The sequence below is a fragment of the Herpailurus yagouaroundi genome, unplaced genomic scaffold (assembly GCF_014898765.1).
Source record: "Herpailurus yagouaroundi ecotype Mexico unplaced genomic scaffold, PumYag 100, whole genome shotgun sequence".
In the NCBI taxonomy this organism is placed as follows: Eukaryota; Metazoa; Chordata; class Mammalia; order Carnivora; family Felidae; genus Herpailurus; species Herpailurus yagouaroundi.
The window spans coordinates 59,600,041-59,744,219 of record NW_024412391.1 but is presented as its reverse complement, the minus strand read 5'-3'; the positions used below and the strand labels follow the sequence as shown (position 1 = coordinate 59,744,219).

General features: G+C 37.8%; 4 protein-coding genes and 1 long non-coding RNA gene across 12 annotated transcripts in view; 2 read left to right on the top strand and 3 right to left on the bottom strand.

The window, feature by feature from the left end:
- The window catches only part of COL28A1 (collagen type XXVIII alpha 1 chain), a 177,412-nt gene extending 160,616 nt beyond the window's left edge, over positions 1–16,796 (bottom strand). Inside the window, exons 1-5 of the mRNA XM_040471592.1 lie at positions 16,663–16,796; positions 13,429–13,589; positions 12,025–12,581; positions 5,630–5,650; positions 3,795–3,947 (exon numbers count right to left, since the gene is read on the bottom strand). Coding sequence (XP_040327526.1) covers positions 3,795–3,947; positions 5,630–5,650; positions 12,025–12,581; positions 13,429–13,555 — 858 coding nt within the window. The 5' untranslated portion in view covers positions 13,556–13,589; positions 16,663–16,796. The remainder of the gene's footprint in view (positions 1–3,794; positions 3,948–5,629; positions 5,651–12,024; positions 12,582–13,428; positions 13,590–16,662) is intronic.
- A 12,887-nt stretch (positions 16,797–29,683) lies between these two features.
- On the bottom strand, positions 29,684–34,411 carry LOC121028698 (uncharacterized). Its single transcript, XR_005789394.1, has 2 exons — positions 34,328–34,411; positions 29,684–30,446 (listed from the first exon to the last, which is right to left on the bottom strand). It is a non-coding gene; the product is annotated as an uncharacterized LOC121028698 (long non-coding RNA).
- Positions 34,412–34,503: 92 nt separating this feature from the next.
- Positions 34,504–82,577, top strand: MIOS (meiosis regulator for oocyte development). 7 transcript variants are annotated; one of them, XM_040472582.1, is made up of 12 exons: positions 34,691–34,997; positions 35,663–35,759; positions 40,938–42,279; positions 42,604–42,702; positions 61,347–61,601; positions 63,785–63,954; positions 66,897–66,962; positions 67,800–67,958; positions 71,947–72,099; positions 73,078–73,282; positions 79,661–79,790; positions 80,529–82,577. In XM_040472582.1, the coding sequence occupies exons 3-12, from the start codon at positions 40,986–40,988 to the stop codon at positions 80,623–80,625; spliced, it is 2,628 nt and encodes an 875-aa protein (XP_040328516.1). In that variant the 5' UTR covers positions 34,691–34,997; positions 35,663–35,759; positions 40,938–40,985; the 3' UTR covers positions 80,626–82,577. The 7 variants fall into 7 exon arrangements, 6 of the variants coding, with proteins under 6 accessions (XP_040328519.1, XP_040328514.1, XP_040328516.1 ...); XM_040472580.1 differs by lacking the exons at positions 34,691–34,997; positions 35,663–35,759 and adding an exon at positions 34,505–34,657; XM_040472584.1 differs by lacking the exon at positions 35,663–35,759.
- Positions 82,578–103,044: 20,467 nt separating this feature from the next.
- On the bottom strand, positions 103,045–107,067 carry RPA3 (replication protein A3). The gene is made up of 4 exons (XM_040472579.1): positions 106,800–107,067; positions 105,407–105,481; positions 104,163–104,271; positions 103,045–103,402 (listed from the first exon to the last, which is right to left on the bottom strand). Exons 1-4 carry the CDS (start codon positions 106,896–106,898, stop codon positions 103,320–103,322), a joined length of 366 nt encoding a protein of 121 aa, XP_040328513.1. The 5' UTR covers positions 106,899–107,067; the 3' UTR covers positions 103,045–103,319.
- Positions 107,068–107,173: 106 nt separating this feature from the next.
- UMAD1 (UBAP1-MVB12-associated (UMA) domain containing 1) overlaps positions 107,174–144,179 on the top strand; it is a 221,144-nt gene continuing 184,138 nt past the window's right edge. Inside the window, exons 1-2 of one of the 2 annotated variants that reach the window (XM_040472576.1) lie at positions 107,174–107,290; positions 129,094–129,184. In XM_040472576.1, the coding sequence (XP_040328510.1) occupies positions 129,103–129,184 (82 nt within the window). In that variant the 5' untranslated portion in view covers positions 107,174–107,290; positions 129,094–129,102. Of the gene's footprint in view, positions 107,291–129,093; positions 129,185–131,236; positions 131,331–144,179 lie in introns of those variants that run through there. The other variant, XM_040472577.1, reaches the window with a different exon arrangement.

The following is a 144,179-nucleotide window of genomic DNA, read 5'->3' as shown; positions in this document are numbered from 1 at the left end:
GTCAAACTTTCACTCTTCGCAGATGACATGATATGCTATATGGAAAACCTAAAAGATTCCACCAAAAAACTGCTAGAACTGAGTCATGAATTCAGCAAAGTTGCAGGATATAAAATCAATGTTGAGAAATCGGTTGCATTGCTATACACCAACAATGAAGCAACAGAAAGAGAAATCAAGGAATCGATCCCATTTATAATTGCACCAAAAACCATAAAATATCTAGGAATAAACCTAACCAAAGAGGTGAAAAATCTACACACTGAAAACTATAGAAAGCTTATGAAAGAAATTGAAGAATACACACACACACACACACACACACACACACACACAAAGGAAAAATATTCCATGCTCCTCAATAGGAAGAACAAATATTGCTAAAATGTCAATACTATCCAAAGCAATGCACATATTCAATGCAACGCCTAAAAAATAACACCAGGATTCTTCACTGAGCTAGAACAAACAATCCTAAAATTTGTATGGAACAAGAAAAGACCCTGAATAGCCAAAGCACTCTTGAAAAAAAAAAAAAAAGCAGGAGGCATCACAATACTGGACTTCAAGTTGTATTACAAAGTTGTAATCATCAAGACAGTATTGTACTGGCACAAAAAGAGACACTCAGATCAATGGAACAGAATAGTGAAGCCAGAAATGGACCCACAAACATGTGGCCAACTAATCTTTGACAAAGCAAGAAAAAATATCCAATGGAATAAAGACAGTCTCTTCAGAAAGTGATGCTGGGAAAACTGGACAGAGACATGTAGAAAAATGAACTTGACCACTTTCTCACACCATACACAAAAACAAACTCTAAACGGATGAAAGATCTAAACGTAAGACAGGAAGCCATCAAAATCCTTGAAGAGAAAGCAAGCAAAAACCTCTCTGACCTTGGCCGCAGCAACTTCTTACTCAACACGTCTCTGGAGGCAAGGGAAGCAAAAGCAAAAATGAACTATTGGAACCTCATCAAAATAAAAGACCTCTGCACAGCAAAGGAAACAATCAGCAAAACTAAAAGGCAACCAATGGAATGGGAGAAGATATTTACAAACGACATATCAGATAAAGGGTTAGTATCCAAAATCTATAAAGAACTTATCCAGCTCAACACCCAAAAAACAAATAGTCCAGTGAAGAAATGGGCAAAAGACATGAATAGACACTTCTCCAAGAAGATATCCAGATGGCCACCTGACACATGAAAAAATGCTCAGCATCACTCATCATCAGGGAAATACAAATCAAAACCACCATGAGATACCACCTCACACCTGTCAGATGGCTAACATTAACAACTCAGGCAACAACAGATATTGGCGGGGATGTGGAGAAAGAGGATCTCTTTTGCACTGCTGGTGGGAATGCAAACTGGTGCATCCACTCTGGAAAACAGTCTGGGGGTTCCTCAAAAATTTAAAAACAGAACTACCCTATGACCCGGCAATTGCACTACTAGGTATTTATCCAAGGGTTACAGGTGTGCTGTTTCAAAGGGGCACATGCACCCCAATGTTTATAGCAGCACTATCAACAATAGCCAAAGAATGGAAAGAGCCCAAATGTCCACCGATGGATGAATGGATAAGGAAGATGTGGCATATATATATGCAATAGGGTATTACTCGGCAATCAAAAGAATGAAATCTTGCCATTTGCAACTATGAGGATGGAACTAGAGGGTATTATGCTAAGCGAAATTAGTCAGTCAGAAAAAGCCAAGTATCCTATGACTTCATTCATATGAGGACTTTAAGACACAGAACAGATGAAGATAAGGGAAGGGAAGCAAAAATAACATAAAAACAGGGAGTGGGACAAAAACATAAGAGACTTTTAAATATGGAGAACAAACGGAGGGTTACTGGAAGGGGTGTGGGAGGGTGGATGGCCAAATGGGTAAGGGGCACTAAGGAATCTACTCCTGAAATCACTCCTGAAAGCACTATATGCTAACTAACTTGGATGTAAATTATCTAAAAAAATAATTAAATAAAAAGAAAAATAATAAAATTTAAAAAAAAGAAGAAGAAGAAAATATGAGAGAAGAGAATGCTCCAATCCTGTTCCAGAAAGGCGTTTTGTTTTTCCATTTTCAACCGCCATAAAGCTGGCTTTTCTGAGAGTTTTTAGGGAGACTCAGTAAATGCTAAATGACATAGTTTTGTGTCTATCTCTATTAAAACAAGGTATGTTACAGCATAGGGAATATAGTTAATGGTATTGTAATAGTGCTGTATAGTGACAGATGGTAGCTGCACTTGTGGTGAACACAGCATCATGTATAAACTCGTTGAATTACTGTGTTGAACACCTGAAGCTAATATAACATTGTGTGTCAACTCTACTTCCGTTAAAAAATGGTACATTAATCTCTAACAATATTGAGTGACTAAAATTGTCAGATTAGCTCAGCAACTAGTAAATTTTCTTTACAGTTCATTCTAAAACATAATTGAATATCCCAAGTACACCTTCCCAGAAAACCTCTTGGTGTAATAAACATAAGTGAAGACTTTATAAGAAGGGGAAGTTTAAACCTTTGCTTTGGCCCAAATCAGCTTCTACTGGCTGCCACATTATCCTATAACGTATCTAACTTACATTTTGGAGAAAAAAAATAAAGGACAGACCCTCCTGCTTTCTAATGCCTCAATTGATAGAATGGTTTGAAAAAATATAGTCTTTGGACCCAAGTCTCAAGAGAAAATGTGCACAGTCTAAGCAATTCACAGTGCACATTCCGCTCCCTGCCCCCAAATACAAGCATTCGTTCAAAAACTGTATCAATGCATTTTTGTGAGATATGTCCACTGGGCTTATGACCTCAAAGGTTTGAAACAACATAAGTAAATGGAATACTGAATGAGCAGCATGGATGCATCAGAATGAAATGTATTAGAGAAATATATAGTATCTCTACCCTTGTGATGTTTTTTCAAGTCCCTTCCCAGTACCTAGATGGTACCTTCCAGATGTTAGGCCAGAATATAAAGGAAACGCTCCTTTTGGGATTTTCTTATCAAGTATTGAATCATCATAGTAAATCCTGCCTTTAACCTTTAGTTGCCAAGTTCCATTTCACAGGATTCACTCTAATCCCCAAAGCTTCCTGACCAGCTTCCTCCCTGAGAGGCCCACACAGTGTTGCTCTTGGATACATGTGAAGTCACAGTTAGCTTCCAGAGAGATCCGTGTCACTTGTTCTTAGGTGGAGTGGGATAAAGCTTTCCCTAAAGCACCAAGGATTTGTATGACCTTTTTCTTTGTTTCCACTTCAGTGTTGAGAAATTCTGGCCCCAATTGTCACATCAGACGTGATCCTGAAATATCCTTTGTGAGAACAGCTTCATCATTTTAAACCAAATCTGCCTTCAGTTCAGTTCAGGTCAGGAAAATCCCAGGCCTGTTTGTAAGGACAGAGTGTATCCCCTCAGGAATAAAAGAAAAAAACAGCATTTCCGTGTTTGCTGCTATTTGCACACAACTGCTTTTCTTCTTTCTTTCTTTCTTTCTTTCTTTCTTTCTTTCTTTCTTTCTTTCTTTCTTATTTATTCTTGAGAGAGAAAGAGACAGAGCATGAGCGGGGGAGGAGCAGAGCAAAAGAGGGACACAGAATCCAAAGCAGGCTCCAGGCTGTCAGCACAGAGCCCAACACAGGGCTCCAACCCATGAACCGCGAGATCATGACCTGAGCAGAAGATGGACGCTCAACTGACTGAGCCACCCAGGCGCCCCACAACTTCTTTTCAACAGCATCAAACAGTCCTGCGATTTCAAGCGTCAGTAGAGCAATCATGACTAGGGCTTCCTGACTTGACCATAAGTTCAAAGTAGAAACATACAAAAAAAAAAAAAAAAAGTGGAAACATACTCACAGGAGGCCCTGGATCGCCTGGATCCCCTTTCTCACATTCACAAATCTTGTGTTCACACTGAGTCAAGAATGAAATCCAATATTAACACATAATGAAATGCAGCATTTCAAATCTTATTCCCTTGAAGAAATTTTACCAAGCAAATTTATGGAGTTTTTGCTCTCCCTTTTCAAGTCTTCTAGGCTAACTCAGATCTGGTAAGAGCCAGCTAATAAAGTATTACTAAACATTGCCATGGTTAGATAAATTAGACCTCCCACCAAAAATATATGTATAACATCTAGTTGCCAGTTAAAAGGGAAAATAAACATTTTCAGTGGGTTTTTGGAATTTCTTCCTTTTCTCTTCTATACAGTACATCAAAGCTCAATAACATACAAATATCAAATATTCCTTTAGTCAAAAAGGAAAACATGTGGCATACCATATTTTATCAATTCTAGGATGTACATTTCTCCTTATTTTAACATGTCTGAAATCAGAATGAGTCTTATTTGAATCAGGCCTGATCATAATGAAGGTGTTATTTTCTGCACATCTTCAAAACTTAACAGAATGAAATGGAAGAAAACTCCAGAGACACTACTGGAGCACACTCAAGAAATGCTGCATCACCAGTGTTTTTGATGGCGCACAGGCTGATATTGGGGGGAGGTGGGAGGAAGGGCATCAATGACTCAGAGACAAAAAGCCATGCAGAGGATTTAGGAATGCGAAGAACTTTTAGAAATAACCAATTTAGTTTGCTTCTACTTTCCCTTATACGTATGTACAAAAGTGATACAGGATTTAAAACTCTATGTCTAAATAAATCTAAAGGGACTCTTACCATAAGTATAAAATCAAGAATTGTAGTTTATAAGAAGTTACTATATCACAGCTTAATTGGCAGGGTCCTTTCCTATCTCAGTGGTACACAAAACAATGGTGTCTCTGACCATTTGATGAAACATGGTGTTCTGCAGGGTCTGGTTGGCTCCTATTATCTGTACATTTCCTGATGTTTAATAAGCAGTTTATCAAACAAAATTCGCATGTTCCAAACTCTGTGTTAAGAAACACATATGCAGTATAGAAGTCCTCAGCAACATTGTGGTCTTCGGTTGTCCTAAGCACTATCCAAACAATATCAGCCAGCTTCCTTTGCCACTTGGTATGGTTGCCACCAACAAGAAGGAGAATGAACTTAAAGTCAATCCCTGGGCAGCAGCAGGAGACTCTGAGTGGTGTCTCTGGGCTAGGAATCTTGGCTAACACACCTCCCAAAGTGAAGGATCCCCACGAGTAGCTGGTATCAGAGACATGCTTAGAATAAAGGAAGTGTTACCAAAACAAGCAAAAACTATGCCATTTAGGGGGGGGGGGGGCACCTGGCTGGGTCAGTTGGTGGAATGTGTGACTCTTGATCTCAGAGTTGTGAGTCCAAGCCCTGCATTGGGTGTAGAGATTACCTAAAAATAAAATCTTTTAAAAAAATTATGCATTTTGGCTACCACTGATTTCTAAAGTTACTCTCTAAAATCATATTAAATATTTCTTACTTTTTCTAAATTTTCCAATCTGCAGTAGATAGAGCAGCATAAAAGAAATCAGATGGCTGCCTCAAAATTGGCTCATTTTAGAAAGAATTAAGCATTTTTGTTTAGACACTCTTTATCTTCTAATGTGAATTACAATGCTGATTTGATTATGCAAACTTTTAGAGTTAATTCATAGTAATCAAAGCATGTGGTGCTTACCTTCTTTTCAAATAAGATATCCTAGGAGGGAAAAAAGAATAAAACATTAACTCGCTTCATGGTTCTGCTTCCAGCTTCTTATTAGTCTTAATTATTCTCTATGGGATATGCAATTTTCAAGAAGAATAGCAATTCAGTCTTTTTAACCTTATAAAAGCAGTAGAGCCTCCCAGCCAACCTCCCAAGGAGCGCTCTGAGCCATATCACAAGAGACAGGAAGGGCACTAACATTAAAAATTACTCTTTTTTGAGGAACTTTATCTTGTTACATCCTATGTTCTAGCTTTTGTTTTCTTAATCAGCTCTCTAATCTCCATAATTTGGCTACAAGCTTGATCAGTCATAATAAAGACTTTTCACTTTTACTTATAAAGACTTAGCCAGAATACATAATTGTATGTTTTCTCTACTTTTATTTTTCCATCCCTATACATACGTGCATTTTTTCAAACATTAAAACATTAAGTTTAGCGTGATAATTTCATGAAATACCAACAAGCCTTTCAAGTCAATCAGGTCCAGACTTTCATTTTGCCTCAAGGAAACTTGAGTCTGCTGTGCTGTCACTTGCCCAATGTCATACACTTGGGTGGAGCTACCTAAACAAGTTCAAGTGGTACTTTATACTTACCCACACAGTAATGAATGAGCCAGAATATTTTTCAAAATTCCTTTAAATTCACAATTTTAGAGAAATTCACAATCTAGTCTTTGTCTAACATCTTGACCTACTTCCGCTGAATGAGGTACTATCTGACGAGGGCACTAAGGCCACGTCCGAAGCCAAACATGGGAAAGAAATGAACCAATGCTTACAGATGAGAGAATTGTTTTCATAATGTAGAAAAGATGTGTCAGATTGATGCCTTACAACTGGACCTGAAGGGTTAATTTCATATGATAAAATAGAAAATGGAAATAAAAAGCCCTAGAATATTTGTTGCAAGATATTAAAAATGAAGTGGGCACCTGGGTGGCTCAGTTGGTTAAGTGTCCAACCAACTCTTGCTTCTGGCTCAGGTCATGATCTCATGGTTCGTGAATTTGAGCCCTAGATCAGGCTCTGCAATGTCAGTGGGATTCTCCCTCTCCCTCTCTCTCTGCCTCTTCCCAGCTCACATTCTTTCTCTCTCTCTCAAAATAAATAAATAAACTTAAAAATAAAATGATAAGAAATGAAGAAGGTAATGAGGAAGTTAAAGATAAGTCAGAGCTGTACCTTTATGGAGGAGCCCACATCCCTTTAGTTTTATTTTTACTTTACCTTTATTTCCATACAAACTAATAATACAGAGCGAAGATGTAGCAAAATGCTTTAAGCAGTTCTAGGGATCTAATAGGAGGACAAAATTAGGCTGAGAATTAAGCATCGTCTGGAGTTTTTACCCTGTGTCTACCATGAACTAGCTGTGTGGCTTTGGACAAGACACATAATCCTTCCAGGTCATTTTCCAAAAATACAAAAAATAAGAAATTTTGACCATGGGGTCTCAGGAGCTGTAAAACTCTGGCCACACACCCTATTTACAAAACTCAGAGTCTCACCAATGACCTTTTGTCCCTTCCTTCCCCCTCACTCTCCACCCTCCTGATTTAAAATAGCCAGCCAGTATAAATTCAGGCTGAAAGCAGATGAACTGCTTGTATCTTTATGAACTAACAGGTCATGTGGAGAAATGGGAATTCAGATATACTGACAGTCTTGGTGTAATTTCCCCTCTCCAGAACATTTGGCTGTGCCTAGAAAACTGAAGATGTGCATACTTTATTTCTAGGTTGCCCAGGATGAGTCCTTGTTTCCACCTGTTACTCTGACATCCCTTCCAGACATATCTTAGAGAAATTCTTGAAGCACTTGTATATTTCAGCATTCATTATTTTCAATAGTGAAAATTTGGAAATAATGAAAATATCCATCAGTATTAGAATGGGTCAATAACTGAAATATTATTCAGCAGTTTAAGTGAATCCATTGGGGCTACATATTTCAACATAGAAAATTTCCCAAGGACAGTGAGTGATAAAGCAAGTTGCAGAGGGATTTATAGAATGTGATCCAAATTATGAAAATATTTTGAACACATGTCAGAAGTTTAGTTTTCCTGAGAGAGGGAAAGGAATTTGAAAATAGTTCAAAATATAATAAACAAGTAATAATTCAAGACAAATTGTAATGTTTGAAAGCAACTACTGAAATAAATAAAAATGCAAAGTTCTGTCACCTTACAACCTTTTTATAATAAGCAACACCCTTCTATTATCTAGCATCAGTTTTTAAGCTCATGAATTTAGCTGCCACTATGCCTGATGTATAATTTTACACTTTTTTCAGCTCTTCCTTTGAGAATTTAATTTCTGCTGTGCCATGTTAACTCTTTAAAAATATGTGCCATGAGGCTTAAAACCATAACAACATAACTAACTAATTTTGGAACTCATTTGATTTTGTGTTTGCTGGAATTTGTATTTCTATGGAAACAAAAGTAGACCAAAGACTACACAATAGATAAGACTGTTTCAAACAAAGAACAAAGCTCTATCCCTAAGGACACTTATAGTCTATAAGCCCCAGTGACAGAAAACAGCCACAGCAAGCAGCGTGGGAAGGAGATCCCAGACTGGGTGGGGAGGTGGGAAACAAGACAGTTTCTGGAAATAGGTGGGTTTTCTGGATAATTTTCAAGAAGAATGCAAAGGACCAGCTCATTGATGGAATGCTCCCCTATATGTCAAAGTTTATGAGGAAAAAGTCATAAGGACTAGTGTGGGCAATAAGACAAAGGAAGCAGTGAGGAGGGACATTTCAAAGAGTGGACAAAAGGGCCCATGTGGACAGAGCTGGACACCTTGGGAAGTAGTGAGTGCCTTCACTTAGCAGAGAGGCAGGTTATGTAGCATACAGCTGGGAGAACGTGGTCAAAGCCATAGGGAAGGGCACGTTCAGTTAAGATCTAGGCAGATGAGGGTGCCTGGGTGGCTCAGTCGGTTGAAAGTCCAACTTTGGCTCAGGTCATGATCTCACAGTTAGTGGGTTCGAGCTCTGCGTTGGGCTTTGTGCTGACAGCTCAGAGCCTGGAGTCTGCTTCAGATTCTGTTGTTCACTCTCTCTCTGCTCCTCCCCTGCTCATGCTCTGTGTTTCTTTCTCTCAAGAATAAATAAACATTAAAAAAATTTAAAAAAAGATCTATGCGGTTGCTCTAGTTTAAATGGAAGGGATAAATGGAGAAAAGCCCTCCCTTGAGCGAAAGAAGGTGCATTTTATTAATGGAGGCAGAGTTCTATGATGGCATATATGTGGAAGGAAAAGACTAGAATGGAACTGCCAATTTTGTGAATGAGTATGAGGTCAATGCTCTGAGAAGGGGACAGAGGACATGTGAGGAAGGTGGCAAAGGTATTGGCACGGTAGCAGATGGGATCAGAACAAAGAACTTAGTAGGCGAGGATTACAAACTGTGACAAAAAAATATCTACAGCTTAATATAATGGCAAAATAGCCACCATAACATCTTTTCTGAAAGACCAACTATATGTATGGGATATTGGGTTGGAATTGTTTCCTTGGTTTCAATACTGTTATGTAAATCATAATAAAATAGTATTAAAACATTTTACATATCCTCTTCAATGTGGAATCATCAGGTATCTCTTGGGTCATTCAGAGTTGAAATGTATTCATGGGGTTCTTACATGATACTTTCTACTAGAGGTACCAGGGAGTTGGTAATGATTCCTTGATTTGTCTTGCTTCCTGCAAAATCTGTTCATTGTGGGCACCCATGTCCATTAAATTCAACTGAAGTCTACTCCTCAGTAAAAAGAAATAAACTGCTGATATAAAAAACAACCCAGTCGATTTCCAGAATTGTCATGCTGGGTATAAAAACCTTGACAGAAAAAGAGTACACACTGCATAAGCTTGTTTATATAAAAGCCTAGAAAATGTACACTAAACTCGAGTGACAAAAATCAGATCAGGAGCTAAGAGGCAAGGGAAGGATATTGTGCAAAGAGGCATGAGGAAATTTGGGCGTGGCAGAATGTTCTGTATCTTAACTGTGTTGGTGGTTTCGTGAATGTGTACATCTATCAAAACTCATAGAATTCTGTACTTTAAGTAGATGCAATTTTTTTTTAAATTATACCTAATTAACTTCTTTTAGAAAGTCAACTACATAATCATTTCAAAATGAAAAGCTTAAAAACTCAACAAAAAAAAATGTAATGGAAATAGATTAGATGAGGAATTTTTCCAATGGCCTGATCAAGAGTCAAGTTCTGCCTCCCACATAGTGGCAATTGGAAACGTTGAAACTTAGCATATTGTTCTTTGAGGGCCTAATAAGCACTTTGGTTGCTAGAAGTGTTTGGAAAGCAGCATCTCCTGAGAAGTGGCTTGTTCATAGAGCTTCCATCTGAACAAACAAGCTGAAATCACAGGATGCTAAGCAAGAGCGGGGTCATTGGGACACTTGATCATTTTCTGGTTTCCCCCCAAAATGGACAAATAGTCCTGTGTCAAGTCTACTGCCAAGATCCTGTGTTCTGAGGTGGGCAGGAGCTCTCAGCCAAGACAATGTGTCTAGAAGGAGTATGAACCTCCTGAGCCTACACAACTGGCCAAAGAGATGCCTCCCCTGCAACTTCTATAGTCAGCAACTGGCAACTCATTATCTCAATTCAAGTGTTCTCTCCAGCACATGCTAGAATCTTCTATTTTGGGTTCAGTGGTAAGGACTGTTTACATTATGGCACAGACAGACCTAGGCAGTTAGCCAGGTACCCCTGCACATTTCCCTTTCATGCAAAAAAGATGCTCGGGGTAAGCACTCCCCCTAACTCCCCTGGGGACTGAAATCACCATCTCCAACCTGGGCTGAGCTCTCCCTATCTACCTACTCCCAATGCCCAAGGAAAAGAGACCAGAAACAATAGCAGCTTTGGAGGAGGGATGTTGCTTAACTGTTTCAAGGCAGTGCTGATTGAGAAAATCTTAAAACACAGTTTCTATTTTCCCCCTTCAAGATAACTTCATAGGGTTAACTGTGAAGACCTCAGGGCCTTTGCATGGCATTACATTTTCAACTATCAAATGAGGATAATATAGTACTACATCATAATATTGTTGCAAAATAAAATAAATAAAGTAATGAATAAAATAAAAGATGTAAGTAAAGTACTCAGAACAATGGCTAAGACAGAGAGCACTCAAGACATGATAACTATTATTTAGATAAAATAGTTAATGTCTCATGCTGAAAACAACAGTTATAAGAATAACTTACAAGTTATTATCTTAAAGTTAATATTTAAGAGGATTAACTTACAGAATAGTTATATAAATATAACAGAAAAATATAATATAAAAATATAAATATAATATAAAAATAAAATATAAATAGAATTTAAGTTATTAACTTATAAGAATAATGTTAGGAAAAAGATTGGGAGAAGGGACAAAAGGGCAAAACAATCTCTGAAACAAGGCTGAGATTTTTTGCAACCTATAGAAAACAGCTATATGAAATGCCTAGTATAAGGGACACATGTGCCTTGCCCTCTTCTCAAGAAATCAAAGAAAATCAGTATTTGTAGGAAAATCGATTTTTAACACTTAACAAATCAACCACTTTTTCTCTAGGAGTTTTTTCTTGAGAAATACTCTGAAGAGGGATTTTATTTTGATTGCTTTGCCTTGTGTTTTCCCAAGCAGAAAGGAAAGGATCTCACACACAGCTGAGCAATCAGCAAAGAAAAGCATCGACATAGCTAATCAGACCAATCAAATGGCACTCATTGATATGTGGGAGAAACTGTTGGGTGACTGAAGGTTGCAGGTGATTTTACATTGGGTGGGCTTGCGAACACCTAAGAAACAAGGACATAATGAAAAAATTAGAAGTCTATGAACTTTGCTTGAGTAGCATAATATTGCTGTAGGTGACATATTGAGTCAAAACGTTTCTGCAGATGTTAAATGGGGAAAAAACCCAACTTAGTACAAATACTGCATACCACAAGTTGACCACAAATTGAATATAAGTCAGCAGTGTTCGTGATCCCAGGATGTATAAACAGGAGACTGAAGTGTATAACTGGAAAGTAATTCTTCCCAAATTCTCAGCATTGCTTGCTTCATAGATGTGGTCTTCATTCTCAGCAATAAAGTTAGGAATGCAATTCCAGAGCAGGAACTCTGGTACTTTCCCAGTTTATCTGGTGTAAACTATCAAGGAAGTAGAGAGACTTCGGAAAGATTCTCTTAGCTATTTCCAAGGTGGATTCTTTTTCCTCTATCTTTCTGACCCAGTATCTATCCTCACAGAATTTATAATTAAGGTATCAATATTATGGTTGGAAATATATATATAAGACCCACTCCTCAAGTACCTACCAGGCGATCTTGAATTTTATCTTCAAGTGTGGGATCACTCAACAGTAGAACGGGCTCGCTGGATGATTCCCCAGATATCAAACGAAGTTTGGCTTCATTGACGACAGTGGAAAGTCCAATGGTGATAAACAATATTCCTGCAGTTCTGGCGTCTTCAGAAATACTCTTGACATCTGGATTCTTTGGATGGTCAATGCCATCAGTCATCAGCAAAGCCACTTTCACACCATCTTTACGCCCTTCTCTCTTAAGCAAACTAGTGGCATTGGAGATTGCATAATAGGAGAAGGTGCCTTGCCCAATGAAATTCATAGATTTGACCCTCTGTTTAAAAGTCTGCAGATCCTTCCAAGAAGAAAAAGGTGGATCAATTTGGACAGAGGTGCTAAACTGAAGTGCTGCCAGTTTGATATCATATTTCAAGGAGCGAACCGGGGTCAGTTGGAAAACCTTGTCACTCAAGCTAGCCACAAAATCTTTCTGTTTATCAAAGAGAACAATTTTAGAACTTTCAGAGCTGTCCACAATGAAGACCACATCTATGAAGCAAGTAGAGTCTGAAATAGAACAAACAGGTTAGGCAAAATATTTGTTCCTAATCAGGAAACCACTTTGCCTAAGGAAAGCCCTGAGGTGGTGGGATGTGTGTTGTTTTGGAGAGGAGAGGGGAGTGCAAAAGAGAGGTGCCTTGGAGATGGGGCTTAAGTTGTGAAGAACTACATCTCTTTCCAAATCTAGAAATTCTTTGCCTCTTAAAATCATGCAAATGAAAAGCCAACAAATAAAATACCATGTATATTGAGCATCTCCTCAAAGTAAAAGCTGCTTAGAAATCCAGCAAATATTGGGCAAAGCTGTCTAGACGTAAACAACACTTTGCCTAAATCTCAGGTTCTATGTCACATTCATGAGGCTTCATCTTGTTCGGATAGTTGGTTTGGGGATTTTTTTTTTTTTTTTTTTTAGCTTTTTTGAAATCCAGGGAGAAAACAACTATACACATCACTTTAGCAATAAGGGGGAATCTTAAAAACAGAGAACTTGAGCTTGAATTCTAGCTCTGCATCTTACTAGTTCATTTGTCTACGGCCTGAGATATGCCATTTAATCTCTCTGGGCTGCCATTTCTTTATGAGAGTGGCACTTTCTGTCATTACTATTTTATAAAGCTACTGTGAGGCTCAAATGAGATAATGTACAAGGGCTCTAAAACATCTAAAGTTTTTATAAGTATCCTTTGTATGTATACAAGGTATATTATTATCACAACATAATTATATTAAAATAGAATATTACATATGTTTTTATATATGTATGGTTTGATATTTATATCAAGTGTTATTCAGAAAAAAATATTCAGGCTAAAACTAATCATTAAAAAAAAACTTTTTTTTTTTTTTTTACCCTGCAAGTTATTTTTCTTTGCAAGTAAATTGGACTTTGATCCTTTCTTTCTTTGTCCATGTATTGTTTGACTCATAAAAGCTGGCAAAAGCAGGAGATAGAAGACAAAATGTCTGTTCCACATCATGGCAGGTGGTGAAAGGTCATCTGTCTTGTAGCACCTTTAATAGAAAAATCAGTTATAAATACTTTGGTAAAATAAAATGTTTGCTATTTTTTAATTTCAAGCCAGCAGAATTGAAAACCAGCATGTGACAAGAGAAAAGGGTTTTCATTCATATTTCCAGAAAAACATCTACACTGAGATTTTAGAAGATTTTAATTGAAATAAATCATGGCACCACAAGCCAACACTTATTACTGAATATTTCTATATAGTCAAAGAATTACAGCCAAGTAATCTGAATTTCCCATTTTATTATGAGAAGCAGAGAGTAGGAAAAGCCATTTGAGAACACTTCAGTCCCACTCTGTATGATGACCATGGTTCAAGCATAGGGTCTGTTTTGACATTTCCACATTCTTCAAGGTGATATCAGATTGCTACATGGTTGTTTCATTATAACTAATTCCTGATGATCTCAATATTTTTACAGGGTTGTAGAGAACCACCATCATTCCAGTCTTAATAATACATGCACAACTTTAGTGACTTCAAAAGGCTAGTCAAAAATGAAATTGCCCTTGTATTCCCATAGAACATCATTTCTCTGTTATGCTCTTGCTTGGAAACTTCATCTACAACAGAGTTCCAAGCTGGACTACAGCTGCATATCCAATGAATCAAATGAGTATGAGAACAAAAATAGCAGATTTGCTCAGCAACATTGTTCTTCCAGCAAAGAACTGATGGGCAGAAATAAGACTTGATATCAGAACACACTTCCTCTGAACATTCCTGTGAAACTATTTTTCTGGGTCAATTAACAATGAAAACTCTAATCCTGTATTAAATCTTCAGCCATCTTCATCCCTCAATATGCCCAGCTATCCGCTGGATGACTTTTTAACCCACAGGCTTCCCTGGCAAGAGAAAACTCACATGTGGCTAGCTCAGTATACTGGAGAAGGAACAAAAAGGCTTTTTTGAAACAATGTTCTGCATGGTTTGGAAATGCTCTCCTTCTTAAACTATACTGACTTCAGAAGTTCTGGAAAAGGAAATCACATTTTCCTTCACTTTGCCTTCAGGGAATGGGAACCAGGAAATCATGAGCATGATTTTTTCAGGCTCAAATAGGGGGTGGAAATATATGCAAAGGTAGTGAGGAATGGAATGGATCACTGACTTCTTTCATATATGCCAGATAGAGAAACCCAAAAAGGAATCAAAGCTGTTGGGTTGAGGATGAACCAATGGATGGCTCCATGCCATAATCTGCTCCTCAAGTAATATCGCCTAGCAGGAAGTTTATTAAGCTGACTCTGTATCAGTCTGGCCAAGCTTCTCTTTGGCAAGTGCATCAAGTGCAATCGGCCAGATGTCAACAGTTTTCAGATCAGGTATGTTAAGATGTGAAGACAGCTGAATGTTTAAAAAAGAAGAAGAACAAGAAGTTTCCTGAGGAAATAAAACACATAAAGGACATCCTTCCCTCAAGTAATCCCTTGTTAACCAAAGAGAAGAATGCAGAAGGAAGTACAAGTTTAACTGAAGACTAACGTAAAAATAAGGCTGTGTGGCAAAACACAGCTGCTATTGCATTTTCAGGGGGGCAGGCCAGGGGAATAACACCACGTCCCTGGTGTGACATATGACCTTTCCCTTTCGTTGAGCCCATTATTATAAGAAGCATCTCAGAAGTTATAGGAATAAGAGACTGAGGATTTAATTTCATTGAAAATAAGACGATTTTACAAGCTACACGATCAATACAACTCTTCAAAAAAATCTAAAGATGATTCCCATGCAGGACCCTGAGCAGAAAACCACTTTCTTCTCATTTGTTGGCCTCATTTTGGGCTTTGGAAATGCTGTCTTTAAATAAAGACTTGTCTTCCCTAAAACTAAGCACTTACTCATACAGTTGTGTGTGTGTGTTTACTTGTTTGTTTGTTTTTGTTTTTGTTTTTGTTTTTGGGGGGGGGTTGGTCATATAACCATGAATTCACACCTGAAGCTTTATCTATACAATGGTCACCGTCACAACGTCTTCACTAGCAACAATCACAATCTCATATTTTATTACTATTTCCTCTGTTATTTTTTATCCAGCTCTCCCAAAGCAGTCTTGCTATTCCTCTCTCTTTACTGGTATTAGCCTGAGGATACCCTTATACGTTTGGTTTCTAGTTCCACAGCCTTTCTGAAATCTCTTTCTTTTTTATTAGTTTGGCATAGTAAGAGACACTCATTTCTAATCATTTTTGCCATGTTTTATTTTGCCTCAGTTTTCAATAATTCTTACCTTTTGCTCATTTAGACATCATATACAAGCAAAATAGGTTTCAGGGGGAAAATGCCATTAAATAAAAGTTAAATAAAAGAAATTTATAAATTCAGATAAAAGAATAAAAGATATAAATAAATAAAAGTTAAATAAAAGAAATTAAGAAAGAAAGAAGGAAGAAAGAAAGAAAGAAAGAAAGAAAGAAAGAAAGAAAAGAAATAAAAACCTCTGTGTTTACTATAAGTGGCATTTTATAAATGCAGAGACAACGATTATCTTTAACCAAATGCTATATATTTGCCTTTTTTGTCTAAAATTTATTTTGGGTAAATATCAGCATCAATAAATCCAAGAGACTTCATATGTTATGATGTTTTAAAACTAAAATTCTTTCAGCAGAGTTTACCAATTGTATTCACAGTGTTTGCATAGCATTTATTTCACATAAAGATAAAATTATCAAATGAGCACTTTATTCAAATTGCCAAACTAACCAAGGTATAAAACATTCTGTAATTAATACTGAGTTATAAAAATATGTTCCAAATTAAGAAAAAGAGGTCCCAAAAGATATTAACATCATTGCAATGCTATGTAGTAGCCTGTGAATAAAAAATCAATTTTCAAATAATTTTGACATAAATTTTAAATGTCTACATTTTAACAATTATTTATATTTTTTTAATAATTAATTTAAAGTAATGGCAGAGGATAGAAAATTTTTCTCTCAGCTATTATTTTCAGCTTTCTTCACATAATAAGTATGCACACCTTGCAGTCTTCCACAGTGCCTAGGTGGTCTTCTCTGATTTCAAGTGATTAAAATAAAACAGTTATGTCTTACCTTATAAAGTTTGTCAAACTGGAATTAAAGACTGATTAAGCAAATGCCAACGGCAAGGACCATTGTTGGGGATGGAGTTAGCTATTTGATATTGTTCTGTTCTGTGGAAAAAAAAATTATCTTTGCTTTTGGAACTTTTGCAATCTTTTATTTGTGTTTATTAGCCTAAGTTAAAGCAAGAGTGGTCAGGCATTTGGCCAGGGTGCAAGATCTGGGTGGGATCAGTAAGTAATTTAAAGGAACAGTGTCCTCTTGGAACAAGTCTATGTTCTCCAAACTGTTATAAAAATAACTTGAGCAGATTTTCTACATTTTCGGCATTTATTGACAGCCTGCCTTTGTGTCTCATACCATATCCTCCTTCTGTTTCTACATTTCTTTGCCTGGGGTGTGCTCTGTGTGATACTAGTTCCTAACTTCTCTGTGAGGGAGTGTAAATGACAACAGACTCAGATGCAAAACTGGTTTTTCAAGAGAGGCAATGGATTGAAATTATTGAAGCTGAATGAAGAGTATAGAGAAGTTCCTTATTCTAGCCTTTCTATGTCTGTGATTTTTGAAATTTTTCATACTACCATTGGTATTATATACAGTGAAAGAGTGATCTGAATTTAGTTCTGGTTTTGTCTCTAATATGGGGACCTCAGTTTCCCATTTATGAAATGAGGGAGTGAATAATTATTTATCAAGATCCTTCCAAAGTATAACACAAGAGCTAGGTTTACAGTGGTCATATTCTGAGCTCTCTGTTCCAGAAAGGTAGTCACTGAAGTGGCTCCGTTCTCTTTTTTCCTGTTTTCTACCTTCTGGTTACAACCCATATTAAGATGTTTATCAGTGCAAAACATACTGCCACGAAGCCACTCGACTCCTAGACAAATAACAGACAGGCTTCTCAAGGAACTGCCTCACAGAGAGTAGCAAGATGATCAGAGATAGCAACACAAATCTTCACGTTATAATTATTTAAAAGTAGCCTTCTTAGGAAAGCATTTTGACATTTACAGATACACTTATTGTAACATAATACCTTCTACTTCATGAACATTTTACCAGGTGTGAGGCACTGCGCTAAATGCTTCATTCACATAATGGCATTTAGCTCTCCCAAAGCATCACCACCTACGGTACAGTAAGTGTTGTAAGAATTCATTTTGCAGATGAGGATGTTGAGGCAGAGAAGAGTGTGGTAAGACTTTCTCACTGTCATACTAATGCTAGAGAATGCCAGAACAGGATCTTAACTCAGATGTATCTGAACCCTGAGCCTCACTTACAACAACTAACGCATTATTAAATTACGTGTCTGGGTAAACGTTCATGTTTTCATGGTTTCTGCACCACAAAGCAGTTTTTGAGGAACCGAGGAAATTTTGTGAGTCTTTGGTAATAGAAAAACAGTGGGTAATTGTGCAGAAGTACAAATGGAATTTCCCAGGAAGCAACCACATATATACCTTAAATAACCTGTGGATGTTTGCCACACTTATCACTTTTGTGAGATGAGAATCGTGGGACAAGGAAGTGGCTTTTTTTCAGGTCAACTCCTTTTTTTTCTGGGGTAAAGTACCAACTTGCGAAATAATAATAATAATACCTCTAAGAAGCAACCAGGCAACTCCTGGAGGGGAGAAATGGACTAAAGCCCTCCTGCTTCGGAAGTGTTCTGACTGAAGTTGGTGACAGGTTGGAGTCCTGCCTGCTCATCGTTTTCCTTTCATCCCCCAAGGTCAAATAGGGTAACCCACACCCAGGGTTTTCCACCTTTCATTCCTAGGTGTGGCAATCAGCACTACATTGGTTGATTGGGTAGATGACTCTGAAGAAAATCTTCTGTCCATTTACATGAAAAGGCTAGTTACATAAGGCAATTGGCTTTACGCACGGAGAAGCAAAATGGCGTGGTGAAGAATGCAGGCTTAATCCTAATGGGTGGTCTTCAATTAGTGTGCAATTGGACATACACAGTCCAAATAAGGGAACATGGAGAATGATGATGACTAGAAAAGGCAACTTGGAGTCCATGACCTTCTGACAGTTGTTCTGTAGCAAAGACCTTTTTTTTTAAAATTTTCATTATGCTTTTGTTATTGCTTATAGGGGCGCTACCTCCTTTATACACCCACTAGACAACATCTACCTTAATATCTCTAATTTTTCTATTACTGTGCACAGTGCTGGCTGTAGCAAAGCTTCATAGAAGAAAGAAGCACACTATTTTTACTATTATTACTGTAATGGCCTAGAATAAGCACTCAAGAAATATTTATTGAGTGATTACTCGAACTAATTTTTTCATATTTATCAATCACTTGAGAACTGTGATACAATAGCTTGTTCTCTTCCAGAGATTTACTAGACAAGGAATCTTTTCGCATCTTTTTCAAAAATGTTTAATACTCTACCACAGTAGAATCTATGTTGGCTTTATTTGTTTTGGTACCAGTGCCGAGATGTCCGTTTCAGTAATGATGGTATTTGGGGTCCTAGAAACATTTAAAAGGAATCAAAGTCTGGGATGACTTGTGTATATTGGAAGGTTTTATCTGCTTGAGGTTACAGAAATAATGAAAAGGCTAAGTAACATATCAGATCAAACTTGTATTGAAGTTATACATCTGGACCAAGACCAAGCTATAGCATAATATTTCACAATCTTCTCCCAATTTCCCTGACCTTTCACAGTGCTGATCTAGAATAGAAAAGAACATTATCAACTGAGAATGGAGAAGCCAAAGACTTTTTTGCCCAATTTGGAGTTATCTGTAATCATTAGAGGTCCCCTTCTATTATTTTTCCGTATAAAATCTTGAGATAGTAGAGTTGGGTTTTTTTGGTTTTTGTTGTTGTTGTTGTTTTGTTTTGTTTTTGGTTTTTTTGCCTCAAAGCTCTGGAGCTTCTGGGATTCACCACCTTTCTTGGCTCTAAGGGTATGACTTGAACATTCTCTCATGTCATTCATCCGTAAATTAGAGGGACACCAAAATGGATTTGGTTCTGTTTATCAACTAAGGAAAGGATTAAAAATATTCAAAGACAACAAGGAAGTGAAAATTATCATTGGTAATAAAACATAGGCAATGTGTCATTGCTTCAGTATGGAGCAGTGTGACTACAGAGCACCTCCCCTCACCAAATGCTGATTGAGTTGACTCTTCTGCATTCTCTTTACTCACTTATGGTTTGTATTGTTTGTTCCCTGATATATCTGGATTGTTTGTCATTTGGTCTTCAGCTTGAGTAATCGTGTCACAAATGTAACACACAGTGCCCTAGACCACCGTGACAGCATAAATTCCCACTGTCCCAATCTCAATTGCTAAAATCTTTCTTTAAAATTTTCCTTCAATATTGATATTTCCTTTTTGCATTTATTCTTTACTACGATCAAATTAATTCATGCCAAAAAACCAGAGTGCTCTCTGGAAAAATTTACAATTTTCCTGTCTGATAAATGTCTCAAAGTGCTTAGGTCTTGTGGTACCATAGGTTTGAATGTTAAGGTTTTTTTATTTTTGTTTGTTTTTTCAAAATTATTCCTTTCAGTTAGTGGATAGGGCAGTATTAACTTCTTCATGCAGAGTCCACTAAAAAAGAAAGATCAGATCTATTTAAGCCTTGCCCAAACTCTTGTTTTAATGGAGAAAATATTTTCTATTTTTCGTTTAGTTGATTTTACTTTCAGGTATTAGAAAATATTATACTAGGATGCCTGGGTGGCTTAGTCAGGTAAGCGTCTGACTTCGGCTCAGGTCATGATCTCGTGGTTCATGAGTTCAAGCCCTGCGTCAGGCTCTGTGCTGACAGCTCAGAGCCTGGAACCTGCTTTGGATTCTGTCTCTCTTGCTCTCTCTCGCTCTCTCAAAAATAAATAAACATTAAAAAATTTTTTTAATGTTGTACTGTATTGGGGTGAATTATTTAATTTCCCACTAGATGGTATTGGAGCTTTTCTTGTATGAGGGGCAAAGAAGAGCATCAAATATCAGAACTGAAAGGAAACTTAGACACAACTTCTATTTGATTTTTCCATTTCACAGATGATAAACTAGAGGTAGGTGTTGTGACCCACCCAAAGGTCCTAGCATGAGTCGGTGAGGGAATAGAGTTTAGATCTTTGTGTGGTAGCTGGCCATCTTTCTTTAATCCTGAAGCCCTCAGGATTGCTTGGCCTTTGTACCGTCCAGGTTTGTGCCACAGCAGGAGAAAAAGGATGCTGGTCTATGGCCAACAATATATGTTTGAAAAATATGGATTTGCTTTAGGGGCCAATGGCTCAGGACAAATTATCATGAGCTAAATTCCTGCATGTAATGAGTCTCACATCTCACTATGTATGCCTGGACTATCAAAGGCAATGAACACCAGTCCTTGAAGAACTGTCTCCTCTGGGTTTGGGTAGGTTCGCCTGAGAAGCTGGGGATTATTACAAAGATTTCAGTGACCAACTGTGCATATTATTGATACCTAATCAAAATACATCCAGAAATATAAGAAGACATCATCATCTGTATGTGTAAGTTTCAGAAACTCAACACCCATCTGGATGTTGTGGCCAGTCCTTTTGTGATTTAATAAGAATATCCCCCAAAAGGAAGTTTGTAAAATAATTCAAATTTCTGGAACTAAAATGCTTTAAGAACATTAAGTAACATTATGCCACATTATACCAACCCATGACAACTCTGGTTTACAGAACATTGTCCCTATTTGAAGTAATAGAGTCAACTGTTTGCATTACATCTAAATTATGTAGTTTCTCCTATATAGTTTCTGTCCTTTTAAATTCTGCAATAAGAGTAGATTATTCATGGACAAAGTTTACAGCAAAAGAGACCTGAGGTGAGTTAATATTTTTACTATTTTAGGATATGAAAAATATTTTAATAAAATAACACTCTACACAAGTATAAGGTGTATATTATAGTAATTATTTATTATTTATATCCAGAACTATAGACTCTGAAATTACAATGTATAATTTTTTTAGGGAGAAAGCTTTTTTACTTAAGAAATTCAGAAGCCAGTACACTAAGTGTCAGGACTTAAATAATGAAGCGCTTTAAGTGCAAGGATTCTTTGATTTGAAGGTGTTCAGAGCAGATGGGCCAATGTGGAAAACAGATCACCAAGATTTGGGGATTTAGTGAGGCTTGAGAGGAATTTGCAGGGAGGGGAAAACTTAGTAACCAGAGAAGTGAGAAGAGAGTCTTTTGAGTAGATGAAGCACCATGATGAGCAATGGTAGGGAGATGGGGTTCCGCCCAGCAGGCCAAGGGATTGCTGTGGAAATTGGCAGCACACGTGTGTTCCTGGAGCAGCACAATTTCCAAGAACTGGCTACAGAGTGGGGACAAGCAGTCTGGAGAGCAGAAGCCAAGAAGGTGTTCCTGGCAAGTTGTCTAGCTGAGTGCTGCAAGTGTCAGCTCTGTTGAACCACCCTGGGAGGTTAGTACTATTTTATCATTCTCATTTTACAGATGGGGAAATTGAGGGACAAAGGCATCTTGCAACTAGCTCAAGATCACATATGCAATTTCTAGAGTCCAGAATTAAAAACCAGGTGTGAGAGTCCACACAGAAAATCACAATGCAATGCTTCCTCCTACTTCCACAATGTGGCCTCTTTTCTCCCTCTCCTTGTGCAGTTTGGTCTCTCAGACCTCAGGTCGATTTTTTTGGCTGTTCAGAATGATTTGATAATTATCCATCTGTGTTCCAGGGATCAGGCAATCATAGGGTCCCCCTACTACTCTGCCATCTTAACTTCTCTCTTTATATAATTTTCAATGTAATTTTTACTTAATTATATATTTTCCATTATGTTAATTGACCAAATTCGGAAATGCCAAATACACAAATTAGGACTGACCCTGGGTCTTGAGGGACTATTGATTGAAAAAAGATATTTGGGCACCACCTTGTGGGGCTTTGTGGAAAGACACAGTGTGAGAGTCCGCTTGCCTACTATCATTAACAGATTAAAATTCTTAATTGCTTACGATGCTGAATGGGTAGAATGTAAATTGCTTTCTATAAAATTTTCTGGGTAAGGAAATAAGAGAGTAAGTCAAAGAGATGGCAAAATTACTTTTATGTATGAATCAAGAAACTAACATCTGATGAAATTCCAAACGTATTTATTTAACAAACATTAACTCACATACAGTTCCTAGTATATGTGAGGCATTGGGTAAAAAATAAATAAGACCTAGTCACTTCAGCTCAGTGAAAGAGATAAGGAAGTAAAAGGCAGTGGCAAATTTTACCAAAAAAAATATTTTTTAAGTAATCGAAAGACAAATGCTAGTTAATGATACCATGTTGATGTGTTTGGAAGCAAAATACACTGTTACCCACAACTTAGTCTGAAATGCATCAGATAAAAAGAAGATGGATAAAGCCATGTGTAGATGGATAGATATATGATGGAGCAAATATGTCCATTATTGATCACATGTTAATCATGGAATCTAGATGGTGGGTAGTGAGTTTACTGTGTAATTCTGTCAACTTTTCTGTATGTTTGAAAATTTTCATTAAAAAATATTTAGTGAAAAAAAACAGGTAATGACAATACAGTACGATGATATCTATAAAAGAGACCTGAGAAGAAGGCACCCGGTCCACACTGTGACACAGAAGTTGGAAGTCCAGGGAGCAGAAGATAAATAGACATTTCTCTGATGCCATGTTAAAGGGTTTAGACTTTATCTTGAAAGCAACAAGGAGCCACTGAATAGTTTTAAGCAGAGGAGAGACATGATCACATTTTCATTTTAGGAAAATCACTCTACTGGCTATGTGAAGAATTAATTGGAGGGAAGCAAACCTGGAGACTGAGAGACCTATGAGGAAACTTAGCAAAATACCAATGAAAGATAAGACTCTCAAATACCAGCAGCAGAGATGGAAAGAAGTGAACAATTCTGAGAAATACTTAGGAAACAGAACCAAAGAGCTTACTACCTAATTGGCTTAGGAAAGGAAAGGAAATGAAAAAGCACAGCATCCAGTAGTTTGCTGAAGAGGATTTAGCAACTGGCTCTCTGAAAAAAAGTGTGTATACATATGTACACAAGTTTATGTAAGCTTATTATAAATGTTACTGATATAAGGAGTATATAGTGTATTTATAGGTGTTACTTACAAATAATAACAAGATATACAAATTTCTGCATTATGAATTCCATATAGCAAATTGATTCTCATAGAATGCTTTCATTTATTTTTGCCAAATTCTTGTATCCTTAGTCAACCTCTGGTTGCAATTGATGCCTGACTATAGTTCTAACAGGGATGTTGACTGATATTTCCATTTTCTTTAGCAAATATTCCCCTTCTTTCATTTTTCTATGGTACTTATGTTAGTGTATAACTGTTGGTATCTCTTTCCTCCCACTATTCACACCTCCCCATAGGAGAAGGAGTTAGATTTATCCTGAACGATGGGCACGATAGTCTAACACACATTCGTCCAAGTTTCCTGTATCAACATCCATCATCACAAAATAATGTTCTAATAGCCTGAGCATTTGCCTAATTTATACACCATGTGTGAATGCTTCTAATGATAAATAGTCCATTCCTTTTACAGTATTACACATGCAATATAGAGGATCATACCCCATACTAGAAAAGTGTATTTTTCTCAAGACTTTTACTGCCCGACAACTGTCATAATAACCACAATGCAAATGGCCCTTCCAGAGTCATGTAATACATAACCTGCAGAACTATAGGTTTCAGCCCTGTGTAACAACACACTTTTCATGCAATTAATATTTTGGTATAAAAAGTATAAATTTGTTTGCAATTTATTATATATTTTTTCAATTTTATTATTTTATTATTTATTTATTTATTGAGAGAGAGAGAGAGAGAGAGAGAGAGAGAGAGACAGACAGACAGAGAGCGCATGTGGATGAGTGGGGCGAGGGGCAGAGAGAGAGAATCTCAAGCAGGCTCCAAACTTAGAGCAGAGACCAATGCAGAGCTTGATCCTACAACCCTGGGATTATGACCTGAGCCAAAGTCATGAGTCAGATGCTCAACCGACTGAGCCACCCGGGTGCCCCTATTATATCTTATCATTTGTATTAACTTATTAAAAACTTGAAATTTTGGATGCATACTGTTTTTTTGCTCATTTGATTCCATTTGAGTATCACCAATCTGTTGAATATGCAGGACTCCATAGGATGCATTATAGAATAACTTTATTTTACTTCCCACCGTCCTTTTGTTTCTATTTTTGAGGCCAGGATATATATCATATCTATATATATCTATATATATCTATATCTATATATCTCTCTCTATATATATATATATATGATATATATATATTTTTTTCCGTTTTTGCCACTTGGATCACAGGTTGGTGCCCTAAGTCTTTGGGTGAGTCTTTTATATAAAAATCATTTCTTTCACATTTAATTATAAGCACTATCTTCTTTCCATAATCAAAATATCTATTCCCATATAGTAGTCCAAACTCTGAGCTTGAAGATTCTCCTCTCCTCAGCTGGGATTCACTTCAAGCTGGAAGCCTGCAATAGGAAAAGGGGCATAGTCAACTCTCCCACTTCCCCACTTTGTGTCTGTCTGTCTTTCACACACTCACGAAGAACAGGTAGACCAGCAGGAAAGAACTACTTCACTGCCTTGCGGTGGTTTTGGAAGGTATTAAAGTGATCTCTTTCTCCACTGTGGAGTTCTCCCTCATTCTTTGGGAGACTGCGTCACTGGGGATCTCTCATCCCAAGTTCTTTTAAAGCCAGCTAGGTCTCTTCTGTGGGGGTGGGGTGGGGGTGGGGGTTGAACTCCCCCTCCTCTCACCCAGCCTATTCCCAAAAGAACACCTCCAGTGTCTCTCAGCTGAGGTCACCTTACTCCCACCAGAAAGCCCTCTTATCGACTGGGTTATGCTGCCTCTCTTGCCCTTGTGGCCCTCATCCTGTCCACAGGGTACACTCAGGCATCGTTTATCCTGACAAACTCCAGGAATGAAAGTTCTTTCCAACCTTCAGAACAACCAAGCTGGCCTTTGGAGTTTTCAGGCATGGCTCAGACAACAGACCATCATGTTCTCTACCTGTGTCTCTGTTCCAGCTTGCACAGATCAAGCCCTCCATGGACAACAGCACTCTCAGATCTCTCCTAGGGAATTAGGAGTAAGATTTTCTGGACATGAATTTCTTCAAAGAAATCTCTCTCAGATTCTTCAGTTTCAAGCCCCTTTCAGGAGGGTTTGGGGTCTTTAGTCTACAAAATCTATTCTAGCCCTGCACGGTGGTAGCATCTCACTTTGGAATGTGGGAGTAACCATCACCTATTATTCTGTCCCAGTCTAGCGGGGCTTTAGCTAGTTACTAGAAATGACAAATTTATTTTTAACATCTTATTACTCAAACAAACATGTTGTATGAGCATGGATAAATCCTGAAACAGAAACAGAGAAATGAAAACAGTTGTGCATGGTGGGAATATATGAATTTCAAGACATTTCCTTCAATACTGTTTTCACAATAATATTTTTAAATTTTTGAGTTGGAATGGAAGCATTCATATAGTTGTGTAACTTTTCATTATGCATTTCTTTCATCATGATTTAATAAATAATGAGGGGAACAATGATGACTGTAACGTATCCCACCCTCAAGGAATTCATAAACTATATAAATATATTGCAATATAATAGGTAATAGCATTATTACAGTATATAATTGTGTGTGTGTGTGTGTGTGTGTGTGTGTGTGTGTGTGTGAAGAGTCAAAGGATCTAACCTAGGCACAGTAGGCAAGGTGCTAAGGAGTTTGGGAAGATAGACATTACTTCCAGCTATAGGAGACTTCAAAGAGGAACTGAGTGATATATTTTGTGGGATGAATAGAATTTAATTTTTCTAATTCTTGGAGAAGGACATTCCAGAAAAAAAAAAGGAACAAAGGTGTATTCCTGGGCGGTGGATTGTGGAATTCCTCAGTTCTTGTCTTCTCAAAGAAAAGAATTCGGTTGAGAGACCCGATAGAGAGATAGAGAGTTAAAGTAGCAAAGGTCTTCTATGTAGCAGAAGTACACTCCAAAGACAGAGGAGAGGACTGACCCAAAGGTAGGGGTGCAGCATGCTGAGTTTCTCATTGTGTTCTTTTATGGGGTTTATTTGGTCTCCTTCCTCTCATCTTATTATTATCACTCCATCTTGGGTCTGCCTTGGTTTCCTCCCCTCCAACCTTTCTGGTAAGTCTGTGTTAGTCATCTTCCCATGAGTGTAGGCGTAACCCATGTTGGGGGCCCAAACCGCATTGCACATGGTATTATAATGATATCATTACAGCCTCAGAATTACTAGTGCACATGGTCTTTCATAAGTGTGCATGCTCCGAAGTTGGGGAAGTCCCTGTACCCAGTATCTTCTGCTTATCAGTCTGTGCTAGGCCAAAAAAGGGGTTGGTCTAAGGGAACTGGGGCAGCCTCTTGGCAGAGATGGGGTAGTCCCTGGCATTTGTCCCTCTGTTATCTTCCTTTCTCCCCTTCTGCTCATGTGTATCTAACTGCTTACGCTAGCAGGCATGTTACAGGAAAAGTGCTATATAAAAATAATTAGGCACAATTCAGTAGGGCTAGAGCTACTAGCTCTAAGAGATCAAATGGGAAAAACATATTGGGCCAGAATGGGGACAACTTCATGGTTGATAACATTCCTTTTAATATCCCAGAAGCTTTCATGCATGTTACATGGAGAGGAGTATCCACTATTATATGTAATTTGTTAACCTTTAAATCATTAGTACATATTTTACTTCATTTATACAACTAACATATTGAAAATACATGAATTTAATAAGCTAGATTTCCTCAAACTCGTAAACATTGCAAACTGAATACTTCTTCTCAAGTATACAGTAGCAGATATTTCTTTAATGTTTTTCACAAGAAGAAAAAATACGCCCCACTCTTCAATGACTATAAAACTGACTGATAACAAAAGTTACAAAAGGGTTAGACCTTAGGAAGTAGATTTTTTCATCATTTCTATCCTGATTCTAATTCTGATTCTCTTTCTGCTTTTGGTTTCCTACCTCTTGCATTTCTTCCTGGGGTTGCAATTATACTTAATAAGAAAGTCAGGCTTAGCTTCTCAAATAAGCTGCTGATGGTCCAAGATTTTGAACATGAGAATCAAATTAATCATCCACTTAAATGTTTTATAGTCACTCATCATACATTACATCAGAAACATTCCAAATTATTGGCTTAGACCTATCAGATATGCTTTGGTTTTTCTGTGACCTGGTCTTTTGCTCAAAATTACACTGGTTCCGAATGCATCATCTTCATAATTAGATATATGTCTAACTTTCAGTGATGGTTCTGGGAATCTTTTTCTCATCTTACTACCAAGAGAAGTGTGCCTTTATGACTGCTTTGGGCTTTGTCTGGTTTAGGTAATTCTAAAATTAATTTGATCTATTGAAAACACAAATGTTCTTTCTCATCGACAGTTAAGACTTACAGTATTGACGTCTTAACTGTGGGCTGAGGAGTTTGGATGTTGGTCTGCAGGGAACATGAACCAATGAAGAGTTCCACATAAGAGAGTCACTTGAGATGTGCTTCAAGAAGATCAATCTAGCTACACAGAGGACAGGGTTTAAAGGAAAAAGGTAGGGACAGAGGCCAGTTGGGAGACTACTGTCTGGGTGAGCAGTAATTAAGACCAAAACTAGGGCAATGGCTGTGGGAGCAGAGAGACGAGCAGAATTTAGCCTAATCATCTGTTTCAAAAGCCCAAATGTGATTTTCTCAAATCCCATCCAAGGAGGGGAAGAGACCAGGCAGTGAGGTGGCCTGTGTTTCACTAGAATTAACAGCGCTGCTCTGATAGTATTTTGCTGGCTACTGCTTTCATGCTTCCGTGCTCATCAGAATGGACAAGCCAAGTTTCTTAGTTCTGTCTCCTGTAACAAATTACCATAGGTTGCATGGCTTACAAACAACAGAAATGTATTTCTCACAGTTCGGGAGGCTGGAAGTCTGAGATCAGAGTACCAGTGTGGTCAGGTTCTGATGAGGACCCTCTTCTAGATTTCAGAGTGCTGACTTCATTGTGTCCACACATGGCAGAAAAGGAGTGTGAGAGCTCTCTGGGGTCCCTTTTGTAAGGGCATTACTTCCATTCGTGAGGGCTCCGCTCTCATGACCTTATCTCACAAAGGCCCCATCTCCTATTGTCACCACATAGGTGTTAGGATTCCACTATATCGACTTTAGGGGGGACACACACATTCATTCCTTAATACCAAGTTACCCACAAATGAAACAGAGACCCTGTGAAGAATCAGTTAGCCAAGCAGGAAATGTTAGCACCACTCATGTTGCAGTAAATGTCCTAGAATGGCTTCAGTTCCTGAAGCATATAGTATGCTGCTTAAACTTTATTATTTCTGCCTTAATCCCATGGGTACAGGATTATGATGTATCTGCCTATCATTATGGAATTTAGCATCCTAATTCCTCCAACTACACTCTTTAAAATAATATTCATTGGGTGTTTTTCTCATTAAAAAATCTTTACATTTTTATTTCAGAAAACATAGAAAAGTATATAATAAAGAAAATAATGATCACTTTTAAGCCTATCACACAGAGAAATCTACCAATGAAATGTTGGCATAATTCCTTCCAGCCTTCAAAAAATAAGGTTAGAATTATTATGTTTACTCCATTCGGTACTATTTTATTCCTATAATAGTACCCCGTGAGTGTTTCCTCTGTCTTTAATGTTTTTCTAAAACAGGGTTTAACAGACTAATCCAAACTGCCACCTGTTTCTATAAATAATGTTTTCTTGTAACATAGCCACACCCCTTTGTTTATGTACTATCACAGCTATTTTTGCCCTGCAGTGACAGAATGGAGTAGTTGTGATAGAGACAGAGTAACCTAAAAAGCTGAAAATATTTATTGTCTTGCCCTTTACAAAAAAAAAAAAAAAAAAAAAAAAAATTGCCAAGTCCTGTTTTCAAAGATTATTTTAATAACACTTAGAATTAGGTTAAGTGGCTTTTCCATTTGATAAGTGCTTGGGCCAATAGTTAGAAGCACAATGCTGGGGCCATGTTGTCCGGGTTCATATCCTCGAGGACTCCACCACTTAAGAGATATCTTAGGGCAACTTATTTAACATTTCCATGCCTCCATTGTCTCATTTTTAACAGGGAAAAAATAACAGTATCATCCTCGTTATGAGGACGATGTGATAGAGTCCATGGTGCACCTCCTAGATGTCCTCCTTCAGTAATAAATGACTTAGTCCTTGGGCTGCTGGGAGAGTTGCCAGGAGATGTCCTTCAGCAGCCAGCTGTGTTTGGGGACTGTTTGCTGGAGAAAATTGCCTCATTCAAAGCCACACTTCCTTCAAGGGACAGGTCACATCAATGACATATCCACATCAGTGAGGTGGTATAAAGTCCTGAGTCCCTTGTCCCAATTCAAGACAACTCCTGAGGGCCAATCCAGTTTCAAAGTTTCTCATGGATTGCCTGAGGCTTTTGTTGGTATTGGATCACAGCTCAGCTTTTCCCTCTGCCCAGTCCTGCATCTTCTTTCTTCCTTCCATGGGTGCTGATCCCAACACTTCTTCACAAGTATCCTACATCCTACTCCATCTTGAAATATGGTTCCAGAGCATCTAACCCAAGACAGTGGTAAATGAGCCTTGTGTTGTAGAGCATCTGGCACGTGGTATATGCCATATAGCTGTTTGTTATCAAAGAATTCTGGAAGAAAGTAAAAGGGAAGTACAAGATCAAGAAGTAAAAAATAGAATAATATAAAGTTTCCCACAATTAAAGAATAGCTTAGTCACAAAAATTTTAAATGAATGATTGTAAGAAACTCTAACATATTTAAATTTCATCAAATACATTTAAAGTGTGGTGTAACAATTTTATTTATAATTTAAGTATTAAAAATGTACTATAAATCATATCCTTGAAGCTATGTAAGTTTATTATGACATTGTTAGATATAACCCCCCAAAATATACAAATAAGTATACTGATTTACACACTGATTTGGGAGTATACTTGAATACTTTTTGAAGACCACTAGTTTAAGATCTCTCACATTGGGACACCTGGGTGGGTTTGTCGGTTGAGCCTCCGGCTCTTGATCAAGGCTCAAGTCATGATCTCACAGTTCAAGAGATGGAGGTGGCTGGGTGCTGACAGCACACAGCCTGCTTGAGGTCCTCCCAGGTACAGACTGATTTTGTGCATGTGCAAATAAAGGGAGCTGGGATTAGCCAGTCACAGACTCCACAGCATGTTCCAATAGTAACTGAATTCCTTCTAAGGGCAGCCGTAAATAAGAAGGAAATCTGAGGCACCTGGGTGGCTCACTCGGTTAAGCCTCCAACTTCGGCTCAGGTCTTGATCTCACAGTCCATGAGTTCAAGCCCCACATTGAGCTCTGTCCTGACAGCTCAGAGCCTGGAGCCTGCTTCAGATTCTGTGTCTCCTTCTCTCTCTGCCCCTCCCCCATTCATTCCCGTCTCTCTCTCTCTCTCTCTCTCTCTCTCAAAAATAAATAAATATTAAAAAAAATTTTTTTTTAAAGAAGGAAATCAGCAGTTCTTCAGCTGTTGTCCTTTGTTGGTTTAAAACCACAACACACAAATCCTATCCTGGATCGCCACACCATATGTAAAGGAACTTAGAAGGGTATCTTGTTAATGGCACAGAAGTTCAAATTAAAAAAGAAAACAAAAAACCATGAGACTGAACTATAGCAACTCTGGCATCCATTACAAAATGCACATTTGATAGAAACGACTAGTGTAACCTCAGAGCAGTCTGTTAAGTTCTCTGACACATTATAATCTTCAAAAAATACAATGCACTCTCCCACTCAGTAAATATTTTTGAATGCATATTATATAGCAGGAGCTATAGGAAATCCAAAGTTCTACGCTACTCACAAGGAAATGCCATCTGCCATTTTCCAGATGGCAGGAAGGGAGAAGAGGAAGTGAATGGCAAGAAGCTTCTCTTCCAAGGGACCCAGTCCAGTTTTACTAACAAGGAACACCGTTTGGTGAAAAAGGAGAATTGACTTCCAAGTAGAATGCGAAAAGTGTCACTTATTCCTATTGGGATTTTAGAGTGCAAGAAACTGGTGGCAACACACTTTCACAAAGGCTTAGATGGAAAAGGAAGGAGAGAAAAATATATTAGCTGGAGGACAGTGTAGAGAAAGGTATTGTTTTAGGATGTATTCAACAAATTTTTATTGAGCACATACCCTATGTTTTAGGCTCTAGAGATTAAGTAGAAAATAAAATAGATAGTGTCCCTGGGTATCAGGAAATAGGCTGAGCCACTATAACAAAACAGGTCTAAACAAACAGTAATTTTTAAGAGAACACAGTTTATTTTCTCTTGTGTAATGGTCCAGAAATCTATGGTTGATCCAAGGGAGGGGGTACCTCTGCTTTCCGAGTTAGGCTGGGACCTAGAGGAAGGGGACAGTTTTGTCTTCCTTAATACATGGCCTCCATTTCTATAGCATGTTTATTTTTTCCTATTTTCCAGACAGCTGGAAGGGAGAAAAGGAATGTAGATGTCAAGCAGCTTCTCTTTTAAGGGACATAATCTATTTCTACTTCCATCGCTTTGGTCACAAATTTTTTTTTTAGTGTTTATTATTCATTTTTGAGAGAGACAGAGTGTGAGGGGGAGAGAGGGACACAGAATCCGAAGCACGCTCCAGGCTCCAAGCTGTCAGCACATGAGATCATGACCTGAGCTGAAGCTGGAGGACCAACCAACTGAGCCACCCAGGTGCCCCCACAATTTTTGATATAACCATACTTAGCTGAAAGGGAAGACAAGGAATTCTTCTCTTTAATTGGGTCACCGAGTGCCTTGCTAACATTTGGCGGGGGGGGGGGGCGGGGAGGTATAACAGAATGAAAACTGGTGATGTCGAGCATATATTCTGGAAGCAGAAGAGAACTATAGGCAAATAATGAGCAGTTTTGGTGGTGTGGTGACATGAAGGCCTGAGAGGAGTGAATTCAGGGGAAAACAGGAAAATATAGGATTAGAGAGAGCCAGTATGGCCTTCTCCTTTGAGGAGAAAAATGGGAGTGACTTGAACACATGTCGAAAGTAAAAACAACAACAACAACAACAACAACAACAACAACAAACAGTAGAAATAGGGACACACAGAAAAGAAGAAAATTGTCCCAGAAGAGGAGAAACATCTAGTCCCTCCTCTTCCTTTGTGTCAACTAGAAGAAGGAAAGAATGGGAGTGAATGATGATGTTGGGGGAAGGAGAGAGAAAATAGTAGAAGGCTGTGGGAAATTCCTACCAAATACCTTAAATTCTCTTTCTGAAGTAGGAAGCAACATCATCTCCTGACCATGAGGGGAGATGTTTTCCTTGGCTATGAATATGGTAGGAGTGGATAAGGAAGAGACTTGTATTGATCTGGTGTTTTGGGTCCAGGGCCTAAACCATTGAGAAGATTGGCAAGGTAGTGTTTGAGGTGATGAATCTTGTGGTATCTCCCCACAGCAGTACAGTACTTTCTCCAGCCTCCACTTCTCCAACAGCAGGAATGAAAAGGAGCCTGAGACCACTTCAGGCAATGCTCCTCCCAAACTCATCCTCTTGCCAAAACGATCTGCCTTGAAGATCATGGGGATTAAGCTCATTTTGCTATCTGTGCCAATCACTACAAGCCCCAAACCGCCCATTTTTAAGCATGGTTGCCAGATATCTCAAGGAAGCCTGTGTCAGATTTGTGACACTTGTGGCTGCACCATTCACTCAGTTATGGGAACCAGAAACCTAGAACCCTCTCTGTCCCTCACTCATCTTAGTCAACCCTCAAGCTCTGTTCATTCCATCTTCTAAATATTCCCCACACTTCTCTCCATTCCCGCTCTCCATATCACTGGTAGTATGGATTACCATAATCTCTCGTGGGGATACTTACCCTATCCTTTCCTTTCTCCTGGAAAAACCATCATACCACTTGCCTAGTTAAAAACATTCAATACTGCATCATTGTCTTTAGGACAAACCCACTACCGTGGTTTCCAAATGCCTTTCTGATACAGCATCTTAATCTCTCCCCACTTCCTCTGCTCATCCATCCATACTTGACTGCTTCCCCATTGAGATGCCATCCCTCCTCAACTTTCACTCTTCCTCTGCCCGAAAAGGCTCTTCTCTTCCAACCCCCTCCTCTCCGTTCCCTTCCCCATCTAATTCCCCCAGTCTCACCCTAGGGGTCCTCAAGGAAGCCTTCCTGACCTCCCTACACTAAGGAGGCCCCCCTTCGATGGAGCACGTATTAGCCTTACAAGGCATCCCTGATTTCTTCCAGGACCACTTCTTTTTTGTTCACTTCAGTTCCCGAGCATTCCAGGACGGTGCTAGGTACACAAGGTCACTCAAGAGGTGTTTGTAGAATGAGTAAATTAATGAATAAATCTTGAACCAAACACCCTGGAGTTTCCACTACATGTATGGCCTGCATAAATTGTTAATGTAAATTTAACTGATCAAATGAACTAAAGTGTGTGTAGTACTTGGGAAATTTCCTCTCCAAGAGTCGGTCCAGGTAAGCTTGCCCGCTTTACCTCTCGCAGGCCGCAGGGGCGGCGCCTCCGGGGGCGCATGGGAGCGCTCGAGCGGAAGGCGGGGCCTCCTGGGCAGTGGCCCCGCCCCAAGGCGGGGCTATTCCTGGGCGACGAAGGGCGGGGCTCACGGGCGGGGAACTATCCTTCCGAGGCCGAAGCACGTCCGCGTGTGCCGGGGGCGCGGTGGTGGGGTCGTGGGTCCCAGCCGGGTGGCCTAGGTTACTGACCGCGCCGCCGCGGCCGCCATCTTGCCCGCGCCCGGACTCCCGCGGCGGGAGGGGCGGTGACCAAGCCGGAAGTGGCTGTGCGGTGGCCGCGCTGCCTCATCAGGTCAGTGAGCGCGGCTCGGGCCGCGCGTCTCAGCACCTCCGACGGAGGCCCGGGTAGTGGGCTCGGGAGTGCCGGGGCCGCCGCGAGGGGCCCGGGAAAGCCCGGTTGAAAGGCCCGGGCGGGGGCGCACCCGGGGGCCATCTCGGAGCCGAGGCGCAGGGCGTTGCGTTCCGCGCTGCGGGATAACCGCGCCGGGCGGCCGGCAGGGCCTAGCTGGGAGCCTCGGAGCTGCAGGAGGCCTCGGGGCGCGCTCGGACCTCGTCGGGGACGCTGGGGCCGCGCGCAGCGCGGCGAGTTCTTGCGGAACCGCGTCCTCGCGTTGGACGGGCGGCTCAGCCAGGTGTCTAGAGCGTGGGAGTGGCCCTCAGATTCCTGATTTACCCGGAATAGCAAGAGCCTCGCTTTGGTTGTACTTTATTAAATACTTCCTAAAGGGCCTGTCACCCGGTTGGTTAGCTGTGTTCTGTGCTTGTATGAGTAGTGAAAATTCCGTAAGAGGATGAATAAAGCCTTTCACGTGTGCCACGAGCAGTGCTAAAATGATTTGCAGATGCCTGCATTACAGGCCCTTTGTATAACTATATTTTAAGGGAAATTTGTGTAGTGCATCTCCTTGAAGATGGTGAGGGTGAAACTTCCTGAAACTGCTGCTGTTGTTATTTGTTACGGTAAGAAGAGTAGAAGACAACGAAAGGATGTGAGAGGGTAGTTGGATACTTTGTACACTTAGTATTGTGGATCTTCACTGTCCAGTAGCCACACAGAGTTGAGATGTGCTCTGAGTGTAAGATAAAATACCCATTGGATTTACAGGACTTGACACCCACCTCCCAAACAGACAAAAAAAAATTGAATAGTTTTTTAGTTTGATTGCATGTTGGAAAGGGATTTTTTTTTTTATATGTTGGGGAGAATAAAATATATTAATTTCATCTCTTTATACTTTTTCAGTGTGGCTACTAGAAACTTAAATCCTGTGGCTAACACTGTATTTCTGTCGGATAGTGCTGTTTACAGATGTTATGGTGAAGAATACAGGATCAGCATGGCTTTCCTGTGCTCAAAACCATTGAGGGGAAGTGAACGCTTGTAAAACTTGAAGGTGAAGATGTTAACATAAGCTGTAATTATTGCAGATTTCACCCCTTCCACTCCCACTTTTCAGTGTTTCCAACACTTGAAAACATTAACTTCAGGGTTGTGGAAGAAAATCATAGTGATACTAACAGCTGTGTGATATGAAGAACTCAGTTTGTCACAACTTTGTGACATGAAGGTAGGGTGTGTTCTATCTCTTACAGTCTTGGTGTATTAACAGACTTGTTAGTGTTTAGCCAATGCGTGGCTGGAGGTCCCCTGACTCCAGGTTTAGTTCTCTTTGCTCTTCACCTTATTCCTAGTCATCTACGTTCATGAGCCAGGATCCATCTATACCATGTGTTGGATTGTTAAAAAAAAACATATTTCTTAAAAGGGTGGTTATGGATATATCTCTAGGTTGTTAATACAACCTATGTAGTCACATATGACCCGTTGTTTAGAAGGGCTGGCACTTGGTTTAATGTTCTTTGTCACCACCTTGAAATTCTTAATGATTTTTCAGTAAGAGGGCCTTGTTATTTTCATTTTGCACTAGGCCCTGCAAATGATGTAGTTGATTTTTTTCTTATACAGTGATCTGGGATGGGAGTTGGGAGGTTTTGGACAAGAACCAAAACGCCTGGTCTTCACTTTACTCCAGTGTGAAATGAGAGGGGTTTGCCAGTCTAACTCTCAAGTTTTGTACAAAAATTACTGTAATCAGATTTTATGGATATGAAACATTTTATGGATATAAACATTGTACATGCATACTTATATCAGAAGAAATACTGATGGTCCTCCCTTGAGAGTCATGCAAATCAGAGTTTTTTAAATTATAGTAACACTTTCTATTTTGTGTGTTTCTTTTAATTTTTTTTAATGTTTACTTATTTTTGAGAGAGAGAGAGAGAGAGAGAGACAGAGTGCGAGTGGGGGAGGGGCAGAGAGAGAGGGAGACACAGAATCTAAAGCAGGCTTCAGGCTCTGAGCTGTCAACATGGAGTCTGATGTGGGGCTGGAACTCATAAACTGCTAGTTCATGAACTGAGCCAAAGTTGGATGCTTAAGTAACTGAGCCACCCAGGCACCCTCTGTGTTTTTTAAGGTGGATTTTTCAGTTTGCCACCAAGTTTTCTTACAGATCATCCATGTAAAGAATATGATTATGGGATGGAAGTCCAGATTGAAAGTGTGCTTAATAGAAGCACACTTTGAAAGTCCTATTGATAAGATAGGAAGATAGGCTAGATCTCCAGATACCTCCAGTTAAGAGGTTTCCTCTGTCCGTACAGGCATGAGTGTGAACCCTTACTTGGTAGTATCTGTTCCTGCTTTCTGTTGTCTTACCTACGTCCTACTGCAGCTACGTCCTAGTACATCCTAACTTCAGCTCTAGAACGCAGGCATTATTAGACCTTTATTAGTCTGCTTGGGCTGCCATAACAAAAGCCCCTAGACTAGATGGCTTAAACAACAGAAATTTATTTTCTTACAGTGCTCACAGGTTGGAGTCTGAAATCAGGGTGCCAGGTCTAGTTTTGGTGAGAGTTCTTTTCTTGGCTCACAGATAGCTGCCTTCTCACTGTGTCCTTCTTACTGTGTCCTCACTGTGTCTTCACATGGTAGGGAGAGAGCTCTATAGCTCTCTCTCTCTTCTTGTAAGGGCACCAGTTCTATCAGTTTAGCACTCTACCCTTATGACCTCATTTCACTCTGATCACCCCCCTTAAAGGCTCTCTCTAATACTATCATATTGGGGATTAGGGCTTCAGTATGAATTTGGGGGAGAGGGCACAATTTAGTCCATAGCAATCAGAGAGTTTATCTGTCCCTGTTTACTACCATGTTAGCATTTAAAACAGTGTCTAGCACATACACTATGCCCAATAAAAATTTATAGAATAAATGAAAGGAATTAGAATGATCCTTTCTTAGGATCATTGTGGCTCACTGTGGGCTCTTGCCCATCATTGGAACCAGTTATGACAGTGGGCACTTTGCTCTTGCCTGGAGCCAGTCTCTACTAGGAAGAGTACAGGAAGAAACATGAGGAGATTGGTAAAACTTGGATATAACAGTGTGGGAAATGTCAGATGGAGCATTTAACAAATGCATTCATTTAAAAAATAATTGTTAAGTATCTACTAAGTGCCTGGCACTGGGCTGGGTATCAGAGGTACAAATAGAAAGCAAAAGGTACTTTTCCTGCTCTTATGGAGCTTATAATTTAGTAGGAGAGACAGGGTGATTTAAAGGGAAGGAATACTATTCACTGAGAGTACATAACTAAGTAACCTGACAGACTAGGGAGGGGCTAGAGGATGTTTGATGTCAACCATGATGGTTGAGAGATGGTCAAGCAGGTGTTAACTTGACCAAGAAGGGAGGGAAGAATGTTCTAACAAGAGGGAACGGCATTTGCAAGAGTGGTGATGGGGGGGTGATGAGGGGAGGGGACAGAGGGAGGTTATAATCTAGGAACTGAAAAGAAGACCGTGTCGCCAGAACACAGCAAGGAGGAAAATGGTGTGCCTTGAGGCCAAAGCAGTAGGTAGAGGCCAAAAGATTTAGGACTTTATAGGTTATATTGAAGATTTTGGAACTCTGTACTGAGAACAATTGGAAACCATTAGAGGGTTTTAAGCAGAGATTGTATAACCTGGTTAAGTTTGCATTTTAGAAAAGTCCCTGTGATATTACATAAAGATGAATTTCATAAAGGCCTGAGTATACAGATAAGTAAAAGAATTGCAGAATCAGCACCATAGGCCAGACATGTTGTATACCTTAATTTCTGTGGAAACTGTCCTTAAGCTGTGAAACTTGGCAGCCTGAGTGGAGGAGAGAAGAATAAGGGTTGATCAAGGTTAGGGGAAGACAAGCCTAAAGTGGCAAGGAAATGAAGAAATTGAGGGTCTGTCTCATAAGAATATAATTGAAATGACTGATATTGAGCTTCAGAACCCGAAGAAAGGAAATAAGCCAGTATAAGTATTCTTAGTGGATTTTTCATTTAAATTGTATGAGTCTGTTGAATTCTGGACTAATAGTTCCTGACTAAAAGTTTTACAAGATCAAAAAGTAAAGCAAGTATGTTTGAGCTGAATTTATTTAGTTTATATATTAGGAGTCTGTGCCAGGTTCTCTATCTGGTATAGGGGATGAATGAACGAACCATAGCTTTACCTTTTAAGAACTGACACTATAGGGGCACCTGGGTGGCTCTGTTGGTTAAGCATTGGACTCTTGGTTTCAGCTCAGGTCGTGATCTCATGGTTTGTGAGTTGGAACCCCAGAGCTCTGCGCTAACAACACGAAGCTTGCTTGGGATTCTCTGTCTCCCTCTGTCTGCTCCTCCGCCTCCAAGAATAAGTAAAAGTTAAAAACAAAACAAAACAAAACCTATTAAAAAAAAAACTGAGAACATGGTTGTGCAGATACCATTTGCCATAAAGGTACTAAATGTCTTTGTTCCTTTTTTTTTTTAATTTTTTTTAATGTTTATTCATTTTTGAAAGAGACAGAGCACAAGCAGGGGTGGGGTGGACCCAGAATCTGAAGGGGGACACAGAATCTGAAGCAGGCTCCAGGCTCTGAGCTGTCAGCACAGAGCCCGATGCGGGGCTCGAACTCATGAACCGGGAGATTATGACCTGAGCCAAAGTAGGATGCTCATCCGACTGAGCCACCCAGGCGCCCCATGTTCCTTTTTAATCCACACTATAGTCTCTAGCGAGAATTGGTTAAAAACAGACATTTACATTTTTGTTAAGTAGCTTTTGTTTTTAAAATAACATTTTAACATAGTTATTTTTAGTTTGTGCTTAAATGACTGTCATATTTATCTTTTCAAAATCCCAAGTCAATATTAATCAAAATGTATAGAATTGAAATCTGAAAGAGCTTTTAATGATCACTTAATTCAGTTTTTCTCAAATGCAGTGTGTACTGCTGGTTGTAAACAGGATGATTTTAGGTAAAACATAAGCATTTTTAAAAAATTCCAGTATAGTTAACATATTAAGCATTTTAATAGTTATACATTTCAATGTATATTAGAAAAATACATTTAGCATACCATGCCCATGATCCATGGATTTTATGATAGGTTAAAACAGATTTTCTGATTTTAAAAATAGTCAATATAAATAAAAATATTAAATAAAAATAGATGGTATGTGAATGAAATTTGGCAAACACTAAACCAACTCTTTGGTTGTATAGACGAAAAAACAAAAGGACCCGCAGTCACAAAGGCCTTTCCCAGGCGTATAGCTAATATACGTCAGGGGTGGGAATAAAAGTCAGCTCTGCTCAATACATGCTGCTATTTATTCTGCCATATAGAGCTGCTTGTTATTGTTGAACCTTGAGAAAGAGACCTCTGTCTTTGTAGTGGCATTGTATTTTAAATCTTCATTGTCTATTATGCTGGCAACCTGTGGCTATTTATTAAAAATTAGTTAAAGGTAAATAAGATTTAAAAATTGTACTAGTCACATTTTTAGTGCTTGGTAGCCACATGTTGCTAGTAGCTACCCTATTGGACAGCAGTATAGCTAGAGAACATTTCTGTCACTGCGGAAAGTTCTGTTGGATAGTGTTGCTCTAAACTGTTGCTTAAGAACATGATTCATAATTCTTTAAAGTTTTACCCCCTTCAAAGGGATGATGCTTATTAATTTACTCACCATGCTGAAGTTATATTAATTCTGAGGTTAATGACGTTAGTAGTCACAGTGCAATTAAAATACTTGATCATGGGAAAAAAGGCCAAAATGTAGTTCTCAGAATCTTACCACCTCATTTTATTGGGAGAAGTTCTTTTTCCTTATTTCTTCCTTCCTTCTTTCCTCCCCTTCCCCTTCCCTTCAAGCAGGGGAGAAGGGCAGGGGGACAGAGAGAATCCCAAGCAGGCTCCACACCCAGCACGGAGCCCAACATGTGGCTCAAGCCCACGATCCTGGGATCATGACCTGAGCCTAGATTAAGAGTCAGACACTCAACTGACTGAGTCACCCAGGCACCCTTCTTTTTCCCTCTTTAATTAATAAATATGGTCATGAATTCCTAGCAGTTGGAAGAAATATATTGAGAAACAGAGTACCTATATAGAGAATTTCCTGACTTTCCAAATAGCTTATTCATCTTAGATTTGTATTTTGTTAACATTTTAAAACTTTTTATTTTTAAACAGATTTTCAGTGAATGGACCTGACTGGACTACTTGAGCACATCACTAAACATGAGCGGTACCAAACCTGATATATTGTGGGCACCACACCAAGTTGATAGATTTGTTGTGTGTGACTCAGAACTGAGCCTATATCATGTGGAATCTACTGTGAATTCAGAACTCAAAGCTGGATCTTTACGTTTATCTGAAGACTCTGCAGCTACATTACTATCAATAAATTCAGATACACCATATATGAAATGTGTTGCCTGGTATCTCAATTATGATCCTGAATGCCTCCTAGCAGTTGGACAAGCAAATGGTCGAGTTGTACTTACAAGTCTTGGTCAGGATCATAACTCAAAATTCAAAGATTTGATAGGAAAAGAATTTGTCCCAAAACATGCCCGACAATGCAATACCCTTGCATGGAATCCATTGGATAGTAACTGGCTTGCTGCTGGGCTAGATAAACATAGAGCTGATTTTTCGGTGCTGATTTGGGATATTTGCAGCAAATATACACCTGACATAGTTCCCATGGAGAAAGTGAGACTTTCAGCAGGTGAAACTGAAACAACATTATTGGTAACAAAACCTCTTTATGAATTGGGACAGAATGATGCTTGTCTGTCTCTTTGTTGGCTTCCACGAGACCAGAAACTTCTCCTTGCTGGTATGCATCGTAACCTAGCCATATTTGATCTTCGGAATACGAGCCAAAAGATGTTTGTAAATACAAAAGCTGTTCAGGGGGTGACAGTAGACCCATACTTCCACGATCGTGTTGCTTCCTTCTATGAAGGTCAGGTTGCAATATGGGATCTAAGGAAATTTGAGAAGCCAGTTTTGACTTTGACTGAGCAGCCAAAGCCCTTAACAAAAGTAGCATGGTGTCCAACTAGGACTGGTCTGCTTGCCACTTTGACAAGGGATAGTAATATTATTAGATTATATGATATGCAGCACACACCCACTCCCATTGGAGATGAAACTGAGCCCACAATAATTGAAAGAAGTGTGCAACCTTGTGACAATTACATTGCTTCCTTTGCTTGGCATCCAACGAGTCAAAATCGAATGATAGTTGTAACTCCCAACCGAACAATGTCTGATTTCACTGTTTTTGAAAGGATATCTCTTGCCTGGAGCCCAATAACATCTTTAATGTGGGCTTGTGGCCGTCATTTGTATGAATGTGCAGAAGAAGAAAATGATAATTCTTTAGAAAAAGATATAGCAACGAAGATGCGCCTTCGGGCTTTATCCAGGTATGGACTTGATACAGAACAGGTGTGGAGAAACCATATTTTAGCTGGAAATGAAGATCCACAGCTCAAGTCACTCTGGTATACTCTGCACTATATCCTTTTCATTGTGAATTTCATGAGCTGAATCAGGTAGAAATGTTCTGAAAGTTTGCTGAAAAGTCAGCCTTTAAATTTTATTCCGAATGTTTTATATGCAAATACGAGTTACATAATGCTAAAATTACAGAGTAAAATTATTTAAAACTTGAGCTTGAAATACTGCTTTATAGATTGTAGAGAAAGAAGAAAAAAACATATCTACGATAAAGTAGAACTATCACTGATGCCTATTATGAATTGGCTCCATATCAAAATAAATTCAGCTCTGACGTATTTTATTATACATCATCATTAGTATTTCCTATGCGTTTAAATACTTATGAAGCAGTATACAGAAGATATGGATCAGAAATCTCCAGGAAACAAAGGATCATTGGTTTATGCAGGAATTAAATCAATTGTAAAATCCTCTTTGGGTAAGAAAATTCAATTTTATTTTTTACAGTTTTATAATTTTTGTACTCTATTTTCTACTTTTTCCTCGTTAGTTACTTCAGAATAGTATGCATACATACTTTGTTTTTTATTTTTTGTTGGGGGGGGGTTCTGATTAGATATTTTAGTTGAGTTAAATGCATAATTGTTTTTATATCCAGAATTCTTTTTGGAGGGAGTCTTATTTCTTTCAAGTGATACTGTCTTTCTAAATCTATTCATTTATCCCATGTTATTTTTTGAAGATCCTGAGAGGTATTACATCCGATGACTTACAGGGTCATGGTGGTTGGTTTGGATTTTATCACAGTATTTTGCTTCTGTAAAAACTAAATAAAAAGATGTATAATTGAAGGAGTTCCCTTTTAATTCCGCTGTCCAAACACTTTGTCTTAGCTATCTATGGCAAGATCTAAGTAACTATGTCAGGAAGTGTGGCCTTGCCTGAAGGAGCCTTACCTGAAAGAATCCTTGATAATTAAATCAATGTATGAATTAATACAGGGTTGAAATTGATCAACTATTTAAGAATAAGATAAAGATGACAAAAGAGCCAAACTTATCTTTTCATTGAGCCGTTGTTCTTACTGTTTTTATTGGAATTGAATTGTGCATTTTACTATGGTACTTCCCCCGACCTAGTATTCAGTATCTAGCTTTTGATGGCAGTCAAATTTGGGCCACAAAGTCAGGCTGCTCGAAAAGTAGTTTATACTATTAGTCAAAGAGTGGCAGTTCAAATAATAAGTTCAACTTGGTCTTTAATAGGGTTTTCATAAATACTGTACAAATAATACCAAATAAAATATTATTTTTTAATAAGAATAGGTTAAGCATTTTAACTAAACTGTTATATTATTAAAAAGAAGCTTAAAGGACTTTCACGTTACTTTGTTCCACATTGCTGAACATGCAATAGACTATTATCTGATCAGTTCCGTTTTGGTATTTTCTCACTAGCTTTCCACCAAAAAACTAACTTTTTAAATTTCTTTTTTTATTTAAAAAAAAAATTTTTTTTTTAATGTTTATTTTTTGAGAGGGAGATTGACAGAGTGTGAGCAGGGGAGGGGCAAAGAGAGAAGGAGACACAGAATCAGAAGGAGGCTGCAGGCTCTGAGCTGTCAGCACAGAGCCTGACATGGGACTTGAATCCACAAAATGTGAGATCATGACCTGAGCCCAAGTTGGACGTTCAACCGACTGAGCCACCCATGCACCCCAAAAGTAACTTTTATTATAAATAAATTTATTACCAGGTGCCCCAAAAGTAACTTTTATTATAAATATATTATTGGGGTGCTGGGGTGGCTCAGTCAGTTGGGCATCTGACTTCGGCTCAGGTCATGATCTTACAGTTCATGGATTCGAGCCCTGTGTCAGGCTCTGTGCTGACAGCTCAGAGCCTGGAGCCTGCTTTCGATTCTGTGTCTCCTCTCTCTGCCCCTCCCCACTTGTGCTCTGTCTCTCAAAAATAAATGTAAACAAATAAGTAAATTTATTACAAATAAAATGAGTCTACTTAGAAACTTCCATTTTTATTAATATAAATAAAAGGGCAGATAATACTATCATATCCCTGTAGATGAACCTGTGTACCATGGTTCATGACTTTAGAACTGCTGCTGCAAAGACTTAAACACCGAGTTTATAGAATTTTTAGTATTTTTGCCATATGGTAGGTGAGGGCACATTGCATTCTTAGTTATTCTGAGGTTTATTATTGTTGTTGTTGTATTTTGACATATTTTAGGGAAAAAACTTACAAACTACCTCTGAGGAAAAGCAAGGGGAAAAATAGACCATCATTATATATTTATGGTGAAGTAGAAACCGAATGTCTTGAATCAAAAATAGTCTTTACCCACATTAAAAAACTATATGGGAGAGAGTTCCTCATTGTTACACTTTTAGCTTTTTCTTTGTTTTGGTTTTGATATTTTTGTTTTTACAGCCCCAAAGTAAAAAGTAGAGAAATAACTGTCAAAGATGGCACTTGTGGACTTCAGTTTTTTATCTGGCCCTACTCCTTTCTCTAATTGTATCCCTAATGATTCAACACATAGTAAGTCAACACACTGAACCTTCTTGCTCACAGTAATCTCATATACAAGTTTATTAGACCACACAGTGAAATTTTAACTTTGGTCACAAATAATAGATACTGAGTGCTCTATGAATTAGGCATCATGCTAACTGCTTTCCCCATGTTACTTTATGTCATTCTTACAATTACAGTATGAGGTAAATTTGTTTATTCAGCAAATGCTTATTATTTGCTTGTTATATGCCAAGAATTGTCCTTGGAATAATAAAGGCATAACTGTCAACAAGATAAGTCTCTTCCTTTTGTAGAGACTGAAGAAAGTAGATATTACCCCTATTCCTGGGAAGTTTACATTCTAATTCAGAATATGGACAAGTACATAGGCAATTTAACATAAGGAAGAACAAACAGTTATGTATAGAAGAATGCTAGCCTGGCTGTTAAGGATTGGAGAGGGTTCCCTGGAGGAGGTAACAGCGAAGACAAGGTCTAGACATGGAGCAGCATATGCGATTAACCCAGAGGAGAGGGACTGTAGCACATTTTAGTATTGCTGGAACAGAGTGTGAGAGAAAAAAAATGAGGAAAGAGTGCTGACTAGAAAGGTAAGCAGTGGGGCAGCTCAGGACTTGGAAATCATGGTAAGAATTTAGGGAGACTTACCCTGTAACAAGGGGAAGCAAGGAAAGATTTCAGAGTATTGACAAAATTAGATTTGTGTTTTAGAGCTGTCGCTATGTGTGGAATGAATTGGAAAGGATCAAACAGGAACCTCAGATAAAAGCTACAGTAATTAGGCAAGATATGAGGGTGTTCCTGCCAAAGTTAGTGGCAGAGGAGTGAGAGAAATGTGGGTAAATTAGAGAGTGTGACAAAATTTAATGATTGAGTAAAGGAGACGGACGGGAAGGAAAAGTGAAAGCACACATATTTACCTTAGGAAACTAAGATAATACTGGTACTAGTTGATTAGATAGGAATAACCTAAGAGTGCATTTGAGAAGAAAACGTTCATTTTAGAGAAAGTTGAATTTGAGATAGCTAGGTGGAGCTGTGCAGTGGGCAAGAAATTTAGGGTAGGTTGAAGAAGTAAAGTCATCCATTTTAAATAACTCTTCCAAGGAATTTGACCACATGAAGGAGGATAAAAAGGGATACAATAAAAGCAGCACAGCAGGTGAATCCAGAGTCATAGGAAGGTTTTTGTGTTGCTTTGTTTTTAACGTGGGATTGATTTAAGCAAGTTTAAATGCTAATGTGAGGAAACCCATGCAAAGAAGTGATGATGCAGAGAGAAGGGAGTGAAGAGCAAAATTCCTAGGAATATGAAGGAATAGGATGCAGAGCACAGGGGAAAGATTAGCTTTAGACAGGATGTACACTTTCTCCATACTGCCAGAGGGAAAGGGAAAGGTATGTAGGTTGTATAAGGTTGAATGACTGGAGGCTGATGAGTTTACCACGCAATGGCTCTCTTTTCTCAGTGTGGTAGGTTTGCTTGTTGAAAAGGAGCAGGAAGGTGGTAGAAGACCTGGAGAAAAGGAGCCAGGGTTGTTTTGAGAAACATGAGAGGATTGTGGGGCAATTGTTTTAATCAGAAGATAAAATAAAGGACAGTATGGTGAGAGAATTAAGGGTACTGGCAAGAGAATGATTCATTTGTTGGTTTTGGGGAGGGAAATGACAGGAGACTGGTAAGTAAAAATAAGAGAGGCCAAGAGATTGTAAGGTTGAAAAATTTAGAAGAGAGATTTCTGAAAGGCGATGAGGTTGTGGTAAGAAAGTGGCTCTTTTTTTTTTTTTTTTTTTCTTTTTTGTAACTTTCCTTTTAATGTTTATGAGAGAGAGAGAAAAAACGTGAGGGGGGGGGGGCAGAGAGAGAGGGAGACACAGAATCTGAAGCAGGTTCCGGGCTCTGAGCTGTCAGCATAGAGCCTGATGTGGAGCTCGAACTCACAAACTATGAGATCATGACCTGAGCTGAAGTCAATTAACTGACTGAGCCACCCTGGCGCCCAAGAAAGTGGCTCTTTTGAAGGAGGATCAGTTTGGATGTGTTCATTAAAGGAGTGGGTAAAATCTTGGAGGCGTGAACCACTGGATATAAGGAAGCAAAGAGACAGACTGATTTATTGGACAGACTGAGTGTTGAAGTCAACCAGGATGAGAAGGCATGCTCTAAGGGAATGTCTTGTAAGTCTTGTGGAGTAGTGTTCATAATGTTAATTATAATTTCTTCCTTTTAAGATGGCAGAAAATTGTGTAATAAATACTGGTCAGCCTTCTATCCAATATGATGAAAATATTTTTCATACTTAAAGGGTAAATTCTGATCTATAGAACTTGTCTATTCAGAATTATTTTAACAGACAGAATAGCTAGGACTTAATGTTTTTAACAAAATGTTCTTATAAACACTTGATACTTTTACTGCTTTGTTATACAGATGTATAAATGCAACAAATTACTATCTGCAAATAGCATAGTGTCTGATTGCTTGGTGTAGTATTTGAAACCAATTTTTTAAAAGTGTTTTTTTTTTCTTCCAAGATTTTATTTAAATTCAAGTTAGTTAACATATAGTGTAATATTGGCTTCAGGAGTACAGTTTAGTGATTCATCACTTACATATAGCACCAAGTGACCTCCTTAATGCCTATCACCCATTTAGCCCATCCCCCCCACTCATCTCCCCTCTAGCAACCCCTAATTGTTTTCTATAGTTAAGAGTCTCTTACGGTTTGCTTCCCTCTTGTTTTTTTGTTTGCATTTTTTTGAGAGCAAGAGAGAGCATACGTGTGAGCAGTGTAAGGACAAAGAGAGAGAGAAAGAGAGAGAGAGAGAGAGAGAGAGAGAGAGAGAGAGAGAGAGAGAATATCTCAAGCAGGCTCCACAGCCAGCATGGACCTCAATGCAAGGTTGGATCTCATGACCCTGAGACCATGACCTGAGCCAAAATTAACAGTCAGATGCTCAACTGACTGAGCTGTCCAGGTGCCCTCTCCCTCTCTGTGTTTATCTTATTTTATTCTCCCTTCTCTTCCCCATGTTGATCTGTTTTGTTTCTTAAATTCCACATATGAGTGGAATCATACAGTATGTGTGTGTGTGTGTGTGTGTGTGCGCGCGCGTGTGCATGAGTGTGTGTGTGTTTTCCACGTCTTCTTTACCCATTCATCAGTCGAAGGTCTTTGGGCTCTTTCTATAATTTGGCTTGCTGTTGATGGTACTGCTATAAACATTGGGGTGCTTGTGCTTCTTCAGATCAGTATTTTTGTATCCTTTGGATAAATACCTACTAGTGCAATTGCTGAGTTGTAGGGTAGCTCTGTCTTTAACTTTCTGAGGAACCTTCACACTGTTTTTTAGAGTGGCCGCACCAGTTTGCATTCCCACCAACAGTGTAAGGTGAATCTTTGCCAACATCTCGTTTCCTGGGTTTTTATTTTAGCCATTCTGACAGGTATGAGGTGGTATCTCATTGTGGTTTTGATATGTATTTCTCTGATAGTGAGTGATGGTGAGCATCTTTTCATGTGTCTGTTAGCCATTTGTATGTCGTCTTCAGAGAAACATCTCTTCGTGTCTTCTGCCCATTTCTGTTTTTTTTCTTAAATTTTTTTTTTAATGTTTATTTTTGAGAGAGAGAGAGAGAGAGACAGAGCATGAGTAGGAGAAGGGCAGAGAGAGACGGAGACATAGAATCTGAACCAGGTTCCAGGCTCTGAGCTATTAGCACGGAGCCTGATGTGGGGCTTGAACCCATGAACTGTGAGATCATGACCTGAGCTGAAGTCAGATGCTTACCCAACTGAGCCACCCAGGTGCCCCATCTTCTGCCTGTTTCTTAACTGTATTATTTATTTTTTGGATGTTGAGTTTGATAAGTTCTTTATAGAGTTTGGATACTAACCCTTAATCAGATATGTTAGTTCCATATATCTTCTCCCATTCCATAGGCTGCCTTTCAGTTTTGTTGAATGTTTCCTTCACTGTGCAGGTTTTTTTCTTGATGAAATTCACATAAGTCATGTTTGCTTTTGTTAACCTTGCCTCCAGAGATGTGTCTAGTAAGAAGTGCTACGGCTGAGGTCAAAGAGGTTGCTGCCTGTGTTCTTCTCTAGGATTTTGATGGTTTCCTGTCTCACATTTAGGTCTTTCATACATTTTGAGTTTATTTTTTTATATGGTGTAAGAAAGTGGTCCAGGTTCATTCTTCTGCGTGTTGCTGTCTAGTTTTCCCAACACCATTTGTTGAAGAGACTGTCTTTTCTCGATTGGGTATTCTTTCTACTTTGTTGAAGATGAATTGACTATATAGTTGTGGGTCCATTTCTGAGTGCTCTGTTTTCTCCCATTGACCTTTGTGTCTGTTTTTGTGCCAGTACCATACTGTCTTGATGATTACAGCTTTGTAATATAGCTTGAAGTCTGGAATTGTGAGGCGTCTCGCTTTGCTTTTCTTTTTCTACATTACTTTGGCTATTTGGGGTCTTTTCTGGTTCCATACAAATTTTAGAATTGTTTGTTCTAGCTCTGTGAAGAATGCTGGCATTGTTTTGATAGGGATTGCATTGAATGTATAGATTGCTTTGGGTAGTATAAACATATTAACAATATGTATGTATTTTATGTATAATTTATTGTCAAATTGGCTAATATACAGTGTGTAAAGTGTGCTCTTGGTTTTTGGGGTAGATTCCCATGGTTCATACAACACCCAGTGCTCATCCCAACAAGTGTCCTCCTCAATGCCCATCACCTATTTTCCCCTCTCCCCCACTCCCCTACTCCCCCACTCCCCCACTCCCCCACCAATTCTCAGATTGTTCTCTGTGTTTAAGAGTCTCTTATGGTTTGCCTCCCTTCCTATCTGTTTGTGACTATTTTTTTCCCCTTCCCTTCCCCCATGGTCTTCTGTTAAGTTTCTCAAGGTCCACATATGAGTGAAAACATATGATAACTGTCTTTCTCTGACTTATTTCACTCAACATAACACCTTCCAGCTCTATCCACATTGCTGAAAGTGGCATGATTTCATTCTTTCTCGTTGCCAAGTAATAAACCACATCTTCTTTATCCATTCATCAGTTGATGGACATTAGGCTCTTTCTGTAATTTGACTGTTGTTGAAAGCACTGCTATAAACATTGGGGTACTTGTGCCCCTATCAGTGTGCACTCCTGTATCCTTTGGATAAATTCCTAGTATTGCTATTGCTGAGTTGTAGGGTAGTTCTGTTTTTAATTTTTGAGGAACCTCACACTGTTTTCCAGAGCGACTGCACTAGTTCTCATTCCCACCAACAGTGCAAGAGGGTTCCCGTTTCTCCACATCCTCACCAACATCTGTTGTTTCCTGAGTTGTTAATTTTAGCCACTCTGACAGGTATGAGGTGGTTGTCAGTGTGGTTTTGATTTGTATTTCCCTGATGATGAGTGATATTGAGCATCTTTTCAGGTGTCTGTTGGCCATCTGGATGTCTTTGGAAAAATGTCTTTTCATGTCTTCTGCCTATTTCTTCACTGGATTGTTTGTTTTTTGGGTGTTAAGTTCTTTATAGATTTTGGATACTAACCATTTATCCGATATGTCATTTGCAAATATCTGTTCTTCTAACCCATGAGCGTGTTTTTCTATTTCTTTGTATCATCTTCAATTTTTAAAAATATTGTTCTATAGTTTTTGGAGTACACATTTTTTACCTCTTTGATTAGGTTTGTTCCCAGGTGTCTTGTGGGCTTTAGTGCAATTATAAATGGGATTGATTCCTTGATTTCTCTTTCTGCTGCTTTATTATTGGTGTATAGAAAGGCAACTGATTTCTGTATGTTGATTTTATATCCTGCGACTTTGCTGAATTCATGGATCAGTTCTAGGAATTTTTTGGTGAAGTCTTTTGAGTTTTCTACATAGAGTATCAGGTTGTCTGTGAAGAGTGAAAGTTTGACTTCTTCCTTGCCAATTTGGATGCCTTTTAATTTCTTGTTGCCTGATTGCTGAAGCTAGGACTTTCAGTACCAGTGGTGAGAGCAGACATCCCTGTTGTGTTCCTGACCTGAGGGGAAAAGCTCTCAGTTTTCCTCCATTGAGGATAATATTAGTTATGTGTCTTTCGTTTATGTCCTGTCCTTTACGATGTTGAGGTATGTTCCTTCTATCCTTACTTTCTTGAGGGTTTTTAACAAAAAAGGATGTGCTTTTTCTGCATCTATTGAGGGAATCATATGGTTCTTATCCTTTCTTTTATTAATGTGGTGTATCATGTTGATTGGTTTGTGGTTATTGAACCAGCCCTGCAGCACAGGAATAAATCCCACTTGATCATAGAAAATAATTCTTTTAATGTACTGTTGGATTTTATTTGCTAGTATCTTGTTGGAAATTTTTGCATCCGTGTTCATCATGGGTATTGGTCTGTAATTCTTGTTTTTAGTGGGGTCTTTGTATGGTTTTTGAATCGAGGTAATGTTGGCTTCATAGAATTGGTTTGGAAGTTTTCCTTCCTTTTTGTCTTTTTTTGAATAGGCTCAAAAGAATAGGTATTAACTCTTCTTTAAATGTTTGGTAGAATTCCCCTGGAAAGCCATCTAGCCCTGGACCCTGGGTTCAGTTTCTTTACTGGTTATGGGTTTGTTCAAATTTTCTATTTCTTCCTGTTCAGTTTTGGTAGTTTATATGTTTCTAGGAATTTATCTGTTTCTTCCATATTGCCCACTTTGTTGGCATATAATTTTTCATAATATTCTCTTATAATTGTTTGTATTTTTGCAGTGTTGTTTGTGATACCTCTTCTTTCATTTGTGATTATATTTATTTGGGTCCTTTTTTAATTAAAAATTTTTTTTAATGTTTTTATTTATTTTTGAGAGAGAGACAGAGACAGAGTGTGAGCTGGGGAGGGGCAGAGGGAGAAGGAGACACAGAATCTGAAGCAGGCTCCAGGCTCTGAGCTGTCAGCACAGAGCCCGATGCAAGGCTCGAACTTGTGAACCACAAGATCATGACCTGGGCCGAAGTCAGACACTCAACCAACTGAGCCACCCAGGTGCTCTCTTTTTGATAAGTCTGGGTAGAGAGTTATCAGTTTTGTTAATTCTTCCAAAGATCCAGCTCCTAGTTTCATTGATCTATTTTGTTTTTGTTGTTGTTGTTGTTTCTGTATCATGTGTTTTTGCTCTAATCTTTATTATTTCCCTTCTGCTGGTTCTGGGCTTTATTTGCTGTTCTTTTTCCAACTTCTTTAGGTGTAAGGTTAGGTTTGTATTTGAGACCTCCTTCTTGAGGAAGGCCTGTATTGTATTCCCTCTTATGTCACCTTTGCTGCCTCCCAAAGGTTTTGGACTATTGTGTTTTTATTTTCATTGGCTTCCGTGTATTTTTTAATTTCTTCTTTAATTTCCTGCTTAATCCATTCATTCTCTAGTAGGATGTTCTTTAACCTTCATATATTTGTGGTATTTTCAAATTTCTTCTTGTGGTTGACTTTAAGTTTCATAGTGTTGTGGTCTGAAAATATGCACGGTATGATCTCAGTCTTTTTGTACTGGTTGAGGCCTGATTTATGACCCAGTATGTGATCAATTCTGGAGAACGTTCCATGTGCATTTTGCTGCTTTAGGGTGAAATGCTCTGAACGTATCTGTTAAGCCCATCTGGTCTAGTGTGTCATCAAAGCCATTGTTTCCTTGTTGATTTTCTGCTTAGATAATCTCTCATTTTGGTAAGAGGAGTATAAAAGTCCCCTACTATCCCTACTATTATTGTATTATTATCAATGAGTTTCTTTATGTTTGTTATTAAATGATTTGTATATTTGGCTGCTTCCAGTTTGGGGACATAAATATTTAAAATTTTTAGATCTTGTTGGATAGGCCCCGTTATTATGATATAGTTCTCTTTTTCATCTTTTATTATATAGTCTTTGGTTTAAAATATAGTTTGTCTGATGTATGTATGGCTACTCCAGCTTACTTTTGATGTCCATTAGCATGATAGATGGTTCTTCACCCCCTCACTTTCAATCTGGAGGTGTCTTTGGGTCTAAAATGAATCTCTTGTAAGCAGCATATAAATGGGTCTTTTATATGTATGTGTGTATGTGTGTGTGTGTATACATACATACATACACATTTTGGTACCCTATGTCTTTTGATTGGAGCATTTAGTCCATTTACATTCAGAAGTAATTATTTATAGATATGAATTTAGTGCCATTTGTATTACCTGTAAAGTCACTGTTCCTGTATATTGTTCCTTTATCTTTGTTGTTTTTGGTCTCTCTTTCCCGCTCAAAGGGTCCTCTTTAACAGTTCTTGCATAGCTGGTTTAGTGTTCACAAACTCTTTTAGTTGTTGCTTGTTTTGGAAACTTTCTCCTTTCTGACTGACACCCTTGCTGTATATTCTCAGTTGATGGGGCGGCTGAGTGGCTCATTTGGTTAAGCATCTGATTCTTGATTGGTTGAGATCCTGATCTCATGGTCGTGAGATTGAGCCCCATGTTAGGCTCAGTGCTGACAGCATGGAGCCTGCTTGGGATTGTCTCTCTCCATCTCTTTCTCTCTCTCTCTCTCTCTCTCTCTCTCTCTCTCAAAATAAATAAACATTTCTGGAAAATGTGAAGTTAAAAAAAAAAAATTCTTGGCTGCATTTTTTTCCTGACTACCATGTTGAACATATGCCACTCTGTTCTGGCCTGCCAAGTTTCTGTGGACAGGTCTCCTGGTACTCTTATGTGTCTACCCTTGTAGGTTAAGGACCTTTTGTCCCTAGTTGCTTTCATAATTCTTTTTTTGCAAATTTCACTATGATATGTCTTGGTGTTGACCTGTTTTTTTGTTGTGTGTGTGTGTCTGTGTGTGTGTGTGTGTTTTTGATGGGAATTCAGCATGCCTCTTGGACTTGAATGCCTGTTTTCCTTCCCCAGATTAGGGAATTTCTCAGCTGTATTTATTCAAATAAACCTCTGTCTTTTTTCCTACTCTTCTTCTGGGACTCCTATGATATGATATTATTGCACTTTATAGAATTGTTGCATTCCCTAGGTCTGTATTCATGATCTAATAGTTTTCTTTCCTCCTTTTCAGCTTCATTATTTTCCATAGTTTTATCTTCTATATCACCTATTTGGTCCTCTGTTTCTTCCATCCTCATGATTACATCCAGTCAGTTTTGCATCTCAGTTATAGCATTTTTTATTTCAGCCTGAGTAGTTTTTAGGTCTTTGATTTTTGTAGCAAGTGTTGCTCTGGTGTCTTCTATGCTTTTTTCAAGCCCAGCTAGTATTCTTATGACTCTTGTTCTAAATTCTTGTTCAGATAAATTACTTATATCTGTTTTGAGCAAATCCTGGCTGTGGTTTCTTCTTGATTTTTGTTTGGGGGACAATTCTTCCATCTTGTCATTTTGTCTAGGTTCCTGTCTTTTGCATGTTATGAAAGCTTGCTATATTTCCTGGTCCTGAGAGTAATGGGTATATCAAGAAGGGGTCATACACTGTCCAGGGCCTGGCATTTCAGGAAGTGTTTCAGGTATATGCTGTATGTATGCACTGTGCTGTTGTGATATAGCTGCTTTTTCCCCCTGGTCCGTCCTTGGCAGAGTTCTTCCTTGCTTGTAGTGGGGAGTATTTGACCTTTAATTGGGTGTGCTTTGATCTATTAAAATAAGCCTACTGAAAAAAAAAAAAAGGCCTGATCAAAAAAAAGAGAAAAGAAATAAAACAAACAAAAAACTATAAGCCTGATTTCAAAGGAATAGAAAACAATGGGGCGCCTGGGTGGCTCAGTCGGTTAAGCGTCCGACTTCAGCTCAGGTCACGATCTCGCGGTCCATGGGTTTGAGCCCCTCATCAGGCTCTGGGCTGATGGCTCGGAGCCTGGAGCCTGCTTCTGATTCTGTGTCTCCCTCTCTGCTCCTCCCCCATTCATGCTCTGTCTCTCTCTCTCAAAAATAAATAAAGGTTAAAAAAAATTTGAAAAAAAAAAAAAAAGGAATAGAAAACAAAAAAGAAGAAAAAGAAAGAGAAGCCTGATCCAAAAAACAAGAAAAGGAAACAAAAAACCAAAAGCAAACAAATGAACAAAAAACTAAGCCTGATTAAAAAAAAAAAAAAAAAAAAAGTCGGGTCCTGTTTCCACCAGAATTGAAGCTGATGCTTTGGAGCACTCTATGATCAGTGGACTTGTGCACTTGGGGGTGGGGGAGGGGGGAGCTGTGTTGGTCCTTGGGGAAGAGGCCCACTGCCCTGGCTTACAATCAGACCTGCCCTTGTAAAGATGTCCCTGCAGGGTGTAGGGGGGCGGGGTTTGGTGTAAACAGCTTCTGCCTTGACTGGGGGAGCTGTGTTATTTGCTGAAGTCAGACCCTGTTGATGGGTGGGGGAAGATGGCGCCACCCTGCTCTCTCCTCTATTCCTGGGTAGGAGAGCTGGTGCCCACCTCTGTTCTGGTAGTCCTCACAGACAAGCGAACAATTTCTCCTCCTGTGTCCCAGGCTTCTGTCAGATCCGTGCCCTCAACCCTTCTGTTCCCTGGGCCATAGACATGCTGGGCACCATAGCTTTCCAGTGTTATTGTTTGTTTGTTTTAATATTTCCCATTTATTTTTATATATTTTTTAAGTTTATTTATTTCTTTTGAGAGAGAAGAGAGAGGGAGAAGAGAGAGAGAGAGAGAGAGAGAGAGAGAGAGAGAGAGAGAGAATGTAAGTGAGGAGGGGCCGAGAGAGAGAGGGGAGAGAGAGAGAATGCCAAGCCAGCTCTGCACTGGCAGGCTGGAGCCCAGTGCAGGGCTCAAACCCACAAACCACAAGAGTATGACCTGGGCCAAAATCAGGAGTCAAACACTTAACCAACTGAGCAACCCAGGTGTCCCTTCAGTGTTTTCATCTTTGGTGCAGGACTGAGATTCAAAACTCTGAATCTTAAAGGGCTCACCACAATGTGGACCTGCTCCCCTCTGAAGGAGAGGCTCGCCGTGCTGTGCCTTCTGTCCCAGTAAAGCAATTGCAGGCCGTATACAGGTGCCTGGAGTTTATGATGATGCACAGTGAAAAGCTGTGACCACTTTACCCACCACAGTGCACACCTCTGTCTCCTATTGAACATTCAAAGGCACCAGCCTCAGCTTTTGTCCTTGGAGAAGCAATATATCCTTGTCCGAATGCACTCCAGGAAAGGAACATTCTCTCCTAGTGCGACCCAGGGGATCCCCACATCGCACTGTCTATTCCGGGGCCTCCCCTCCATCTCCCTAGTAGCACCACCACCCTCTTGGATCTACTGCAGCAAATGGCACAGACTGTCAAAAACCCAGAATTTCAGCTCCACTGTTTGCAAAAAGTTGGGATAGTCAGTTCCTCAAGATGCCCCCATCAGTGGTTTTGGGGGAGTGCTTTTCTTGTGCGAACCCAACACACTTCTTTCTCTCCCCTTCTCTTTCTCCTCTTGGCGAAAAAGGCTCCCACCCCTGTGCAGCACCATGGCTTTCCTGTCCCCCAGTTTGCCTCCCTGCACCAAGTACCTGCCACGTTCTATCAGATTATGCAGATTGTTCTCTTAATCCCCAGATCGATTTCCTGGGTGTTCATATGATTTGATGTTGATCTGTTTAAGGGATGAGATCCCCAAGCCTGGGGTCCCCTTACTACTTACTCCACCATCTTAATTCCTCCCTCACAAACTAAAAATGTTTTTTAATGTTTAAGTGAACTTGTTTCTCTTGCGCCTGTCAATAAAACATCGATTCTATTTATATATATAGGTTAGTCTTAAATTTAAGGGATATAGTTTTGTTCTTTTAGTATTGAAAGACGTGTAAATACATTTTAATTCTTTTTCAGAGATAAATTAAAATCATAAATTTTAAAATTTATATGTGTTAAAAAGAATGACTATATACTTAAAAATGCACAATAATATCACACTGCTTATTTGATAACCCTAATTACCAGTTGCATAGTTATCAAGCCATAAGAAGGCCAAAAGATCAGGCAAAATACATGACGCGGTATCCATGCACTTGACTTACAGGACATATTTCCACTTTGTAGTACTGAACTCTTTGGAGTTGTACGTATTCATCTTTATTCCATGGCACAATTTCTGTAAAATAAAAACTCTAAGAAACTCAAATATTATTACACTGTGAGAATTTGTTTGAAAAATAAATTTCTGCTTTTTGTTCACCTGTTTAAAATAATCCTTTTTTGGGTGGTGCCTGGGTGGCTCAGTTCATTAAGCGTCTGACCTCGACTCAAGGCATGATCTCACAGTTTGTGAGTTCAAGCCCACATTAGGCTCTGTGCTAACAGCTCAGAGCCTAGAGCCTGCCTGCCTCAAATTCTGAGTCTCCCTCTCTGTCTCTCTGCCTTTCCCCTGCTCACACTGTGTCTGTCTGTCTGTCTGTCTTTCTCTTTGTCAAAAATAAATAAACATTAAACAATTTTTAAATAGTCTTTTTTATGTTTGTTTATTTTTGAGAGAGAGAAGAGAGAGTGTGAGTTGGGGAGGGGCAGAGAGAGTGATGGAGACACAGAATCTGAAATAGGCACCTGGCTCTGAGCTGTCAGCACAAAGCCTGACTGGGCTCAAGCTTGGGAATGGTGAGATCATGACCTGAGGCAAAGTCAGATACTTAATCAACTCATGTGGTTGGTTACCCATGTGCCCCTAAAATAGTTTTTATTTATTTATTTTTTTAGAAAAAGTTTATTTATTTTGAGAGAGACATAGCAAGCAAGGGAGGGGCAGAGAGAGAGGTAGACAAAATCCCAAGTAGGTTCTGCACTGTCTATGCAGAGCCTGATGCAGGGCTCGGACTCAGGAACCGTGAGATCATGACCTGAGCCGAAGTCAAGAGTTGGATGCGTAACCAACTGAGCCACCCAGGTGCCCCTGAAATAGTCATTTTTACCTTTTAATATCCTCAGCATTCAATCCAAAATTTATAGGAGAGATACAAAAATAAATACCAAATGGTACATCTACAGCTTATTCTTAAAATTTAATAGCTACATTTTATCTAAATGTAAATTTGTTATTCAGAAAAATGTTGTGTTTAGCTTTTTTTTAAGTTTTTATTTATTTATTTTGAGAGAGAGCATGGGAAGAGCAGAGGCAGAGGGAGGGAGAGAGAGAATCCCCAAGCAGGCTCTGCACCATCAGTGCAGAGTCTGACGTGTAGCTCAAATTCATGAACTGAGAGATCATGTCCCAAGCCAAACTCAAGAGTTGGACGCCTAAGTGACTGACCCACCCAGGTGTCCCTGTTGTATTTAATTTTTAACGTGCTTTAACCTTATTATTCAGAATTTTATAACAGTTCTTAAAAGTTCACTTTCATAAGCTAAAAGTGATTTTGTCGTGACTAACTTTCCTCATGGTTGCAAATAGAGCAGCATGCTTCCTCTTTTCAATGGGCAGGTGGTTCTCTTAAGGGAAGAAAACTTTTCAGAAGTTTCCTCCTGACCCCTTGACTTAACGGCAACAGTTTTCAGCAGTAAGGTTAAAAATAAATAATTTCACGTGTAGATATTTAACTGTTTTTTTTAATTTCCAGATTTTACAAATAACTCATCTTGAAACTTTTTTATAAAGCAATGATATATAGCTTAAAATATGTCCTACCATGAATAATATTATGAGCTTTTGCCACGGCCTAACATCATATAATGAAGGAAGTTATTTAAAAGTGTGAATTAGGTTTGGAGAGTTTAGACTTTTGCTGTTATACTAATTTTACTCTTTACTCATGTATTTAGACATTCACTATATACTAATTTTACTCTACCCATGTATTTAGATTAAATGGACTTTAGGAAATAATGCTTTGCATTATTTATATATGTATTTGATTTGCAAATGGCAATTGATTCAGTTTTTAATATTTTCCCAATTTTGCTTGTGTTCATTTCTTTAATTCTTTTCTCAGAAGAGTATAAAGTCAACTTTGGACAGTATATTAGTTTTTATATTATGCAAATATCATCATTTCCATGGTCTAAAGTCTTGGCATGGCTTCACTGGGTCCTCTGCTCTTGGTTTCACAAGGCTAAAATGAAGATGTTAGCCAGGCTTTGGTCGTTTCTGGAGGTTGGAGTATTGTTCCAAGCTCATATGCTTATTGACAGAATTGTTTCCTTGAACTTGTAGGGCAGAATTGTCCTTGCTGGCTGTCGCCAGGGGCTGTCCTCAGCTCCTAGAGGCTACCCACGCTTCCTGGCCACACAGCCTTCTCACAACAAAGCAGCTTTTACTTCTAGTATAGCTGGAGAACCTCTCTCATTTTCTCTGGACTCTTTTGAAGGTATTAACGTGGTTAAGTCACGCCCACACATGATAATTTCCCTTTCATTGACTCAGAGTCAACTAAGTAATGACCTTTTATTACATCTGCAAAATGCTTTCACTTGTACTATATTGTGTAATTGAGAAGCAAGTCACAGATTTCACCTGTACACAAGGGGAGGGGATTATACAAGGGTATACTAGGGGGCAAGAATCATGGAGCCCAATTTACAATTCTGCCTACCGCAGACAAATGGAATTATTTCTTAAAACCTATTGATCTAGGGGCGCCTGGGTGGCGCAGTCGGTTAAGCGTCCGACTTCAGCCAGGTCACGATCTCACGCTCCGTGAGTTCGAGCCCCGCGTCGGGCTCTGGGCTGATGGCTCAGAGCCTGGAGCCTGTTTCCGATTCTGTGTCTCCCTCCCTCTCTGCCCCTCCCCCATTCATGCTCTGTCTCTCTCTGTCCCAAAAATAAATAAACGTTGGAAAAAAAAAATTAAAAAAAAAAATCTATTGATCTAGTTATTTACAAAGGTATAATTATGTATTATATGTAAGTATAAAAGTTATAATAAAAGATGTTTATAATGTTAAACATTCTTGCTGCCTAACTCATAACTGAGTTTATTCTGAAAATCCTTTTTGTTAAAATAACAGATAATTCTATAATGACAATTTTGATGGTACAACTTTCTAGAACATTTAAGGATTTGATATGCAATAGGAGTCAGGTTTTATTTCTATTTGTTTCACCTTTATTTAGTGCCATTAGGATCATCTGCCTTGATTACAGTCTAATACTTGAAGAATTAGATTCCTTCTGAAAAGAGAATGAGAATATATAAAATCTTTTGATTTAGTGAAGGGGAAGAAACCTTCAAATAATTCCCATTCTGTTTTAGCTTTAGTATTTACTTCAAACTTTCAGAGTACTTTGGTATTTATGATCTCATTTTTTCATATATATGTATATAATTTTTTTAATGTTTATTTTTGAGAGAGAGAGAGAGAGAGTCAGAGCATGAGTGCGGAAGGGACAGAGAGAGAGGGAGACATAGAATCTGAAACAGGCTCCAGGCTCTGAGCGGTCAGCACAGAGACCGACACGGGGCTTGAACTCACAAGCCATGAGATCATGACCTGAGCCGATGTCGGACACCTAACAACTGAGCCACCCAGGTGCCCCTGTATATATATATATATATATATATATATACCTGTGTGTATATGTGTATATGTGTATATGTGTATATATATATATATGAATATATATATACACACACACACATATACTCACACACATACATACATACATACATACATACATACATACGTACAAAGAGAGAAAGTCGGAGAGGGAGAGTCAGTCTATTGAATTCTAAGCACTGGAGATAATCTTTCAAGTAGAAACAAGACACCTGCCCTTTTGAAGCATATATTCTAGTAGGAGAAGAGATAAGACTGAAAACTAATAAAATATGGGAGCTTACATTAGGTCTAAGGGAAATCGAAGAAACAGTGTTACATTAGATAATAGCAGGTGACACTCTTAGATTAGGTGGTCAGGGAAGCTTCTCTGAAGCAGCAGCTCAGTCCATCAAGCATTAATTATTCTTCCAGTAGCTCTTTTGGTATCTCAAGTAACTGTTGTAGTTAACAACATGTAATGCATGTTTTGTTTGTGGCATATTTTACATTTATGCTGTCATGAATTTGTGGTTAAGAAGTCAAATATCCAGGGGCACCTGGGTGGCTCATTTGTTAAGGGTTCCACTCTTGATTTCGGCTCAGGTCATGATCTCATGGTTCATGAGTTTGAGCCCTGTCAGGTTCTGTACTGACAGCACTGGAGCCTGCTTGGGATTCTCTCTCTCCCTCTCTTTCTGCTCCTTTCTGCGTTCGTGCTCTCTCTCTTTCTCTCAAAATAAGTTTAAAAAATACACTTAAAAAAGTCAAATATCCAGAGTGTAATATTGAAATATTTCTGTGTAAAATGGACTTACTTTTTTTTTTTTTTAATGTTTGTTTTTGAGACAGAGAGACAGAGTGTGAGCAGGGGAGGGGCAGAGAGAGAGGGAGACACAGAATTCAAAGCAGGCTCCGGGCTCTGAGCTGTCAGCACAGAGCCTGATGTGGGACGCAAACTCACAAGCCATGAGATTAGGACCTGAACTGAAGTCGGATGCTTAACTGCCTGAGCCACCCAGGCATCCCCGGACTTACTTCCTAAATATATTTCAAAATATAGTAATAAAGCAACTAATATAAAAATACTTATCTTTTTTAGGAATGGTGGAAAGTAGCAGACATAATTGGAGCAGTTTGGATAAGCAAACTGATACTCAGAATTTAAATGAAGAGAGAATTTTAGCTTTACAGCTTTGCGGGTGGATAAAGAAAGGAACGGATGTAGATGTGGGGCCATTTTTGAACTCCCTTGTACAAGAAGGGGAATGGGAGAGAGCTGCTGCTGTGGCATTGTTCAACTTGGATATTCGACGAGCAATCCAAATCCTGAATGAAGGAGCATCTTCAGAAAAAGGTATTAGGTTATATTCTAAGATGACTGCAGTTCATAGAATCCTTTAAAGATGCTGATAACTTTAAAATATTTAATCAGTATTTTTAGATAATTTTTTTTGAAAGAGTAGTGAGCACAGAACTGTATCTATGAAAGTAGATATCCCATCTCTTATGTTTATGCTTTGGTTTATGTCTAAAAAAGAAAATGTGTCTTAAGTACCATTTTAATGATGTTACAGTAAATGCTCAAATGTGTCCCTTTTAATGTTTTTTTTTTCTTTTAAAGATGGTTCACATACATTTTTAAAAATGTATTGGAGATTGGGCTACTTCAGTTTGCAGGCATTCTTATGGCAAACATTTGTATTTTATACATCATCTTTTGGATGGTTATTGGTTGACTTTTAGGAAACTAAGTGACACTTTAGTTAGACTAATACAGATTCTTATAAAAATCATACTTTGATCTGCAAAAATGCTTTTACTGGAGTCTGGTGACTTAAACATAGTTTTATAGTAATAGTATAAATAGTATACTATTTATATTATACTATAGTATAAATAGTATAGTAAAAAATAGTAATATTTTTTAAAAGGAAGAAACAGTGAAATGTAAAGTTTTTACTCTGACATTTTGCAAGAGAATACGTGGGCAAATAAATTTCAGTTTAGACATGCAGTTTTTTCCTTATCAGGAATATTTCAGTTGAAAGTAACTAAGATTATATATAGCTTTTGATTTTTAATACACCTAGCAAATTATTTCTGAATATTCAGAATGTGTAATTCTTATTTGATGGTCCATTTTGAAAACATTACATTTCTATTGTACCACAGAGAAAAACATGCAAATAATTGTAATGTATTTGCTTGCAGTAAAAAAAAGTTTGAAAAACTAATGTTTTGCCCAGATTGGCCTCTTTTCCTTCACTTTTGCTCCAGTGTAAGTCTTCCCCATTTGGGAGAGCAATAGAAGATAATGTGGAGATGAAAAAAAGAATCGATATTTAAGCCATTTGTAATTATAATTTTCGTATAACCTGAGAGCTTGATGCCTCCCTATCATGTGTGCCTGGAGAATTTGGTGTTAGATTTAAACACCCATACTATCAATAGGGAAAGTATATTTCCTGTGATTTTAATAACTTGGTTAAGGACTAAAGAAAAGATTTTCTGAGTCAAATACTCCTTTCCACTTGGAAATAAATTGTTTTAAGCAGGATTCACAAAGATATTCTTTGGTTGTGAGGGTGGTTGTTTTTATCTCAAAAGACTTTAAATCTAATTTAATAGAGTAGGCAGAGGAAGCAAGCACAAAGTAACTTGGGGAAAGTGTTCATAGGAATGAAGAGCAAGGCTATTTAAGAACATAAAGTGGGAAATGCTGTTTTATTTGGAAAAGAAAGAAAATGATCAGTCTCAAGGAACAGAATAAGAAAATTGCTATAATAAATGTAGAAAATATTCAAAAGTTAAAGGTGAATTTAGTTTTCTTTTCTGAAGCTGAACTTAGATGGCCAAGCAGTCATAGGGCTAACTGCCAGTTTAGCAGCTTATCCATGGCTGTATGAACTGCTAAAAACTGCAATTTAGAAGACTATTGGTAACAAATGCTTTGTTGCAAATGTGTCTAAATACAATGTTACTCTGTTAATTTTGATAGTTAATTTTGCCCTAGAAAAAGTAAAAGTATAATACTATAATAAGAATGCTAAAATAATGGCTTTCAGAACATATACTTAAGTATGTGCATTCTGTATTTAGGAATAGGAAAACAAAATTAGTTTGAAAATTGTAGTCCTGAGGTACAGTAATGTTTATTATCAGTGTTCTGAAATATCTGTATGTAAATGAACATGATAAGGCTGGCAATGATTCTGGTAGTATGGCTTCACTTCTCTTCATTTAGACCCTACACAATAACACGGTATAGGAACCTGCCTGGAATGAGAACTTGAAAATTTAATGATGTGTTTGTCCTGCACAGGGTTAGTAATATTGGCAACAGTTTTATAAGAATAGAAATTTTTGCTCGTGGTCCTTGCCAAATTTTCCAGTCTGGACCAAAACCCCTATTCTAGTGGGCTTATTTTTCTGTAGGTAAATGTTGTCTTCCAGTCTATTGGTTTATGGTTTAAGAACTGGAAGAGGAGATATTAAGCTTTTGATTACTTTGATTAGCTGACTGTTTTTAACATGCAGGCGATCTGAATCTCAATGTGGTAGCAATGGCTTTATCGGGTTACACAGATGAGAAAAACTCCCTTTGGAGAGAAATGTGCAGCACTCTACGACTACAGTTAAATAACCCATATCTGTGTGTCATGTTTGCATTTCTGACAAGTGAAACAGGATCTTATGATGGAGTATTGGTAAGCTAATTTCTGTTTGACAAGGTTCCTTTTAAAATAAAAGTTTTTATCTAGCCTTGTTAAAATGTTCAAATGTCTGTTGCATGAAATATTGTTATATTTTGATGTATTTTGTATTAGTTAAAATAAGGTATCTTAAATATCTTTGGGTGGCTCTTGAATGTCATTCTACAGTTAAATACCTGATAACAAACTTGATTTTTTAAATAGTTTTAACAATATAATTTGCAGATACAGAGGGAATAGGATTTTATTGTTTAGCTTAAGAACAGCTCTAGAATTATACAACTATATAAATATAAATTTCATATTGAAGTGCATTTTTTAAAGTTTATTTATTTTGAGAGAGAGAGAGGGAGAAAAATCTCAAGCAGGCTCTGCACTGTCAGCACAGAGCCCGGCACGGGCTCAAACCCATGAACCATGAGATTATGACCTGAGCTGAAGTCAAGAGTTGGATGCTTAATGGACTGAACTGCCCAGGCACCCAAAAATGCAAATTTTTAAAAGTGTGTGTTTTTGCTTTTAGTTAAGTAAACAAACACATGATCAATTATGATTAGAATAACCATGTAACTTATCTGAGTTAGTATTTGCATTCTCAGACATACAGACAGTTTGGAAGATCTATGATCACATTACTTATACTGAACTGTTTCATTTTTTCATTATTTGGTCTTCTCTATCACTTTTTTCTCCTGCTTTACCCACATATGTATCTAACCATATCACCAAATAAGTTCTTTACACAAAGTGGGGACAGAAGAGTGAAATGAGATGTACTTATCAGTTTCAGTTATAGGGTTTTAAGCTTCACATTAGTACTATAACTTTTGTTTTGCATTGTTGGATACTTTTCTACCACTGAGAAGAGCTTTCTAACATGGAACTTATTTCTGTGTTTGCTATTATAGCACTTCATATAAAAGACACATTGCTTGGATGATTGATTAAAGGGTCAGGCCCTAAGAATTTAAAAAAACATATATTTTATTGAGGTATCTTAATGAAAAATTTAATAAATGTTGTTAATGTCCACTTTGGCAATTCCTTAGTTTATGGATTTTGTCCATTAACTTCTAATAAAAGAACTATTGAACTTTTCTAACCACTTCAAATTAATATCCAAGAGGTTTTTTTTATTTGTTTTTACTGTAATTACTCTTTTTGGTTAAACAGAAGACTTTAAAATGTTGTATTTTGGAGAAATACTTTCAGGAAGTAGTAAAGTATGGTAAAGACAAGAAGAAGAAGTGGATTGTTCAATTTTATGTTTATTTTTGAGAGTGATAGAGACAGAGCATGAGTCGGGGAGGGGCAGAGAGAGAGGGAGACACAGAATCTGAAGCAGGCTCCCAGCTCTGAGCTGTCAGCACAGAGCCCGATGTAGGGCTCAAACTCACCAACTGTGACATCGTGACCTGAGCCAAAGTTAGATGCTTAACTGACGGAGCCATCCAGGTGCCCCAGATTGTTCATATTTTAAATTGATAGAGAAGTATTGTTTAAATACTCAATTTCTGTATTTTAAATTAAGTGATCTATTACAAATACCCTTATTTTCTTATATCTAAATTTGGGTTATTAAGTAAGATATATCTTGCCTTAAGTAGAAACTTCATATTTCCAAACTCTTTTGAGAGTGTGCCTAATTATTCTTTATGTATTAATAATTATAATTAATGTGTCCTTTGTTAAAAATTGTTAAGGTGCAGTAATCTAATGAAAAGTGCTGAATTGGGAAATCGAACATAAAGTCCTTGCTCCAGCACAGTTACTTCAGCTAGTCAGTTTACTTTTGGGGTTTTCATTTTCTGAGCTGTAAAATGGGACAGATAATATTTATAATTCTTTTCCAATCAAAATTATACACATGCGCTGAATCTAAAGAGTTAAATCTAGTTTGCATGAAACATGTTCCATCTTAAATGCAGCACCGTATTTTATACTTGGAAGTGCACGTTAGGATAGGTATCAGTTGAAATGGTCTTATGTTTAAAGCAGGAAAACTATATCTCATAGGATTAAATCAATGGAAGTCACTTTTAAACTTTTATATTTAGCACAAAGTTAATTACCTTCCTACATTTATAGAAATTCAAAATAGTATTTTACAATATTGACAAGTCTACAAAAATTTAAGTATCACAGTACCCCTGAAATTTTTGCCACAAACCACCAATATAGCAGTATTTTACTATGGCCAAAAAACAGTGTATCTATTTATTTATAAGGGTATGTTTAAAACTTTCTACTTTGTATTTAGAAACATGTATTGATAGTCTTTTTAAATTCTGTATTGGTATATTCACTGGTAATTCACAGATTTCCTAGACTTGTTGATTAACTTAGCATCCCAGAAAAGATTTCCTCAGTTTCCCCCAGATGTATTTCTATAATGGAAGGATTACATGGCATCTTAAATTTGATAAACCATATTTTATTGCTTGCATTTTATGTTGGAATTATGTAAAACTGAACTGGAATATTTTTAACCTGAATTGGTCAGTATTTTAGACATAAATTTTTACTTTGCAAGAATAATAACCTTAGCATGGAGTTTCCTGAGGGCTACATGAAGAAAGACATCTTAGGGGCACCTGGGTGGCTCATTCAGATAAGTGTCTGACTCTTGACCTCAGCTCAGGTTATCATCTTATGGTTCGTGGGTTCGAACCCTGTGTCAGGCTTTGCGCTGATAGTGCAGAACTTGCTTGAGATTCTCTCTCTCCTCTCTCTCTGTTCACCCCCTCTGTCTTTCAAAATAAATAAATAAACTTAAAAAAAAAAGGCATCTTAGGCAGTCAGTGGCTCTCCCAGTATATACTCAATAACTTACTAAAACATTTGAAAATTAAATTGCGTATTAGATATGTAAAATAGTCTGCAAAAATATAAAACTCATAGCACCTACAAGTAACTCCTTGCTCTTTCCTTTTCAGTATGAAAACAAAGTTGCTGTACGTGACAGAGTGGCATTTGCTTGTAAATTCCTTAGCGATAGTCAGGTAAAAACTGATACAATTCTATGTTTGAAGTTATTAATATTTACTCTTACTGCATTAGGAAATTAATCTTTTTGTATAGATATGTGTATGTGACATTTATATATGAATTATTCTAAAAAAGTAAACTAATAATTCTTTGTTGGGTCAAGATATTGTAAACCTGTGTATCATAACCAAAATTGCTTGTGTAAGAATGCTGACTTAATATTTTAGTTTATATCTGCTTTTGGCCTATAGATAAAGATGTTAAACTCACCCCTTAGGGATGTCATAAGAGAATTCCTTCATTTCCTAATACAGTAAACAAGTATTAAATGCATATGCTATGTGTATAGTGAGAGAGAAATGCACAGAAACAATGAGTAACATAATGTGCTAAGTGCTACAATAATGAGAAAGTGCTGAGGGAAAACGGAGGAATCTTGGCTACAGGTTGGGGTGGGATGAGGCCAGGGAACACCTTACCAAGAGATGTTATTTTTGATAATCTTAAAGTTCCCTTTCAACTTCAATTCTGTTGCAGCAAGAACTTGGCAGAATAATGAGGACAGTTCTCTTTAAGTTTAAAATAGTAAACTCTGTAGTTCTTTTGTAGAATAATTATTAAAACAATAAATGTCTTGCTGTTTTGAAAAAGTGTTTTAAATGATCACGGATTCTGCATTGTAGTTTATGATAGATGCAGACTTCTTAGAGATCATAATCTAGATTTTTGCAAGGGCTTTGGTTTTAAAATGTTTTCCATAAATATAGCACTATTTTAAAAGTACAAGTTTTGAAGGTACAAAGTATATAGTAAAACATATTAATTCAGAAAAATCACTTTGAATTTTCCAGTTAAATAGGTATATTGAAAAGTTGACCAACGAAATGAAAGAGGCTGGAAATTTGGAAGGAATACTGCTTACAGGCCTTACTAAAGATGGAGTGGACTTAATGGAGAGTTATGTCGATAGAACTGGAGACGTCCAAACAGCGAGTTACTGCATGTTACAGGTTAGTGCAGTGTGGTGGCAGCTTAAAGAAAAATAGTGCTTAACCACCTTCCTCCCTCATCGAATGGTTATGCCTTTTGCTTGCTTAGGATCTTTAGGAGGCATTTCACTTTAACCCAATCTCTTGATCTATAGAGGACTTCTTCGTGTCCCTCACCCTCCTGCTTTGGGTTATCCAGTTATTCCTTTCATTTGGGGAAGTTTCAGTGTTGAATTTATATAAAGTTCAAATGGAGCAGAGAAACCTCTCTCCAGTTTCTCCAGTTGACAGAATTATACCTTTTGTGAAAGAGATGGTCTTTTCCTGACCTGAACTGTAGTCTCCCTTGAAGTCCTGAAGGCAAGTTACATCACAACTCTCTTAACTCGTCATTTTCGCTCTTTGTTATCAACGGGCATGATTTGGAGTAACAAGTTCATCACTTTACTTTCAGTTTTTACTGTTAGTAGTTTACTGTTAGCTGTTAAAAACAGATTTCTGGCAAAAGTTTCCTTCTGCTTTACTTTTGATAGACATACCATGAAAATTTAGAGCATTTCCCTGAGATTTCCTATAGCTCTCCAACTCTTCTTACCCTTTCATGGTGTCCTTTTTCCTGTCCCCATCCCTTCATACAATATGATAGCATGCTGTGTACTGGGCAAACGTAGTAGAATGCTCCCTTCCCCACCCCCTACCATCTCAGGAACAAATATAGATACTGGCCCACAAACCACACTATAATATACTTACCAACATATCAGGCCACTGTCCATGGAAGAAAAGGTGTCTTTCTGTAACATAATGCATAATTTTGTCTGACTGAAATGAGATTACATGTGTTAAATTACACTGGAGAAGTATGACTACCAAGTACAAATGAGTTGATAGCTTCTTAACAAGATTTATAAAATATAGTTAATACGCAGACAGTGTATAATAAAAGACAGTGGATCTTGCTTTTAGAAAATCCATTCTGATGTTTCCCCCATTTGTATTTATATGATCAAGGTTAAGTCTACCATCATGCTGTTTGTTCTTTATCTTATTTTTCCATCTTCCTTTTGTTCTTCTGTCCCTTTCCTCCCTTCTTTTGATCTAATTGAACATTTCATTGTTTCACTTCACCCACTGGGTTTTTAACTATTAACCTGTCGTTATCTTTTTTATTTATTTATTTTTTTGAAGTAGTTGTTCTTGGTCTAACAAAAATGCATCCCTGCCTCATCAGTTAACATTTTTACCCCCTCATACTTCACATTTCACACCTAACACATCATGTTTCCTACTTTTTCTCTTTTACCTCACACCTGACGTTTCCACTTTTTATCTTCATACTTCACACTTTTCAGATGTTACAACAGTGTAATTCCATTTACACATCTCCTTCCTTTGTCCTATTATTTTACTTCTGTATACCTTATAAACTTCAACTAACAGTGTTACTGTATTTGTTTTGAACAGTCACTTATCTTTTATGTAAATTATGTGAAAAATGAAAACATGGACTTTTACAATTATTTATTTATTTATCATTCCTGGGACTGTATACTTCCTCCAATAGACACAATTTTCACGTTGTATTATTTCTCTTTGGTCTTTCTCTCTAGCATTTCTTGTAGTACAGTTTCATGGATGACAGATCCTCTCAGCTTAATTTTAACTGAAAATGTCTATTTCACTCTTGCTTTGGTTCAGCACTTTAAAGGTGTCGTTTCATAGTTTTCTGGCCTCCATTGTTTATGAAGAAAAGTCAACCATTATTATTAATGTCTCCCCTGTGTAATGTTTCATTTTTCCTTGGGCTGCTTTTGGTTTTCAGCAGTTTACCCTTGATGTTTACTTGTAGTTCTTTTTGTCCTGCTTGTGGTTCACTGATCTGCAAGTCAGTGTTTCTCATTAGATTGTGAAGTTCTTCAAATTGTTTAAATGCTGTGATTTGTTCATTGACCCTTAACGTCACCTGAGGAGAAGATTTTCAGCTCTTGTACCGTTGAGTTCTAGAGTCTTAATTTTTATATAGTTTACATTTTTCACTCAGATCCCTATCTGTACGCTGATTAAAACATTTTTCCTGGGGCATCTGGGTGGCTCAATCAGTTAAGTGCCTGGCTCTTGATTTTGACTCAGGTTATGATCTCGCCGTCCTGAGATTGAGCCCTGCATTGGGCTCTGTGTTGAGCGAGGAGCCTGGTTGGGATTTTCTATCTCCCTCTCTCTCTCTGCCCTTCCCCCACTCACGCACACGCATGTGCTCTCCCTCTCTCTCAAAATAAATAAACATTTAAAAAAAAACAAGAAAACACACAAAAAACAAAAACTCTACTTTTCCTTTAAGTCTTTGAACATATATTTAATGGTTGCATTTATGATTTTTCCTGCTAACTCTCTTAATGTGGGGTGTTTTAGATTTGGTTTTTGTTGACTGCCTTTTTCCTTGACTTTGAACTATACTTACCTGTTTATGTCTGGTGGTTTTTCATTTGAATACTGGATGTTGTGTAGAGTACATTATAGAGATCTGGGTTCTTTTACCTTTTCCTGAAGAATGTTGGTTAATGCTTTTGGAAGTTCAGTTACTAGCTGCTCACTTTGGTCTTAGATTTTCTTACTATGGATTTTTGGAAAGCCCGGGGTATTTCTTAAGCCTTTCCAGTCATAATCTCTGAACTGTTTACATTGCACATTTTGTTGGAGATTAAATTTAGATTTTTGGGGGGCAGATCTAGAGAAGACTTATCAAATATGAATTGACCAAATTGGGGAAGCGTGGGATATGAAGATTTATTTTTCTGTGAATTTTCTTTTTAAACTAGGGATTATACTCTACTTTAGCACTTAGTTTTGGCTAGTTGGTCATTATTAGAACTAGAGGAGATGTTTACTTTTTTAAGAAATGAAATTGTCAGCCAAGAGTTTTTCACATATTTTTTTGCTGAATTTAACCCTGAATTTAATTGAAATTAATACCTAATTAATAGGTGAAAGATAAGCTGCTTCTGTTTTGATAGAATGTTAAAAGATTGTCTATTAGCTGTTACAGGTTTCTTCCCTTTTTCCATTAGTAAGATGCTAAGTTCTAACATTTTACTTTTCTATCTGGCTCCCTAAAACTGGGAAACCTGGGCTTCATTACTGATGCCCGTGGCGTCATTGGAGGCTGAGACTTTCTCTACTTTCTTCATCATGTGAACTTAAGGAAGATATGCTGGACAGGGCTAAAAGCATTCTGTGCAAACCCAAAATAAGCACAGGTGAAATGTGAAATGTCACAGCTGCCAGGGAGAATACAGCTTTAGGAAGAGCCTTACTGGCAAGAAATTGAAGTTCGTAATGAGAAGAAATCTAAGTTTAAGGTAAAGAAACTGTTGCTTTTCACTGTGGCCTAGGGGCAAAAGAATGAAGAACATTTTTGGTTTGGGTTTTTTTTTGTGTTTTTTTTTTTTTTTGAAGGTAGTAAATGTATGTTTTGATTGAGGGCAAGAGAGAGAATAGACAGGTTTAACTTTCAGATAAATAGGTATACAAAAAATAGCATCTGCATTCACAGTACACTGCTAGATCCAAAGGACAAGGCTCAGTATTATTTTATATGTGATGGAGCTATTTTGGTATGCTTTTAGATTAAACAGTAAACAGATTTTGTGAAGGCAGAGGTTTTAATTTTGGGGACAGAGTATTCACATCACTTTGTACTGTATTCAAGTAGGAAAGTGAATTGTTTCCTCTTGGATCCTTCAACTTAAGTAAGAGATACAGAATTATACTTTCCTGGCCAGGTATAATGATAATATATATAGTACATATTTATGTCATTAGTAGAGGCCAGCTTAAAGTAAATTAAAGAAGCTTCCGCCAATTATTTTGTCCGTATCCTCATTAGGAATCAGCTTTTGGCAAAAAGGGAGCCTATTTCATCTGTGCGACTCATACTCACATGTTACCTGCAATTTTCTGACTTAGCCAGGAAGTTTTTAAACAATTGTATTAATTCATGTTTTCATTTTAGGGTTCTCCTTTAGATGTTCTTAAAGATGAAAGAGTCCAGTACTGGATTGAGAATTATAGAAATTTATTAGATGCCTGGAGGTTTTGGCACAAACGAGCTGAGTTTGATATTCACAGGAGTAAGTTGGATCCCAGTTCTAAACCTTTAGCACAGGTAAGTACAATATTTTGGAGAGAATCAAATTGTAACATGTACTTAATAACCCAGCCCAAAATAGAAGTGTTTACAGCATGTTATATTGGGTAAATTTAGAGTTCAATTTAATAAATTATTATTAGCTCATCCTTTTGCTTATATTAAGTTCCTATTGATATATGTGTAATAAGGCAGGATTTCCTTTTTTCTCTAACAGTATATACATATGTTTAATTAGACATGGACATTTTTTTCTTTTAGCATTAGTTTAAAAATCCTTAGGTCAGTTATCACATAAAGCATATTCCATGAGATCACTATATCTAAATTCAGACATTAGATATCAGGTATATCCTCAATGTGAGCACTGGATGGTGCTATTTTCTTATTTTAGAAAGTCGAGAAATTAGTGATTATATTAAAACAACCAAAGTATTTGTAAAATAACATTGCATGGTAATATTTGTTACTAATCTGTGTAAGTGTTTAAGAGCTTAGGAATTTAACGTAATGGCAAAATGAACACTTTTCTGTTGCTATTATTCTAAAATTCTAACTATTTGACATTTTAGGATCCTTAACTCCTTCTTTTCTTAGGAAATGAGTGCTTTCTTTATAAGAATATTTTGTTCAGGAGATCAAATCATTGAACTGTGGATCAGAAGTTAAAATGGGTTATTTTGTAATGTTCAAAGTGAATTCTAAAGTCTTTGTTATTTCTAAAATGTTGTTATCTAATATTTCTAGGCTTTTCTACAGATACTAGTAGTATTAGGAGAAATATAACTAAACAGAGGTAACAGAAGTATTCATATAACATAACTGCTAAGTGGAAATCTCAAATGAGAGCTGGTTAAACTTAGCAGATAACAAATTATTTTATAATATAAAATAAAGTTTAACAGTTATTTAAGAGTAATTTGTTAGGATCAAACTTTAAATTTATTTTATTTTTAAAATTTGCATGATATTTATCCCTCCTTTCATTTTGTATAGGTGTTTGTGAGTTGCAATTTCTGTGGCAAGTCGATCTCCTACAGCTGTTCAACTGTGCCTCATCAGGGCAGAGGTTTTAGTCAGTACGGTGTCAGCGGTTCACCAACAAAATCTAAAGTCACAAGCTGCCCTGGCTGTCGAAAACCCCTTCCTCGATGTGCGCTTTGCCTTATTAATATGGGAACACCTGTTTCTAGCTGTCCTGGTATGACATAATTCTATAATTTTCTGAGCTGAAATTGTTCCTACGTAATTGACTTAATGTTGTAAATAGAAGACATACTAGATTGAGTTTATATTATTTCTAGGAGAAAGCCACTTTGCTGGCTTAAAGGTTTTGTATTTCCTGTAATTTATAAAGTCTATACATTAAAAGTAAAATCTGTATTCATGATATCACAAGTAATCTCACAAATGCTGGCCAATTTAAAGTTCATGAAAAGGGCTTAACTATTAAGTAGCCCTGTAATTATACTATTTTCTTATCACTTTTCTAAGAGGAGTTCCCTCAAATTTTGTATTTAAAAGTCAGTATGCCCTCATCTACTAACAAGTACCTTGTATGCTTAAAGAGCTTTTGATAGTCCCAAAGCACTTTTACATTCTATCTTACATAATTTTCAAAATCTACCTGTGAAATACATGGAGGAAGTGTTAGTCTAGAAGTCAGATCCCTTTACTTCCAGGTTTTGGTGCTGCTTCTGCTAGATTTGTCAGTTACCTAGTAAAAACATGTGTTTTTTAATGGTTAGAAGTATTAGGATTATTGTTTACTGCTTATAGTAAACATATAGAAAAACTTTTTGAGAACAGTAGATAATTGAATATAATGTATCCAATGACTGGAAATATTCAAGCTGTTTATGTAACTTGAAAATTATACTATGGCAAAAACTTTAATTAAAAACATTTGAGTATTTAGCACAGTGGTATAATAAAGAACTGGATATGGTGTCAGAATGCCTGTTTTATTCTCCCTCTGTGACAGTCTGACATTCAGTTACTCTAGCCCTTTTTCATGTAAGGTGTTAGACGGAGATCCTTTCTAGTTAAGAAATTTTATAAATCAACTGTGCAATTGGTTCATGTAAATAGTTCATTTGTTACATTAACATTTGTGAAAGAGATGTGCTGGTATCATTGGCTGAGTAATTATTTTTCAAGTTTGATACCTTTTTTTTAAGCAAATAAAGGCAATACATAATATTTTCAAATTTACATACTAGTTTTGATTGAAATTTCAAATTTTGATTTTCATTTTATACATTGCATGCTGACCATTTTTGTGGTCCTGATACGGTAAATAGAAAATAGTTTGGACTAAAAATCTACAGTGAAAGAACAAGGAGGCAAAATATTGCATAAAGAAGTTCTATATGAACTGGGATACATAAAAATAGTTAAATTTAGGGGTGCCTGCGTGGCTCAGCCGGTTAAGTATCCGACTTCGGCTCAGGTCATGATCTCCTGGTCCATGAGTTTGAGCCCCATGTCGGGTTCTGTGCTGACAGCTCAGAGCCTGGAGCCTGCTTCGGATTCTGTATTCCCTCTCTCTCTGCCCCTCCCCGCTCTGCCCCTCATGCTCTCTCTGCCCCTCACGCTCTGTCTCTCAAAAAATGAATAACATTAAAAAAAATTTTTTTTTAAAGTAAATTTAATCCATCTTTCACAACATAGCCTCAGGAAGCCATAATGGCCTATTATTTTTTGCTAGATATTTCCTTTTCAATCTTTTTAATTTTTGAAATAGGTAAGAAAAGATAAAATCAATTTTCTAAAATATGAAGGAAGCTCAAAACATTTCACCCTGTTATAGAGATTGTTAATTTAATGAATATTCTACACTCAGGTTTATAAAATCTTAACATTTTTCCATATTTGCGTCAGAAAGTTTTTTTTTTTGTATTTTGCTTCAGTAATATTTTTTTTTATATAATGTATATTTGAACAGTTGAAGGCTGTATATGCTGAGTTGAATCGAAGATCCTTGTGGAGCTTATAGTGTACAATGAGCATGGATAAAATAAGAAATGATATGTTTAAGAAAAGAAATACTGGTCCAGAATCCCTTATCTATCATTCCAGAATCTCTAAAAAGATCTGAAAATCCAAGTTTTGTAAATGAATTTACAGTAATCTCATATGGTAAACAAACCTGTTCAGAACTGGCAGAAGGCTGTTAAGGTCTTTGATAACAGGATGCTGCCTCTGACTTTCCTGGAGTTGTTATATAATATTTGCTCACTATTTTCCAAAAATCCCAAGCATTCTGTATTCTGAAACACATTAGGCTTTCTGAGTTAGATAAGGAATATTGTATAAAGAAAGTGTTATACTTCTGTTTGAAGGACATCTGGAAATTTTCAGAAAGAAGATGCCGTTTAAGGTGGTCGTTTAAAAAAGTTTGGGAGATTTAAATATGGGAAGATCTTAGAGAGGCCTTCCAGGTTGGAGACAAAGTGTAAAAAGCATAAACAAGGGTAAAAAGATTAGTGAGTGTTAGTACAGAGAGTGTATGGGAACTCTTGTCTGTATGACAAGAGCCTCAGAAGTAGATTAATAGGAAATAGTGTGGGGAAATAGGGAAACCTGGTCTTTAAGTGATTGTTGTGCTAATTACAAAATACAGTTGACCTTTGAACAATATGGGGGCAGGGGATTAGTGGAACCAACCTCCAGACAGTCAAAAATCCAGGTATAACTTATGACTCCCCCAAAATTGAACAATTCGTAGCTTACTATTGACTGGAAACCTCACAGATAAGCTAAACCATTGATTAACATACAGTGTATGCTTTGTGTATTATATACTGTATAGTATATAATACTAGGGAAAATAAAGTGTTAAAAAAATCATAAGGAAGAGAAAATATATTTACCATACTGTAAAAAATCCACATGTAAGCAGATCCATATAGTTCAATCTCATGTTTTCCAAGGGTCAGCTATAATAAGCATATTCTTTTTTTAGTATGTAAAATCAGAAGACTCTGAGTTCCAAAATAAGACAGGACCTAATAGAAATAAAATGCTAGCTCAAGGTAGTTTAAAGATTGAGGTGTACACATCCCTCTGTTGCTTTGCCTACAATTAGAGATACCATCCATCCATCATGCTTTGTGATCCAAGTGGCCAGGATTTCCATAAGCTTATTTAACGGAGGGTTGCATATCTTTACACTCAGTTGTGCTTTAAAGATTGGACTCTGTTGAAACTCAATAGAGTTTATAATTATAAACACAATTATTTATAAATGTTTATAATTTTATAACTATAATGTTTAATTGTAAACATATTTAGCAGTATGAATTGTAACCGTTATTTAGTCAACAAATGTCTAATTAGCACTTATTCTTCTAAGTGCTGGGAATAGTACAGTGAACAAAACAGAAAAATCCCTGCCTTTATAGATGTTAATGTACAGATGTGATACCTTTTTTAAAATTAAGTTACATACTAGTTTCTCTCTTACTCTTCTTTTAGTAGTAGCAGTAGTAGTAGTAGTTAGTGACTATGTGAAACTCTAGTTTCCCTTGACTATTCTGTAGCACTTATCTTTGTAATTCACTATGAATATTATAAAAGTTACGACTATTTGATCTTTTTTTGAGTATAGTTGATACACAACATTACTTAAGTTTCAGGTAGGTGTACAGTTCAGTGATGTGACAAGTTTATATGTTATACTATGTTCACCACAAGTGTATCTACCGGTTACATCACTATTACAGTATCACTGACTGTATTCCTACATTCTGCCTTTTATTCTTGTAACTTAGTCATTTCATTACTGGGAGCCTGTATCTCCCTCCCCCCTTCCCATTTTGCCCAACCCTTCCCATCCCTCCCTCTGGCAACCATCAGCTTTTTCTCTGTATTTATATGTCTGATTCTTCCTTTTTTTCTAATTTTTTAAAAATTTATTTATTTTGAGAGAGTGAGAGCAGGGGAGGAACACACACACACACACACACACACACACACACACACACACACAGAGATTGAGAATCCCAAGCAGGCTATACACGGTCAGCACAGAGCCTACATGGGGCTTGAACTCATGAAACTTGTGAGATTATGACCTGAGCTGAAATCCAGAGTCAGACACTTAACTGACTGGTCCACCCAGGTGCCCTGATTCTGCTTTTTGTTTGTTTATTCATGTTTTTTAGATTCCATTTACAAGTGGAGTTGTATGATATTTGTCTTTCTCAGTCTGACTTGTTTCACTTAGCCTGATACCCTCTGGGTCTATCCATGTTGTCTCAAGTGGCACAATTTCATCCTTTTTTATGGTTTTGTAATATTCCATTGTATATGTACACCACACTTTGCTTATCCATTTGTCTATTGATGGACACTTAGGTTGCTTCCATGTCTTGGCTATTGTAAATAATCCTGCAATAAACATAGGAGTGCATGTATCTTTTTGAGTTAGTGTTTTCATTTCCTCTGGGTAAATACCCAATACTGGAATTACTGGAATTACTGGATTTTTAATTTCTTGAGGAACCTCCATATTGCTTTCCACAGTGGCTGTTTCATTTGCATTCCCACCAACAGTGCATGAGGGTTCCCTTTTCTCTACATCCTCACCAGCACGTGTTATTTTTATATTTTTGTTGCTAGCCATTTTGAGAAGGGTCAGATTTCATTGTGGTTTTAACTTATACTTCCCTGATCTTTTCATGTGTCTGTGAGCCACCTGTATGTCTTCTTTGGAAAAACAACTGTTCAGGTTCTCTGCCTATTTTTTTAATAGGACGGTTTGTTTTCTGGCTCAGTTATAGAAGTTTCTTTTGTATTTTGGTTATTAACCCTTTATCAGATATATCATTTGCTAAAGCTGTTTGATCTTTCAAAAGCCTTTTCACATGGCATTGAGGTAGACCTTAATATTTTCAGCTTCATCAGAGGAACATAAGGAATAAACTGTTCTGGATTCAGTCTGTTTTCTGCATCTTAGAAGTTACAAAAATAAAGTAAAAATCACTAATGAGCTATTACACAATATAAAATGGTTATCTTTAAAAGGTCTATTTTAAAAAAATAAAGGTCTGTATTTTCTTTCTTTTTGTCTTCCTCTCCCCTTTCATTGTTAATCATTTTTATGAAGCTTTTAGGAAGAATTTCAGTGTATTTACATCTTAAATTCTTCAACCACCTGTACATCCTTTCACCTTTATATCATTAGCAAAAACAGATGGATATTTTAAAAAACTATTTGTAAGACTATCCCTTTGGTCATTAAAGTGTTACTAGCACAGCATCATATGTTAATAGCACAATTGCTCGATTAAACTTAATATTTTTACTTAATCATTTTTCCTATTGCCTCTAATCATATACAATCTTAAAATACTTTGATCTGTTTTAGAACAACAACAATAAAAATATTAAGGTGGCCAGGATTAATAGAATGAGCATTTTTTGAGTACTAAAAGTTATGTAAATATGTGTGTGAAGATATACATGTATAAACATGCATGTGTAATAAAACATTTTTCTTAAACTTTTTTGTGAACTGTAACACAAATCGAACATCCCCGAGACCTCTAGCCTGCTTAAGATAACATTGTCTATACCAGTGCCTTTGCTCGTTATTCCCTGCCTAGTCCTACCTCTTTCCTCTTCCCCAGAAGTAACTACTGCCATAAATTGTGTGTTACTTGGTTTCTTGCTTATCTGTATGTTCTATCACATGTTTGGTTTTGTCTGTATTTTAAATTCCATATGAATGAATCTTCAGGAATATATCCTTTGACTTACCTTTTTTTGCTCAACACTGTTTTTTTTTGGGGGGGGGGTCTTTTTTTTTTTTTTTTTAGTTTTAATTGTGCTAATGAATATAGCTGTAGTTTATTCACATTTCATTAATATTTGATATTCCATTCTTGACTCTAACACAGTTTTTCCATTCTATTATTGATGGATGCTTTGGTTGTTTCTAGATTTTTACTATTACAAACAATACTGTTACGAACATTACTGCATATGACTCCTTTGTGCATGTACATAAGTTTCTCTATGTACCTAGAAATAGAATTGCTAATTAATACTGTTTGCTAACGTTTTCCTTTGGATTTTTATGTCTGTTCAGGAGAGAGATTGTCCTATAATCTTCCTTTCATACATTATCTTGGTCTGCTGCTTTTAGCAAAGTTATACCAGCATCAGGAAGTACATTGAGAAATTTTCTCTCTTTTCCTGTTCTTTGGAAGAGTTTGTATAGATGAAAATTACCTGTTCCTTCAGGGCTTAGTAGAACTCACTTGTAAACTGGGCTTGGTATTTTCTCTGTGGGAAGATTTTAAACTTTAACTTTTCTGAGGTTAATTCAGATTGCTTCTTAGTGGGTTTGGTAATTTATATTTTTCCTTTTTTTTTGGACTATTAAAAATGTAAGGAAACTTTTGTTATTCAGTAGTTTTTCAGTCTAAACTGGGTCGTAGCATTAAAATAGCTATTTCAATATGATGTATGATTTGTATTTTAACATAGTTTTAGAAATAACTTTCAAGTTAAAGCTTTGAGTAAAATTTTGTGATAATAGTTAATGAAGATGATTTTCTTTAACCCATAGGAGGATCCAAATCAGATGAAAAAGTAGACTTGAGCAAGGATAAAAAATTAGCTCAATTTAACAACTGGTTCACATGGTGTCACAATTGCAGGCATGGTGGACATGCTGGCCATATGCTTAGTTGGTTCAGGTAATCAGCACATTTCTTCTTTAATAGGCTTGGAGTTGGAGGTGATAGCACAGATGGCCTTTTAAATAGTTCAGGTTTATGTAGCCGAAGGATGAATTTCTTTTTTGCTGTCGTTGGAGTTAACAAAGGTGGTGTCAACATTTCTATCATTAGATATCCTATGTAATTTTAAACTATAAGATTAATACTTATATAAGAAATAGTTTAAATATTATGTATGGGTTAAATGTGTGAATTTACAGTTTTTACAGCTAACCTAATATCCAATCTTAGTGTGTGATTGAAATTAGAGATTAAATGACACAGTATACATATCAAACTACCGCATCAGTTATCTTCTAAATAAACTTGTTATATAGTAAGTATGCATTCGGTGCACTGGAGACTCAAGCCACGTTTAACTTCTGCTTTGAATAGTGCCAGTGGCCCTTTGTCCTCATTGCTGTAACTTTTATACCCAGTTTGTCACATTGGCTTTAATTACAACTCTGAGCACATCCCTGTCAACTTCATAACTATAAATAAGGTGTCTATTGTATATTTAAAAGGTAAAGCTATTTACTTTTTAGTAACTTTCTTCCCAGTTCAGCTTGTCAGTCATTTTTTGTTTAATTCTTTGGGTCTTAATTCCTGTATTTTTTCAAATACCATTCTACATACAGATAGGTATATAGATAAATGTATGTATGTATATGCTTAATTTAGATTTTTAATTTTTACTTGACCTATTTTTTTTAGGGACCATGCAGAGTGTCCCGTTTCTGCATGCACATGTAAATGTATGCAGTTGGATACAACAGGAAATCTGGTACCTGCAGAGACTGTCCAGCCATAAAATGTTACCATCTAAAGAGAAACCTTCAAGTGTGGAGCTTTCTAATCGATGTCCTTCATAGCTCAAAAACGTACCTCAGAACAAGTCACTCGTGACTTTCCTGTAATGGGAAAATAAATCATTCTATCAAATCAGCAATTTGATGTTTGAGTGATTTTGATGTGCTTCACAGAGACAAACGCTGCTCAAGTGAACAGAGTGTGGGCATGAATTCTGTTCAGTAGGTTGAAAAAGTTCATTGTGGAAGAGTTTTATAGGGTTTGTCAAAATTATGAACACTTTGCAAGCAGAGTTTTTGGAATAACCAAGAACAGACTTTGAACCTGTATCTTCTATGCTGAGATTGGATCTGTCTATCTTTTAAAATAGAATAAAGTGACCAATTTTTACCTTTAGAACTGGAGAGCCCTTACTCCACACTGGAGAATAAATTTCATCAAGGTATGGTTGGTATATATGTTTTAAAGAGTCCATTCCCTCGTACACTTTCATTTCAAGATAAGAAATCTTCTGGCACAGATCATTATTGTTTTCCTAAGAAAAACCAGAATTGAAAATGCATCTTACAACTTTTTCTCATCTGAAGAGAAAAATATGTACCATTTCAGGGGAACATGTTCTGAAATTTTCAGTGTTTCAGCCTTTTGCTTTCCAGTGTTCTCATTGGTCTTCAAAGATCCTCTCCATGTTAATTCATCATCTTATGCCCATGATCTGCAAACATTTTGCTGAACACAAAATCTATGCAAGATTATTATATGTGACCAACCATTCAGCTTCACCTACTTCAGTATGTCCTACTGTCAAATCCCTCCTATTTTGGAATACCCGGTTTTTTCTAAGGTTGTGGAAAGCAGAGTCACTTTGGAGATAATTATACTTTAAATGTAAGTTTCTAAAAGTATATTTGGGCAAATTCAGGAGCTTTATTTAAAAATTTTATTCTTTCCCTTTTCATAGCTAGATAGTTGGGAGAGAAATAGCAAAGGGTTTGTAGCATGCTTCTCTGTTATCTGACTTACGCAGAGTATTGAACTGAATTTCGTAGTTGAAGTTGTATTCATAGATAAAATAAGCATAAATCTTAATTATTATATAGATTTTGGAGAAAAATATCTTAAGCTAAAGAATTTTCAGAGCTTTCATGCTAGCAGTTTTACTTGGTAGAATTAATATATTTATTTTGAGGTGTGACCTAAATACTGAACAAAAGTGGATTCAATTTATTTTTTACTTTGAGATCTGATACAAAAGACCCTTTTTAGGGAAAATATTGTATATCTATTGCATATCTACTGTAAACATCTCACCTAGATGACAGTCTTCTTTTAAATTGAAAGAATATATATATATATATTTTTTTTCAAAGATTTCTATAAAGGGGACTCTTTCCAGTCTTCTTTTAAGTAAATCTTCCTGACTTTATTTTACTTAAATATAACCTTTATCTTTACCTTTAAAATTGCTTCAGTTGAAGTGTTCCTTTCAAATTTACTATGCCAAATCAGCTTTAAGTAATGTCAAACTATCGTAATACATTTTCATTTCTCCTTAACTAAAGTTAAGATAGAATTACTGAATTTATATTTATAATCGGGTTATACCTAAAATATTTATAATTTTGGGAAGTACAGTATAATAAAACAAAATCTAGTATATAAATCTGCTTGTAATCATATAGGATGACATTTTTAAGATTCCTTATGCCTGTGTTAGTCTCCTGATATTTTCTCTGAAGCCCAAATATTCATATGTCTATTATATTTGTTTTGCATTTCAATGTATGTGGACCATGAGAATAGATTCAAATTATTTTTCCATTTTTATTCTTAGTCACTGGTGTTTGGGATTAAACTCAAGGTATTTTACCTAAACATGTTCAATAGAAGTGTTTAATAAAAATGTTTTTATTACTTTTTAAAAAATTGAATAAATTTGGGTTGAAGTCAGCATGTCTGATCTAGAATTTATCTTTGACTCCTTTACACATAATCCAATAAAATAATATTCATACTTATTTTGATGGCAAACTTGATAACTAATCTTGGAAGTAACATTTCTTTAGGCTCTTTTTCAGTTTAGTATGCTTTCCAGGATGATTATTCTGTAAAATGGTATATTTTAAAGGTACCTTTCCATTGTCAGTGGTAGGTATTAGAGTTAAAAGAAATACGATTCTAAATACAATTATATGGCCAAATTTAATTTCACCTATTCATTTGACTGCAAATATTAAAAAGGATGGGCTTTGAAACTTAGATTATAATCCTAGCCCCAGTATAGTGGCCAAATGACTTACCCTTTGTGAGCCTCAATTTCCTCCTATGTTAAAAAGTAAAGAAATACTTCATAGGGTGATTAGGAGTGTTAAGTGATGAAATAAACATGAAGTACTGTATCCCTGTCACATACTAATGCTCTGTAAAAGGTAGTGATTAATACTTATTGTTATTTTCATCTTTATTGGTTACTTGTCTTACTTTTTAATTGAATATGGTATAATTTAAATGAGGTATAATTTTACTCTTAAGTAAAAATTTCCCAAGAGCTTATTTACTGAAATCTGGCTAAATTATGACTTTTTTTTTTGAGGTAGGATTTACCTACTTTTGTTTATACTGTATTTAGAATAATACTTTTTGCTTTTTGAGGAGAGGAAATCCTTCAAACAACCATCTAGGAGTTTGATGTAATACAGGAGTGAACCCAAGGATTGAAATTAAGTTTTCGGTACCTCTGGACACACCTGACTGGTAATTCTTGAAAACTTGAGGTTTTTGTATTCATATTCAACTCTTAAATCCCGGTCTTTATTTGTCTAGGAGAACATATTTCTGTGTAATCCTTCCTTTTCTGCTGTTTCATTACACTTAATACTCATTTCAGTTAAAATGTTGGGGTGGGTAGTATTAATAAAACAGAAGTATACTGTGAGGTTTTTTTCTCCCTTGGGATAGATGTAATTAAAACAAGTTGGGGGAACTAATTAGTTGTATATGTCAGACATCTGCTCAGAGGCATCACAGAGGTAGGAGAGACGTGTTAGGTGTTAGTTCAGCATCCTCACTGTGTCCTTGAGATCCACATGGCCATGGCAGAGATGGGGCTACCCAGACATCTGATCTCCTCCTATCTGCTACTCTGACTCCTTCCATGACATCGTCTGCCTGTTTTCCCTCTTGCCTGAAAATTTTGTAGGTTATTTGGCTGATATACAAAGCAGCATTTTACAAAAATACTTCTGTAAACTGTTAATTTTTCCTGAGTATGGAGACCGAAGGAAGGCTTCCCAAATATTTTTAAAGCTAATGTAATCCAGAGATCAATTAACATGGATTGCCAAAACAAAGAACTGATTTCACTTAGGAATATAACATGATAAATTCATAATAAGTAAAGTGAACATCAAGTCCAACAGTGTATTAATAAGAATAATAGATACTGTTGGTACTTATTATGTGCCGTGTTCCATGCACGTTACCCTATTTGATCCACACAGTAGCCCTGTAAGGCAAGTGTACTATTACTGTTCCCATACTGTACATGAGGTAGTTGAGGTATAGGGACACGATGTCACTGTGGTAGGTTACACAGCTAGTAACTAGCAGAGCCACGATTGAGGTAGCAGCAATCTGACTTCCTAGTCCTTTTAATTACTATTTTATACTTCTATGTACTACTTTATGAACTGAACAAGAAAGGTTTTATTTAATATTAGTACGTCAAAACACACCAAAAAATGTCAATAGCTCATTCAGTGTAAAAGGCATTTGATAAAATTCAAAACTTTATTTCCAATTTGTTTTTTAGATTTAGTTATTATCATGCAAAGGAACTGTTTTTCTCCCTTGTTTCCCTTCTATTTTGCTGTCTCAAACAGCTGGCCTCATGCCTAGTGGAGAACTACTGAAATCCTTCCCATAAAACAAGGATCCTAATGTTACCACCAGTTTTGTACATAGCAGCACAGAAGAGGAAAGCACAAGGAGGCACATCTTGTTTCTTTTCCAAGTCCTTAAAGTTTGGTGTGGCAAAAATGCCATAAATAGTTAAAAGGCAAGCAAACTGGTAAACTACAACATGCATGACAAATACCCTTAATTCATAAGGAGCATTCTCAAATTCATAAAAGACCCAACCAATAGATAATCTTGATCAAGAACTTGTATAGGCAAAATAAAATGGCCAGTAAATATACATAAATGTTGAATCAGAAACTAATACTAATTAAAACAATAGGATACTGCTCACCTGCCTGCATAGATTAAAAAGAATAATATGCATTTTCATGGATGTGGAAAAGGAATATTCTCAGATAACAGTTTGTGAGAGTATATATCAGTACAAGTGTTCTTGAGGACATTAGAGCAATATGTATCAAAAGCCTTAAGGTTCACATCCTTCGACATAGATATAGCGAATATATGGGAATATTTCTGAGGGATAGATAAGGGCACAAAGATGTATGTTTCTAGGAAGTGGTTCATAACAGTATTGTTTATAATAAAAAAAAACAAAATAATAAAATTAAGAGTGAAGAAATTGTTATGTCCAGGGAATACTAACAAATTATTCAAATAGTATAGATACTTTTATTGACAAAGGAAGATTCATGAGGTATTAGCAAAGAGAAAGGCAAGTTACAGTATGTATAACATATAAATATATTTGCATGGAACATGAATATTTACAAAAATTTTAACAGTGGTCATTACTCAAGAGCGAGATTTTAAGTGTCATTTTTTTCTTCTTGCTTATCTGTCCTCTAGTTTTTCTATAATAATGATAAATGTACAAATAAATGAATGTGCATATCACACACTTCTATAAAAGTTACCCATGATATGGTATCTTACTATGATAATGAACAATCAAATATGGGGAATCATTCTGAGAATTATTCTGAGAATAACACCTTGCTGCAAGGTGTTATGAAAATTAGTATTGAAAGCATTTGTTTAGATTTCATATTTTATGGTAATAAATAGGAATAACATGAAGATGTGGATTTTTCTCTTAATCTTATCTCTCATCATATTTGGAAATAGTGCATTTTGCCCTCCATTTAGCACATTGGGAAATAGATCCACAAAATAATTCTGATTTCCCTGAGATTAGTGGTACGTAGTAGTGACTTACAGTATTTTCTCTTCTAGATCTTTCTCATGACATTTCCTGACTCCTCTGTTTTGGCTGTAGGCCTGTGGCAGGAAACCAGTCCTTTATGCTTTTTGTGTGCCTCTGTGTACCGGACACTGTTAAAGGTTATGATTTCAAAGGGTTGATGGGCACCATGGGTTGCCTTGGAGGAGCTGTGTGTCTAATGGAAAATGGTAGACATAAGCATAATTTTCTACAGACTCAAATCTATTCAGGTTAATATTGTTGCTGTGAAGTATCATTTTAGCATCTTATCTCTTCCTACAGGCTAAAAAAAAAAAAGGTCAATTTACTTTGTTTTCTAATTTGGACTTTCAAAAATAGTTTTCTAATTAGAAATAATTTAATGAAGTAGAGTTGGTCTATACCATTTTTCAAAAATGTAGTTTTCGTACTGATCTATTAACAGTCCAGTGTTTTGAAATGCTTTGCTAAAAACAACCTTAGGAGTAAAGTTATAGACAAGAATAAAACAAGGATCCTGTTGTTGTGCTGATTCTGCACGTAGCTGTGCAGAAGAGGAAAGTGGAAGGAACCACCCAAGTCCTTGAAGTTTGGTGATGTATGTAATTTATGTAATTTCAGAAGTCACAGCAACAATAGTAATTCAGTACATGTGGACTTTCATCATTCAATTTATGAAAAGCATGTTGCCTTAACATAATTTCATAACTGGAAATTCAGATGTAGGAATCTAATTAGGTGGGCTCTTAAAATATAAAGTCATAAAGATAAGGTAGTCTGGAGCATTTGAAGAAATTAATGTCTCAGAAACTTGAAATAGGCACTTGTGTAAGAATTCATGCAAACTGTCAGTCTTACATTTTTTTATTTAGAGAATAGCTGAATTATTAGCTATTATTTACATAGCTCCATTTATATATGCAAACATATGTTTGGGGGCTGGTGGTGTGCATGGGTGTATTTGCAAGAAAGTCAAGTTTGAAATAGCAAATGTCAGAAATCAGACTCAATTAGATTTACATCACATTGCAGCCACATATTTTGCCGATGATGGTTTAAGAAGTTGCACTATTAAACGTGGTGAAACTATCTTTTTAGTAGCAAGTAATTTGATAACTATTTCATAGTAAACATTTAATGGTGCAAAGTTCTTGTATTACATATAATTAGTTATGTCAAAAAATTATTTTCTTAGGATGCTTGGGTGGCTCAGTCGGTTAAGCGTCCGATTTCAGCTTAGGTCGTGATCTCACAGTTCGTGAGTTCAAACCTCGTGTCGGGCTCTGTGCTGATAGCTCAGAGCCTGGACCCTGCTTCGGATTCTCTGTCTCCCTCCCTCTCTGCCCCTCCCCTGCTCGTGCTCTGTCTCTCTCTCTTAAAAAAATAAATAAACATTAAAAAAACTATTTTCTTTATCAAGGTGGAAATTTGTATTCTGTATTAAGCGGGCATACTTAATATTTGTTAGTTGAACAATGGGTATGTGTCTTTATGATAAATAAAATGTTCCCAAAATAGATGAAGATGTATAATTAATGGAGCAAAACATTCAGCGGTTTGATGTGAGAGAAGTATCTCTTGCAAAAGTAATACATTTTCTCATCTTAAATCTTATCTTTCCCTTCCATTCTTCAAAAATGGAAGGTAGGATCAGTTGTGACTCTTAGAACAAATTGCCATTTTTTAAGATATATAGATTTCTGAAATACATGAAATTCCTTTTGGAAAAGTGAGTATGACTCAGTGAATGCTGAGAGACTGCTGGCTTCTAAAAAAGAATACTCCTCTAGGCAGGGAACATTATTTTCCACTGGAAGGATTAGACACAAATTGGAGATTTGTGGGGGGAGATCCTTGAGGTCATTTGCTACAACTGTTGTTTTGGTAACATCCGTCACCTAACTTAGTGAACAAATACTTTTTTAAGTCTATTTTATTGAATTCTGTTATCTCTGTTTCAGAAACTGTTCTGTCAGTTATAGAATATGTTCTTTCTGGGGACCTGAGAAATTAAAATCATGTGTCATCCTTGCTGATAAAACACATCCTATGGGAAAAAATTAGCCAAGAAGTTACTCAGTACCTCTCCTGGTTTCCCTCTTGTAATTCTTTGTTCTTTTAGAGTTCATTCCCAATATGTGGAATTCTACAGATTTCTAAATAACTTCAAATATCTCATGCTAGATTTTGAGTGGTGTATATTTTCTCAAGCAGAGACATCTGAACGCAGTGAAAATGAATTCTCATAGAACAAAATTGCCAAGCATATGTGACAGAACTGTAGGGAAAAAGAGCATAACTTTAATCTTCAAAGAAGCTTAAAAATAGCTCCACTGTTATTATGCATGAGCCTGACAATTGACATTTCTCATTTTGGCAGCATTCACCCACAGCCCCGTATCAGCAACTGAACACATTCATCTCTGGGATAAATGATTAATGAGCTGCCTATCATCTCCACTTCTTTTGTACCAAGTGGCAGAGGCTTCAGTTGATCATATTGCAGCCATCAGCATCATTATTGAAATTGATTCTGCCACTAGAAGGTTGTGCTTGGACAAACGATTAGCATTTAAGTAAAATAATTAAGTTATGGCATTAAAAATAACACAAAATCATCCCTTCTCAGTCACTCTGTCACACCTGGTAAGGTTGTTTTGTTTTGTTTTTGCTTGTAAGCTAGTATCATACAACTTTAGATTGAGGAAGGAAACATGGTAGGCATCAAAATTCAGTTTTGTTTTGAGTGGAACCCACTAAGAGAATAAACCCATTCTGTTTATTAATCACTGTTGCATTGTGTGAAATGTAAACTTACAAAATTGTGTAACTTGTATGCAATGGTGAGCAATGATTTTGCCAAGTTACTGATGTTAGAGAAAAAGTAAAAGGGTAGAGTTAAGACATTTTTGAAAGGCCAGAATTAATCAGAAAGGAGAGAAGATGAAGGATATAGATTGACAAATGGTACTCTGATACAGTGAAATGAAACTTATTTTTCAGCAAGCAGATGTGAGAATGGGGGAAAAAAACATCATTTAGATGTTTTGGTGATGTGGTCTGCATGTCTAAAACAGATGGCAGAGAGTGATGGGCAGCACAGGCCTACAGAAAAGTGATGGACTGCAGTTTGGGTGAAGTGTGATAACACCCAAGGGAAAGGACTTGACACTGTAGGAGCTCAGTAAATGTTAGTGGGGTTTAGTTACTCCTCTTTCCTCCTCATTTCTAGTCTTAGGCAAGACAACTCAATCTGGCTGCTGGAGTGGGGACCTACCTGTGTATTTCAGTGATAGGGAAAAATGCCATGTGATAAAGATAATTTGATTGTACATCATGGTGTCCAAGGCATAGTCTTTTTGTGCATGGAGTGATTTCTATAAAGATACATGGTTAGACTGCCATTAGGTACCTTCTGGAATCAATTAGTGCCATCAGAACTGTTCATCATACAAGGGAATCCCAAGACTTGTTTTGTATAATTGGAACATTATTCTCACCTAAAAACATCCTGAAGAGGGAGTTGAGTGGTGGTCAGATTGGTGGAGTGATGGATGTGAGGGTCTTCTGAATTTCATAAGACCAACTGTTTACCTACCTCAAAATTAAGACAGCTACCTGAACTACATTATATTTGTCACCCAATCAAAACACATGCACATTTTCTTCAGAGTTAGGACTTGTTATACAAAGAAACAGAGCCATCACAGCTCTTTCTCATTCCAGCTCCTTCTGCTCTATACTTAAGATTCCAGATTTTAGAAGTTAGGCTGTTGGTGATGGTATTGTGAGTTTCAGTCTTTTTCTGGTTTGTGTGTATTTTAAGAAACTAGAAAAGGCTGCTTTGAGGACTAAGTAGAGGACATTTTTACCCAAAAATTGTTGGTGTAGATAACTGAGACCTGTATTTTGTTTTTTGTGTTTTTTTTTTTAATTCAAGTTTAATTAACATACAGTGTTGTATTAGTTTCAGGTGTACAATATCGTGATTCAACACTTCTATACATTACTCAGTGCTCATAAGTGTACTCTTAATGTCCTTTATCTATTTCCCCCATCCCCCTACGCACCTCCTCTCTGTCAACCACCAGTTTATTCTCTGTATTTAAGAGTCTTTGTTTTGTCTCTTTTTTCTTTTCTTTTTTTCCTTAAATTCCACATACGACTGAAATCATATCCTATTTGTCTTTCTCTGCCTGACTTATTTCACTTATCATAATATCCTTTAGGTTCATCCATGTTGTGGAAAATGGCAAGATTTCATTTTTTTTTATGACAATAATATTCTGGCGTGTGTGTGTGTGTGTGTGTGTGTGTGTGTGTGTACCACATCTTCTTTATGCATTCATCTATCAATAAACACTTGGGTTCTTTCCAGATCTTGGCTATTGTAAATAACGCTGCAGTAAACATAAGGGTGCACATATCTTTTCAAATTACTGTTTTCATTTTCTTTAGGTAAATGCCTAGTGGTAGAATTACTAAAGCATATCGTAATTCTGTTTTTAATTTTTTGAGGAACCTGTTTTCCACAGTGGCTGCACCAATTTGCATTCCCACAAACAGTGTACAAGGGTTCCTTTTTCTCCACATCCTCGCTATTGTTATTTGTTGTGTTTCTTTATTTTAGTCATTCTGAAAGGTGCAAAGTGATATTGTTTTAATTTGCATTTCCCTGATGATTAGTGATGTTGAGCATCTTTTTATGTGTCTGTTCGCCATCTGTATGTGTCTTCTTTGGATAAATGTCTATTCAGGTCCTCTGCCCATTTTTAGTTTGATTTTTTTTTTTTGGTGTTGTGTAAGTTCTTTATATATTTTGTATACTAACTCCTTATTGGATATATCATTTGCAAACATCTCCTATTCAGGAGGTTGCATTTTTGGTTTTTTGGTGATTTCCTTTGTGGTTCAAAAGCTTTTTATTTCAGTGTAGTCCCAATAGTTTAATTTTGCTTTTGTTTCCTTTGCCAGAGGAGACATATCTAGAAAAATGCTTTTAATGGCTGAAATCAAAGAAATTATTACTGATGTTTTCTTCTAAGACTTTTCTGGTTTCAGGTCTCACATTTAGGTCTTTAATCCACTTTGCGTTTAATCTTGTATATGGTGTAAGAAAGTGGTCCAGTTTCATTCTTTTGCAAGTAGCTGTCCAGTTTTCCCATCACATTTGTTGAAGAAATTGTCTTTTTCCCGTTGTATATTCTTGCCTCCTTTGTTGTAGATTAATTGACCATAAAAGCATGGGTTTATTTCTGGACTTTCTATTCTGTTCCATTGATCTATGTGTCTGTTTTTTGTGCCAGTACCAAACTGTTTTGATTACTACAGCTTTGAAGTAAATCTTGAAATCTGGGATTGTGATACCTCTAGCTTTGTTCTTCTTTTCCAAGAGTGCTTTGGCTATTTGGGGTCTTTTGTGCTTCCATATAAATTTTAGGATTATCTATTATACTTCTGTGAAAAATATTTTTGGTATTTTGAGAGGGATTGTATTAAACGTGGATTGCTTTGGGTAGTATGGACCTTTTAACAATATTGGTTCTTCCAATACATGAGTATGGAATGTTTTTCCATTTTTTTGTGTCAACTTCAGTGTCTTCCATCAATGTTCTGAATTTTAGTTCCATCTGGTCCAGTGTGTCATTCAAAGCCCTTGTTTCCTTGTTGATTTTCTGTCTGGATGATCTATCTGTTGATGTAAGTGTGTGTTAATGTCCCCTACTATTATTGTGTTGCTGTTAATATTTTCCTTTATGTCTGTTAATAGTTGCTTTATTTGTTTGGGTGTTCCCATGTTGCATGCATTAATATTTACAGTTGTTATAACTTCTTCTTGGATTGGTCCCCTTATTATGTAGTGTCCTTGTTTGTCTTTTGTTACAGACTTGTTTTTTTTTTTTTAATTTTTTTTTCAACGTTTTTTATTTATTTTTTTTGGGACAGAGAGAGACAGAGCATGAACGGGGGAGGGGCAGAGAGAGAGGGAGACACAGAATCGGAAACAGGCTCCAGGCTCTGAGCCATCAGCCCAGAGCCTGACGCGGGGCTCGAACTCACGGACCGCGAGATCGTGACCTGGCTGAAGTCGGACGCTTAACCGACTGCACCACCCAGGCGTCCCCAGACTTTGTTTTAAAGTCTGTTTTGTCTGGGGCGCCTGAGTGGCTCAGTTGGTTAAGCAGCCAACTTCAGCTCAGGTCATGTTCTCATGGTTTGTGAGTTCAAGCCCTGCATTGGGCTATGTGCTGACACCTTGGAGCCTGGAGCCTGCTTCAGATTCTGTGTCTCCCTGGCTCTCTGCCCCTCCCCTGCTTGTGCTCTGTCTCTGTCTCTCAAAAAGTGAATAAAAACGTTAAAAAAAATAGTCTATTTTGTCCAATTTGAATTGCTACCCTAACTTTCTTTTCACTTCCATCTGCATGGTAAATGTTTTCCTATCTCTTCATTCTCAGTCTGCATGTGTCTTTAAGTCTGAAGTGAGTCTCTTGTAGGCAGCACATAGATGGGATGAGACCTGTATTTTGGAAAGTGGGCAGAATATGGTTACAGTAAGAGGAAGGACTGCAGTGATATGAAAAAAAAAACAAAAAAAACACATGGAAACAAGAGTTCCATAAGTGGACCGTTAACAAACTTACTTTTTATGTTAAAATTCTTGATTGGCAAATAATTCTCTTCACTCACCATGAGATGAGCAGGTTAGGCCAAGTTGTGCGTGATCTGCTGTGAGTGAACAACCCCACCCTTCTTTAAGACCCTTGACACAGATTGCTGTCAATCACCTGCTTTCCCTCCAAACCTTTTCCAGCATAGTAACATTCAAGGCAGCAGCTATCAGCCGGTCAACATTCATGTTTCCCATTTTTTGCTTTACCATTGAATTGGAAAATTACTTATAAACTATTTAAAATCATGAATGGTTAGAACGGGGAGAAAACTACAGGGTCATTCAGGGAGGTGCTGGAACTAGCTCTCCGATCTCTTGAGTGAAGTCTAGTGTTTTTCTGTTTCATAGATGAACTAGACCAGATGAACTGTTCCTTGTTAGTACAATGTATATTATATGAGCTTTCAGTGATTTTTTTTTTAAAGCTAAGTTTTGTTACAAAAATAATGCAGGCTCATGAAAAATCAAAAACTACAAAACGTACAATATGGAATATCTCAGCCCTTTGCTCCATTATCCCTGTTATCTACATGCTGCCTTCCAAAATTCCAACTTTTACTTTCCAGAGGAAGCTGCTTTAAAGTTCATATACACGTATGGAAATGTTCTTTACATAGACTGTATCTCTCTGTGTCTGTGTCAGTCGTTGCCTCTCTTCATGTGGATAAAATCATGCTCTGTAAATTTTCCTTCAAATTACTTTTTTTAACCTAAAAATGTATTTTGCAGACTTTCCTTAGCCCATATATACCTACTTTTTTTTTCTTTAGCTGAATGGTATGCAATTATATGGATATATCCTCCTTTCAATGGCAATTTGAGGTATTTCCAATTGCCGTTTTTACAAATAATGTTGCAGGGAACATCCGTGCTAGTATATCTTTGGGTATTTGTGGGTAAGCGTAACTGTCAGATACAATATAGAGCTTGAAATTATTGAGCCAAAAGTTATGTGCATTTTACATTTTGATAGCTATTATCAAATAGTTCTGTTATAAACCATTTTCCTATAAATCATTGGTATAGAAAATGCTTATTTTCCCCCAACATCTTCAATAGCTGGCATTAAAAAAAATTCTAATTATGGCCATCTGGAAGGTAGAAATCTTAAAAATGTGTTAATTTATGTATGCTCCATTCTGAGTGATGTAAGCACAGAATTTGCCCACTGTTTATTTACAGTGCACTTATTGACATGCACTGCCTGCTCATTTCCGTGCTCAAACTTATTGATCTTTACTTTTGAGAAAAAAATAATGTTGGAAAGCCCTGATTTCGATACAATTCTCTCCTTATTCATCTTTTCTAAAATTTCAAAATTACCTTTGATGCATTTCTCCATTTTCAGGATTTTAATATTTTTCCTCTACATTGGTCCACCCCATCTGCCCCCTCACCCAAAAGGGGAAAATAATAACCTTCTCCTTCCTTTTATCTTCTTCAATTGAGAATGGTCCAACATTGATCACATTAAAGCAGTTGTTTAAACTAAATCCCTTTATCAAGGGATGCAGTCAGTATGTAACCATAGAGATCATATTTTGAAGTCAAATAGAGGTGGTGTTTTTTTTTTTTTTAATTTTTTTTTTCAACATTTATTTATTTTTGGGACAGAGAGAGACAGAGCACGAACGGGGGAGGGGCAGAGAGAGAGGGAGACACAGAATCGGAAACAGGCTCCAGGCTCTGAGCCATCAGCCCAGAGCCTGATGCGGGGCTCGAACTCACGGACCGCGAGATCGTGACCTGGCTGCAGTCGGACGCTTAACCGACTGCGCCACCCAGGCGCCCCAAGGTGGTGGTTTTGACTATCATCTAGTAGCTATACAACCTTAGCCAAATTAGGAAATACCTCCTACCCCAAAGAAGGGGATGAGGCTTATATGTTAAATAAAAAGGGGTGGGGCTTATATGTTAAAGGGCAAACACAGCTCACACACACACAAAAAAACCTTCAAAAATGGTATCTATTGTTAATGCTGTTAAGAAATTTGGAGAATATATTTTGGGTAATTTACTTAGTTCAAAATAAGAAGCAATATATCTAGAGTGTTAATTCATGTTTAAGTGTTTGGTTGCAGTTAGGGTGAGGAGGACTACCAGTACTGTCAAAAGTCTCTGATGGTCTGGGTTCAGAGATAATTTTTGTTATAATGTTGCTTAGTATATTGTACTCCATTGTCTTGTTGCCACCTAGTGTGGGTTCTTCCTATTCATCTTGTGTCTCAGTGGTACCCACTGTAGGTCAAGTTATGTGTTTTTGTTTTAATTTTTTTTCAACGTTTATTTATTTTTGGGACAGAGAGAGACAGAGCATGAACGGGGGAGGGGCAGAGAGAGAGGGAGACACGGAATCGGAAACAGGCTCCAGGCTCTGAGCCATCAGCCCAGAGCCCCGCGTCGAACTCACGGACCGCGAGATCGTGACCTGGCTGAAGTCGGACGCTTAATCGACTGCGCCACCCAGGTGCCCCTCAAGTCATGTGTTTAGGGATAGGGATATATATAACAGGCCAAAGTGACCAAACTTGGCTGATTTGTTTAGAATGAATCCTACTGAAAATTTTACCTCCTGTTTACCTGAGGGCTATTCAGGAACACATTTCTACTGTGAAGACTTTTTCACTTAATTTTTGAATGGGGAATTTATTCACCTGATTGAGGTAGTTTATTTCACCCTCATCCACTATCTTTTGAGTTTTCTGCATCCTATTCCTACCCTTGTGGAGTTAGAAATATTTTAGAGAGGCAGACAAGAGATTGCAACAAAGTCTGACAGCACACTTAAGGTCTTCTCATTACTGGTGATTCTTGGTGGGGTTGTTGGGTTCTGGGAGGGAGGACATTCCAGAATCCTGACCGAGAAGCTTCAGCCATGAAATTTTAATATATATCAAATTAAGACTTTAAAAGATTGACAAACAGTTAAAGGAATAAACTGCCATAGATGAAATAAAATGGTTCCTTGGTCTATTTATTGAAATCTCTATTGCAGTAATCCCCCTGTATGTGGCAGCCTCTAGAGGTTAGTTATATGAAAATGCTTCCTGAAGTAGTTTAAATTGGGTACTCTTGGCCTCTTCTTACCAAAATGCATGGGTGAAAACTAACATATGTGACACTTTCATCTGTGTACTTTACTAAGTAGAAATGACCCATTTCCAGGTTGTAATGACATATTGTATATAATGGTAACGTTATTACATTTATAATATATAAATGGAATTAATTGTATAATGTTATACCATATAATTGTGAAATGCATATTGTAATATGTTGTAATATATCCAAGCCCAATATGAGTAAAACTCTTATTTGCATGCCTGCATTCTTATGAATATTATGGAAATGAGTAAGTTCGTTTCTTAGCAACAAGTTTCCATAGCTCACAATCACTTAAATATGTGTATCTAAAGTTTCTCATCAGCGCTTTAGAAGTTTTCCCCTAAACAAAGCAATCTGTCTTTTTATTTTTCACGAAATTGTTTTTCTATTTTAGCGTACATTCCTTTTTCATTTTTAAGTCTGTAATCTTCGTTATATAAACTGCAGGCTATCTGAGTGAGGTAATCTACTCTCCCCTCTGCTGGAAGGGGGAATGTTTTCCTGTGCCACCATGTAATTTGCTTTGCAACAATTATTGCTATTTGTAACCAGATATAGTGATCACAGGACACATGTAGCTGAATTTAGAATCTGTTGAAAACAGGGAAGGCAGTATGACTGTTTCTAAATGTCATTGACTTAATGATTTTAATTCATTAAAAATTTTAAAGTTCAAATGCATCAATCCAAACCATTCATTTCTGAAATGTACTTCAGATAAATCCCTCCATGTTCTGATGTTGCAAATGGCTGTCAGTAAATTATTTTATTTCCCCGAGTCCCTGCAGTTTCTTAGCCTCATTTCCAATGATATAGTTTATCAAATAACTTATCTTTAGTCCTATTTTTAAAACTACAGAAGCCAAATATCATGTATTCTAGGCAATTTAGGGAGTCATACTGACAGGTATATGGTACATATGGTGTCTTATAATCCTTTCCAGGCTTTCTATCAAGGAATCCTAGATGTATATGTAACTGGTATCTTTTACCAGTTGTACATGAAATTTACAAATGTTTCTTTGGCCTTCTAATTCTTCTTCTTTTTTTTTTCTTTTTGTCTTCTTCTTCCTTTAAGTAAATGCTCAAAGAATCAACTGTAAATCAGGTTAAACGGGAAGCATTATTTTTGTTTAAGCTTTATAGTTTTTGAGTTCATATATACTGATATAATGTGTATACTTTGTATTGCTTAAAAATGTTATTAAATTTGTATACCAAATACATTTAGGTTATAAGATAGATGATAAAGGAAGAAAAGCAACATAGAACATATTTTATTCATTTTGGAATGTTATTTTTAAGTTTTCCTTAAGAAGGTCTAGAGCAGGATATTAGTGCCAGTTTTAGCAGATTAATGTTCCTGTGACAAATGACAGCAATCAATTGTCTGACTGTCTTATTCTATTTCCACTGGTAACTCAAGTTCACATTTGGGGAAGTCATATTGTATGAATTTATGATGGGGAAACAGGGAAAGGATAGAAACCTTTGCATCTGTCTTAAATTCTTTTTTTAGAAACAAGTGGGATAGAAATAAATATCATATCTCATCTTGAGTTGTTTTCATGACTTAATCATACTGCTGAGGGTGAAGGAAATTGCTCAGTGGGTCAATTCCTCCAGGTCACCAGCTTCCAAAAGAAAAAAGAAGTCTACAAATTCCCCTGATTTTGAGGCAATGGTTTCTAATTCCTAGTTCCTCCCTTGGTCCACAGTATGTTCATCTGGAAAACATTTAGTCATTTCTGAGGAGATTCCAAAAGGAGGGAGCCTCTGGTCCACTGTCTGCCTCTTATAAAAGGTCAAATACATGACTAAGGCATAACATTTCTGAGCCATATGAAAGAAATAACTGACTCAGTGGGACCCTGATCACTGAAAAAGAATAGTGTATCTCTTAAAAAGATGTATTCTCTCATCAAGCCCAATGCTTGCATAATACATAGTTTCTCAAAAGCTACACAAAATATTAAGATGTTTTAAGTGAAATGAGACACTGATTTTGATTTTCTTAGGGTTATGCTAAATTTATTTGACACAATTTGGCTTTATATGATCATTGTGTATTAAGTGGAGTTAATGAAAATCAATACTAAGGTCTAAATAATACTTAGTTCTTAAATAAATACCTAAGCTAAGAATATTAAATGTCTTAGCTTTTGAATCAGTAATTATTCAACAGAAGAATTTCTCTTTGTTGATTATCTTTCAAGATTTAGAGTGACAAGATACCAAGATCTTTAAATGAAACCATTCATTTAAGCCTATTCTTACTAAATAAACTTTACCTTACCATAACATTTTATGGTAAGAGATTCTTAGCCAAAATTATTTTCCTGGGTAATATTTCAAACTCCTGTGAAAAATGAATAGAATCTTTAAAATGGAGGCTAATTAAGTCACAGTGTCATCTATGGTATTGCCAAAACTATTACACTTACAGTTCATATATTTTCTTTTCAACTTATGGCACTCACTGTTGGAGAACTGTCTCAAAATTTTCTCAACTTTGCCTCTTTAATAATGCATTATATAAAGTCCACAGCTATGGTTGTCCTTTAACTCCCCATCTACAGAAATAATTATGTAGAAAAAGAATTTTTTTCATACGTGAAAGCCACTATTTTTTCAGTCCAAGTCTTTTTTTTAAAAAAAGATGAGGAAATGCAACAGAACATAGCACTTTGCTTCTGGCATTTTGTAATACACAAAGAAGAACCAATGGCATGCTAATGACAAATTTAATCCTTGCAGTGAAGATGAATGTATTACACTATAAATTGTTCATCGTCTACACCTCTGGTCTTAATTAGCCATCTCAAACCCTATGCTGTAGGTCAGATTGGGGTCATAAAGACCATAGGTGGCTTCCCTCAAACCAACATCGCAATTAAAAAGTAACTTAAAACATATGCTTTGTTATTACTCTGGATTTAGCATCATCTTTTTCAGATAACCTGTAGTATCAGATTATTAATCTTCTTTCAGCAGTAGATCAGAATCAAATGCCATGTGAATTATGTAAGGGAGGAAACTGAGTTGTAGTTTTACTAAATAGAACCTAAAGAATCATGGTGGATTTCTTTGAAACCTTAGACCAATTAAATATTAAATAGCTCTGAGTCAAGACACCGTTAGAGATTATGCTGTGCTGTTATAGATTGACATTTCAGAGGACAGGGACATTATTTATGTGTATCTCTAGCCCAGGACTTGACACAAAATGTTTATTGAGTAACAATATATATATTAAATGAATATCTTTTTTTTTTTTTTAATTTTTTTTTTCAACGTTTATTTATTTTTGGGACAGAGAGAGACAGAGCATGAACGGCAGAGGGGCAGAGAGAGAGGGAGACACAGAATCGGAAACAGGCTCCAGGCTCTGAGCCATCAGCCCAGAGCCTGACGCGGGGCTCGAACTCACGGACCGCGAGATCGTGACCTGGCTGAAGTCGGACGCTTAACCGACTGCGCCACCCAGGCGCCCCTTAAATGAATATCTTAAAAGACAATAATTCTATGAATTTAGTAATAATACTAGTTTATCACTCAAACCATTTCACTCACCCTATTAAGAGATGCTTTCTGAGTTGTTTTAATTTTGCCTTTTTCAGATGAGGAAAAAAAAGATCATTTGGAGAACATCTGTAAAATTACGACTGAAGACAATGGTTTTATAGTTCATCACACTTCACATTAGATTATGTGTGATATATTCCTTTTAGAATTTTACGGAAAAGTTTGTTCTAATGGATTTAAGGATATGAAAATTGTATGGCTTGTTGTTCCTTCCTTTTCCTAGGTTTCCTGGACAGCTGGAGCTAAATTTAATGCCTACTTGTATTTCCTATTGAGTGCTTTCATACTTGTTATGTCCTTTTTTGATATTTTTCCCTTTTTACTTTCATAGCCTAAGTCTTCTTAGAAATAAGTGTGATACATGTTAGTGATGTCAGTGTTTTATCTTCAGTCCTTATCTTCACTTGTTCATTGAGCTTTGAACATTCTTGACGACTCTTTGAAGCTCTGCTTCCTTGCCTTTCATGGTATTCTTTCAGTGAGTAAATATTGAGTGCTTACTAAGTGTCAGGCATTGTTGGGGCCCTTTTCTTGCCTCAGTCACTCTCCCACTGCTGTTCCGTAAGTGCACAGTCCCCCCCAGGTCGTATCACTCATTCTGTGGTTCTCTCAATTGGTGTACTGTTCTTTGATTTAGAAACGATACCTTACTTGGAACTCCTGGGGCAGATTAACTCAATTTTTGCATTTTAGGAAAAGTCATAGGATGCATCTGCCATATGTTATGTAACACCCCCTCACCCCGAAGGCAGCACCCTCTAACCAAACATATTAATATTTCTGCAGTGAAGCATATGAGTATTTACAGTAAGTGGGATAAAGACTACGAGGAACCTAATTTTCTTAATGGGTTTTATTGCCAAATGAGTTTTGTCCCAAATCTAGGGAAAAGATTTGGGGTTTCAAACCATGTTGGATTTTGAAATTTCAGGTAAGAGGTGGGAAGATCCCTTAAACTCAACTTTAAATATTTTAGACTGTCTCGCAAATCTCTGTCTGATCCTACATTTCCAAGTAATCTTCTGGACATCGTCACTAAAAGATCCTATCAATCTCTTAATTTGTGTTAAACTTTTTGCCTGCTTGCCAACCGACCTCATCTGTGCTTCTTACTCTGTTTAATTCCTAGCATAATCACTGAGTCCTGCGGAATCCATTATAATATATTCTGAACTTCTTGTCTCTTGTCCTTTGTCACCTCACCTATTATGATTTCAGTCTTCATTGGCTGTCTCCTTGGCCTTGTTGACTCTCAGACCAGGCTGGATGGACTAATTTATTCATACACTATGTTAGGCATTAAAAAATACCAGTAAAACAGTTTTGTTTTGTTTTGTTTTGTTTTGTTTTTTTCATCTATAAACACCTTTCCTTAGTGGGGAAGACTAGAGCACTGGTTCAATAAATGAGGGAACACTTGGCACAATGGATATTTTGCAACCATTATTTTTAAAAAGGTTGAGATAGCTCTGTATGTCAATTGCCAAGACGTATTATAGGAGAAATGCATGTTGCAGAACAGTATATTGAGGCCCTATATAGACAGTTACATAGTCAAAATTCTGGAAAGCTATCTATCAGTCCATAGCACTGTCTCTGGAGAGACACTAGGAACTTGACTTTCTGATTTTTGAAATGTTTAAATATGTGTGCAGTAGTCCCTTCTTTATCCATGGCTTCACTTTTCTATAGTTTCAGTTACCTGCGGTCCAGAAGCAGATGACCCTCCTTCTGATATATCCTCAGGTCAATAGTAGCTCAAGGCTATGTCACAGTGTCTATGTTATTCACTTCATTTCGTCTCACCACATAAGCGTTTTATCATCTCACATCATCACAAGAAGGGTGAGTACAGTATAGTAGGTATTTTGAGCGAGATGACATTCACATAACTTGTATTACAGTATATTCTAATTGTTCTAATTTATCATTAGCTATTATTAATCTCTTAATGTGCCTACTTTAGAAATTAAACTTTATCATAGGTATGTATGTATGTGTGTATAAGAAGGAACAGTAGAGTTAGGGATGATACTATCTGACACATCCACTGGAGGTCTTGGAAACATATTTCCCATGGATAAGATTGGGGAACTACTGTATGTGTACATGTATTTAATACATGTATTTACATTATATAAAATATATTAACACAATTAACCATCATATAAATTATATATGAAATATATTTTTATAATAGATAAGCATAATAAATTTATCTGAAAATTAAAAAGGTTATCAGCAAGTTAAGTGTGATAAGAGGTATAAAGAAAGAAATATAACATCAGTAACTAACTCTGCTTGTCTGTTAGGGAAGTGTAGAGAATGTTTTCCTTTCTAGACATTGCATTCAGAGTAGAGACCAAGTTCAGTGGCACCAGGTCTTAAAGGGTCTAGTGTGTTCCAGGAACAGCAGATCGGTGCTGGATGGACAGTAGTTTCAAGGGAGAGTAGGTTTCAGAACTCAGGTGAGACGTGGTCAGATTGTGAAGGGCAGCTGTTAATTGGAAATGTGGACCTCGGGTCGTCAGTGGAGAGCCTCTGGAGACTGTTCATCTTTTTTTAAATATACGGTTTATTGTGGAGTAATTTTAGATTTACAGAGAAGTTGTGAGAGAGAGTTCTTGTCTAACACCTCACCCAGAGTCCTTCCCCCTTAGTGCTACCTTACATTACCATTGTACCTATGTCAAAACTAAGGAACCAACTGTGGTATATATTATATTAACTAAACTCCAGACTTTATTCAGATTTCACTGGTTTTTCCTTTGATGTCTTTTTCTGTTCCAGGAACCAATCCAGGCTTAGTCTTCTCTGCTGAGTTTCTCTTTTCTTGTTTATCATGACCTTGACAGTTTTGAAGGCTACTGATCAGTTTATAGAATGTTCTTCAATTTGGGTCTGATATTTTCTGAGGAATAGACTGGTGTTAAGCGTTTTTGAAAAAAATACCAGAGTTGTGAAGTGCCTTTTTAATCACATTATAGAGGGCATGTGATTTCTGCCATGTCATTACTGGTGATGTCAACCTTGATCACTTCGTTAAGGTAACATTGGCCATATTTCTCCACTGTAAACTTCCCAGGAGGTTTTCCCTTTTCTAAACTTGTCTGGTTTGTGAACTTTATAGTATGATGATTATGACTGTGTTTAATGCAATTGGATTGGTTGGGAGACACAAAGAGCCAGGAAACTGGAAGGCCAGGTACACTTATGGCTGTTGCAATAGTTCAAGTGAGAAATGACAATTGTCTGAACTTACAGGGGCAGTGGCAGTGAAAAGGACTGGAGATATTCAAGTTCTGGGCAATGGAGTGGCTTACGGTAGTTTTAAAGATAACAGAGCAAATCAAAACCACAATAAGATACCACTTCACATCCATTAGGATGGCTATAATAAAAAAGTCAGATTATAGTAACTGTTGGTGAGGATGTGGGGAAATTAGAATTCTTAAACACTGCTGCTAGGAATGTAAAATGCTACAGCCGCTTTGCAGAAATTTGGCAGTTCCTCAGAAATTTAAGTATATGTACCATTTGATGTAGTAATTCCACTTATAGGTATATACCCAAAAGAAATAAAAAATATGTATACACAGAAACCTATCCATGAATGCTCATGATAACATTATTCATTATATTCAAATGGTAGAAACCACCCAAATTTCCAAATGATGAATGGATAAAAGGGGTATATCCATACAATAGTTTTGGTATATGTTTTATTTGGTTCTGGTTCTCTGGAGAACCCAGATATAGGTACTCACAAATATAAAAGATGTAGGATTCTGATTGCCTTTAATAAATGAAAATCATTACACAGTTGGCCCAGAGTTTTACTTGGCAGTTTGAAGCCTGACCTTATAGCTATGAAATTCCAAGTTTGTGAATGAATACATGACTAAAAGAGTTAGAATGAAATGATCAACAGCATGTACCATTTCAGCTTTTATTAATAAAACAGAAAACTAAACTCAAGGCAACTGCATTTGACCTGACCACACATAACCAGAGAAGTGAGTCTTTACGAGGACTTAAAGGAGAATTGTCAACATACAGATAGGTTACGTCAAAAGTGAGATATTGCAATATCTAAATACAGTTAGGTAAGTGAAATTAAAAAGAGAACAAATTAACTATTAAAAATCACAGAAATCTCATCCTCAGATATCAGGGCTTCTTTTAACAGTCGTCAGCGTGTTCATCAAGATCAATCATACTCCACAACTCCCAAAGGAAAAAACTGAGGGAATTCCTGGGTAATTTTCACAGCTTCATTGTAAAGTCCAAGATCTAAAACAAAATGGAAGAAAACAAAACAAAAACATTTTAGCAAACAATCTACAATGGAAAGATGTAACATCATTTATTATCTAAAAGATTTCTACTTATTTCTCTTTTCTTTCCCTTTTAGAGGTCTTATTTTCACAATCTGTCTTCTAAAACAGATGCAGATCGTCATATTTATTTACCTGTGGTTCTAAAAAATAAGACACAGGGTATAGGCGACTATTCACCTTGATATCCAATGTACAGGCACAGTTCTTGCCTGGTTGTGTTTAAGGCATTATGCATTATTTAATGCTTTCAATCCATATGTTAAAACAAAAAGCCTGATGACATTATTTTTGTTTGCCATGTTCTTTAAGTTTCTCTTCCCACAAATATTAATCTTTACTGAGTTTACTTAAGCATTGCTTAGTGGGGTTCCTGGGTGGCTCAGTCAGTTAAGCATCCAATTCTTGATTTTGGCTCAGGTCATAATCTCACGGTTCATGGGTTCAAGCCCTGAATTGGGCTCTACGCTGTCCTGCTTGGGATTCTCTCTCACCCTCTCTTTCTCTGCCCCTTCCTCACTCACTTGCATGTGCATAAACTTAAAAAAAAAAAAGTGTGCCAAAATGTTCTCCTATTTTCCTTTGGGATGAGAAAATTCTATAGAAATTCAAAGATGGCAGGATTGAGACTGAAGACCAAGACATCTCCAGTTAAGAATAAAATTGTTTTCCTCCTAATTACATGAAATTTCTAAATACTAGAATGCTTTATTTACCAAAAGGATGGTTATCTTCTTTAAACTGGACATAAGATGCACACAGAATGGTTGCTTTGGCTGTTACTCTTCCAACTACTTCCACAATTCCAGAGATTTCTTCATCAAGCTGACACAAAAGAACAAATTGTCAACTTGGGGTTTCAAGGTGATAACTTGGAAACAGTGCTACAGTTTACTCATCTTTCATTCTATGTAACATAATCATTTTCAAATTTACCAACATAAAAACTGAATTGTAATTTGTTAAAAATGTTTGAGTACTTAATGTCAGCATGTCATAATTCAATTACCTTTAGCAGTAGCTTCTGGTCCAAAGATCCAGTTAAATGTTCAAGTTGAAGACAAAATCACTTAAAGATACTGAGAATGTCCCGCTTTCTACAAGGAGTACTTGTTTAAAAGGATACATTGAAAGGAATTTTCTAGTTTCTATATCTTGTGCAGTGTGTCCTGTACATATTAACTAAACAGCACATGTATTTGTCTTCATAAAAAAACAAGAAAAACAGGGGTGCCTGGGTGGCACAGTGAGTAAAGCGACCACCTTCAGCTCAGGTCATGATATTGCGGTTCATGAGTTCTAGCCCCGCATCAGGCTCTGTGCTGACAGCTCAGAGCCTGGAGCCTGCTTTGGATTCTGTGTCTGAGAGGATTCTGTGTCTCCCTCTCTCTCTGCCCCTTCCCCACTCATGCCTTGTCTCTCTCTCTCTCTCTTTCTCTCTCTCCCCAAAATAAATAAACATTTAAACAAATTTTTTAAATGTAAGAACAGTAAGTGATAACTAAAAGTACATGTAAACAAAAATAGAAAATAGAATTTAAAAAATGTAAAACTCTTGAGAAAGGAAAAAATGACTTAAGAGATTTTTTTAATGTGATTTTATGGTCTTTGATAGGAATGGGAATTGTCACCCAGTTAAGGTGATACTTTAAAAATTAGAAAATCATGGAGCCCAAAGAATCATTGGTTAGAAACGTAAAGGTATCTATAATGTAAGAACAGGACAAAAGTTTAACTTTAGAGCAGGGAGGTTTTATAAACTCATCAAGCTATTTTGTTTCAGATAAACAATACTTTTTAGTACAAATATACCCTGTATTTTTATTTGCTAAATCTGGTAACCCTGCACTAACAACAAATTAAATAGGGTCCATGCTTTATACATCCACTGCAAGACTCAGAAACATCAGCAAGATGAAGAATTAACTATAAGATACATAGAATTAATACTAAAACATACAGGCTCCATCAACTCAATGGTTCCATTTTTTCCTTCTCCATCTGAAAGAATAAACATTTTTCCAGTGGGATGAATCTAAAAAAGAAACACGAAATTAAAAAAAACAACAACAACCACATAAACAAAACCATTAAAATCTCATTAAAAATGTTAAAAGTTTGATAAAAGATCAGCAGATTGACCCAAACACTCTTGGAACGGTTTATTTGGTTCAAATTATAATCTTGTGTTACTGTATCTGGTGAAAGGACACATAGTTAAATTTGAATTTCAGATAAACAATACTTTTTAGTACAAATATATCCTGTATTTTTATTTGCTAAATCTGGTAACCCTGCACTAACAACAAATTAAATAGGGTCCATACTGTCTAAAAGTGAGATCTACTAGCACCCATGATTTAAATAGTATGTATCCCACCGGAGGGTCTATTTTAAAAATTAAGCATGATGCCTGCGCCTGGCTGGCTCGGTCTGTAGAGAGTGGCCACTCTTGATCTCAGGGTTGTGAGTTCCAGACCTACCTTGGGTGTATAGATTACTTAAAATCTTAAACCAAAAAATTAAGCATGATTAAGTAAAGCGAGAACTGTTTGTTAGAAGTATTAGAACTACTGTTAGATGTAAAGAGTGAAGTCAGATCTGGTTTGAATGCCAGCTTTGCTACTTGCTGTGGCAGTGAGCGTTTTAACCATACATCACTCCTACCCAGTTTCCCTACCTGTGAAGTCGGAACACCACCTATTTCACGGAGAGGATGTGGGGGTGAAATGAACTACTAAGCCTTTCTAGTAGTTTTCTTTTTCTCAGCTTTCTCGGTTCACTGATTGGGAAGCTTTGGGTCTGCTTTTCATCAGTAGGATGAAAGCTCTGTATGTACTCTTAACACTGGAGTAAGAAAACATACTGATACAGGATCTGGAAGGGACATAGATGTGCTGTAAAACATTGGAAGAATGTTTTATGGCGACGTGACCTAAATGAGAAAACGAGGATTGAGAAGAGACAAAATTGCATGAGAAGGAAACTAGAAAAATAGAGAAGTCAAGACTAGCTAAATTAAGACGTCAGAAGGTAGATGTGTGAGTCAGGTCTATAATTTTCTTTATGTAAATACAAAAAGAACCAGAGTGGAGGGAGCCAGAATTAGAACGGAGCGCATACTAAAAGGTCGCGATCCCGCGCCATGAATGTGGCGCCAAAATGGGGCTGCAGTAGCTAAAAAGCGTGCCAACAGTCGCCTTGCGCAAAATGAAGCAATCGGGAGCGCAGTAATGTTCTAAGGCCTGTTTTCCTTCACCCTCCCTCACCACCCAGAGGCTGCCACCCGGGCGGTCACGGGGTCCTTCCTCTCGGCTACCAAGCGGGGAGCCGAGGGCGGCGAGCGCGCGCACCTTTTCCAGCCTCCCTACGAAGCAGACCGGCTGGTCGATGAACCGAGCCAGCATGCTGGCGTTGATGCGCGACCTGGGCAACTCCATGACGTCCACCATGACTGCGGTGCGAGACCTACGGCCGGCGGGAAACAGACGACAGAAATTGTGAGCCCCGCGGCGTCTATGGGACACCGGCACCAATCAGCGGAGACCAACACTCTCACTCCACCAATCAAACGTGCAGAAATCTCGATCAAACTCGAGCTGTACAGTAGAGGGACCCAGCACGGAAGGCTGCTTCCGGAAATGGGGATCGGCTGCTTAGTGACGCGCAGCGTCCCGGAAGTTGCCCGGGTCCTCCGCAGAGTGGGCAGTGGAGGCGGGGCTTGGGTGGGGAGGGGCTTGAGGCTCCCTCCCGCGCTCTCGGGCCTCCCTCCCGGATTTGACCCCGGAAGCAGGGTGTTGGGCTCCGGTGCGGTAGCGACGGGGGACTGCGGCGCTAGCCTCAGGTACCTCTTCTCGCGGGAGGCGCCGCAACCTTAGTGTTTCTCTTTCTCCCCTATCGACGGATGCAGATGAGAGAGGCGGGACTCGGTGCTTGCCCCGCCGCGGCGTTCCTGGTGCTGCGCATCGACCGTTCGCGTTTCCCCGCCTCCCCTCTTCCCGGTTCTGCGTGGGAAGCGCGGGATTTTTTGCTGAAATGGAGGGATCCCGTGCCCTCCTGGAGACGGGAAGTGGGGTCAACAGTGATCTTACATTGCTTTTGTCAGGCCTTTGCTGCTAGGTGCAGAGGGTCGGTGATTTAACCGCTTAAGCTGCGTCACTTACCGTTCGGTTTCCCACCTGTTAGAAGAAGGGCTAACCTAATACTCGACTCTTTCTAGCCCTTGCAACCTGGCCACACTAAGGAAGTGCAAGTTTTCTCGCCTCTTGCGTGTTAGCAACAAATTGATGCTTTTCAGAATGGGTGGGGGTAAGGATCACTGAGCTAGGAGAGGAGACGAATTTAAATATGTTAGATCCTGAGCAGGTGCGCTTCTCCCTGAGACATAGTTTACTTATCACGAAGTGAAAGGGTTAGATAATATGAATGTTTTGCAAGATCCCAGCTAAGTTTTGTCCATGTGATTCACGGACTCAACTCCCCGGCAATCTTCCCCCCACATTGCCCTCTACGCACCAGGACGTTGGAGGCTTCGAAGATAAAATGTTTGTTTCAATGAGATTCGGGGATGGGGGGTTTCTTAAAACCTTAGCTGGTTCATGTGAATGTTGATTTCAGAGCTTTATCTCCTGGGATTGGTACTGCCTTGCCAGGGATATTCTAGAATGAGCGCTCATAAAAATACCTGCCAACGCTACTGCGGAAATGGGGGGGGGGGACAACAACTTTTTTTTATTGGAGTATTATCACTTTTTGGAAACTGAGTCCATGAATTTGCTTAAAGATCCTGAGTTGTCACCATTCAAATTCAGGCACTAGACGGAGGCTCCTAATTTAGTCTCGTAGTTGCCTTAAGCAAAGAAGATTCTTTTTGAGATTTCATGTGGCAGTTTAAGACAGATGTGCCATAATTAAATGATACCCTCCCTCAGTGTTTATTTAGCTGAATATATTTGTCTTTTAATTTAGCTGTCACGAAAACAAATTTAAAGGATTTCTTTAGCCAGATGCAGGGTGCATGTGAGTTAGTGTATACAAGAATGGTGGTTGTACTGGCTCAAGTCCATAAAGTTTATATTTTTGTGCATAAACCTTGACTTATTTTGCACACTGTTGTTTTGGGAAACAAGTTGATGTGCGTTATAAAGGGTAAGGTAGGCATGAATATCTTTAATAGCAGTTTTTTAAAAAAGCAGCCCTTAATGTACCAGATGCTAATATCATTGTTTTATTATAATTAAAAGACCACTTTCACATACCAATGGCCTTTAAAAAAACAACAACAACAGAAAGATGAACAAGAAAATAATTTAAAACATATTTTTGGATATTTTTGGAGTCATTTAAATGTATTGTGTAATACATAATGCACAGAGAAGAGTATATATGGCTGTTATGCATAGTTTCCAGAGAAATTAAATGAACTCATTCAGCGGAAGAAATGGAATTTAGCCAATTAGTAATTTGTGCTTCCTCAGTTATATTCCCCTCTAGAGGAGCCACAAATAAACACTATCTTGAAATTTGTGTTCAGCACTCTAAGCTTTTCTATATAGTTTATCACACATGTTGGCATTCTTACATGGTATGTTTGATTTTGCTGGTTTTGACCTTTCTATAAATGGAATCATAGGATATATATCCTTTGACTTGTTTATTTTGGTTGTTTTTGAGATTAATCCATGTTGACATATGTAGGTGAGTTCATTCTTTTCATTCAGCTGTTTTGCTGTGTTACTGACATTTTGATTGCATATGGGGCTGCTATGCATGCATATTTTTGTACCTATTAGTTGGTATACTTGTGCAGAGGTATATCAGTAGAACTTAGGGTGTGTGTCTCCAACTTTACTAGTAAAACCAAATACAGTTGACCCTTGAACAACACAGGTTTGAATTGCATAGGTCCACTTGTTTCCAATTTTTTTTTTATAAATATAGTACAGTACTGTAAATGTGATTTATTCAAGATTTTCTTAATAATACTTTCTTTTTTAGAGGAGCCTGAGTGGCTCAGTCGGTTAAGCATCCAACTTTGACTCAGGTCATTATCTCACGGTTGGTGAGTTCCAGCCCCTCATCAGTCTCTGTGCTGACAGCTCAGAGCCTGGAACCTGCTTTGAATTCTGTGTCTCCCTCTCTCTCTGCCCCTGCCTAGCTTAAGCTCTGTCTCTCTCTCTCAAAAATAAATAAACACTAAAAATTAAAAAAAAAAAAAAACTTTCTTTTTTGGGGGATGCCTGGCTGGCTTAGTTGGGTAAGCATCCAACTTCAGCTCAGGTCATGATCTCATGGTGAGTTTGTGAGATCCAGCCCTTCATGGGGCTCTATGCTCACAGCTTGGAGCCTGGAGCCAGCCTCGGATTCTGTGTCTCCCTCTTCTCTCTGCCTGTCTCCTGCTTGCACTCTCTCTCTCTCTCAAAAATAAACATTAAAAAAGTTTTTTTAATTAATATTTTCTTTTTTGTAGTATATTGGAAGAATACTGTATATAATACATATAACATATAAAATATGTTTTAATCAGTTGTTTATGGCTTCTGGTAAGGCTTCCTGTCAATAGTAGACTATTAGTAGTTAAGTTTTGGAGGGAGTCAAAAATTATATTCATTTTTCCACCACTGTAGGGGTGGGTAGGGTGTGCACCCCATCCCCACATTGTTCAAAGGTCAACTATACTGAACTCCAACTAGTCATACCAACTTATTGTTTTATCAGAAGTATAGGAGAATTTCAGTTGATGCACATTTTTGGCAACTCTGAAAGTTTTTTACTCCTAATCTGATGGAGATAAAATAGTTTCTTGTGGTCATAATTTGCTCTCCCTGATTACTAATAAGATTGAACAGCTTTTCAAATATTTTTTGGACATTTGTGTGTGTCAGTGTTTTGTTCTTTTATGCTGATTTTTAATTTTTTTTAGTGCTTATTTTTGAGACAGAGAAAGAGTGCGTACGCGTGCACACATGAGCAGGGGAGAGGCTGAGAGAGAGAGGAAGACACAGAACCCCAAGCAGGCTCCAGGCTCTGAGCTGTCAGTGCAGAGCCCAGTGAAGGGTTTGAGTTGAGCCTTGAGATCAGGACCTGAGCCCAAGTCGGATGCTTAATGGACTGAACCACCCAGGTGCCCCCATTCTTACTAATTTTGGGGAGCTTTCTGTATTAGTGTGGATAGCAATACTGCGTTTCCAAGTTTTTGACTTATCAATTTTTTTCTTTCTTTCCTTTTTTTCCCCCTTTCTTTTATTGGAAGGAACTCTTTTAATATATTTAAAATGTTTCCCCCTTTTGTTTAAATTAGTTGAAAAAGTCAATTAAAAATTCTCATTTAAGAATCTTTTCTTAAAACAAGCTCTTAAAGATATTATATATTTAAAAACATAGTTTGTCTTTCATATTTAAAAATAATCCATCATTTAGAATTGAGTTATGTATGTTGTCAGATAGGTATCCAATTTCTTTTGTTTTTGTATTTTTTTTCAGTAGGCTCCATGCCCAGTGTGGAGACCAATCCAGGGCTTGAACTCACTACCCTGAGATCAAGAGTGGGATGCTTTGGGGAGCCTGGGTGGCTTAGTAGGTTAAGCATCCCACTCTTGTTTTCAGCACAGATCATGATCTCACAGGTTCATGAGTTTGAGCCCTATGTTGGGCCGTGTACTGGCAGTGCAGAGCCTGCTTGGGATTCTCTCTGCCTCTCCCCTGCTCATTTGTGTGCTCTCTCTCTCTTTCTCTCTAAATAGATTAAAAAAAGGGGAGGGGGGATGTTTAACCGACTGAGCTACCCATTGGTTGAGTTTTTTGTTTTCATTTCAGTCCCAGCATCATTTATTGACTACATCACCATCAACAACAAACCTTCAGCATCACCTAGGTTTTCCTATATGTGTGGGTCTGTTCCTGAGCTTTGGTTCTGTTCTGTTGGTCTGTTTCTCCCTGTACCAGCGGTACCAGGCTCCTCAATACTCTGGCCCTGTATTAATTTTTGATGTCTGGGGGGCAAGTTTTTCTATCTTGTGTTATTCAGGAATGTCTTCATAATTCTCGCCTCTTTGCGGCTGTCTACGAATTTAGCTTGTTGAGTTCCATGAAAGATCATATTGAGATTTGATCACGATTGCATTGACTCTTTGGATTGATTTCAGGAGAAGTAACATATAAGGACAACTTTTACTTTTTTTGACCTACTTTGGTCTTATTAACATCTTTCCAAAAAGTTTCATCATTTTCTATAGAAAAGTTTTGATTTTTAGATTAGATTTATTTCTAGCTACCTTGTTTTGGTTGCTATCATGAATGGTATATATATTTTTACTTTTAATTGTAATTTCTTTTGAGAGCTAGAATCCCAAGCCTGTAGCTGGAGGTTCAGTTTTCCTATCTTTTGTTCATTTACATTGATTGTGGTTATTGATATTTTTGGATTCATTTTTATAGTCATTTTGTGCATCCTGTGTTCTGCTTTTTTGTTGTTTATTTTTTTCCCCCTCTTGCCTTCTTTTGAATTGACCTTTCAAGTTTTTTTCCTTAATTTCATTTTATTCATTTGTATTACTTAGTAGTTTGTTTGTTTTATTTTAATTAGGCTCTATGCCCAGTACAGAGCCCCACATGGCTCTGATGAACCATGATGAACTCATGATGCTGAGATCAAGATCTGAGCTGATATCAAGAGTCAGATGCTTAACTGAGCCACCCAGACACCCCTCCTGTCTATTAGTTTAAATGTTATGTATCGTTTTTACAATTTTTGTGGTCACCCTTTAACATGCATATTGAACTTAAAGTCTAAAGTTACTGTACTCTGTGTCACCACAAGAACCTGTATCTCTATTTACCTTTCTCCCTATTTTTATGCTGCTGTCTAGAGTTTTAGTTCTTTTTTTTTTTTAATTTTTTAACGTTTATTTATTGTTGAGAGACAGAGAGAGAATGAGCATGGGAAGGGCAGAGAGAGGAGGAGACACAGAATCCGAAGCAGGCTCCAGGCTCTGAGCTGTCAGCACAGAGCCCAATGCGGGGCTCGAACTCACAAACCACGAGATCATGACCTGAGCCAAAGTTGGACACTTAACTAACTGAGCCACCCAGGCGCCCCTAGTTCTATCTTGATTTCTTGTAACCCCACAAATTTAGCATTATTATTGCTTTATGCAGTTGGTACCGACTTAGAATTATTTACTTATTTATCATATTTACATCTCATATTTACATGTCAACCTTTTCTTTGGTATCATTTCCCCTCTTTTTGAGGTTCTTTTAGTGAGAATCTTTGATAATAAACTCCATGGGTATATATTTTTCTGAATATGTTTATTTTATCCTTGTTCTCAAAGGATGGGTTTACCCCTCTTTCTGTGGTGTAGAATTCTAAATGGACAGTTACTGTCTTTCAAAACTACCTTGATACTACTTTGCTCTTATAATACTTACTTTTCTTTGAAACTGTGATTATGTTGTAAGTTTTCATGTCTCTTTCTGCTTGATCCTCAGTTTGTCTTTGGTGTTCTGCAGTTTTACTGTATAATATATCCTGATGTGGATTTCTCTCATTTAGTTTGCTGGAAGATACATTGTGCTTCGTGAATCTGATAATTCTTGTTTTATTAGCATCGGGACATTTTCAACCATCATCCCTTTGAATAGTGCCTCTCTCTTATTATCTAACTCCTTCTAGAACTCTGATTAGAAATAAGATGTTCTCGTGTGCTCTTGACCTCTGTTTTATAATTCATCGGTTTTGATTCTTTGAATTCTGGATAATTTCTTTCATATCTTTCAGTTTACTAATTCTTTATGAAGTTGTGACTTATTTGCTGTATCTCATTTCAATACTATTTTTTATTTGCTTGTTTCTGGAAACCTTGTTTGTTTTTTTTTGTTTTTTGTTTTTTTGTTTTTTTGTTTTTTTATCAACTCCTAGATCTTAGGAGTTGATATTCTCTTGTCATAGTTTCTGGTCTCCTTTATTTCTTCAAATATTACAGAATATAAAGTATATCTATTTATAACCTAGTTTTGACACCCACAGTCCTAATGGGTCTCATTCTGTAGAGTTTTTTGATTCTGTTGACTTACCCTTGCTGTGGCTTGTTTGTTCATTTGTATAGTCATTTTTGATCATGAATTCATATTTCTTGGAAGTTTTGGGTGATTTCTTTGAGATTTAGTCTGAGAGTGTGTTTCTTCAGAGAAGATTCGTGTTTCCTACCTCCCAAGGTGTTTGAGCCCCAGACTTTGTCCTTGTCCCTATGGGGCACAGATCACTAAAACCCAGACTTTTAGCTATTAGAACTCAGCAGTGGCCATAGGGAAAACATTAGCTTCAGTACTTGCATATACTCCTGCGGATTTGTAGACCCATGTCCTTTCTGGTTTCTAATGGGGTTTCTTTATTCTTTTGTTAGCTTGGGCGTACATAAAACCTATTTATATTTAAGACATTACCATAAATACTCTTCATCCTTTCACACGATCAGTCAGTCAAAAACAAATTTAAGCTGTTTTACAATGGTCATTCAGTGGCTAGGATTTCAGAAGATATAAAAGTGGCAGAGAGTATAGTAATGAATTCTGGCTCCATTGTCCTTCTTGGTCAGACCCCTGTGATTGTGCACTGATGGGAATTTGAGTCAGACTTTGACATATGGTTGACAGAGCTGTTGCCAGGTTTTGTCTTCTTTATGTGCATTTTGATGAAAACTTGGGAAGGAGGTAAAACAGCCAGCCTTTTACCTCCTTGGGAGTCTGAAGCAAGTCTTCAGACAGATAGCAATACCTCTTGACTAGACTGTTAGCGACTTGTTAGCTACTTGCTGTGCTAGTGCTGTTTTTACCCAGGTCTCAGCACCATGCTTCGTACCCACCTGCACAGAGGAGGTGGTAGAGAAGCAGGCCAGAAGGCAGCAAATAGACTGGGGACTCCCTTGAATTTGGAGAAAGGGCCTTGTCTGGTTTTGTTTCTCTAGGGCATAACACTGTGCCTGGCTGGTATTTGGCCTTGAAAACATGTTGGTTGAATGAATTAAAAAGTGAACAAGTGAACAAATGACTAGATTTTAGCAGTTTATTTAGTTAGTTTTTTAAGTGGGCTTCATGCCCATCACAGGGCTTGAACTCATGAACCTGAGATCAAGAGTCTCATGCTCTACCGACTGAGCCAGGCAAGTAACCCCATAGCAGTGTGCTTTTATTTGGAGAGCAGGTAGAGACTTTTGATGATACATTTAGGTTGTTTTGAAAGTCAAATGACCCCTTCTACTATGTGAGGGGACAGGGGGAGGACAGCTGTGTATGGACCAGGCAGCAAGTTCTCACCAGACAGTGAATCTGCTGACATCTTGATCTTGAACTTCCAAGCCTCCAGAATTATAAAATATAAATCTGTTGTTTATGAGTTAAAAAAAAAAAAAAAGAAAAGAAAAAAAGTCAAATAATGGAGACTTTTATAAGCAATTTTGGGAGTGAGTCCTTTTGGAAGCTGAATGTGATGGTTCCTGTTATGTGTTAAATGTATTTAAGTGAGCAGCTAGAGCAATTTGAAGACTTGCACTGAATGTTTTATTATTCTTATTTCTATTCATTCTAGGTTTCTCTGTGCTGTAGAGAGTTGTAAAGAGGTGTGACCGTACATCATTCTCCCTGAGGACTGCATTCTCCCATAGAACATTGTTTAAATATGCCCCAAGATTTTGTTTTATGTGAACAGATGCTTTTTGATAGAGTTGTCTGGAGTCTTTTTCAGGATTTTTTTTATTTCAGAGTAGCAACATTGAATGCAGTGGGTAGAAATTAGTATTGTATTCGTTGGAATCTGTGTTATTTAAAGCAAAACTTAAATGGTTTGGGGATGCCTGGCTAGTTCAGTTGGTAGAGCATGTGACTCTTAATCTTGATGCTATGAGTTTGAACCCACGTCAGGGGTAGAGTTTATTTAAAACAATTTTATTTTACTTAATAAAAAAAAACTTAAATGGCTTTTTGGTGGCATTTAGGTAGAATTATGTTTGTAGCTTTTCTAAAACATAAAAACATATCATTGTGTCATTACTTTACAGTTAGGGTGACATTAAAATTTGACTCTAAATTACCTTCTTGGTGAATGAATGAGACCCAAATGATATAAATCATAAGCAAAATTTGGTTGCAAGCTCTTAAAAGGCAATAGCTTTATCTTCTAAATTTCTATATCTCTTCACACTATTTAGCATCTTTATTGTTTTTTATTTTGTTTTATTTTTTATCTTTTTTTTAACTTACATCCAAATTAGCATATAGTGCAACAATGATTTCGGGAGTAGATTCCTTAGTGCCCTTACCCATTTAGCCCATCCCCCCTCCCAGGACCCTTCCTGTAACTCTCAGTTTGTTCTCCATATTTATGAGTCTCTTCTGTTTTGTCCCCCTCCCTGTTTTTATATTATTTTTGTTTCCCTTCCCTTATGTTCATCTGTTTTGTCTCTTAAAGTCCTTATATGAGTGAATTCATATGATCTTTGTCTTTCTCTGACTAATTTCACTTAGCATAATACCCTTGAGTTCCTTCCACGTATTTGTAAATGGCAAGATTTCATTCTTTTTAATTGCCGAGTAATACTACATTGTATGTATATACCACATTCATTCATCCATCGATGGACATTTGGGCTCTTTCCATACTTTGGCTATTGTTGATAGTGCTGCTATAAACATGGGGGTGCATGTGTCCCTTCGAAGCAGCACACCTGTATCCCTTGGATAAATGCCTAGTAGTGCAATTGCTGGGTCCCAGGGTAGTTCTATTTTTGGATTTTTGAGGAACCTCCTTACTGTTTTCCAGAGTGGCTGCACCAGCTTGCATTCCCATAGTATCTTTCTTTAGAAAAAAAAAAAAAAAATCTATGGTTTTCACATGTACTGCATTAAAAAGGGTTTTTTTTTTTTTTTTAAGAAGGTAAAACCTCTTGAAATTAAGATATCTGCTGACTGGAGTGCATCACATATTAGGTGATCGCACCCATCCCTAGAGGAACAATTTACAGGTTACAACGAGGAATTATCCTAATGCTTAGAGTGAAGAGATGGAGAAACCCTGGTTTAATGTAATGGGAGATTTTATCTTCCTAAATTAGTAGAATCAGGGGAGACATTACTATGCTGTTCTGTTTTTTTATTTTGTTTTATAAATAAGGGGCAGTAAACAGTCAATTCTTACCACTATCAGGATACCAGTCTTGATCCCGAAAATAAAAGGACAGCTAATTAAAAGGAAAACAAACCAACGAAAATCCCCGAATCCAACAACAACAACAACAACAAAACTACACAAAGCTTCCCTGACGATTCTAACAGAGACTTTGGGGGTCATATTTATTTACAAAGTAATGGAGGAGAGTAAAATTGCATCAGGTCCATTTTACCCTTGGTGAAACCATCTGTATGCAATGATGGAAAAAGGATCTGAGAAGAAAGGTTCTATCCTAAAATTTTCTTGGGCCAACTGTGACTTTCCAAGATGACTTTATCATACGCTTGAAAAACAGTTCTGCTAGAGAAAATTCCAGAAAATTAGTAATTCCGGATTATGTAATGCTTCCATGATAGCGGGATCTTATTATTATGGCAACAGCTCTGAGCAGTATGTGTCTTCCATACTCATGAAAAGCTGGCAGTTGAGATTATCAGCTGCAGCCTCTGTGGCAAATAAAGCCAGCCGTTAAAAGTCATCAAGTTGTGGTGATCAACTGGAAACACCCCCCGACCCAGATCCAGGAAAAAAACTACAAAATGAAGAAAAAAAGTTCCAGCCTGGGCCCTGTTGGAATCTGCACTGTGAAGTCCTCTGGAGCTCCTTTCCACTCTTCCAGAATCCTGCCTTGCCCGATGTTATATAATTATCAATTCGTAGCTTGAGATCTTCCAACTTTATAAGTATTTTAGGTATTCTGTTTTGGTTAAAAATCATACCTGTTTAATTTATCAATTTGCTAAAAGCAACGATAGGATCATGTTAGGGAAGTGAGTTTTATTAAATCCTATATCTTCAATTTTTAACAGCTATTAGATAACGCACATGATGTCACTTTCCAGTTAGGTAACAAGTGAAAAGGTTCAAAGTGTTATATTAGAGGGCAGGCAGTCTTCACAGTGAGGTCACCACCACCACTCTGTATTCATCTGGGTACGTCGTAAAAGCTGCGCTGGTGCGTGCTGAGGGCATCTGTGAGCTACTCCAGACCAGCAGAAATGGAATGAAAATACTACTACAAGAAGAAAAAAAGAACAATGTAAAATTTCTTACTGTTAGAAAAGAGCTTGTTCACCTATTTTTTAAATGGTTGATGGTGGATATTAAAATGCTCTGGTTTTTTAGATTTCATTGGATGTTTATTTTTTAAAAGTGTTTATTCATTTTGCGCACTCAAGAGAACACTCAGGGGAGGGGCATAGAGAGAGACAGAGAGAGAATCCCAAGCAGGCTCTGCGCTGACAGGGCTCTATCCCATGAACTGTGAGATCATGACCTGAGCAGAAATCAAGAGTCAGATGCTCAACTGACTGAGCCACCCAGGTGCCCCCTCCATTGGATAAATTATTTATTTATTTATTATTTTTATTTTTAGTATTTTTTAACATTTATTTATTTTTGAGAGAGAGAGAGAGAGACAGAGTGCGATCAGGAGAGGGGCAGAGAGAGAGAGAGGGAGACACAGAATCTGAAGCAGGTTCCGGGCTCTGAGCTGTCAGCACAGAACCTGATGCAGGGCTCAAACTCACGAACCATGAGATCATGACCTGAGCCGAAGTCAGATGCTTAACCGACTGAGCCACACAGGAGCCCCTCCATTGGATAAGTTTAAAAGAATGTTACAACATTTTTTTTCAACATGTGGATATTTATAATGTGCTAGAAACTACATCCTTTATAATTTTCAATGGAAAATTTTAGATATTACCTTAAAAAATGCAGGGATGCATAATTTTTCACAATTCTTTTAGGGGGTATGTGAGCACTAACGTATGATTAGTGGCTTTGAGACTCTTTCGCCTGTAACCTGAACTAAGAAATACATTTCATATCATGACCTGGCACATGCACCCAAAGGCAAAAGTTCGTAAAACATTTTTTACCATATGTGATGCTCTCTTGATAATCTTTTTTGCTTCCTTTTCTTCTTTTTATTTTAGAGAAAAAGAGAGAGCATGCAGGGGAGAGGGGCAGAGAAAGAGAGATGCAGGGGCACACTCCACAGTCAGCACAAAACCTGACATGGGGCTCGATCCCACGATGCTGAGATCATGACCTGAGCTGAAATCAAGAGTCACATGCTCAGCCGACTGTGTCACCCAGGCACCTTTTTTTCTATTTCATTCTATTTAAAAATGTGGTCATGACCCACTAAATTGAGTTTATTTCCACTAAAAGGTCGGGACCTGCAGTTTGAAACACAGCTATAGATCCAAGATTCAGTTCTTTGTTTTTTTCCTTTTCTGGGTGCTTTTTTTCTTTTTGGGGGGTGGAGCAGTTAAAAAATCTGAGAGTTGGAAATAAAATTTATGTTAATGCTTCAGTTTAATTAATTGGCTTTCACACTTCAGGGGAACTCGTCTGTGACATCAGTTTCTTTCCTTGCTCCCCTCTTGCTTATCCTCCCAGATGTCTGCACCTTTCCCCTATTATATCAATGTCACAAACCTTCAATAATAAAACACCAATGTGGGATGGCAAAACAGAGGCGAATCTTTGGGTAATCCTAATTGGTAGTCCAGAGTTAGTGGATAAATTTAAAAAGAGCTTAGAGTCCTCTCTCTTATACAGATACAAAATCTGCCAGAGACTTTACTGAGTCCATTAAGCAGGGAACTAGTAAGATATAACTACTTCAAAAGAGAACTCAAAGTATCACCGCACATTTATAGTCAAAGGGGAAATGTTGAATTTATAAATGGTGTAAAACTGGTCACTCCCACAAAGCCGTAATTGATGCCTTCTACCGGATACATTTCTGTGGACAGGAATTATTTGCATGACTATCCATTTTCTACAGGTTACCTCCTACAGAGTTGTAATATAACCTAGTCAAAGATAAACTAAGGTTACAATAACCCAGATGGATAAGCTAGCCAGAATATTCACTGAATTCCAAATCCTTTCACAGTTTTTCTTTATACTGATCAGATGCAAGCTATTAAGCCCATTCCTGGCCTAGGTTTAAAATTTTGCACCTGAAGGCCACATCCAGTTTGTGGAAGATTTATTCAGTCTCTGGAGTATTTTTACATATTTTGAGTTTCTTGCTATCAGCTAAAGAGTAGATTTTTTTCCAAAATAATCTGATTTCTGCTTTCTCTTGAAATATCAGACTCGGTGATACTGGGCCCACATTCCTACATGGAACTGTGATTAGAAATGCCAAAGGTGCCGTCTGTTGTGGTTTTCTTTTTAATTTTTTTATTTATTTTTGAATGAAAGAGAGAGCCTGAGTGGGGGAAGGGCAGAGAGAAAGGGAGACACAGAAGCCCAAACGGGCTCCAGGCTCTTGAGCTATCCGCACAAAGCCACACGCGGAGCTCAAACCCACGAACCGCGAGATCATGACCCAGAGCCAAAGTGGATGCTCAACCAACTGAGCCACCCAGGCGCCCCATGTGTTTTCTTTTGTTTTGTTTTTTAATAGAAAATAGAAAAATGCAATTACCACAGAAAAACTATAAAGTGAATATAAACTGGCCATGCATCCTGGTAGCAGCAACGATTAGGTTTGGTATATATTTTTCCGTATTTTTGTTTTCTAAGAATAAACATGCCTGTCTCCTCTCCGCACACAAAATAGAAATTACTTTCATAATTAACAAGCCTGTTCTTTTTTTTTAAGAAACAAGAAAAACTACAGAAAGGATATAAGTAGTATAAAACAAATACAGTAAAGAGACATACTGTAAAGAATATACAAAAAAGATGCTAAAACAGATTATTAAAGAACTACAAGTAAATCATATCAGCTAAAATGACATATTAAAAAGCTGCTTGAGGTCTATTCAGCTAGAAGGTTCTCTAAGGACTGGGCCAGATGGAGCAGCAGTAGGTAACCCCAGCCTCCTGGGCCCATTCACAGGTGTTAACAGGGGACCTTCAGACTGAGGTGGCTTTAGATCTTCAGGAGAGAGCTTTCTAGATGCTTTGAGATCCTCTCCACGGGGGAGAGATGAGCCAGCCACAGCTTCAGCCTGGTCCTGTGTTTGTTTGTAGTGGTTACTGTTATTGTTGTTTTAGCCTTGCCCATAACAGCCAGTGCAAATTGGACTCCAGGCTTTACTAGTTCAAAACCTTCAAAAGCTTTTTCCCCTGGTTCCTGACTCAAGCCCTCACAAGCCTTGTTTGGGTGAAGGGCTCCTCCTCGCGGCTCCCTGGGCATCTCTCCCCTTCCCTCCCTCCTTTTCTCAAGGCGCCTGTGGGAGCCCGGGCCCACGCTCTCTTCAAACTCCTTCTGTCTCACAGGAGGCTGGCTTCATGCGTACTTAGCTGCTTGGCATTTGAATTTACCACCCCCGGGTTGTGCTGAAGAGGTCAGTCATTTCTGCAGTTTTGAAACGTGAAACAATATAGTCGAGTTAACATCTAAGTCCTGATAAGACAGCCAAGTATGTTTTTGAAAATTTCAAGTAAAGGGAGGGTACACATCACTTTGGTGATAATTACGGGGATGTGTTTTCATAGTATAATTGGAGATCTTAAGAGATCATGATCTTAGTCCCTGAACTTTTACATTTTTCTGTTTGTAGTAACACTGATGTTCCTGATTTTAGCTACCACTTACATGCTTAAGTGCTACATGCTCCCTTTCTCTGGGGCACTAGGTCCTGTTTTCCCGACTGCATTTTACATATTTACATTTGTACCAGTCGCTGGTTCCCTACATCTGACTTGTCTGAAATGGAATTTCAGAAAACATTCTGTTTTCTTCTTTTAAAATGAGCTTCCCTTTCCTACTTTTCTTATTCTATCACTTTTTTCAGTCTGTCAGGCTTGAACTTCCAGTCCCCTTGTATTAATTCCTTTCCCTCTGTGTTTTGTAGAGTCCAGAGTCCCTAGGCCCTGCTCCATAGTTCTGCACATCCCTTCTTTTTCATTCAGATGTCTCCTGTCCTAATCCATTCCCTTCTTGCTGCAACTTTCTAGCTTTTTAACTCCATGCTCTCAATCAGCCTCTTCAGCATATCAGTTTAAACTTAATCTTTCTGAGACACTAATTTCCTCAAGATCCTAGACTGTACAGTAACATTAAACAAACACTGATATGCCACTCCGGATAGTCTAACATTTTCTTAACTTTTCAGCCCTTTCAGTCATTTGTCTCTACCTTTCTTTTGCAGTCTTGATTTCTTGATGTCTTTTTTTTTTTTGCAGTCTTGATTTCTGCTGCTTATCTACATGCCTTTGTTGAGGTCACTCCCTTTGCTGTCCTCTAAACACACTGTGCTCTTTGTTCATCATGACCCTTCTTACAGGAAAGGCCTTCCTTCTTCTTGTTTGTGTCTGTACCGTACCCGGCAGGTGAAGTTGGGAGTCAAGGCTACCTATTTGTGAAGTCCAGCAGGGTTCTTGTAATTCTCACTGATCCTTTTGGAATCCTTCCGGAGCAAATATGAAGAAAAAACTGTGTGTGTGTGTGTGTGTGTGTGTGTGTGTGTGTGTGTGTGTGTGTGCGCGCGCGCGCAGGCTTCCATACAGGTATCCCCTGCGTTTTGAAAGTTCATATTATGCATGCTGCTGTTGCTCTTGCGAAAGACCTACCTTAGTACTCATTTTCGCTAACTTGAAACAAATCTGAAGAGGATTTTTCACTGCTATGAGAAAAAGAGAAAAGTGAAAATATGTTCAGTGTTTGTTTACTATGGGCTATTCTAGAGACAGTGTGCACTCTAAGCAGCGAGAGTGACCCTGCCGAGCTCCTTGCCTGGGCACTACACTCAGAATCGCAGCATCAAGCCCACCAGAGCTCTGAACTGAGTCCGTGAGCATCTGGGTTTCATCTGCATTTATTCTGTGTGTGCCTTAGCAAGATGTATCCTAAGGTATCCAAAAAAAGCCCAAGAGAGGTTATCTTAGGGTCTGGGAATGTTGAAAAAAATTTTCCATGTAAATTAATGGCAATGGCTTCTTCACTTTGTGCCATTTTGGCTTATGAAAGGTTTCATAGAAACACTCTACTTTCAGATAGCAGGGGAAACTTGTATGTTATTATTATTACAGTTAAATGGCTGTTGTTGATCAGTCACAGATAGGAACTGTAGTCTATTTGATGTATTTACATTATTTAGAAGTCTGTTGAAATGGAAAGAAGATCATCAGATTGAGAAAACCATGTTGCCTTAATCTTTTGTCATGGGTAATATTACTTAAAAGTCATGGGTAAGACTTAAAATAATAGGAAAAAATAAATACATTACCTACCCTGCCCTGTGCCCCTTCAGAACAATGGGGTCTGCCTTGCCTGGTGATCAGGCTAGCCCTTTTATATGCAGTCTCTGTATACCATTAGAAGTGAAGACACTGTCCTTTTATTTTTCAGTCCTGTGTGAATGCACAGAGAAAAGAAGCATTTTGCTTTTTACACAAAGACTATCTGTAACACACACACACACAGTGGTTTAAGTGATTTGAGATGATTTTCCACATCATTGTGAACTGAACGTTTATATGACATCTAGAATATTGTGCTAATAATGAATTTTTAAAATAGTATTATTGAGGTATTTTATAAACATACAATAAATTGCACATATTGAGAGTGTCCAGTGTGATGAGTTTTGAGTTCTGTTGGTACCCCTCAGACCATCCCTGTGATCACCATAATGGACATATTCATCACCCCCAGAGTTTCCTTATGCTTCTTTATAACCCCTCCTTCCTCTCCCCCTTCCCTGTATGTCCCCATTCCCCAGGAAATCACTGATCTGCTTTCCATCACTACACATTAGTTTGCATTTTCTAGAAGTTCATATAAATGGAATCATACAATATGAACTCTTTTTTCTGGCTTCTTTCACTCAGCTTATCATTATTATTATGATTATGTTGAGATTTATGCATGTTGTAGCATATCTTAGGACTTCGTTCCATTTTATTGCTAAATAGTAATAGGGATATGCCACCATTCAGCCATTTATCTGGTTTTGGGCATTTGTGTTGTTTCCAGGTTTTGGCTGTTACTAAAAACGCTGTATGACTTTTGTGGACACGTGTGGACATATGTTTCCAGCTCTCTTAGGTAAATACCTGGAAGTAGAGAGTCTGGGTCATATGCTAGGTGTGTGTTTATGTTAGCACGGCAAGCCTTTTAAAAAGTTTTAAATATTTGAATAAGTACATAGTGGTATTTCGCTGAGATTTTAACGTGCATTTGTCTAATGACTAAGGACGTTGAACATCTTTTCGTGTGATTGTGTGCCATCTTTGGTGAAGTGTCTGTTCATATCTTTTGCCCACTTTTTACTGAGTTGTTTTCTCGTCACTGAGTTTTAAGAGTTCTATATGTTTTCCAGATACATGTTCTTTAACTGATATGTGACTTGCAAGTATTTTCTCCCAGTCTGTGACTTGGGCAAGTGAATTCTTTGTCCCCCATCTCTATCAAGTAGCTCCAGGGTTCCCCTGTTTGAGAACTAGGAGACATTCACTCTGGCGTGGATCCCAGCTCAGCCAGGTAACAATGCTGCTGCTGGCTCCTGAGGGATTTTTAATTATAAATGTTGGTATTTTTCCTGTTTATGAGTGTAAAGTTCACTTATTATAGACAATTCTTAAAATATTCAAAATTGTAAGGAAGGAAATGAGACCAGAATATACTTGGGAAGTCCGAGCAGAAGCCCAACTGTGAAGGCCACGTCCATCAGAAGCATGAGTGCTTAGGGTTTACCATAAACTCCACTTGGGGCAGCAGGACCATTACCAGCTTCCTCCGCTTGGGGATTAGGGCTCTTAAATTACTCTCATTTTTGCTGTGGATGGCCTCAGAAATGTGGTGGGCTGAGGCTGCAGTGTTTGTTCGTCCGGGATAGAAGTTGAATGCTTGTGTCTGCAACGCTCAGTCAGTATCTGGCCTAAGCACTTAATAAATGTTTATAAAATAGAAAGTAAATGAAGTTCTTGAAGTTAGATGTTGTGGAATTAGTAAATGTCTTTTGAACCTAGAGCTGAGCAAGGCTTGGGAAAGAAGAGATGGATAAAGATAGAAATGGAATTAATGAAATGGATGTGACTAATATTGGGAGCCGTTATATTAAAGTCCAACACAAGCCTCCTAAGTGTGAAGGGCTCCTTGTCCGTGGGGCTTTGTTGATGAAAAACTTTAAGTGTTGGTTCCGAGAGGACTTGGTTTAAAATTCTAGTTGTGCTGTTTAGCGGCCACATAAACCTGGACCAATGCTTAATCTACTTCAGTTCTTCTGCTTACACGTTGTGAATACTTGGGTGTGCATGGCGAGATGTCTCTGAGTTACAGGATAGCATACGTAAGACATGCTGGTATAGTGACTGACTCTGTAGGAGCTCAGTAAATGTTAGTAGGGTTTTAGTTACTCCTCTTTTCCTCCCTCGTTTCTAGTCTTAAGCAAGACAACTCAATCTGGCTGCTGGAGTGGGGACCTACCTGTGTATTTCAGTGATAGGAAAAAATATCATGTGATAAAGATAATTTGATTGTACATCATGGTGTCCAGGGGCATAGTCTTTTCGTGCATGGAGTGATTTCTATAAAGATACATGGATGGACTGACTTTAGATACTTGTGGAATGAAGAATTATTAGTGCCAGCAGTACTGTTCATCATAAAAGGGAATCCCAAGACTCGTATTGTAAAATTGGAACGTGATTTTCACGTGAAAACATCCTGAGGAGGGAGTTGAGTGGTGGTCACATTGGTGGAGTGATGGGTGTGAGGGTAATTGGTACTTTCGTAAGAATTTTAGAGCTGTTTCAGATGAATATTTGTAGCAAACTATTCTTTGCTGCCATTCTGAGCTCTTTCATACTGTCTCTGCTTCCTTTCTCTTACTGATTCTTCTGTTTCTTCCCTGCCTGGAAGTTTCTTGACTCTTGGAACCTAAGTCATCCCTTCTTTTCTGATGTTTATAATGTTCTAAAAGAAGGGGCTATAATATTATGATCGCCAATCAGTCATACTAACAACAAACTGATGCAGCCTGTATATAGTTTAAATTCATTGTTTTGGGTCATGAAAAACTTAAATGCTTCACTTAAGTTATAACTGCTGTACAAAATACTTTAATTAAAAAAAGATTCTTCGGGCTCCTGGGTGGCTCAGTCGGTTAAGCATTTGACTTCGGCTCAGGTCATGATCTCACGGTTTGTAAGCCCTGCATCGGGCTCTGTGCTGACAGCTCGGAGCCTAGACCCTGCTTCCGTGTCTCCCTCTCTCTCTGCCCCTCCCCTGCTTGCACTCTCTCTCCCTCTGAAAAATAAATAAACATTAAAAAAACATTAAAAAAAATAAAAGGAGATTCTTGCACTACCGGAGTTTGGTCTGGGTTTTGTAATAATATAGTTAAACTTTTGGGGGTTGAGACTGACTTACCAGAACCACTTTTGTAATTTCCACGTTCGTTCCATTTCTGTTTTGTGGCCAGACACAAAAAGTGTTGGAAATTTGAGTCCTTCTGTTAGAAGGCTTATCTTTATATGTTAGAACAGGAACCACTTTTTAAAGGGCTTCTCTTTCTCTGTGTTCGCAAACCTCCTTGCTGTAGCACCCCAGTGATGCAGTGAACTAAGCAAGCCACATGGCCATACCTACCTCCAAGGAGGGAAGTAAACTGTAGTCCTAGGGCTCCATAAGGCAGAGAGTTGTGGTCATCACATGTAACAGCTCTTCTCATTGTAGGCAAAATAACTCACCCCTCCCCAAGGGCAGGAACCCAAATTGCCCCATTCAGTCATAGCAGTGCTTGAAGTCCCTTATCGTCCCCTCAGGCCCTCTTGTGCCATCTCTTGGTCTGGAGAATTCCTGAATTAAGAAGACCTGTCCCTTATGTCCCCTCCCACTCTGGTGGAACTGGGAAACACCCTGCCCAAACCACTCCCATTCAGAAAGGGGAGGAACTGGAGATACGCAACTGTCATGGAGTGGTAGCAATTCTGAAATCCCACTGAGCAGGCTTTTGGGGGGGAAGCCCACCTTGGTTTGGAGGATGTTCATTAATTATGCCCAGATTCTGCTTCCCGGGAGAGGCTCCCAATCCGTTGTTCTCTCTTTTTTTTTCCTTTTCCATTAACTTCCTTGGCTCCCACTGAAGTGGGCCCTAGAGAATAGGCTGTCTTTGGGGGTTGAGCAGTTTTCTCTGGCAGCTTCCTGTCTATAGGGTTGTCCTAAAAATCCAGTAGTCATAGTCCTGTTTTAATCCAGACTAGTAGTAGTCATTTTGGCCACACAGCTCTCAAAAATTTTGTTGGCTTCCCAGCTTGATTCCAATCAGCTTCATGTGTCAATAGCCAGACCTACAATTTTTGCTAGAGATCTCTCAGATTTGCTACATTTCTCATCTTTTTCACCCCACATGTGCCTCCTCCCTTTAATTATTTGAGGGTACCTTTTTTCTGCCAACCTTCAGCTGAAGACTTATCCTCTTCGTCTGTTTTTCCTGAAACATTTTATCCCAAGTGAAGGAATTTACTATGTGCCACATTGATCCACATTGAGGTTTAATATCAGGTGTAGCCATTGTGTCCTCTTGATTTGATCCTGACCCAGTGTTGATTTTTAATCAGCTGTTCTTTCAGAGGCCTTCTCCGCTTCATTTTCAACTGCTTGGGGTTGGGAAGTCAGTTGCCTTTTCCAGTCTGTCAAGCCTTTGAATCTGAGCTCTCTTTTCTTACATTCCTGCTTGTAAACCAACCAGTTCCTTTCTGATCCCGTTTTCTTCCCCGCACAGGTTTCTCTTGATCTTACTCAGTTGTTCTTAGCATGTCCCTCTTTGTCTTTTCATCTTCTGCATTTGCTTTGCATCTAACCTCGTTTTTTCACCAGTTCCACACAAGCCGTATCTCCTTGTCCTCTGCTGAGGGTGCCACACTATCTCCAGACCTTTCTTTTGGACCCGTCACTATATCCAGTAAGCATTTTCTTTGAGGATTTCAGAGGCTGTTCCTTTTCTTTTACTGAACTGTTTTCTTTATCACATGCCTTGTCTTTTACTTCTCCAGTTTTTTTTTTAATTTTTATTTTTATCCTTTTTAATTAAAAAAAATTCTTTTTAATCTTTATTTATTTTTGAGAGAATGAGAGAGAGACAGAGTGAGGGCAGGGGAGGAACAGAGAGAGAGGGAGACACAGAATCCGAAGCAGGCTTCAGGCTCCGAGCTGTCAGCACAGAGCCCAACGCGGGGCTCGAACCCATGAACCGCGAGATCATGACCTGAGCCAAAGTCAGATGCTTAACCGACTGAGCCACCCAGGAGCCCCTTTCTTCTCCAGTTTTTATTCCTTTAAGATTTTTTTTAATGTTTATTTTTGAGACAGAGAGAAACAGAGCATGAGTTGGCATAGGGGCATAGTGAGAGGGAAACACAGAATCTCAAGCAGTCTCCAGGCTCTAAGCTGTCAGCAAAGAGCCTGAAGCGGGGCTTGAACCCACCAACCGTGAGATCATGACCTGAGCCGAAGTCAGACGCTTAACCGACTGAGCCACCCAGGAGCCCCAGTTTTTATTTCTTTAAAAGTGAACTTGGCCAAATATGTTTTCTGTCAACAAATCGGCTCCTTTACCGTCCACCCAGGTCTGCAGCTAAGGGTGTGTCGACCTCCACAAACCCCAGTACACTTCTCAGTTTCTAGAAGGCCTTTGCTCAGATAGGATCTTTATTTGCCCTCCCTGCTTGATTTTCTGGTATGGGTAGAATATTTGAAAACTAAAGTGTGGAGCACTTACTGCCAGCAGGACTTCCTTTCTTTGCTGTTACATTGCTTTGCTTATAGGGACTGTCCTCAGAATGTGATGTGTCCTCCTGCGTTCCCTTCAGCTTCTTTCCCAGTTGTTTTCTAGGAGTCGGTGTCCTCCCTGAGTGTAAAGAGGAAAGACGTGCGCACGCGCGTGTGTGTGTGTTGGGGGCAGCACACAGTCTTGCCAACACAAAGATCTGCATTGATGGGAATTTAAAGTTGGTTGCAGTGGATACAATCCTGAGTGTCTGAAGCAAGTAACTAACTGTAGATGATGTGTGAAGTGCCTTCCTTTCTTTTTTTAGGTGGCCTCAGTTTTATGAACCTGGCATGACAAGAAGCCTGGACAAGTTTTTGTTTCGTTTACTTTTTCTTTTCCCATTCCAGTGTCTGATTTATAGTTAGTGAGATCGTTCCATATCCTAGGGTTACCTGTTGATTTTAGTTTTACGTATAATAATTTCTTGGGTTATTTCCTGCATGTTCAGAAATTGAGAGAGGTTGCATGATTCAAGGCACGTGTGGTTTGGAACTGGAAGTCTGTGCCCCTTAATTTCTCTTTTTGTCTTCTGACACCAAGAGAGGGCTTATGTTTTTAAGACTGGTAATGGAATTCCTTAAAGTAATCATTGTGATATATTTATGTTTGGCATTTTACTAAGACTTTTACAGTTTGCTCTGAATCTGACATTGCGTGGTGTTTCTGTTTCAGATAGCAGCAATGTTTCACTTCTTCAGAAAGTCTCCGGAATCTAAAAAGCCCACAGTACCAGAGACAGAAGCCGATGGATTTGTCCTTTTAGGTGAGCCTTTTACAGAAACAAAATCATAATTGGATGAGTTATTGTTCCTTTAAAAGTTTACTTTGAAATTATGTGATTGATTTTTAATTCTCACTAATACCTGAATTAATTTACGTATATGAAATCTATAAAAATAAAGCTCCCCAGTCACTTAGAATATTTTGGTCAAGTCACACTCTTCTTATATATTACTTTGGCTGCATCCTTCAAATTATATGTGTAAAAATCGTCTCTTTTTTTTCTATCTGATAAGCTGGTCAACCTTTTTAGTTGCAAAAAACCAAAAGTCTTGAAGGATCCTTGATAAAGTCAAGTTCTGTTTTATAAGTAGCAGCAAACCTCGCCTCTTAAATTAGCATCTGAAATTAAATTAGGCATCCAATAAATCATTTACTGAATGAAGTATACTTTTTAAATCGAAATATGTTACATAGTGTCTCCTAAATGTTTGTTAAGATTGGTTTATTTTCTATTATAAAATTGATACCTGCAGTTATTACTATTTTGGAGGCTTTAAAAAAATTTCTTTCAAACAAATACTATGCTCTTTCCAAGGCGAATTCTGAAAAATAACATTTCCTTCGTGTGTCGTGTGTCTTTCCCCTGAGGAAGAGACTTGCAGTCTTTGTATAGTTCTTCCCAGAAGTTCTGTCCCCAGGGGTGATGAGCTAAAACCCAGTGTTCCCACGTAACTCACATCCTCTCCCACTCTGGACTTCCTCCCGCCAAATTCTGCTTTTTTCCCTGAGAGGAGTTGCATGAACTCATAGGGTATTTGCTCCCTGGGATGTTTCTCAGGTATCTCTCTTTCCAGATTCTGGTTTCCTTCCTCTTAGGATCTCTGTCTTGGCCCAGTCAGACCAGGGTCCCCTTCCATGGACAAATGCTTCACATGTCTTGAAAAGTGGAGGTTGGTGCCTTGGATTTAAAGGTGATCTTGAATTTTCAGCTTCGGCCCTCTCAGAGCTGGGTTCATGCCATGCCTCTTTCTCCACACTTCCAAGTTTGGGTGGGTAGGTCTCTGCCTCTTCAGCCCTTCTCTTTAGGATCTGGTCTTTCACAGAAAGGACACGAGCGTTTCACCCATCTGGCCCTCTTCCATTTCTAGGCCTTAATCTCTGGAAGACCAGATTACAGTTTTTCTTGCGGCTAAATGTTACCTGTGAATGTCCCATCTTTGACACAGTCAAGTTCTGTCAGGCCAGGATCTGCAGTGCTGGCAGATTCCCCTTCCCTTGTGGCAGTTTTTCTGAATCTGCTGCCTATGTCCTAGGACAGGGGCAATAATTTGGGTGCTCAGCATTGTTTTCTCTCTGTCCTGTCCACATCCCCTGTGCCTGAGGCAAAATAGTGAGGCATTGTTTGACCAGGGCCAGTGGTTTTTCTGGGGAACTTTCTGATGGGTATAAACTGGGGTCCCATGCACATGACCGCTCCTCTGGCCCTTCTTATCGCATCAAGAATTTATGCCTCAGCTTCCAGGTCCGAACTGGCTCCATCAGTCCCAACTTCTGTTCCTTGAAAGCTGCCAGTGTTGCTTCCCTCTTACCTCCTGAATTAGCCTCACTAACTAAACCTCAGGGATGCCTCTGGTCTGCTTCTTTAAGCATTTCACACAAAACTCTTCTCTCAGAAATGTGCTTCAACAAAGCCTGGTTTTCCAAACTCTGTTCTGTGTTTCTCTGTAGTCTTAACACATGTGCAGAGAGCTTTGCTGTTTTCTCTTGTATCGTGTTTAGAAATCAACATTACTCTTTTTGTAATCAAATAGTCATTTAAAGGATGTGAGTGTATGGGGCGCCTGGGTGGCGCAGTCGGTTAAGCGTCCGACTTCAGCCAGGTCACGATCTCGCGGTCCGTGAGTTCGAGCCCCGCGTCGGGCTCTGGGCGGATGGCTCAGAGCCTGGAGCCTGTTTCCGATTCTGTGTCTCCCTCTCTCTCTGCCCCTCCCCCGTTCATGCTCCGTCTCTCTCTGTCCCAAAAATAAATAAAAACGTTGAAAAAAAAATAATAAAGGATGTGAGTGTAGTACACAGACATCTTTGTGAGCAGGTGCAACTTTTAATGCTCTTCATATATCTTCTTCACCTGTCTGGTGAAGCACCTGAAATTGCTGTGTGGCCTGCGACATTGCAGCATTTCAGAGGTAAGTTTTAACCACAGCTGAAAACCCCCTGCTGCTGGTCCTTCTAAAATCCCCACTGTCTGGTAGCTCAAAGCATATGGATGCTTCAGTTGTAGCTAGCCCAACACAGGCCTAGTTTCCAGTGTCTTCTGCCTCAGTGGCTGAAGCTTATCTGCTGTGGACCTTTCCTCTTCTAGAAGAGACGCTGGTTTGTGAAGTAGTTTTTAGCCGAGCCTCGGAAGACACAGAAACTTTCAGATTTGCTAATTCGTGAGGGAATTTCCAGCACTTTATTACCCTCATCTGCTCTCATGTTCTAGCTGCTCCCTCTGATACACCTAAGCTCTGAGGGGGCACTTTCCCAAAAGCTGACATGCCGTGTTTGGAGGGTGCTTTCCCCAGGACCATCTTGGACTGAGTTGGGTGGGTTTTGTCCCTGCACCGTACCTCACCTGTAACGTTAGTGTCCCTGGCAGTCATGGTGAGGAATCACTTCCGTCATCGTTCCAGGGCAGTGATGTAATTTGAAGTCAGCTGGTGGTCACCGTCTTTCAAATGACCCAAGCCAGACGAGTCCCCTAGATGTCTGCTGAGGCTTTCTTCTCCTTCAGTGTCCTTGAGTGCTGAGCCCGTCTCGAGGTGCAAAGCTCTACCCCTTCACCACCCTCCATGAAAAATCCCTGTGTGCCTACTATCTTGTGAGCTTAGTTACTCTCCTGAAGTTGTGAGGATGTCAGCCAGCGTCAGCCTTGGCTCTCTCTTCCTGTGTCTTCTTTCTCTTCTCATTGATCACACCACCTCCCTTCTTTCTCAGGAACACCTCAGAGACACTGCAGTGAAGGGCAGATGAGATCCTGACTCGAGCCAGACTTGTTGGCTCTGTATCCTGGCTCTACAGTTTGCCAGAGTCTCCATTACAGGGGAGGCAGAAATTCTCCTCTCTCCTCTCAGGGTCTGCGCCTGAGCCTGAGACGTAAATACACAAAGGGCAGATGAACAGGAGAGAAGCATACAGGCTTTTATGTGTACACAGGAGCCCCCCTCCCCCAAGAAAATGAAGACCTAAAGAAATGGCAAAACCCATGTGTTCATGTACCGGGTTGAACAAAGAGGCCACTGTGGAAAAGTAGATTGTGTGGGGAGACTCAAGGAAGATAAGAGTTATTTTAACAGGGTCTGTTTGTACAGAGTTCTCTTGGCCTTGACTCTCCACCTCTGGTGATAAGAATGCTTCTTTCCTCCTGGCATCTTCTAGAGGGGGGCTTTATCTCCTGCTTTCGGGAAGGAAAGGAGAGGTCAGAGCGCCCTCCTTGCACCTGCTATTTTTCAAGTGCCTTTAGCTCAAAATAATCCTTATGCTGAAGCACCATATTTTGGGGTGGTATATTTGCCACCCTCCGCTGTTTGGGGCAAGTTATATAACTTCTGGAGGTGAGAGGGTGTTGAGAAAATGAGCGTGATACCGGTATGAACCCCATAGGGTTATTGAGAGGATTAATGGGTTAATATGTATAAAATACTTAGAACAAGTCTCTGGATGAAATGATAGTATTATATCCACATACAGGTGAGGACTGAACTTTTCTGGGTTCTTCCAGCTAACGTAGAGCAGATCTGGGATTAGTCCAGGCAACCTTACTTTAGAACCTAATCCTCTTAACCACCAAGCTATCCATCTTTTTTTTTTTTTTTTTTTTATGTCATATTATCATTTTAAATTTTAAGACATTAATGACGTTTTAAGCTCTTTAAAAATTTTTTTACATTGTATTCCTTCGTGTTTCAAAGAGAAAGTGTTCTGTTTCTTTGTTTTTGCTTTTTTTTAAATGTTTGTTTATTTTTGAGAGAGAGAGAGATGGTGTATGTGTGGGAGGAGCAGAGAGAGAGAGGGAGACACGGAATCAGAAGCAGACCCCAGGCTCCCAGCTGTGAGCCCAGAGCCTGACGTGGTGCTCGAAATTACGAACTACGAGATCACGACCCGAGTCAAAGTCGAACGCTTAACTGACTGAGCTAACCCGGTGCCCCATCTTTGTTTTTGCTTTTTAAGTAAAAGAGGGTTGGTATATCATAAAATTTGGCTAATTTTGCTACCCCAAACTTTTCACTTTAAACTATTTAAAATATTGCAGAAAACTGTAATCTCTTTAATGAGGTTGAGGTTGGAGGATGGTATACATTATGCAGTTAATAAAAAAATACATCAGCAGTTAGGGACCTAGTTGATTTGACTGGTAAAGGTTAGGACAGATTATTAGGAATACAGTAGGTTGTCTTTGCTAAATTTTTTTTTTATTTATTATTTTTGAGAGAGAGAGAAAGCACATAAGTAGGGAAGGGGCAGAGGGAGAGAAGGGGATAGAGGGTCTGAAGCAGGCTCCATGCTGACAGCAGAGCGTGTGATGTGGGGCTTGAACTTACAGACTGTGAGATCATGACCTGGGCCAAAGCTGGACTCTTAACCGACTGAGCCACTCAGGTGCCCCTAGTAGGTTGTCTTTTTTTTTTTTTAATTTTTTTTTTCAACGTTTTTTATTTTATTTTGGGGACAGAGGGAGACAGAGCATGAACGGGGGAGGGGCAGAGAGAGAGGGAGACACAGAATCGGAAGCAGGCTCCAGGCTCTGAGCCATCAGCCCAGAGCCTGACGCGGGGCTCGAACTCACGGACCGCGAGATCGTGACCTGGCTGAAGTCGGACGCTTAACCGACTGCGCCACCCAGGCACCCCGTAGGTTGTCTTTAAAAACAGAGTGGTGAGGGGCATCTGGGTGGTTCAGTTGGTTGAGCATCCGACTTCGGCTCAGGTCATGATCTCACAGTTTGTGGGTTCGAGCTCCACGTTGGGCTCTGTGCTGACAGCTCAGAGCTTGGAGCCTACTTCAGATTCTGTGTCTCCTCTCTCTGTCTCTCCCCTGCTCATGCTGTCTCTATCTCTCAAGAATAAATAAACATTAAAAAACAAAACAAAACAAAAAACAGAGTGGTGAGGGGCACCTAGGTGGCTCAGTTGGGTAAGTGGGTTAAGTATCCAACTCTTGATTGGCTCAGGTCATGATCTCACAGTCACGACATTGGGTCCCCTTACCAGGCTCTGTGCTGGGCACAGGGCCTGCTTAAGATTCTTTCTCTCCCTCTTCCTTTGCCCCTACCTCATGCACTGGCGCTCTCTCAAAAAAAAAAAAAAAAAAAAAAAAAAAGGAGTGGTAACCTCTTTTTTTTTTAAGCCGATTTGTTCCACTAACTTGCGCTTTTTTATCATGCGATTATACACTGACAAATGTAATACCTACTTTAGTTTCAGTGCATACTGTGTGAAATATTTTGGAAAACGTCAAATAGGTCAAATGGTAGATATGAAATGCTGTTATTAACATGTTTCAGATTTGGCTCACATATATTTTGGTTATTTCTTGGTCCTCATGTGCAGTAGACACATTGCAGGAAAATAAATATATACGATGGGTTTTGTTGTATTTGGGAAGTGATAAGACTAAGTGAAGACTGAGAAACAGTTGTATTTATGGCAACAACTTACCAATATGGAGTCTACAGAATTTTTTAGATTATCATTGTATGTAGTCTTTATACATTTTTCTAAAACGGTCAGAGTAAATTATGTTGTTAGAGGTGTAAATTATCTCTCTTTTCCCACTTGAGAGGACCTTTTACCCTGGGAAGGCCTTCCTGCTTAACACAAATAGGTTTCAGGTGACAATTACTAGATGGCATTGCTGAAGTCATTACCCCATACTTGAAATTTTGGGTCCAAGCAGAGCCTAGGCACTTTGTTGATAATAGGAATATCTGGGTTGTTCGTATACAATTAGCTCACTTTTGGACAGAAAGAAAGCTTTCTCCCTGTTAAGGTTTCCAAAGCGTTTAGGCTTTGTAAAATGTCGAGTGTGCTGAATAAGAAAAAGGGGAGAAAAAAGCCTCGTAGAAAAACATCCTTTCCCTTGTAACCAGTTCCTATTCACATAAGAAGGTAATAGCTATTCGTTCATTCAGTAATGAAGTTGAAGTAATCCTCCAGGGTACTCATTTTACACAAAAACAAATTGCAGTTTTCATTTGCATCACTGGGTGGCGATTTTTCTTAGTTTTATACTACTGTTTAAAACCCTAGCAAGCGTGGTACTATTTGTAATTACCAGGATTTTCTTGTGTTATGACATGTTTAATTGTAATTTTAAGACATTATCTTTAAGTTGATTACAAATTTACTACTGTAGTGTGCAACCTCATAGTTATTTTAAATTAAGGAAAAGGGTATCTGTTGCCTAGATGTTGGCATATAATTCCTTCTGAAACTAAGACAAAGGCATGAATTGGCTTATTATGTTATAGCAAAAAGAAGGAAAAAGAACAGCAATTTAAAAAAAAAACCCATGGAATCGGAAATGAAAAGGAATAATTTAGATTATTGTTGTTATGTTCACTAACATTGTTGACCAGTATTGAGTAGAACTTTGGAGCAGGCAGAATGAAACGGGGCAAATACTACCATGGAGATTGAAGAAATTGGGTTATAGTGCAACTGACATTCAGCATATGCAGGTGCTTCTGAAAGTAGGGCATAAGGACCTGTGGTCTCCTTTAAACTAATTATTTTGTAAAACTGAATTGAGAATCAGAGTTTAGTAATTTAGCAGCTTGGATTTCATCCTTTCAATATTGATATTGCGATGTGTAACTGAGTCTCACCTAGTGTTTTCCAGTTGAAATGATAAATCAGAATTTGAAACATGTGGGTTATTTTTAAGATTGACCCCTACTGAATTCCTCATTCTCAGAATCATTCAAACCATGCATACATGCTAAAGCTAAACTATTCCGTTTTCATATGGAATGTTTACATGATCTCTTTGCCTCAATGTTCCTTCCTTTATTCAAAAGTGGAAATATAGCTGTGTATGATAAAAATTTACATTCCAAGGAATGAGGGACAGTAAGTCACTTTGCTTTGTCTAGGCCTGAAGGCTTTAATTAAAACAACAAAGACAAAAACTAAACAGATTTTTAGAGTGTGCTTCCTATTTTTATTCTCTGTTCTTCAAACAGAAGTATACCAAATCTTACAAAAAAAAAGAGTGTTTATGGATTAAAAAAGCAACTGATCATATTAATACCTCTTTACCCATGTATCATGATATCCAGAAAAACTCAGATTACACACAACTCTGTGTGTCTAGTGGTAGAATTGACAGAATTGTCACATTCCCTGGTTCCTAATTCTGGTTCATCTGTTCATCTGGTGGCACTTGAGAGCTGAAAGTGTTCAGGCAAGGCTGTCCTGTGTGGGGTGTACTGCCCCGCCTTGTCTCCTTGACTGCGCAGATTAGAAGGAACTTTTTAGGGCAAAGGAGAGGAGTTGACCATACTGAGAAGCAGAACTGAGCCCTCTGTTTCATTACAATTAATTGAGAGAAAGTCATTCACATACTCGGGCTCAGCAATGTCAATTGGATGACCTGTCTCTCTAACTCCATGCTGACCCTCCTGTGCATCAGGGGGCACTTTGAAAATATACTGGTGCTGGGGCCTCCAGAATCCCTGCATTCTGGTTAGATAGGCCTGGGGTTTGGCCCAGACATGAGGTTGTTTTTTTTTTTTTTTTTTAGAGTTTCCCAGACAGTTCCAGCATACACGCAGGGCTGAGAACCACCGCAGTTCACTCTCTGTAATTTAGTAATTGTATGCCATGAAACACTTTGAAAAAGACCTCATAAAAATATAGAGTTACAGCTTCTCTTCCACCGTACTTGAGCCATAAACAAACAAACAAAAAGCAAATAAAACCACAAAGTCTGGGTTAAACACACTTCCTTTCAAACATCAAATAGATAAAGAAACAGAAAGCTTTGAGTTTCTTAAAGCAATATATCTGGAACCTTAATTTTTTTTTTTTAATCAGTGAAACAATTGGGAAGCGTTTTATTAACTTAATTATACAAATGTCAGTTCCAGGTGGCCTCTAACTCTTTTTGTCTTCAGCCATAAGGTACATCTGTTTGACAGATTAACACCTATACACTCACCAGAGCAACTCCAAGGTACTTTTTCTTTGAACTAAACACTTCAGGTAGTCATATTTTTAGTATAGCTATTCGGGGCTCATTACCTGCTTTACTATGGTGCTGTTTCCTGGAGGGCATTTAGTATGATACCAGTAGGGAGAAAATGTAAGTGTGCACACCATATTCCATAAATGAGTTTCCTCTCGTGTTTCCTTCCAGGCTTTCCTAGTGCTATATCTTCCACATTTGAGACTAACTGAAAAATTGTGATGAGTACTTTTATATTTTAACTTAAAAGTTTATTTTTATTTCATCCTGCTAAGGACATAAAGTACAAGGATGAGAATCGAAGTAGAATGTACAGTGTGAACATTGCACTTCATACTGGTAAAAATTCAGATGGGGTTGGAAGACCTAAATATTGTCTTTCTGGCAATCTTAATAATAAGACAGTATTCTTTTGTGTTTTAGTGGTTATCGTACTCGGCGTCAGTTTTTTCCCTTTGAATGTGACCAAAGCCTATTATGAAGGAGAGGGTTCTTACTTAGGATTACACATTAATCTTCATAAATGTGAATTTCTGAAAAATGTATCTTCTTCCTTTATTATATCATGACAGAATTATGGTGTTATCTCAGAATAGCGTTATCAAATAAACTAAGCCACAAGTGAAACCTCTTAAATTTGTGTGATGGAGTCTTATTGTAGTGATCACTAAGTCAACATGCTTGAGGACTTTGTCTGTCGCAGGTGCTCTGCTCTTTGTTAAAAATGCTACAGATTCCTGGGCCTGACCCATACTTAGTGAAACACAATCTTTGGAGCCATAGCCCAAGAATCCGCATTTAAAAAAGCAATGCACGTGGCATTTCTATGACAAAAGAGACAAGAATATACAATGGGGGAAAAGACAAATGATGCTGGGAAAACTGGACAGCTACATGCAAAAGAATGAAACTGAACCACTTTCTGATACCATACACAGAAATGAACTCAAAATAAATCAAAGACCTAAATGTGATACCTGAAACTATAAAACTTCTGGAAGAGAACATAGGAAGTAATTTCTCTGACATCGGCTGTAGAAACATCTTTCTAGATGTCTCCTGAGGCAAGGGAAACAAAAGCGAAAATAAACTGTTAGGACTACACCAAAATAAAAAGGCAAACTAATGAATGGGAGAAAATGTTTCCAAATGAGATATCTGGTAAGGGGTTAATATTCAAAACATATAAGGAACTTATACAATTCAACACCAAAAAAACCCCAAATAATCCAATTAAAAAATGGACAGAGGACTTAAATAGACATTTTTTCCAAAGAAGACATACACATGGCCAACAGACACATAAAAAGATGCTCCTAAAAATAAGGGGTCAGAATGGCTAAAATAAAAAAGACAAGAAATAACAAGTGTTGGCAAGGATGTGGAGGAAAAGGAACCCTCATGCACCGGTGGTGGGAATGCAAACTGGTGCAGCCACTGTGGAAAACAATATGGAGGTTTTCCACAAAAAATCAAAAATAGAATTACCATTTGATTCAATAATTCCACCACTGGGTATTTATCCAGAGAGTACGAGAGCACTAATTCGAAGGGATATATATTCCCCTATGGTTACTGCAGCATTATTTACAATATGCAAATTATGGATGCAGCCCAAGTATCCATTGATAAAGAAGGGAATGTGTATGCACACACACAATGGAATATTATTCAGCTGTAAAAACGAATCTTGCCATTTGCAACATGTGGATGGATGTAGAGAGTGTAATGCTAAGTGAAATAAGTCAGAGAAAGACAACTAACACTCTGTGATCTCATTCATGTGGAATTTAAGAAACAAAGCAAATTGGGGTACCTGAGTGGCACAGTTGGTTAGAGCATCTGACTCTAGGTCATGATCTCACAGTTTGTGGGATTGAGCCGCCTGATGAACCCCATGGTGACAGCATGGAACCTGCTTGGGATTCTCTCCCTCTCTCTCTGCTTCTTCTCCACTTGCACTGTCTCTTAAAATAAATAAACTTGAAAGAAAGAAAGAAAGAAAAAGAAAGAAAGAAAGAAAGAGGAAGGGAGGAAGGAAGGAAGAAAAGAAAGAAAGAAAGAAAGAAAGAAAGAAAGAAAGCAAGCAAGCAAGCAAGCAAGCAAGCTCCGACTCTTAATTGTAGAGGACAAAGTGATGATTGCCAGAGGGAGGGTGGGTGGGGAGATGGCTGAAGTACAGAAAGCGGATTAAGAGTACACTTGATGACCTGAGTAATATATGGAACTTTTTGAATCAGTATATTGTATACTTGAAACTAATACAGTACTGTATGTCAACTATACTGGAATTTTAAAAAATTTCTGCTACACTGTGGTCATCAGTTAGGTTATAAACTGATCAATATCTTACAATCGTTATTTTCATTAGAAAGTCATGCTTTTATGATTAATTTTACATGTATTTTATATATACATACAAACACGTACATACATTAATTGTATTTTTTTTTCCAACATTTATTTATTTTTGGGACAGAGAGAGACAGAGCATGAACGGGGGAGGGGCAGAGAGAGAGGGAGACACAGAACTGGAAACAGGCTCCAGGCTCTGAGCCATCAGCCCAGAGCCCGACGCGGGGCTCGAACTCGCGGACCGCGAGATCGTGACCTGGCTGAAGTCGGACGCTTAACCGACTGCGCCACCCAGGTGCCCCCATTAATTGTATTTTTAATGAGAAGTATTAAGTATACTAAAGCCTTATGTTATAGTGTTAGTGACTTAAAGGAGTCATTGTTCTGAAAATTTTCAGTATTCTAAGTCACATAACTGAGTTCTCAACTTATGGAATGATTTATTTTTATTTCTGGCATCTATTATTTCCTGATGTACAAGGCGAAAATAAGCTTGGCAGCACCAGAGGAAAACTGTAACCCTTAAAATAGTTTGTTGATGGATTGGTTGAAAGAGTTGATAACTATGATAACCAGCCATTGTCTGTTGGTCTCCCTATGTTAGGGGTTCTTAGCCATGATGACTTTAGGGGGCTGAGCGGAGTGGTCTGTAAACCTCCTGAACTTATAGGCAAAATTTTGTATTTACATTTTTCTGAGAAGGGTCTTTGCATTTCGTCAGAATCTCAAAGGTCTGTGACCCTTCAAAGGTTAAAGAATCACTTTTGTAGATGTTGCTATGTATACCCATGTTTACAAGCCCCTTGGGTTGTGTGATCTTAGGGTATTTTTATTTTTATTTTCTTTCTTTAATGTTTATTTATTTTTGAGAGAGAGACACAGAGTGCAAGCAGGGGAGGGGCAGAGAGAGAAGGAGACACAGAATCCAAAGCAGGCTCCAGGCCCTGAGTTGTCAGCACAGAGCCCGATGCAGGTCTCGAACCCACAAACCAGGAGATCAACCTGAACCGAGGTCTGACCCTTAACTGACTGAGACTTAGCCCAGACTCCCCAGGTTATTTTTATTTTAATGTCAGAAGTAGCATAGTCATTGTCAGAGATGCATGATATCTCATTGGCCACTTTTACTAGTTTGGCTTCAGAAAATAGAATGACTTTTGAGCTAAAAGAAAATCAGGGAATAATTACTGTAATGTAAGATACATAGTACATGGGATATCTGTAAGGAAGTTACAACCTAAGTGGCAAGACGTACAAAAATAAAAATTAAATAACATTACACACAATAATGTCAGACACCAGGTGTTTGGTAGAATGACTTGTACCATATGCATAGTCCCATACAGTTCATTAGTTGTTGGTGTTTCTCTGTCTTGTCAGTCTGGTGTGAATAAATGTGTATACTTTTCCACTGATGCATTTGGGACATGATACTGCAATTAGTTTTTTCATTCAAAAAACTAAAAGCAGGGAAATGATAATAGATATGAACAGATCCTAAGTTGTGACTGGAGAACTGTTTCACTAGTTGTAGTAAACATCTGATTAGTAATTAGTAACGATAGTTTATTCTTGGTTTGCTTTTGCATGGAGCTCTCACTGTTCTAACTAGGATGTTTTCTGCTCCCAGGCCTGCAGGCCTGTATTTCCTTATGCAGCATGCCCAGCCTGTTTCACTTTGTATCCTGTTCAGTCTCCAGATCTCAGATGAAGTTCTGTCTCGAGGTCTCTACTGTTTCTGGATAGCTTGTCCTTCATCTCATAGTACACCTTTTCTCATCATTTATTTGCTCCCTAATCACATAGTATCTTTTAGTACCTCCTATATCATTGTTTTGTAATGTTATTTAAACTTGCATTTTTCTGAATTTTACCACTTGTATTATAACCTCCTTACAGACGTCTTGTCTGCCGTGTATCTTCCCTAATAGCACAGTGACTTCTATAAAATTTATCTGCAATCTACATATTGTCAACAGGTTTTGGAATGACTTCTAGATCATTTAGTATTTGGTTAGAAAACTTGGTAATGTCTTCTATTAAGATGTTTTTCCAGTGAAAATGCATCTTTGTTGAACTTATGTCACCTGTCACCTGGACTTAAATTATACTAATTTTAGTTATTAATGCAAACTGAATAAGCATTCAGAACAGGTTTGCCTATTCCAAATTTGTTCCCTTTTCTTCCACACTTCTGAGTATTCACTTCCTCTTCGTGGCCCTGTGTTTCAGGAGAGAATGGCTTCATTCTTAGCCCTGGGAGGTCAGTTCTAATGTGTGTAAGCGAGTAAGGGTGGCCCGATCCACCTTGCCAGCAGTTAGTTTCAGAATGGAGACCTATGACATTTCTGCCTGATTGGATGCGAAGGAAAGCTGGCTGAGGGGCTCACAGGCAGTTACTGTAGAGATCTCCAGGCTCTTCCCCTGGCAGCGGTTTCATCTGGATGAAATGTCTGATGAGGTTGCATACATGGGTGCCACCTTTGCTGAGGGGAGGTAGCTCGGGACAGAGATAACATGTTGAAGATGGCAGAATAAAATGAGGAAGCAATTTGGTCCATGATGACATTTTTGAACTGATACATTTACTAGCCTGGGATCTGTCAACCTCTGGACTTCTTCCTAGGTGAGATAGTAGATTCCCTCATTAAAGTTTAAGCCACTTTTAGATACACTTCTGTTATGTGCAGCTGAAAATGGCTGGACTGATGTTTGACAGGTATGTTTGTAATGTCCAGACTTCATAGAGTTTATATATATATAATTTATATTTCTTCATTTGATGTGTATAAAGGAAAAGTTTGCATTTATGCCCTCCAAAACTCAATTTAACAAAACAGTGTATGGGAATAGCCTTGAATTACATTGCAAATGAAATGGATAGGTTGTCAGGGTCACATGTAAACATTTTGAAAGATGTCCCTAATGGCATCAGAAAGGCTGTGCGCATCCTGGATGTTGCTGATGCCCAGGGAGGGCTCTGTTGGTGCTACAAAGCAACAATCATATTGGTGAACAATCATATTAACCATTTGGTGATCAGGAAGCAAGTTTAACATACTAACATAATAGTTTGCTACTTATGTGTAGGCAATTTACCATATCTTAGTTATATTTGAAGAAATTGGTTGGTAGGTTTATTTTTATTTCTTTTAATAAGATTATCATTTTTTTCCAAGTTTTATTTATTTAAGTAATCTCTTTACCCAGTGTGGGGCTTGAACCTGTGACTCCCAGATCAAGAGTTGCATGCTCTTCTGATTGAGCCAGCCAGGTGTCCCTGGTTTGGAAGTTCAGATTGATGTGCAACACATTATAATTTTTCCCACCCAGAGTAATAGGAAATGGGATCCCTGATGCATTTTCTTACAAATTCAATTCTCAGGAATGGATTACTGATACTAAGCAGGAGATACCTGTGCGAATCTGGACCAAGAATTTTACAAAGTCAGCAATCCTGCTAATGATATGTTCTTACACTTAATACAGTCTTAAAGCAGCTCACCTATGTGACTCACATATCTTCATGTGTTATATATTTAGAAACGTACCATTTCCAAAAATGCTGAAGGCAGTAAATGAAATTGTCATCCTTTTTTTAAATGTGGAAATTTGGGGGAAAAATTGAAATGTATATGTTTCTTTTTATCATCCCAAATTTATAGTTTTAAAGTCACTATTTAAAGTTTAAAACCAATTATATGTTATATTTATACTTGAACTGCATGTCAATCATGCTCAGTGTGTCAAATTTTTAAAAAGAGTTTTTAAAGTTAATCTTATTTTTAAACATTTGCATTTTTTAATTATAAATCCAGCTACAATTTATTACATTCTGCTGTTGAAGGGTGGGAATGATGCCATATATAATTACTAGCTGTTGAAGGAGATTTTAGGGATAATTCTAAACAGCCTTATATGTAAATATTTCCTGATTGAGAGTTATATATTCAAAGTACTTTATGTAAATTCTTTTGTTTGCTAAGGAGAGAAAGGAAGGTAAATATAGTATAGAAGCTATTTCAGATAAAATACCAAATTACTGTATGAACCAATTAGAGTAAAAGGATTCCCTTCCTGGTAAGACAGAAATGCCTTTCCAGCCTGTGGGCATCTTTGTATTGCCAAAGGTGGTTTGAATTTACCACCACAAAAATTCAATTGTGATTTCTACCTGTTACTAAAATATGCTAATGAATCTAAGTATATTTTAATATTCTCAGTTCAGATAGACTTAAATGTTTTCTATTCCCTGAAAGAATGCATTTTCTTTCAGCTTCTTTAGGTCTCCAAGTTTACAGGACCTTGAAGCGCATAGGGCTCAGTATGGTACAAACCCATATTTCTCAAGTTGTGTTCTGTGTGCACCTTCATGGAACAGGGCAGGGATGTTACACAGACAAAATTGAATAATGGTGGTCTTTTTACAGTTTGTAGGAAAAAATAAC

Excerpts from the sequence above, each read along its gene's own strand:
- MIOS (XM_040472580.1), top strand. The coding sequence starts at position 40,986 with ATGAGCGGTACCAAACCTGATATATTGTGGGCACCACACCAAGTTGAT. Across the intron at positions 66,963-67,799 it reads AATTCCTTAGCGATAGTCAG|TTAAATAGGTATATTGAAAA; the intron begins GTAAAAACTGAT and ends TGAATTTTCCAG. Across the intron at positions 73,283-79,660 it reads ACCTGTTTCTAGCTGTCCTG|GAGGATCCAAATCAGATGAA; the intron begins GTATGACATAAT and ends TTTAACCCATAG.
- RPA3 (XM_040472579.1), bottom strand. The coding sequence starts at position 106,898 with ATGGTGGACGTCATGGAGTTGCCCAGGTCGCGCATCAACGCCAGCATG. Across the intron at positions 104,272-105,406 it reads CCATTGAGTTGATGGAGCCT|CTTGATGAAGAAATCTCTGG; the intron begins GTATGTTTTAGT and ends CTTTTGTGTCAG. Across the intron at positions 103,403-104,162 it reads AGAAGATAACCATCCTTTTG|ATCTTGGACTTTACAATGAA; the intron begins GTAAATAAAGCA and ends ATTTTGTTTTAG.